This window comes from Cotesia glomerata, linkage group LG1 (assembly GCF_020080835.1).
Source record: "Cotesia glomerata isolate CgM1 linkage group LG1, MPM_Cglom_v2.3, whole genome shotgun sequence".
Taxonomy (NCBI): Eukaryota; Metazoa; Arthropoda; class Insecta; order Hymenoptera; family Braconidae; genus Cotesia; species Cotesia glomerata.
This window is the reverse complement of record NC_058158.1, coordinates 18021091-18165269: the sequence shown is the minus strand read 5'-3', so window position 1 is coordinate 18165269 and position 144179 is coordinate 18021091. Positions and strand designations below refer to the sequence as shown.

General features: G+C 34.6%; 3 protein-coding genes across 4 annotated transcripts; 1 reads left to right on the top strand and 2 right to left on the bottom strand.

The window, feature by feature from the left end:
- Positions 1 to 14788: 14788 nt before the first annotated feature.
- On the bottom strand, positions 14789 to 15628 carry LOC123262005. The gene has a single exon (XM_044724012.1). It carries the CDS (start codon positions 15626 to 15628, stop codon positions 14789 to 14791), a length of 840 nt encoding a protein of 279 aa, XP_044579947.1.
- Positions 15629 to 56395: 40767 nt separating this feature from the next.
- LOC123263028 lies at positions 56396 to 61433 on the top strand. Its single transcript, XM_044725545.1, has 6 exons — positions 56396 to 57419; positions 57641 to 57815; positions 57995 to 58190; positions 58487 to 58675; positions 58889 to 59045; positions 61139 to 61433. Exons 1-6 carry the CDS (start codon positions 57343 to 57345, stop codon positions 61221 to 61223), a joined length of 879 nt encoding a protein of 292 aa, XP_044581480.1. The 5' UTR covers positions 56396 to 57342; the 3' UTR covers positions 61224 to 61433.
- A 14593-nt stretch (positions 61434 to 76026) lies between these two features.
- Positions 76027 to 126030, bottom strand: LOC123263035. 2 transcript variants are annotated; one of them, XM_044725555.1, is made up of 4 exons: positions 125773 to 126030; positions 109227 to 109301; positions 108926 to 109074; positions 105984 to 107865 (listed from the first exon to the last, which is right to left on the bottom strand). In XM_044725555.1, exon 4 carries the CDS (start codon positions 106779 to 106781, stop codon positions 105993 to 105995), a length of 789 nt encoding a protein of 262 aa, XP_044581490.1. In that variant the 5' UTR covers positions 106782 to 107865; positions 108926 to 109074; positions 109227 to 109301; positions 125773 to 126030; the 3' UTR covers positions 105984 to 105992. The 2 variants fall into 2 exon arrangements, 1 of the variants encoding a protein (XP_044581490.1); XR_006509080.1 differs by lacking the exons at positions 105984 to 107865; positions 108926 to 109074; positions 109227 to 109301 and adding an exon at positions 76027 to 76368.
- Positions 126031 to 144179: the final 18149 nt, after the last annotated feature.

The window sequence follows — 144179 nt, the reverse complement described above, 5'->3', positions numbered from 1 at the left end:
AGTATGACACTGCGTCGAGTCGCCACATATCCAGGCCAAACAACTATGCCTGGAATCCGTAAGAAGGATTCCCCTAAGATAAAAACACACACACACACACACACACACACACACACACACACACACACACACACACACACACTCGCGAGAGTAGTCAGGAAAGCTTCGTAGGACCTCAGAACGTGAAGATCTGATAAAAATTTGATGATCGAAAAACGGAATAAAAACAAAAACTTCCCGATTATCGGAAATTGTCATTTCACAGATTAATAATAACTAGTTTAAAGCAATGCGATTTTTTAAAACCAATATTATATATTATAATATTCAATGCAAATTGATCTTTACTTTAAATGATTATTCGACATAAAATAATAGATACTTTTGGGATTTTATTAATAACTGGCTGTACACAGTAATTAACGATTGTCATTTCACAGATTAATAATAACAAGTTTGAAGCAATAATTTTTCTTTTAACCGATATTATACAGGGTGTCCCAGAAGTCGCGCACCCCATTGTAGGGATCGAAAGAGAAAAATATTCTGAGACGAAAAGTCCTAAGCCATTTTTGAATCAGACGCATGGATAATTAATAATTAATTAATGAAAGTGACCAATCAGAAGCGCGTGACAGAAGAATGAAAAGTGAGTGGAAAGGCAGAAAGAGACGCGAGAGTAAGACGAGAGATCTGCTGCCTGCGTCTCGCGCAGAAGACCGAGAGTGGGGACGGAACAAACGTGGACGGCGGACGTACGTGATGCTAGGTGAATGTGTGAGATCGTGCGCTAGTGTGGGCTAGCGTCAGTGTAACGGTAACAATGCACGGATGTATGTAAGTGAAGATATTTTTATTTTTTTTTATTACAGGCACAAGATTTGACCGAATTCGACAGGAAAAAAAGGAGATTTTACTGAACTCAATCGGCACGACTGAATTTTCATTTTTAATTGAAATAATTGAAGAAATTGTTAATGAAGAATCAGTAGCGGGGCTCAGAAAAAGGCAGAGGGTAAAATTTACTGGAATTTTTCATTCATTAAGAAAATTAAAGTAATTGTTGATTAAACAATCATTAACAAGGCACTGGGCGGCTGTGTCTGAATTTTTTGTTTTTATTTGAAGTAATTAAAGTAATCGTTAATTGAAAAATAGGTAGCGAGGGTCAGTTAGAGGCCTTGGGTAGCCATGACTAAATTTTAATTTTTAATTAGAATAATTAAACTAACTTTCAAATAAAAAATAAGTAGCGAGGGTCAGCAAGAGGCACTGGCCAGCTATGGATGAATTTTTATTAGTATTTCGAATGATGAAAATAATTTTTAATTAAAAAATAAGTAGCAAGGGTGTGTAAGAGACACTGGGCGGCTTGGGATAAATTTTTATTTCGATCTAGAATAATTGAAGTAATTTATAAATGAAAAATAAGCAGCAAGGGTGAGTAAGAGGTATTGGGTGGCTATGAATAAATTTTTATTTTTATTCGGAAAATTAAGAATAATTTTCAATTGAAAAATAAGTAGCGAGGGTCAGTTAAAAGCATTGGGAGGCTATGAATGAATTTTCATTTTTATTTCGAATATTTAAAGTAATTTTTGATTGAAAATCGAGTAACTAGGTCGAGTAAAAGGGACTTGACGGTTATGAATGAATTTTTATTTTTATTGGGAATAGTTGGAATAATTTTTAATTGAAAAATAAGTAGCGAGATTCAGTTAAAGGCACTAGGCAGATGTGAATGAATTGTTATTATTATTTCGTATCATTCAAATAATTTTCAATTGAAAAACAAGTAGCGAGAGTAAGTACTAGCCCCTGGGTGGCTATGAATGAATTTTTATTTTTATTTGGAATAATTAAAGGAATTCTTAAAAGAAAAACAAGTAGTGAGGGTCAGTAAGAGGCAATAAGGAGCTATGAATTAATTTTAGTTTTTATTCGGAATAGTAAAAGTAATTTTTAATTAAAAAATAATTAGCGAGGGTCAGTTAGAGACACAGAGCGACTATAGATGAATTTTGATTTTTATTTCGAATAATCAGCGTAATTTTCAATAGAAAAATAAGCACCGAGGGTCAGTTAGAGGCACAGAGCGACTATGGATGAATTTTGATTTTTATTTCGAAAAATCAGCGTAATTTTTTATTAAAACATAAGTAGCGAGGGTCATTTAGAGGCCCAGAGCAGGTATGCATGGATTTTTATTATTATTTCGAATGATTAGAGCAATTTTTATTCAGAAAATAAGTAGCGAGGGTGTGTAAGAGACACTGAGTGAGTAGGAATGAATTTTTATTTCTAGTTGGAATAATAAAAGTATTTTTTAAATGAAAAACAAGTAGTGGGGGTCAGTGAGAGGCAATGAGCAGCTATAAATTAATTTTTATTTTTATTCGGAGTAATAAGAGTAATATTTGATTGAAAAATAAGTAGCGAGGGTCAGTTAGAGGCCCTGAGCAGCTTTGAATGAATTTTTATTATTATTTCGAATGATTACAGTAATTTTTATTCAGAAAATAAGTAGGGAGGTTCTGTAAGAGACACTGGGTGGCTGGGAAGAAATTTTCATTTCAATTAACAATACTTAATATAATTCTTGATTGAAGAACCAGTAGGAACGATAATTAAGAGGCACTGGGCAGCTATGAATGAATTTTTATTTTTATTTAGAATGATTAAAGTAATTTTCATGTGAAAAATTCGTGGTAAGTGTCAAGTTGAGGCTCTGGGTGGGTATGAATGAATTTTAATTGTTATTCGGAATAATTAATGTAATTTTTTATGAAAAAATTTGTGGCGAGTTGCAAGGAGAGGCACTGGGCGGCTATGCCAAGATTTGGATTTTTCATTGGAATAATTAAAGAAATTTTCAATTGAAAAATAAGTAGCGAGGGTCAGTTAGAGGCACTGGGTGGCTATGATCGATTTAAATTGTTATTTTAAATAATGAAAATAATTTTTAATCAAACAATAAGTAGCGAGGGTTTTTAACAGACAATAGGGGGCTAGGAATAAATTTTTATTTTAATTTAGAGTAATTAATGTAATTGTTGAATGGAAAATAAGTAGCGATGGTGAGTAAGAAGTACTGGGCGGCTATGAATGAGTTTTTATTTTTATTTCGAATAATTACAGTAATTTTAAATATGAAAATATGTAGCGCGGGTCAGTTAGAGGTCCTGAGCGGCTATGGATGAATTTTTACTATTATTTCGAATGTAATAATAAAAAAAGTAATTTGTTATCAAAAAATAGGTAGCAAGGGTGTGTTAGAGACAGTGCGCGGCTACAAATGAATTTTTATTTTTATTTGTAATAATTAGAGTAATTTTGAAATGAAAAACAAGTATTGAGGGTCAGTGTAAGAGGCAATGAGCAGTTATGAATTAATTTTTATTTGTATTCCGAGTAATAAGAGTAATTTTCAATTGAAAAATAAGTAGCGAGGGTCAGTTAGAGGCCCTGAGCGGCTATGAATGAATTTTTATTATTATTTCGAATGATTTGAGTAATATTTATTCAGAACATAAGTAGCGAGGATGTCTAAGAGACACTGAGCGAGTAGGAATGAATTTTTATCTTTAGTTGGAATAATAAAAGCAATTTTTAAATGAAAAATAAGTAGTGAGGGTCAGCGAGAGGCAATGAGCAGCTATGAATTAATTTTTATTTTTATTCGGAGTAATAAGAGTAATTTTTAATTGAAAAAAAAGTAGCAAGAGTCAGTTAGAGGCCCTAAGCGGATATGAATGAATTTTTATTATTATTTCAAATGGTTAGAGTATTTTTGATTCAGAAAATGAGTAGCGAGGTTGTGTAAGAGACACTTGGTGGCTGAGAATGAATTTTCATTTTAATTAACAATACTTAAAGTAATTTTTTATTGAAGAACCAGTAAGAAGAATAAGTTCAAGGCACTGGGCAGCTATAAATAAATTGAGAATTTTATTTAGAATGATTAAAGTAATTTTCAACTGAAAAATTTGTGGCGAGTTGCAAGGAAAGCAAGTTTTATTAAAAATTACTTTCATTATTCAAAATAACAATTAAAATCAATTCACAGCAGCCCAGTGCCTTTAACTGACTCTCGCTACTTATTTGTCAATTAATAATTTCTTTAAATATTCGAATTAAAAATCCAAATCTTGGCATAGCTGCCCAGTGCCTCTCCTTGCAACTCGCCACAAATTTTTTTATGAAAAATTACATTAATTATTCCGAATAAAAATTAAAATTCATTCATAGCCGCCCAGAGCCTCAACTTGACACTAACCACAAATTTTTCAATTGAAAATTACTCTTATTACTCGGAATACAAATAAAAATTAATTCATAACTGCTCATTGCCTCTTACACTGACCCTCAATACTTGTTTTTCATTTCAAAATTACTCTAATTATTACAAATAAAAATAAAAATTCATTTGTAGCCGCCTACTGTCTCTAACACACGCTTGCTACCTATTTTTTGATAACAAATTACTTTAATCATTCGAAATAATACACGGAGAGAAAAATATAGGAATTTTTCCAAATCATTATGGGAATGGTTCCTATGATAAAATTATCATTATAGGAATCAATCCTATATTGATTATGGGAACTATACCCATAATATATTGGAATGGTTCCTATACAATAATGGAATAGCTCCAATATATTATGGGAAATATTCCTATAATTATGGTAATCATTCCTATAGTATTATAGGAATAATTCCCATAATTATGGGAATGGTTCCCATAATTATAGGAATGGTCCCTATACTATTGTAGGAGTGATTACCATAATTATAGGAATAATTCCTATAATTATAGGAATAATTCCCATAATATTATGGCAATGACGCAGATGATAGGAAAATGGTTGTTTTCATGAAAATAAATAAATAATAACTTCAAATATATAAAGTAATTAATATATATTTTTTTGTTGAAAATTAATATTTTACGAGAGTAGAAAAATTTTTTTTTTACGATGTTACTTCACGTATGTTTTTAATCTTAAATTGCTTATTTTAACTCAGTTAAAATAGTGTTTATTAATCTAGAAAAATAATGTAACAAGTCTAAAATTTTTCTAGGAAAAGGAGGATTTTCTTACTATACAATTACAAGAAAGAAATAGATGTGAAAGGTCATTGTTTTTTTTACAATTCCATTTTATTTTCGAAACAAAATATTTATTTACAGTATTTAAAACTAATTAAATCCATCGTTTAGGTACATAACTTTTATTATTTATATAAACAATGTTACTTATTTTACATATTTCAAACGTTGTTATTGGAAGACAAGTAAAATTGTTTGAATTAGTAAGTATTTCAAATGCTTCAAAGTGGTTATCAAATTCACAAATAACTTGAGTTGTAATGATGAATAGATGATTGATATTATCTTTAATTATTAACTCAACAATGTAAAATTTAGGACCATTTTCTGAAGGCATCACCAATACAGATGTTTCACTAATCTTATGATTGCCTATCCAATCTACATAGTTGACAACAGTAAAGTTACTTGGACATGTTGGAAGGCTCAAACGGAACGCATGAAATTTTTTATGATTTTTCAACAAACTATTATCAATAGATCCAACTGTATAAAATGAATTTTCGTCATTTTCATACGATAAATAATAATTCAGTTTGAGTTGACTTTTTACGGCAATACTATGATTAATATTAATTCTACTTAAACAAACGCGAGCATATTTTCTAGCAGATTGATGTTTATTTTCGAAGTTCATAGAACATAAATTCCACGGTGGACCCATAGAACCATACATTCTCCGATAGTGCAAAAGGATATGGAATTTGAAGCTTAGTGGATGATTTGGAAATAATTCACAAAATAATATTAAAAATTCTGATATTATACTTTCTAAGAAAAATTCTGTACCACGGGCACAACTTTTAGACGTTGTGATATTGTTATTGTTATAGGTCCCTGTTATAGGGATATAGATATTGTTATACTTTAGGTTATTGTTATGGTATAGATTGTGGATCAAAACAAAACATTGACATATAAATCGAGTAGTCTGCCATCTATTGATAAGTACGAGTATGACGAAATCAAATTGTTGTGATGAGCTGCCTACGAGCATGCGCATTAAACCGCGGAAACATTTGAATATTTGAAATTCCAAAACCATTGAAATATGAAAAAAAATTAACTACTACCACTGATTAATTATTATTATTATTATTATTATTATTATTATTATTGTAATTATTATACTTAAAATAACGATCGACATTACTACTGATGAATTTTTGGTCGTATTTGAATTATTAGAGAATCAATAAATTGAAAAGAATATTTTTAGTTAATTATAATTAATTACTTACCTTAGTATTCAATATGGAAATAAGTCAAATAATTAATAAAACATGTTATTGCGAGTGAAATAACATTGAATTTGGACATCACAAGAACTCAATTATGTTGTTGTAGGTTAGGAAAATAATTTTCGTACTATTGGATTAAAAAAATTTACTTAAATATTATAGGAACCGTTACTATAATATTATGGGAATAGTTCCCATAATTATAGGAACAGTTCCTATATATTATAGGAATAGTTCCCATAATTATAGGAATAGTTCCTATAATTATAGGAACAGTTCCAATATCATTATGAGAACTATTCCCATAATTATGGGAACCATTCCTATAATTATAGGAATTATTCCCATACTGAAGTGCCCATAAATGTGGGTATCGTTCCCATAATTATTGGAACCATTCCTATAATCATAGTAACAGTTCCCAAAAATTATGGGTATCATTCCCATAATCCAAGTAATAGTTCCTAGAATCCTATAGGAAAACATTTCATTAAAATTATAGGAAAAATTCCCATATTTTTCTCTCCGTGTAGTAAAAATTCATCCATAGCCGCTCAGGACCTCTAACTGACCCGCGCTACATATTTTCATATTTAAAATTACTGTAATTATTCGAAATAAAAATAAAAACTCATTCATAGCCGCCCAGTACTTCTTACTCACCATCGCTACTTATTTTTCATTCAACAATTACATTAATTACTCTAAATTAAAATAAAAATTTATTCCTAGCCTCCTATTGTCTGTTAAAAACCCTCGCTACTTATTGTTTGATTAAAAATTATTTTCATTATTTAAAATAACAATTTAAATCGATCATAGCCACCCAGTGCCTCTAACTGACCCTCGCTACTTATTTTTCAATTGAAAATTTCTTTAATTATTCCAATAAAAAATCCAAATCTTGGCATAGCCGCCCAGTGCCTCTCCTTGCAACTCGCCACAAATTTTTTCATAAAAAATTACATTAATTATTCCGAATAACAATTAAAATTCATTCATAGCCACCCAGAGCCTCAACTTGACACTTACCACGAATTTTTCACATGAAAATTACTTTAATCATTCTAAATAAAAATAAAAATTCATTCATAGCTGCCCAGTGCCTCTTAATTATCGTTCCTACTGGTTCTTCAATCAAGAATTATATTAAGTATTGTTAATTGAAATGAAAATTTCTTCCCAGCCACCCAGTGTCTCTTACAGAACCTCCCTACTTATTTTCTGAATAAAAATTACTGTAATCATTCGAAATAATAATAAAAATTCATTCAAAGCTGCTCAGGGCCTCTAACTGACCCTCGCTACTTATTTTTCAATCAAATATTACTCTTATTACTCCGAATAAAAATAAAAATTAATTCATAGCTGCTCATTGCCTCTCACTGACCCCCACTACTTGTTTTTCATTTAAAAAATACTTTTATTATTCCAACTAGAAATAAAAATTCATTCCTACTCACTCAGTGTCTCTAACACACCCACGCTACTTATTTTCTGAATAAAAATTGCTCTAATCATTCGAAATAATAATAAAAATCCATGCATAGCTGCTCTGGGCCTCTAACTGACCCTCGCTACTTACGTTTCAATTGAAAATTACGCTGATTATTCGAAATAAAAATCAAAATTCATCCATAGTCGCTCTGTGCCTCTAACTGACCCTCGTTACTTATTTTTCAATTGAAAATTACGCTGATTATTCGAAATAAAAATCAAAATTTATCCATAGTCGCTCTGTGCCTCTAACTGACCCTCGCTAATTAATTTTTAATTAAAAATTACTTTTACTATTCCGAATAAAAACTAAAATTAATTCATAGCTGCTCATTGCCTCTCACTGACCCTCACTACTTGTTTTTCATTTAAAAATTCCTTTAATTATTCCAAATAAAATTAAAAATTCATTCATAGCCTCCCAATGCTTTTAACCGACCCTCGCTACTTATTTTTCAATTGGAAATTATTCTTATTTTTCCGAATAAAAATAAAAATTTATTCATAGCCACCCAGTACCTCTTACTCACCCTTGCTGCTTATTTTTCATTTATAAATTACTTCAATTATTCTAGATCGAAATAAAAATTTATCCCAAGCCGCCCAGTGTCTCTTACACACCCTTGCTACTTATTTTTTAATTAAAAATTATTTTAATCATTCGAAATACTAATAAAAATTCATCCATAGCTGGCCAGTGCCTCTTGCTGACCCTCGCTACTTATTTTTTATTTGAAAGTTAGTTTAATTATTCTAATTAAAAATCAAAATTTTGTCATGGCTACCCAAGGCCTCTAACTGACCCTCGCTACCTATTTTTCAATTAACGATTACTTTAATTACTTCAAATAAAAAAAAAAATTCAGACACAGCCGCCCAGTGCCTTGTTAATGATTGTTTAATCAACAATTACTTTAATTTTCTTAATGAATAAAAAAGTCCAGTAACTTTTGCCCTCTGCCTTTTTCTGAGCCCCGCTACTGATTCTTCATTAAAAATTTCTTCAATTATTTCAATTAATAATCAAAATTCAGTCGTGCCGATTAAGTTCAGTAAAATCTCCTTTTTTTCTGTCGAATTTGGTCAAATCTTGTGCCTGTAATAAAAAAAATAAAAATATCCTCACTCACATTCATACGTGAATTGTTACCGTTACACTGACGCTAGTCCACACTAGCGCACGATCTCACACGGTCACCTAGCATCACATACGTCCGCCGTCCACGTTTGTTCCGTCCCCACTCTCGGTCTACTGCGCGAGACGCAGGCAGCAGATCTCTCGTCTTACTCTCGCGTCTCTTTCTGCCTTTCCACTCACTTTCCATTCTTCTGTCGCGCACTCCTGATTGGTCACTTTCTTTAATTAATTATTAATTATCCATGCGTCTGATTCAAAAATGGCTAAGGACTTTTCGTCTCAGAATATTTTTCTCTTTCGATGCCTACAATGGGGTGCGCGACTTCTTGGACACCCTGTATATTATAATTTTCAACGTAAATTGACCTACACTGAAAATAATTAATCAACATAAACTATAAGATACTTTTAGAATTTTGTTAATAACTAGGTGTACACAGTAATTAATTAATTTAATTTTCAATTAATTCAAGTTTCAATAGAAACTAATTAATCAATATTCAATACAAGATATTTCCAGTATTTCATTAATTACTGTCTGTACACAGTTAGTAACAATTATCATTTCACAGATTGAAAATTGCTAGTTTAAAGCAGTAAATGTTTTTTAAACTAATATTATATGGTGTAATATTCAACTTAAATTGATCTACACTCAAAATGATTAACCACCATAAAATATCAGATACTTCTGGCCTTTTATCAATAACTGGGTGTACACAGAAGTTGATTAATTAAATTTAACTGTTGACTTGATAATATTTCGAGGCAATAATTTCTTCTAAAACTAATTGTCTGATATAATTTGTGGCATAAATTGATTTGTATAGGAAACCATAAATCAATATTCAATATTAGACAATTTCAGCATTTTATTAATTACTGTCTGTACACAACAATTAATAACTGTCATTTTACAGATTAAAAATAACTTGTTTGAAGCGATAATTTATTTTTTAAACTAATATATTCAACGTAAAATGATCTACACTCAAAATAGCTAACCACCATAAAATATCAGATACTTTTGGCATTTTATTTATAACTGGGTGTACACAGTAGTTGATTAATTTAATTGAACTGTTGACTTAATAATATTTCGTGGCAATAATTTCTTATAAAACTAATTGTCTGATATAATTTGTACCATAAATTGATTTGTAAATGAAATGATTGATCAATATTTAATATAAGACAATTTCAGCATTTTAGTTAGTACTGTCTGTACGACATAATTAACAATTATCATTTTACAGATTAAAAATAATAACTTTGAAGCGATAATTTTGTTTTCAAACTAATATATTCAACGTTAATTGATCTACACTTAAAATGATTAACCACCATGAATTATCAGATACTTTTGGCGTTTAATTAATAACTGAGTGAACACAGTAGTTGATTCATTTAATTTAACTGTTGACTTGATAATATTTCGTGGTAATAATTTCTCATAAAACTAATAGTCTGATATAATTTGTGGCATAAATTGATTTGTATCGGAAGTAATTAATCAATATTTAATATGACAATTTCAGCATTTTTGTTATTACTGTCTGTACACAGTAATTAACAATTGTCATTTTACAGATTAAAAATAACTACTTTGAAGCGATAATTTTTTTTTAAACCAATATATTCAACGTAAATTGATCTACACTCAAAATGATTAACCACCATAAAATATCAGATACTTTTGGCATTTTATTAATAACTGGGTGTACACAGTAGTTGATTAATTTAATTTAACTGTTGACTTGATTATATTTCGTGGCAATAATTTCTTATAAAACTACTAGTCTGATATAATTTGTGGCATAAATTGATTTTTATAGGAAATCATTAATCAATATTTAATATAAGTCAATTTTATCATATTATTAATTACTGTCTGTACACAGTAATTAACAATTATCATTTAACAGATTAAAAATAATTACTTTGAAGCGATAATTTTGTTTTTCAACCTATATTATATATTATAATATTCAACGTCAATTTATCCGCACAGAAAATAATTAATCTACATAAAATATCAAATATTTTTTGTATTCATATATAACTGTTGATACACAGTAATCAATTACTTGCATTTTATTGTTAATTAAAAATTATATTGTGGCCATAAATTTTTATGTTGAACAGTTATCCGATTGAATTAGATCCTAAAAGTGACTTACACAGAACATAATTGATAAATATCAAGTCCCTGACATTTCAGATTTTTTATTTATTACTGTTTTTACACAGTACTAAACAATTCACATTTCACAGCTTATTAATTATAATTGCGTGGCAAATTTCTTTTTAAATTCAATTGTCAGATTCGATTTTTGGCTTAAAATGATTTGCTGGGAAAGTAATTGATACAAATTAAGCATAAAATATTTAAAGCATTTTATTGATAACTGTGTGTACACTGTAATTAATAATTTACATTTTACTGTTTGTCAATAGATATATCCTGGCAATAAATTTTTAATATTTTTTCTAATTTTTATAATCTATAAATCAATTAAAAATTACATATTAATATTTTTTTACTGTTTATTTCTTTAAAAATATTTATTTCAATTCTACACCAATCATTTTTTTATTGTATTTTTTAGTCAATATAGACTACCGATAATTATAAATTTGTTGAGAAAATTAATTTTCAAGTTATAGAATATAATTTTTCAAGCTTCTGGTGTATTATTGCGATTGGATTGTCATATTTTAATTTTACAGGTATTAATTATTTTATTAAACGGTACTTCTTTGTGATTTCATTAATTTCTTTATTCGTTCTACGGGTGTTTTATATTATGTACAACATTACAATTATTCTAATTCAATTGTCTTACTAACGCTATCTCTTAGCTTATTTTCTTGCTGAATCGTTATTTCCTGTAATAGTGGTTTCATCAATCGCAGCGCCATTTCTCATTTTAAAGTTTGCGCATTCCCGCCTTAATATTATATATCTCCTCCCTACTTTACCTACTTTTTTTTTCTGGCGAAACTGTGCCGACCGATCGATTTGTTGATCGATTTTTACCGTTGGGGATTATCATCGATTTTTATCGACTGTTGAGGATTATTATCGATTTGGTGATCGATTTTTACCGACTGTTGGGGGATTATACTCGATTTGTTGATCGATTGTTTGAGGTCAAAATGCTACCGACCCAACAGCAGAGCTGATACCTTTGCCGTGTATCAGCTTAGGTGTTGATGTGATATGCACTTATTTGATGTGATGATGAATTTTGTATATATTCAAATGACTTGTAGTATAAGTATATGCGAGAAAGTTCGATACTTACGCCGCTCTGGTGGGATGAAATGGAGGTGCAGGTATTGAAGTTTATTTATCGATTTGAGGTAAGTTTTTGTCGATAGTTTGATGTTAACTGGAGATCTATGTTATCGAATGCAGGTTATTGTTAACAGTCGGTTTGATACAGACTGATGTTCTGTTTTATCGATGTGGGGATAAGAGTTTTTTTAATTTTAACGCTTTTTAGCCCCTCCTCCCTCGATTACATCGTGATTTTACGTTATCCGACAAGTTTGAACCTGTTTTTTAGCGTCGTCATAGTGAATTTCAACGTTTTTTAACCTCCCTTCTTTCGGTTACATCATGTTTTTACGTCATCCGACAAGTTTAAACCTGTTTTTGGCGTCGTTGGGAGGGGATCATTGGTGGGGAGTTATATCTACTTGCCTCCAAATTTTAGTCCTCTGCTTGCAATTATTTAAATCAGTTGTATAATCCATGGATAAATTGACTGATATCGAATGCGCCTTTCTCAGAAGTCAGCCACCTTACTGGGACGATTTTGACGATTCAATAGAAAGTTATTTTGGTGACATTCCATCTAAGGATATCGGGATATTTGTTGGGAAAATTATTGATTTGCATGAAAATTTTGAGGTGATTAAAGCTGCTCGCGAAAAAGTAAACTGTTCGAATTGTGCTGAAAGACTTGAAATAATCAAGAAACTAATAGAAATAACTGGCAATTTCCGTAAAACTGCGTATACAAAAGTATCTTGTTCACATTGTGTGGATAAACTAAATCTAATTGACGACTTACTTAAGTAAGTAAAACTGCGTATACAAAAGTATATTGTTTAAACTGTGTGGATAAACTTAATTTAAACCAAAAACTCTTGAAAATTACACAGAAGTTCCAAAAACTTGAATTACGTATCGTTCAACACTAACTCTACAATGAATCGTAAACGATTGCGGTAATTTTTTAAATCATTAATCATACTAAAAATTTACGTATTTTTGTTCCTAAGAATTTAAATTTATTTCAAACTTCACTCATGCGACGATTTATGTGATCATTCTGCGTAAATCGAGTTCGATGAAGTAAGTGTTTCATCCAGTAATACTAAAGCTTCTAGTGAAACTTCTAGTGAAACATCTAGAGAATCTTTTAGTGAATTTTATATTTCCATAGACAGCGTTGTTAGTTTGATGAAAGACGAAATTACTGATGATAAAAAAGTTAAAGTAACATATTCTCAATTTAAAATTTTTTATTAATAAGCTATAAATATTCTGAAGACCATCCGGACAGTCTACCAATTGAGGCTAAGCTTATAATTCTTTAATTTGCCAGTTCCAAAAAAAAGTGAAATATGGAATATTTAATTGATTTTACCGGTTATATTATTCCAAACGGTTCATTTACAGTCAAGGAATTTTGTGTCACCAAGATTACTAATGAATATCAATTCAATGGTGTTTATGAGTCCGACTATCATTTATTTAAGCCTCCAATGACGATTACTAGTGCATCTGTTATTAAGTAAAATCTCGACTAAAATGGACGTCGTCATGGAATTAGCTGAGATGTCGGTAAAACTGAGTATAATGTACTTGGGGGAATTTTTAATAATTTAAAGTGTTATTTGAGCTATTTACATGTTGAATGTGAACAATAGAAAGAATGGCTTGAAAAATTAATTGATGATCCATCTGTTGTGATCATAGATTTAACAAAAATGCGTCATTATTCAATTGATAAAATTCAATTTACACGTTTCAAGTGTCCATCTGCAGTGCACACTTCAACTGGCTATTTAGAAGCTTGTGCATTTCAAAACGTTCAACAACTCGAATTATGGTATTTAAAATTTTATGGTTGTCAACCCAGCTACAACAAATCAGTTCAACTTTTCAATCAATTGACCACTCTACGAAAGATGCATCCTCGAGATCTGGCCTGCCTGGATTTACACTTTTTACTTCACTTCGCCAAAAGAGGAATACGCTTTATTTAGGATAAATAACCAGAACATCTAAAACACAATGAAGAAATCAAAGAATATTCATTCTGCAAGCGACATTATCCTATAACTGGTGCTGATTGGGAAATATCCGGTATATATTTATATCCATATCGAAAATTTTGCTTACAATGTAATTTAGAAAAATAAGTAAAAAGAAAATGTTTTGTATTATTCTACTTATAGTATAAAGAAACATATGTATTGAAATAATAATGTGCATATTTTATAAAAAAATTTTTTTTATTTATCAATAAAAATTTCATTTGATACATATAGATATTATTATTATCTTAAACATTATACATTTACTTGGAAAGTTTTATTTGTGATAATTTTCTATTTAATATTGGATCTAATTTTTCACTGATTATTGAAATTCTGTTTTTAAATCTGTCTCTGTCTCTCGCAGGTTGTTCCCACTCCCCCTTTCTTGCATTTTTATATGCATATTTTCAAACATGCATATAATGCACAGTTGGTGTTCGATTGAAAGTAACAACCATTCTTTTACACTAATTTACGGACAGTGCTGCTTATAGGATTGTATTCAATGATACGATCGTGAATAATTAAACAGTATGCTTTTGTGTTGGCTGCAAACTGATCAACTGATTCAAATTCCAGTCGAATGTCTACTGGTCCAGATTTTATAGCACCGTTCTGCTTGGAGCAATCAATTACACACAGTGGTGCTTGATCCAAAAATTTCTTTTTTGATAGGAGCGGTTCGGCTTCTTTGTTATAGTATGATGTTTGAAAGTCTGTGTACATATGATGTAATAAAGCATACTGGTTGTGAGGTATATCTAAATTTAAGTCACCATAGGGATAACTTTGTGAATTTAAAAATAATTTGATGTTCCGTAAATTGCAGTGATCAAATTTGCTAGCATCTTTCCGAGCATCATTTTTCTTTGCTGTTTGGAATCCAAGAACAACGTAACGTGGCTTTTCAAGCTGAGTTGAGGTTTTGACTACCCAAACATGTTTTGAAGTTGCAGGTAACAGAGGATACTCATACAATTCCCAAGTCCGAAAACTTATTGGTATAGCAGGATCATTGGTGATGTAATTCAAAGTTTGAATTTTTTCCTCATCTGCTGGGGTTATGTATGGTACAATCCATTCAATTTTTTGAAGTGTGATTTTTACTCCTTCAGCAGCAGCAGCAGCAGCATTTGTTTGGATGTAAGAATTTACATCACTGTTTGATATCGTTCGAATTATCTCAAGTTGAACATTCATCAAAACTTTAAGATAATCTTCAGCAAAACCACTTAAAATATTAAGTGGAATGATAAAGTCAAAGTTTCCTGCATTATCAGTAAACTTAACCTCATTATCCATCAACCAGCCGGCATTTTCCAAAGTACTCAATTGATTTGGGCTAAATGATAACTATCCTTTCATTAAACTAGTTATACCAACATTGTTATTCCGATCCACTTCATATCCATTTATCAATAGCCGAAACTCTTTGATCATATGAGCTATTCCCATGTTTACAAATTTAGTTGTATCGGCAACAGCTGTATCATCATTTTTCGTGAATTTACCGGTGATATGTAGTACAGTAGTATTACACTTTTGCTTGGAAGTATACACAAGTTTTGATTTTGAATTGTTATCCTCACTTCATCGTTGTTGTTTAGTGTTGATGACGCATACGGTTGATGCGCATGCACCTCACAATGAGCTATAGAGTCATCAAATATGATTGATCGTTAAATATTGGAAATTTCTGCCATTATTTATAGCGTTTATCTTCTATTACTCTGTACTTATCTCCCGACGGTGAGCCTTTGTATACAGTACCGCCTTTTATATAGCTTGATGTGTAATACTTAGAATCTTTTTTAAAATCTGTACCGTATGCACGCTGTTGACTTTCCAAGTATTTTTTGAGATTTTCTGAAGCATTATTACTCGACATTACGAAGACACATCGATCAATAAATGAATAATAAAATTACAATCAAATTTATAGAGAGTTCTTAAGAGTCACGTTTTGGTATAACACAAGCTAGACAGCAGCAATTTATTTTTATTTTGTGGATTTTCCATGTAATTTTAGACCGAGAGTTTTTAGAAACTGAGCGTTCTGTTGTGTTAATGGTCTGCGATGTATCTGCTGACCGGTAAATTTCATCCATAGTAATGTCTTTTTATATCCGGCACCACTTTTTGTCTCGAAAACTATTCCCATAATTCATAAACTTTTCACGTGAAGTCTGATTGTTATAGTTTCACCTCTAAAATTTACTAATTTTCCATCCTGATTAACTATGTGCAGTCTTATATTGTGTATAGCCTTTGTGAGTATTGAAAGGTAAATGACGTGAGATGGCACTTCCACAATCTTAAATCCTGGTGCCACACTAGGAAAGAATTCATGAATAGTATGCACTCTCTGATCGTTTATATCCGCGTTTTAAATGTAATATTACACTTAACTCTTAGTACATTGAGCTTAAGTATAGCAACAGGTAAATTTGATGAATGAGTTTTATGAGGCTTAAGTTGACGATCTGTAAACCCTAATAATCGTCCTTTAGAGTCTTTCGGTTTAAAATCTATAAATTGGTCACATTAAATTTCACTTTTCAACTCATTATTATTCGCTTTTAATTTTAAACTGAGTTTTGGCAATGATTTGCGTATATATGTTTCAATATCTTCAATTTCATAACTTCCAGTTGGTAAAGTTAACGCTATAGTCTTTGGTTTTGATGATATTTCAATAGTTTCAATAGTTTGTGGTATATTATAATCATTATCAATCCTTGTAATAATCGATACATTTCTTTTGGCTTTTTTTCCATTATTATTTTTCACAACTTATTTTCCCCCACCACCAACATTATAGTATGCATTCACATCATTGCTATCATCATCATAAGGTCTTTGATTAATAACACCATCTTGCGGATATGTCACATAGAATTTATTAGCACCAATATCAATATTGGGTATTGAATTAAATGTAAGCAACTCTACAAGTCCTAATACATAATTTTTGTCTGGTGATAATTCAATAGGAGGAAAATAATTAGCCTCCAACACTGATGATGATCCTGTAAGTGTTAATGTAAATGACTTAGCCATGACTGTTAACTCAAGCGTAATTTCCATGAATTTATAGTTCTCCAGTGAGAAATTTAAGACATAAATGTCCGCATATAATTGTATTGAAATTTTGATATTTTTTGTGATTATATTTTATGCTACCAACACCAAAATTATCCACAATTTCTAGTGGTGGTTGTAAATTTCCAGAACTATCAAAATAATTTACATTATTACCAATCTTTTTGTAACATACCCAGTGGGTACCAGGTCCATATTTGTCATCTGAGAAGACTATCGCTGATTCATTTCTTTTAGGACCAGTTTTTGGTAAATCGTTTCTCATGAAAACTCCTCTAAAATTTGGAATTTTCAATTCTCTGATATACTTTAATATATCCTTACTTGTAAGTGCAAATATAAATCCATTCCAAGTCTGTAAAGTCTCAAGTATAATCCTTTACCAATAGCAATTTCTTCCATTTTTGCATTATGTCTCTTGCTCTCTGCTAGTTGATTTTTAGCTGCACTTGCACTATTTACAGCTTTTGCAATAGCTGCAGCTCCACCTGCAAGAGCACCGGTTGCTGAAAGACCTGCAAATAATGGAATCATAAAGGGAATAATGCCACCAGTTTTAACTGGTACTGGCAAAATACGTGGAAGTCTAATATTTTGTCTTCCACATTATTTTTTAACTGCCTGACGTGCACCAATCATTGCCGTTTTAATTGGATCACCACCAGTTGTCATAGATTTTTTAGCCTCTCCTACAATTTTCCTCAGTGCTAGTAACTTCTTATTTATCTTTTTCTTTTTACCAATACTTTTCACGTTTGATTTTCTTTTTCTAACACCAGTCTTCTTCTTCTTGCTCTTCGAACCCATTCCAAATCGTCTCTTTAGCTTCATAATTTTATTAACACTCCAAGCATCGGCTTTTTCACCAATACCAGCGTCTTTTGATTGAACTCTTTGCCACGCTTTTTCAGCAAGTACGTTGTCAGCCTCGTGACGTGCTTCTAAGTTTTCACGATTATTCGAGTAAGCTATATCGTGTTCTTCGCACGCTGCATCCAATTGATTAATACCAGGATCACCACGAGCTAACCTTTTAGCTAATTTTGTGCCAGGTCCACAGTATTGATAGCCAGGTATTTGTAATTCAAATGGGAGTTTATTAATAATTCTATTAACTAAGCCTTTACCTTGGACACATCTATGCTCCATCACAGTAGCATAATGACTAATAAAAAAATCGTATAAAAGCCTATACTTATAGCAAAAATCAAAGAGTTGATGATACTGCTGTGAGTGGTAAACATGAAGTTCCAACATCAACCAGCTAAATTACCAGTGACCAATTTTGATCAAATAGTTCTAGGTACTGGATTGAAAAAAGTTAAAAGACACGGCTCTCTGTTACCCAACAGTGTACATGCAGTGTTTTGTGGTCAATCAAACTGTGAAAAGACTAATGCTTTGGTATCCATCATTACATCCGAATGGATTGAGATTTGATAATATTTACCTCTACTCAAAATCCCTTGAACAGCTAAAATATAAGTTTTTAGAGTCACTTTTGAAACCTATGGAAGGCATTGAATTCTTTCGTTTCAATGAGCATGGAGATGTAATAAAACCTGAAGATGCTGAACCCAATTCATTAATGATATTTGCTGATGTAGCATGTGAAAAACAGGATCATATAAAAGCCTATTTCTGTATGAGTAGACATAAAAATGTCGATAGTTTTGACATCTGATTCGTGACAGTATTAATTTTCTAGTTATATTTCGACAAAATGAAATGAATTAAAAACACATTTATGATGATCATGTAAATACTGACATGCAATACAATACTTTCAAGGTCTTATGCTCAGCGAGCTGGAATGATAATAAATATGGCTTTGTAGTAATTGACAAAGACAGTGAATTGAATGATGGGAGGTATTGTAAGGGAACGATTTGACTGTTTCATTAGTATAAATTAACCTGTATCGGACAAATATTAGTCATAAATGTTAAGTAGTTTGTTAAATCAGCATGAAGTCGGAGGACATTTTAAGACAAAAGGATGTTTTACATCAAATATCTCAGGCAAGTGATGCAATCCGACGCAAACATAAACTCTTGAAGTTAGGAAGAGATACAGCCTAAAAAGCCATGGATGAAATGCTCAAACCGATAGTCACACCATTGAAAACTCTTATTGAATCATCAGGGCGAAAAATTAAACAAGAAAATATAAAAAAAGAGTTAAAAGAAGAAGAAACGAAAAATGAAAACTCAGACCAATAACCAGATGACTTTGGTAGTCTGATCTCTGATGATGAAAGTTTCATTAATAGCAGCAGACAGCATCGATCCACAGAACCACTAGCTTCAAGTAGTCCTATCAAAACTGATTGTTTATTATAAAATAACATACTAAAATTAAATCGAAATCACAAAGAGAATTATTTCAGGTATGGTGTTCGCAAAAAAATAAAGCAATGTACATTGGAAATTCAAATATTTATTTCAACAATGATGAACTTAATTTTACTTAATGAACTTAATGTTCAAAACAAAGTTTATCCTATGACTCATGGTTTATTGGAATTATTATTCAAAAAAGATCCTCAAGATTCTGTAGTAACACAGAATGATAAGCAACACTACTTAGATATTGTTGAAAGAACGAATATGTATTGGAAAAATTACAAGCCAAATACAAGTATTTTTAATGATCCGTCACCCTAGTTTCAAAATTATGTTGTTCAATTTCTAGCAAAAAAATATCCAAACTTTTCGAAAAGTGGGGGTTTACCTAGCCACATGATAGTAAAAAAGAAAAATAGAAATATGGATTATGTATACTGGGATGATCCTAATGAACTAGTTGAAAGATTACGCCTATTAATAGCCTCTCAATCAGCAGGTCATACCAGTCATACTAATGAAATTATTTTGATTATTGAAGAATTGAGAGAGGCTGAAATTATATATTAGATGTAATATTTCAGAAATTTTACCATTAGTTTGTGAACTGTTGAAGTGAACTGAACAATAAAAAAAAAATGAGTATTGATATATTTGGACGTTCTTTGATAGCTGTAGCAGTTGTTTAACGACCTTCAGGAGCTCCGGGAAGAGGATTTAAAATAAATTCCAATGGGCAATTTGATTTGGAAAACAAAAGATTATGTGAAGTTGGAGAACCAGTGAAAGATAATGACGCGATAACATTGAAATATATGCGTGATTTTATAAATAAAGAATTATCTTTATTAGAGAAGACTATAAGAGAAGATCAGATAGAAATAATTTCCCATTTACAGTCAGAAGTTGTATCATTGAGGACTTCTCTTAAATTGTTGAAAAAAGAAAATCAAGAATCAAATAGAAAGAAACCGAAACATAAAGAATTAGGAAAAAACAATGGAAGATAAAAAATCGGTAATAGCATATGAACTTCATAGACCAGCTCGTAAAAATTATCAACGTCGCCATGTCAATATTCGAGGACTTGATGAGACTTGGCAGGCTGATTTAGTTGAAATGATTCCTTATTCAAAAGTAAATAATAATTATAAATATTTACTGACAGTGATTGATATATTTTTCAAGTACGCTTGGGCTGTGCCTATAAAAAATAAAAGTGCTAATGATGTAACCAAAGCAATGGATTCTATATTAAAACACGGAAGAATTCCAAAAAATCTGCAAGTTAATCAAGGCAAAGAATTTTATAATCAAAAATTCCATAATCTTATGAAAAAGTATAAAATAAATATGTACTCAACATTTAGTAATTTGAAAGCATCTATATGTGAAAGATTTAATAGAACACTTATAACTAAAATGTGGCAAAAATTCACAGCTCGTGGTACTTATAAGTGGATCAACATGATTGATGATTTAGTGAATACTTACAACAACACTAAACATAGAACAATAAAAATGAAACCTGCAGATGTAACTGTTGATAATGAACAGGACTTGAAAAAGAGTATTTACAAACCCCTTACTACGCTGAGAAAAAAATTAGTGAAAAAAAATCAATTAAACGTTGGAGATAAAGTAAGAATTAGCAAGTACAAAAATTTGTTCGAAAAAAGTTACACAGAAAACTGGACAACTGAAATATTTACAATAAACAAGGTGCAAAATACGAATCCAACGACGTACAAACTTGTAGATAACCAGGATCAGCCAATTGAAGGAGCATTCTACAGTGAAGAACTCAGCAAAACAAAATATCCTGATGTATACCTAGTTGAAAAAATTGTAAAAAAGAAAGGAAGTAAATATTATGTTAAATGGTTGGGATTTGACAACACCCATAACAGCTGAATTAATAAAACTGATTCATAAAAATGTTTAATTTTATTAATGAAATTTTAATTCAAAAAGAAATAAATTTGATTTTTCTTATTTAAACATTTAACACACAAAAAAAATGAGATAAATATCTTTTCAATCGCAATAACTTAAAGTGTCTACATCATTTACAATAACCGTTTCTGCATCCGATAAGTCAATAGAAGAATCGTCAAGCATTTCATACAAACACTCTAAATTTCGATCTTGTAGATCATCTTGTGCTGCTTATCTCTCTTGTTCCTCTTGTTCCTCTCGTTGCTGTTGTGGTATATAAACATTAATAATCCAACAATGTTGATACGAAATTACTTGGATTCTGTTTAACCGCCAACCGTTGACCATGATTGGAGGCTCGGGGTCTGTAACATTGGTTAATTCAAACGACCAACGCAAAATTACATCAGTGATGATCAGGTGGCTTGATCATCATCCACACTGATGGGCACCCATTAATGTCATCACCGCGTATCACAACGTTCTCTAATTGTCGCTCGATCTGAAAAGATACTCGAGATTGAATAAGTCTCAATCCATCTCGTTGGCCAAAGCACGTTGTATTTCAGGATCATTATCAAACGAGAGGCTATAAAAAATTATATTTATAATAGTAATTATAATAGTTATTATAATAGTAATCTTAATATTAATCAATTTACCAAATGATAGAATTATTTCCTTTTTAGATAGAAATGAGTCGTTACAATTTCCTACTAGTAGATCATTAAAACAAAAATAATGAGTATCAGATGATTCAATATTAATTACTTGAAATTTCCATGTTAACGTGTTGTGGTTGATCTCCAACCGTATAATGACATTATCTACTTGAAACCGAGATCCATGAAAAGTCTCCCTTCTTGAAATTATCTCATCAAATTCATCATTTATGTATTGTAAAATTGCAACCATGTTAGAAAACCACTGAAAAGGTAGAAAAATTTTGTATATAATTCCTTGTAAGGCCTGAAAAAATTTTTATAAAAAATATTAAAAAAAATTTTTATGGAAAAAAATTTCTTTATGAAAAAAATTTTGTATGAAAAATTGTTTTGAAAAAAAATATTTTTCTCACTAATAGAAAAAAAAAGGTGCTACCAAAAGGTATTTTTAAATATTTGAGATAATAAAAATGTTTTTTAACTCATATATGAAAACAATAATAAGATTAAAAAAATTATAAACTTACATCCATTTTTTCTTACGAAAAATATTACACTTTTTCCGAATAAAGTTAGAAAAAACAATATAGAACTTTAACCTATATTTTATTTTTAATTTGAGAAATATTGTTTATTAACTTTTAGTATACTTTTTTTTAACTGTAGCAGTACGAGAATGTAATATAGAAAATATAATTTATCCGGTGCTTATTCCAAGCAGAAGACTTATAAACTGAGACGAAAAATTATATGTATGTATATAACCAATAATAATTTGAGGATAATAAAAAAGAAAAAATTTATTTAAAAAAAATTTTTTTTTTAAACTTGCAGAATATATATATATATATATATATATATATATATATATATATATATATATATATATATATATATATATATATATATATATATATATATATATATATATATTGTAACAGGCCGCTTTTAGCGCCACCTGTTAAGGTGTTGTTCTCTAATTTTACCTTTTGAATTTAATTTTAAAGGAAAATTTAATTGAGTTGTTTTTTAATTTTATTTATGCCCATTGGTTGGATTCGCCGCGACCGAGTCGCCCCCGCGTGTAGAAACTCGAACGAAGCTCGATTGCGCGCGAAACCAAAATCTGATGCGATAAAATGTAATTTGAGTTAGTAAGTAAGTAGCGTTAAGGTAGATTTAAGTACTTAATTATTATGACGGTACTAACGACGCCGGCCACGAACCCGCGAAGAGAAACAACGAGGACCATCGAAGTGGGTAACCTGCAAGATCATCTACGACGGAAGGATGGCTGTTTCGAGAGCGAGTGAAACGACGGACTGAGTGGAACTCGAAGTGAGCACTCGACGCATGCGTGAAGGGTAAAGCTAGCTGTCGAGCGCTCCAATGCTCCCGCCAATACATCATTCAAAATATCGATATCGGAAAATTGGACTTACGGCGCCATCTCTGGAGTTCACAGCTAACGACGGACCCAGCAGAGAGGGGAGAGAGAAAAGAGTGCGACACGTGCTGATGTTTTTTTTTCTTCCACGTTTCCGACTTGCCGTGTGCAGACACGTTTTTTTTCGACTTAGTTTTCTTTGGTTATTTATTTTGGGAAAAATCCTTGAGTAATTCTTGCGTTGCAAGTTACGTAGTTTTTTTATTAGCCACGACGTATTGTGCTGATTTTGGTTTGCCGAAAAAAGAAAAATAAAGGCAGGGCGAAATTAAGTAGCTATTGCTAATTAATTACTCGACGAAAGCGTCATAAAGTACGACGTGTTTTTTGGTGATTGTTAGTCGACGTGTCCGGGTTCCGAAGGATCAATAATTGTCTGCTTCGAGGAAGCCAGGATCCAAGAGTACGACGTGGAAGCCGAGAGCGACTTGGTGGCAGAAACAACCCAGGAATAACTTCAGGGCAACGCTGTGACCAGGGTGAGTGGTTCTGTCTCAATAGAAATAGCTCGTGGGATTCGATTTTGTTAGTTAAAAACAGTTGGATGTGTTCATTACATCCTACTTTATTTATTAATGATTGTACTCGACACTAGTCGAGTCATCGTGTAAGAACGTCAAGGCTAAGTTGAGTTAGTCAGCCGAGATAATCCCACGAGGTATTTAGGTACCGTCATACTTTATTGGTGTGTGTACGATCGAAAAATTATTATTGTTCGTTAGAATAATCACACTGGTTGATTTTTGTACTCCCGGGGTAATCGATGAGTTCGATTACCCATTGATCGAGCTTCGGGTTCGTGCGATTCACCTACGTTGATTAACAGGTTCGCCTGCGGGGAGGGAACCCGAGAAACGGCTCCCGCGTCCGAAGCAGGCAATCGGACGTAAGTTGCCCACTCTCAGCGGAGCGGTTGGGACTTAGATTAAAATTGAACTGTGTGAGAATCAGTGACAGAGGACTGAGTTATTATTTAATTTTTTTTTGTTTGTATTTAATTTAATTATTGAGTAAATTCGACGATTGAATATTATTACTTAAGGTTTAATTAAATTCGGCAAATACATGAGTTAAATCTTGAACTTCAATTTTGCTATTCTTAATTGAAGTTTGGTGCCTCGATTATTGAGTTTACGTATGTAATTAGTCGCTATTATTAAAGCAAGCGGAGATTTATTTTTTTTTTATGGTTGTTAATTTTAATTACTCACCATTAATTAACGCCGGTGATTCGATTCATGTCTCTGAGTTAGCAAATTGCTATTAACCGAATTTAGCAGGGGTAATTTGTTTTTTTTTTTCTTTTTTCTTTGACTGAAATTAACTGAATTGGTGCAACGATTTATGTTTTATTATCTTGCTTAAGGGTATTTACGTGAGTTCAGCGAAGATTATTATTTTATTCAGTTAATTAATCGCCGTTAATTAATTTGAACACCGATTTAATTTTTTTTTGTCGATGGTCATTAATTGGGCTGAGCGAAAGGCTCATTATAATTTTTTTGAGTATTTAGCGAGTGAGTATTGAGTGGGTTATTACGAGTAACTCATTATTGCTCTTGCGGCGACCTTGAACGTTTCCGTGTTCGGGTTGCGAACTGCGAATCGACGACAGCGTCGACGATTATTATTGTTATTAATTTTCCGTGCGTTTCTTTTCTTGATTGTCATTCTGAACCAATCGTTTATTTATTGTTAATAAATTTATAATTTTAAATTGCTCTATTAATTTTTTTTATTAATTGCGAGCAATCCCGAATACTTTCCCCTTTCCTCTATAATTAAGTCGTACCCTTAAGGCCCGCCACCCGACGAAGAGAGTCCCGGACCGGAGTAGCCGGAAATCGACGTGATCGGAGCAACGCTCCTGGCGCCCAACAACAGATAAGCAGGTAGGCCAGATTATTTATTTCGGACTTCGTCCTCGCTAACGCACGGGGACGAAATACCCGTTATATAATTTGGCGCCCAACGTGGGGCACACAAAAGGGCAAATTACGACGCGTTATAATTAAATTCGAACGTAGGTTAGTTAATCGGCAGTATGAGTGAGCGAGACGGGAAATCGACCCCGACTGATGGAATGAGAAATGAGTCCATGATGACATGGGATCAGATCGTAGATAATTCAACGCGACAGAATAATCGGGAGGAGGCGAATATTGTGACAACTGTCCCAGGGCAGGGAATTAGCACGACGTGTACGACAGTACAAACAAGTAGTCCGACGTACACCATGTCACAAAGGATTACACCGATGACGAGCAGCGCCAGTGCATTCGGCCCACCATTGATACCTCGACGTCGTATTCCGAGACCTCCGAACGCCGTTAATGAGAATGAGTCGTACGAATGGTATTTGGCACGCAGGGAGGAGGTAAGCGCGGAACGACTGCGACTGGAAGCGGCTTAGCGCAACTTGGCGGATCAGCTCGCGCAGCTGGCAATTCGTGAGGGGGTAGTGCAAGACGAGTTAGCCGCGATTGAAGAACGTAATGGATCGATGGGAGGATCGAGCGGGTCAAGCGGGCAGTATGACTGGATCGCGGACGCGTCACCCCTGCAGGTGCAGGAGATCCTCGTGACGATGAATGCTAACCCGATAGGTAGTACTGCGGTGATTCGTGACCGGCTGCATCGGTGCTTGCGTCTGAAGCGGTTTCCGAACACAGTCTGGACACAAGAGGACCAGGCGATACCCGACAGACAGCTTCTGAACGCGTTTGAGAGAGAGCAGCGACGCCAACCGAGGACGACGCCCCGATCTATCGCAATGACAGGTTGGTCGACAGCGAACAACACGATACCGCGGTCGACAATTATCACGGCGACGACCACGAGCAACACGACGACGACCTGGACGACATTAGCTCCAGGAGCAGTACATGTGGACGTCAATGGATGTACATCATACGGGACGCACCACGGGATTAATATTCAGCGCCCGAGGATGACGACGGTGCCGCTGGAGCGTCCAATCCCGAGCCCTAGGCGACGAAACATCCTAAATGAGGGACTTCTGAGGCCTACAGCAAATTCGACACATTTGCCGGCACACAATGTGACATTTGCACCAGGGGTGGCACCACTGGGTGCGAATTCACCTCATCATTCACACAGTGAGCACTGTGTGCTGTCTGGAATGGGTGGTGGACCACATTACCAACCAGCGATGTATGAGAGAGTGTCGAAATGGAACCTGAAGTTCTCCGGGTTAGGCAGCGCGCGCGTCGAATCGTTTTTGAATAGGTTGGATGAATGTTTGACGACGTGTGGGATGACGGATGCGGATGCGTTGGCAATATTACCGTTATTGCTGTCAGATGTGGCCAAAACGTGGTGGTCACACATGAAACATCGTGTATCATCGTATTCCCAGTTCAGATCAGAGTTGCGTCGACGTTTTGGAGAGCCATCGGTCGGATGCAGGATTAAATGGGAAGTTATTACGCGTACTCAAGGGAAGCTTGAGATGGGATTAGACTTCCTAGACGCCGTAATAGCGCTTTGGTCGCGAGTAGACGATCCATTGCCGTTGAAGGATCAATTGGATTTCGCATATAATGGTTTACGCCCGGAATACCATCAGAAGTTCGAGCGGTACGACTTTAACACTTTTGAAGAGTTGTATGAGCACGTACGAGCGGTTGATATTCCCCGCAATCGCCTTCAACGACGTGAGCCGGTACCCGTGGAACAGAGCGTCGTTCCAGAGTATGCCTACCAACCTGAAAAGTACGAAACGAAGAGACGTACTGTTGGTCAGGTTGCTGCTGTATCGAGTCCTCCCCAGGATGCGAAGAAGAATAGAAAGAAGCAGAATAAGTCGAACAAATCGAACAACGCGGATCAGTTGAATGATCAGGTTGCTGCGATGAATTCGCAAGCGTCGGTGAATGCGAACCAAGGATCGTCTTCTGGGTCTCCAAACAACGATAGAGCTCAGCGAGGCTACCAGGGCCCATCGAACGGTCGTTCGAGCCCAAAGCAGGGTAAACCCAGGCCGCCAGTATGTCGTGATCTCTGGGGCAAATGCTTCAATTGCTTCTCGACGGATCACGGATGGCGTAGTTGTACCGAGGCAAGACAAGCGAAGTTCTGTTTCGGTTGTGGAACACGAACAGAACCGACGCCTGGATGCACGTGTTGTATGATGTTCTTCGAATACAATCGGCCGGAAAACGACGTCGGGAATCAGTAAGGATGGGTCCAGAACTGATTTCCCGCGACGTAAATGGGCCGATGATTGATGTTGAAGCCGAGATGTCGAACGAGCCGTTGCCAGACATATTCAACATCGACATCGAGCCTTGCGGGCCCGTGAATCAGTCCTCGGATGCTGGTTCTTCACCTGGATGTGACGTGAAACCACCGACGATAACAGAAGAAGACCTTTTGCGACAACGTCATTTCTGTGGCATTTGTGGCGCAGAAGGCAAATTATGGCGATGTGGGGGGTGCAAGAATGTGTTTTACTGCTCGCGCGAACATCAAGAAGCTGATTGGCCGATCCATCAGTGGATTTGCGTACCGATTGATGAGCGTGAGCGAAGTTTTCTTGACTTAGCCGACGAAGTATGTCCTATGCAATCCGAGGGTGACGACGTAAGACCCTTTATCGATGTTAGGATAGGCGGGAGGGAACTTAAGGCTTTGTTAGACACTGGTTCGACGATGACGTGCGTCAGAGAAGTTGACGAGTTGAATTGGGTCTATGGGTGTGGTGCTCGAGTGAGGCCCGCACCACGAAACTCAGCAGCAGTTGCGGATGGTTCGATGGTGTCAGTACAATCGTTGATAACACTGCCGCTTGCGATTAACGACGAAATCATGCCGATCGAGGTTCGTGTCATCCCGAAGTTGAAGTACGAGATGATATTAGGAATGGATGCGATAATTGCGTTTGGTATTTGCTACGATGGGGGTTCTGAGCGATGGTGGACTCGACGCGAGGGCGAAATTTATGATTGGAACGCGAAAGAGTACCTCATCGAGGAGGAAATAGCGGCAATAGTCGAGATAACCCCGGATCAGCAAGCAGCGTTAGATGAATTGCTGACACGACGATTGCCTGACGTGAATTATAACGGGGAAACGACGTTTACGAATCTTATGACCCATGAAATCGACGTGCAGGGTCATGAACCGATTCGACAGCGTAATTATCCGACTTCTCCGATTATTGAGGCAGAAATGTGCCGGCAAGTGGACGATCTACTTGCGGCGGGCATAATTGAGCCTTCGACGAGTGCTTGGTGTAATCCAGTCATCATGGTAAAGAAATCGACAGGCGAGTACCGAATGTGCCTGGATTTCCGACGATTAAATGCCATTTCTAAGCCATGTGCGTATCCATTGCCGCTGATGACATGGATCTTGGACCAATTGAGTGGTGCGAAGTTTATTTCAAAAGTAGATTTGAAACATGCGTATCACCAGGTGAAACTCGACCCTGCAAGTCGAGAGTATACGGCGTTTTGTGTACCCGGAAGGGGTATGTTCCAGTATGTAGGCATGCCGTTTGGCCTTGCTGGAGCGCCGCCGCATTTCCAGCGTCTAATTGACAAAATGTTGGGACAACGACGTGGTATGAAGGTATTTGGATACCTTGACGACTTGATTATCGTCACCGAGACGTTTGAGGAGCACTTGGAGGTGCTTGACGAAGTCTTCGACGGTCTAAAAGCCGCGAATCTAAAGATAAATGCTGATAAATGTGAATTCTGTACGAATGAGGTCCGTTATTTGGGTTATCGCGTGAACGAGAAGGGTTTATTAGTAGATCAAGAGCGTATAAAACCGATGCTTGAGTTCCCGAGGCCGACAACGTTGAAGAAAATGCGAAGATTTCTAGGAATGGCCTCGTGGTATCGACGTTTTATACCTGATTTCGCGACGATAGCTGAGCCGTTAACGCGTTTAACGAGTAAAAAGGTCAGATGGACCTGGACCGCAGAACAAGAGATGGCTTTTGAAGCGTTGAAATTGGCTTTGGCGACAGCACCAGTGCTGGCGTGTCCAGATTACTCAAAGACATTCGTGTTGCAAACTGACGCGAGCGCAACTGGCCTTGGAGCTGTTTTAACTCAAGAACATGAAGATGGTGAGCGAGTTGTAGCATACGCGAGTCGCGTCATGAATAAAGCCGAGCGAAATTATTCAGCGACTGAGCGCGAGTGCCTCGCAGTTCTGTGGGCATGTGAGCATTTTCGGCGATATCTCGAAGGATATCGATTTAAAGTTATTACTGATCACAGTAGTCTTCGTTGGTTACGTGATCTGAAAAGTAAGACGCCGAGACTGAGTCGATGGGCGATGCGTTTGGCCGAGTACCAGTTTCCGATCGAGTATCGGAAGGGTTCATTAAACGACGTGCCTGACGCGTTATCACGAATGTTTGAACCTGACGAACCGGAATACTGCGATGAAATCATGGCAATTGACGCATTGCGAGAGCAGGCTGACGAAGTACCTGCTGCTGAAGTCGTCGACGATTGGTACTCGCGACGAAAACGCGATATATTAGCTTTTCCGACGAAATACAAGGACTGGCGTGTAGAAGAGGAGCGTGTGTACAGACATATGCCGAACTCCCTTGTATCGAGCGTCGTTGAGGACTTGGATGCCTGGAAATTAGTTCCACCGAAGGCCGCACATCAGGGAATCATCGAAGAAAACCATGATCCACCTGATGCAGGTCATTTAGGTATTGAGAAAACGGTGTCACGAATTAAAGTGGATTACTATTGGCCAGGGCTGGACGAAGACGTGCGACGTTACATCGCCGATTGCGATGTTTGCCAGACGTCGAAAGTGTCGCAACAACCAGCTGCGGGGCTGATGTGTCGACGAATTGTGAACACACCATGGACAGTGGTTGCTATCGATTGTATGGAATTTCCACTTAGTCATGCAAAATGTAAATACATGGTGGTGTTCCAAGATTTATTTACGAAGTGGATCGAATTATGCCCAATTAAAAAGGCTGATGGACCAACGATAATTCGGGAGTTTGATAAACTCATCGTTCATCGTTTCCGATGTCCGGAAGTAATTTTGACTGATAACGGCACAGAGTTTGTGAATAAGCTGGTAGATGAGGTAGCTAAAGCTTATGGTATTCATCATTCGCGTACACCGCCGTATCATGCGCAAGCGAACCCCGTCGAACGAGTAAATCGCGTTTTGAAGACGATGATCATCTCTTTCGTTGAGTTAGATCACCGAGCGTGGGACGAACATGTCCATGAATTTAGGCATGCGTATAACACCGCTGTACATAGTTCGCTGCACGTTTCCCCAGCGATGTTGAATTACGGGTGGCAACCGCGTGCGCCGAAATACTATCGGAAGTTGATCGAAGGTGCGACTGATATTCCGTGTCCTGATACCGCGGCGTGGTTGGACCGTATTGGACGTTTAATGCAATTACACGACTTAGTTGCAGATAACCTAGGTCGAAGCTTTGAGCGACAAGCTAGATATTATAATCGTCATCACCGAGATGAACGATTTGCGGTAGGAGACGTCGTGAGGGTGCGACAGCATACGTTGTCACGCGGGGCCGATCGTTTTTCGTTGAAACTGGCGCGTAAATACTCGCAGGAGACGTACGTCGTCTCGAAAGTAATTTCGCCGGTTGTTTATGAGCTAGTGAGTGAAAATAATCGTCCAGCAGGACGACAGCACGTCAAAGCGTTGCGTTTAGTTGAGCGTGCACCCGAGAGCGACGAGAACGACGAATAACCGAAGCTCGAATCCCTATAATTAGTTAGTTGTGTTCAAGCATGTAATGGTTAGGGTGGGGTGGATGTGTTATTCCAGATGGCGAACAACGACGAACTTCAACGTCGCGTGCTGGCTCGTCTTCGTGCCGAGAACCAGCACCTGTTTAATGAACTGCTGGAGAGAGAGGAGCGGACAATGCAGGCTGAGCTTTGTCGCATTGTTGCGCTTCCGACTACCCGACGAATGCGCCTGGGGTGGTATCAGCGTTATCTGCTGTCCATCCAAATTCCAATGGCGCCGATCGCCGTGGGCTGGCGGTGTCCAACGTGCCGACGACCGACGTACGCAGCACAAGCGTGCGTGAGAGGAGCTGACGCGATCCTGGCGTCCCACCTGACGCCTGTCGAACGAGTGCGCCGAGCGGAAGCAACGTTGGAGGAGTTGCTGCCGTTGGCGGAGCGGTTGAATCGTGCACTCGCGTTTGTGCAACGTAACCCACCGCGGACGTTACTCCCAAAAATTCCTAGAGCCCGAGCGTTAGAGAACGCTCGAGTTCTTGCCCGGGAGCTGCGAGCCAACCCCACTGTGCCATCGCGGAGCCGAGCTGGATGCTGGAACTGCGGGATGCCGCACAACATGGTGATGTGTCCCCACCCTCGAGGCACGTTCTGCCAACGATGCGGGGAAATCGGAGTATACTTCGAGGAGTGTCGCCGGTGCCAACCCGAGTGCCCAATCGACGGTCCACGACGCCAGTAGGGTCGCCAACGGAGCAGACGACGTTTCGGTCCTTATACTCGAGTTTTTTGTTGTTTGCATTTTTAATTTGTATTTTTTTTTTAAGTTTTTAGATTATGAGTTTGCTTGAGTTGTATTAATCTTGTGGATCGTCCAGGAGACGACTAAATGCGCCGAAGGCGCTGACTGAATACGCCGTGTGGCGATAGTGTTGAACGTGCCGCAAAGCGGAGTCATTTAATAAATAAAACTGTTTATTTTGGAATTGGACGAGCAACTATTTTTTGGTATTATTGCTGGTGGTGGGTAGTTTAGGTAGCTGTTGGTTCTGAAGGTAGTTGTGTTGGTCCAAACGGTACCTAGGCAAAACCATGGGCTCCTGGTCGACGGCTGGGGGGAGGTGTTGTAACAGGCCGCTTTTAGCGCCACCTGTTGAGGTGTTGTTCTCTAATTTTACCTTTTGAATTTAATTTTAAAGGAAAATTTAATTGAGTTGTTTTTTAATTTTATTTATGCCCATTGATTGGATTCGCCGCGACCGAGTCGCCCCCGCGTGTAGAAACTCGAACGAAGCTCGATTGCGCGCGAAACCAAAATCTGATGCGATAAAATGTAATTTGAGTTAGTAAGTAAGTAGCGTTAAGGTAGATTTAAGTACTTAATTATTATGACGGTACTAACGACGCCGGCCACGAACCCGCGAAGAGAAACAACGAGGATCATCGAAGTGGGTAACCTGCAAGATCATCTACGACGGAAGGATGGCTGTTTCGAGAGCGAGTGAAACGACGGACTGAGTGGAACTCGAAGTGAGCACTCGACGCATGCGTGAAGGGTAAAGCTAGCTGTCGAGCGCTCCAATGCTCCCGCCAATACATCATTCAAAATATCGATATCGGAAAATTGGACTTACGGCGCCATCTCTGGAGTTCACAGCTAACGACGGACCCAGCAGAGAGGGGAGAGAGAAAAGAGTGCGACACGTGCTGATGTTTTTTTTTCTTCCACGTTTCCGACTTGCCGTGTGCAGACACGTTTGTTCTTTCGACTTAGTTTTCTTTGGTTATTTATTTTGGGAAAAATCCTTGAGAAATTCTTGCGTTGCAAGTTACGTAGTTTTTTTTATTAGCCACGACGTATTGTGCTGATTTTGGTTTGCCGAAAAAAAAAAATAAAGGCAGGGCGAAATTAAGTAGCTATTGCTAATTAATTACTCGACGAAAGCGTCATAAAGTACGACGTGTTTTTTGGTGATTGTTAGTCGACGTGTCCGGGTTCCGAAGGATCAATAATTGTCTGCTTCGAGGAAGCCAGGATCCAAGAGTACGACGTGGAAGCCGAGAGCGACTTGGTGGCAGAAACAACCCAGGAATAACTTCAGGGCAACGCTGTGACCAGGGTGAGTGGTTCTGTCTCAATAGAAATAGCTCGTGGGATTCGATTTTGTTAGTTAAAAACAGTTGGATGTGTTCATTACATCCTACTTTATTTATTAATGATTGTACTCGACACTAGTCGAGTCATCGTGTAAGAACGTCAAGGCTAAGTTGAGTTAGTCAGCCGAGATAATCCCACGAGGTATTTAGGTACCGTCATACTTTATTGGTGTGTGTACGATCGAAAAATTATTATTGTTCGTTAGAATAATCACACTGGTTGATTTTTGTACTCCCGGGGTAATCGATGAGTTCGATTACCCATTGATCGAGCTTCGGGTTCGTGGGATTCACCTACGTTGATTAACAGGTTCGCCTGCGGGGAGGGAACCCGAGAAACGGCTCCCGCGTCCGAGGCAGGCAATCGAACGTAAGTTGCCCACTCTCAGCGGAGCGGTTGGGACTTAGATTAAAATTGAACTGTGTGAGAATCAGTGACAGAGGACTGAGTTATTATTTAATTTTTTTTTGTTTGTATTTAATTTAATTATTGAGTAAATTCGACGATTGAATATTATTACTTAAGGTTTAATTAAATTCGGCGAATACATGAGTTAAATCTTGAACTTCAATTTTGCTATTCTTAATTGAAGTTTGGTGCCTCGATTATTGAGTTTACGTATGTAATTAGTCGCTATTATTAAAGCAAGCGGAGATTTATTTTTTTTTTATGGTTGTTAATTTTAATTACTCACCATTAATTAACGCCGGTGATTCGATTCATGTCTCTGAGTTAGCAAATTGCTATTAACCGAATTTAGCAGGGGTAATTTGTTTTTTTTTTTTTTCTTTTTTCTTTGACTGAAATTAACTGAATTGGTGCAACGATTTATGTTTTATTATCTTGCTTAAGGGTATTTACGTGAGTTCAGCGAAGATTATTATTTTATTCAGTTAATTAATCGCCGTTAATTAATTTGAACACCGATTTAATTTTTTTTTGTCGATGGTCATTAATTGGGCTGAGCGAAAGGCTCATTATAATTTTTTTGAGTATTTAGCGAGTGAGTATTGAGTGGGTTATTACGAGTAACTCATTATTGCTCTTGAGGCAACTTTGAACGTTTCCGTGTTCGGGTTGCGAACTGCGAATCGACGACAGCGTCGACGATTATTATTGTTATTAATTTTCCGTGCGTTTCTTTTCTTGATTGTCATTCTGAACCAATCGTTTATTTATTGTTAATAAATTTATAATTTTAAATTGCTCTATTAATTTTTTTTATTAATTGCGAGCAATCCCGAATACTTTCCCCGTTCCTCTATAATTAAGTCGTACCCTTAAGGCCCACCACCCGACGAAGAGAGTCCCGGACCGGAGTAGCCGGAAATCGACGTGATCGGAGCAACGCTCCTGGCGCCCAACAACAGATAAGCAGGTAGGCCAGATTATTTATTTCGGACTTCGTCCTCGCTAACGCACGGGAACGAAATACCCGTTATAAGATATATATATATATATATATATATATATATATATATATATATATATATACTATAATAGTCTTTTCACCGGAACTGGCGTCGACAGGACCGGAGAGCACCACCTAAAATGGCTTACCTGGGTTTCGAAGGTAGTTGGGCGCCAGGAACTTACCGTTCCACGATTCAAAGTTGTTGTCGTTTGTCGTCGGGTGGCAGGTCGATGACGAAGAGATTTAAAATACGAATGAACGGCGAAACGTAAAATGCTTAAATCTAAGTGAGCTCGGAAAAAGAAAATAAAAAAAAACAATAATCGCCGAATCTCTAGTCAACAATTTATTTTAACAGTCGCCAGGAATTATTAATAATTTTCCAAAAATTACTATAATAACAGTTAATCCTTCGCCGAATGAACAAACAATAATAACTAAAAGAAACAACAATAATATTGATACGTCGGTAACTCGCAGATAATAATTTAAATGACTTATAATTAATAATACGATGACGTAAGCGATTCATAGATCTTCAAATTAGTTAATCATAATCAAAAATTAACTTCAGTCCGTCAATGGCGCGCAAAATTCCCAATTTAGCTTATAATTAATAATGCAAGGTAATAAACAATTAGCTTTGCTGAAATTACTTAATAATTTAATAAAGAATTAAATTCGGACCGTTACCGGCTTGTAAAAATCCCGAATTAATTTATAATTACTTATACGATGAAATAAACTGGATGAAATTCTTCTTGAATTAATTAATAATAAAACAAAATAATAAACTCAATTCGGTTCGTCGGTGGATCGAAAATGCTCAAGAGCAATTTTACTTCATAATATAATACTTTAAATAATTAATTTATCTCAAATTAAATAATAATTACTTATACGATGAAATAAACAATTAATTCGTCTCAAACTAATAAATAATTCAATAAAAGCTTAAAATCGGTCCGTCAATGGCTCGCGAATTCTCAAATTAATTTATAATTAATAATACAATGGAATAAATAATTAATTTTTCTCAAATTCATTAATAATAAAACAAAATAATAAACTCAATTCGGTCTGTCGGTGGATCGAAAACGCTCAAGAGCAATTTTACTTCATAATACAATACTCTAAATAATTAATTTATCTCAAATTAATTAATAATTACTTATACGAAGAAATAAACAATTAATTTGTCTCAAACTAATTAATAATTCAATAAAAGCTTAAAGTCGGTCCGTCAATGGCTCGCAAATTCTCAAATTAATTCATAATTAATAATACAATGAAATAAACAATTAATTTTTCCAAAATTAATAAATACTTAAACAAATAAATAACAAAATTAAAATTCGGTCCGTCAGTAGCTCGCGAATTCCCCAATTAATTTGCAATAGCAAATTAAACACCATGTAGCTTTAATTCGACGATAATTCGCAAAATAATAATTCAAATAATTCAAAAATTCAACGATTTGGCGGGCTCGCGGCGGATAACTAATTACGGTCGGTTAATCAACTAAGCTTGCGGGTAATTGAAGCTCGAGATAAGTTTGGGCCCGCGCTCGGAGATGGCGCATCGTTCAGTCTAGCTGTCTTACACAGCTCCAAATTTCTCGGGCGTTACGTTTAATAACATAAAAAAAAAATCAAATTCAATTGTCGGCATCCATCAATGTTCCAACCAATAAGACCATTAACAATAGTAATAATAATGTCACACAGTTAGTTCAATGACAGCGTCTCGAACAAAAAAAAAAAAACAAAAAAAAATAAATAATAAGAAGCGACCGCTCGATTTTGAATCTACGGTTTAATGAACGAACACACACAAATACACCCCGATAGTACCGTGCCTCTGAGTATCGTCACACACGTCTTGATAATCCGAAATGATTTCAATAATTACTCTTGTAAAAAAAATTAATAAAATTTTATAAAAAAAAAATTAGGAAAACAGTTGACCCTGAAGGCCATCCCTGCAACTTCCCGCTAATTCCATACTTAGGCGCTTAAAATTGCACCAACGACGTTTTTGAGCTCCTCGAGCTCAAAAATACAATTTATGGGTTATTTTGAGCTCTCCGAGCTCAAAGAGATTGCTTTCCTATGCTTTAAAGCTCTTCGAGCTCAAAAGTCTGAGAGAGATTTGATAAGACACTATTTTTTGAATTTTTCAACCGCAATAATTTTTGAATGAATAAACCGATTTTTACGCGGTTAAAAGCATTCGACGCAATTTTTAAGCCTTACAAAGAATCTTAAGTTTTGAATTGATCGCGCTAGGAATTTTGGAGTTATTCCGAAAAAACACTTTTTTCGGTTTTCTTTTGTTCACGATATCTCTCGAACGAATCAATCGAATTTGACCGGACTGGTGGCGATTGACGTGGTTTATTAAGGTTAAGAGCTGATTAGTTTTTGGAATTGAACCATTAAGCCGTTTAAAAGTTATTCCGAAAAAACCACATTTAAAAAAAAATTTTTTTTCAGTTTTTTTAAGATTTCTCAAAATCTATCGATCTGAATCGGTTTAAATAGTTTTCAAAATCTAAGTTTGGTCAAGCCCTTTCGAATTTTACCCCTTGCAAAACGGAGTAAAAACAATAACTTTCCGATTTTTGAAAATCTTCGATTTTCTTAGCGGGAAGTTAAAAATTTACACTAAAAATCAAACTGGTGAAATTTACTAAAATCGATCGCGATATCGCGGTGAGGACACCCTGGGGCTGAATGAGCGATCAGACTCACCCTGCGGCAGCAGTGAACCCCTCGGGTCGGTACTCGTCCAGGTAGCTGACTCTCAACGAAGTTGGCGGGATAGCAGGCGGAATGGCGTCGATGTCTCGGCGATGGTGTCTCCCACGTGCACGTAATAATACTAATTAATCTTCACTCGGCAATAATCCACACAGTGATCGTGAACAATAGCTTCGACAAGGTACAATCGTAGAATAAATCTCAATAATGTGCAATATTTTACTCAATAATGGTGGTTTATTGCGTTGTAGAACACTTAAATGCTTATAGCGGAATTTGTGCGACTAATAGGCACGGCGTCCAGATCAGAATCCTACAATTATGGCTGCTTCCTCGGCAACATGTGTTCTCTAGTTTTCCGTTAGTTCAAAAAACTCGCATCCAATCAGCTCACGGATTCTTCTAGCCAGCCGTTGTGTTACGGGATGCATCCAGTACTCCGTTGCGATCGATGATTGGTCGATATGTCACTCGGTTCGGCTTACGGCATTCAGATGGTGCCTCGCTCGACTTAAGTTGCTCAAATGCCGTCGTCATTCGTCGGTTTCAAATTTTGCTTTACACTCGCCGTGGTCCTCTTCCAGATGTCACGCTAGTCATTGCTGGCTCTGTGTATTAAATTTTCTTATAGAGGATATCGTGCAGTTTTCAAAACCCTCCTTCGATTTCCTGGACGATCATTATTTTCGGAGTTATTGAATATCAAAGTCAAAAAGAACTTTTTTGCTTTGATTGACGATAACTCCGCGGCAAATCGTCGTACAGGCTTTTTAAATACGCCAAATTAAAGAGTGTTAAATTTTTCAAAAGAGCTTTTGAACGAAACAATCAAGAGAATTTTTTTAAAGCCCGTGGATCTTTTTTTAGACGGAAAAAAATTTGGAAAATTTTTTTTTCGGTAGTTTTCTTAAGATTTCTCCAGACCTGGACATGACGAAAATTTTTCATGGTCATGTCTAAAAACAAGACACTTGGAGCTACAATTTGCTTCTTTTATTTTTTCTGTACGACCATTTTCCTCGGAGTTACAGCTTGTTGAAAATCACCCGAAAATTTGGAATTTTTTTTATATATATATACAGAGTGTCCCAGAAGTATCGGACGCCATTGTAGAATCTGATAAACAAAATAATTCTAAGACGAAAAGTCCTTAGCCATTTCTTAATCAGACGCATAGATAATTAATTATTAATTAAAATAACGTCCTTTTATGCGTTAGAGAGAGAGCACTAGTGTCCAGTAGGGTGGTCGTTAAAAATTAAATTTTTTCCGACGCCCAAAAAAATCCTTCCTTTTGATAACAAACTACGAGAAAAATTTTGCTTTTTGATTTTAAAGAAAAAGAACACGTGCCTTCGGTCAATTGAAGTTCTTTTTTCGATAAAATCATAGTTTTTTTAAATATTTGTCACAGTATTTGAATTTGGACAAAAAATCATCAAAACAGGCTTGTAGGAAATTAAATTTTCTACAAAAGAGTTTCTTTCGGTTTTAGATGAAGTTTATATCCATCGAGATAATCTTATTAGTAACTTATAAACTCTATTAAGTCAGTCGTTTTAGCACTAAAAACTTTATTTTTCTGAAAACATAAACAATTTTTTCTTGCATATTCTATAAACTCACAGTAAGAAGGTCCTTTCCAATTCCTATCTCAATACCTTCCTCCCAATTATCCTGTTACGTGAATGTGAAACGCTTTACGTAATAATTACCGTAACTCCCATTCTTTCCAGCTTCAGAGCATTATTTAATTTTAAAAATGTGAAACGTAAGATGGACGATGTGGCTTAATGTATATAGAATAAGCAAAAAGAAAATTTGGTATAGACCGGGTAACTCAATTGGTAAAGTAGCTGACATGTCTTCGGAAGGTTCTGGGTTCGAATCCGAGTCCGAGCTATCCAAAATTTTTCTTGCATATTCTATAAGCTCTTATTAAGAAGGTTCTTTCCAATTCTTTCTCAATCCTTTCCTCTCAACTATCCTGTTACGTGAATGTGGAACGCTTAACGTTATAATTACCGTAAATTCTATTCTTTCTTGCTTCACAGCATTATCTTATTTTTAAAATTAATTTTAAAAATGTGGAACGCCTCACGATTTTGCGTGGGAGAATAGCTGACATGTCTTCAGAAGGTTCTGGGTTCGAGTCCCAGTCCGAGCTATCCGAATTTTTTCTCGCATATTCTATGAACTTAGGTTAAGAAAGTCTTTTCCAATTCCTGTCTCAATCCCTTCCTCCCAATTATCCTGTTACGTGAATATGGAACGCTTCACGTAATAATTATCTTAACTCCTCTTCTTCCCCGCTTTACAGCATTATTTAATCTTAATTTATAGATTTAGACCAATTTAATAGTCTAGACCTTACAGAAAGGCGCTCTACTCTCCCAAATGGAAATATGAACAAGATGAGTTGTAGATAACTTACCGATAGAGATTTCATTTTAACCCGTCAGAACTCACGTGAATTTTAGTGTCTTACTTGCACTACAGCGCCGCTCTATAAGTCGGATGTTTTTATGTGAGCAAAATGCTTATAACGTGAGTGCTGACGGGTTAAAAATCATTAAATTGAAAATCATTTACCCATGTCAAAATATGAAGAAAATATCTAAAATTCAAGATATTTTGAGAGAATTCTTCATATTTCCGGAAATATAAAAGTTTTAGTGCAAAAATGACTGACTTACTAGAGTTTATAAGTAAACTAATAAGATTATCTCGATGTATATGAATTTTATCTAAAACCGAAAGAAACCTTTTGTAGAAAATTTAATTTCCTACAAGCCTGTTTTAATGATTTTTTGCCCAAATTTAAAAACTGTGACAAATATTTTAAAAAACTATCATTTTATCGAAAAATGAACTTCAATTGACCGGGCGCACGTGTTCTTTTTGTTTAAAATCGAAAAGCAAAATTTTTCGTATAGTTTTTCGTCAAAAGGAAGGATTTTTTTGGGCGTCGTTTACAGTTAGTTTTATCTTTGTTTGGCACGCACTTTACTGGACCCTGGCACTCGTTCTCTAACAAATAAAGAGATGTTATTTTAAATTAATAATTATTTATCTATGAAGTTAATTAAAAAATGGCTAATGACTTTTCGTCTCAGAATTATTTTTTTCATTAGATTCTACAATGGCGTCCGTGACTTTTGGGATACCCTGTATACATTAGGGTGTGCCAAAATGTAAATTCCGTGGAGAACCTTTTAAAATTGGAATTTTGAGTTCCACTTTCAACAGCAGCTGTGTTTGGGCATTTCCTGAGATATTTTGGGTTGAGATAATTTATTTGATTAGTTATAGGATTTTTAACAGGAGATTTAATTGAGCACTTCCGGCCAAATTTTGAATTTTCTCCGGAAATACCCAAACTAAGCTTCTGTTAAAAAATTCTCTGGAAATCAAATACATTGTCTCACACCAAAATATATCAGGAAATGCCCAAACGCAGCCCCTGTTGAAAGCGAAAGTAAAAATTCCAATTTTGAAAGGTTCTCCACAGGAGTTACATTTTGGCACACCCTTATATATATATATATTGTAACAGGGCTATTTACCCTGTGACGGTAAAACCGCACACGCGTGATAGTTATTCGACGCAGCGCTGGCGCGTCTCAGTCTTCGGGACCATTAGCATTAAGTGGGGAAAATTTTGGGTTTGTTGGTCAGTTGAGTAGCTGCGGTGAGTTAGAAGTAGTGAAGTGCTCAATTCAACAACATCAGCAGCCAAAAAGTCCAAGAAGGAAACTAGTTTTGAACAAAGAGTTTCCTCAGCACAAATTTAACCAGGTATTGAGACTTTCACATTTTTGATAAGCCAAGGGGGTCGTATACCCGGCTCATCGATTTTACTACTTCTCATTATTAAATTAAATTTTTGATAATTCAATTGTTTATAATATTTTGCCTAATAATAATTAAATAATTAATTAATTGTAATTAATTCTTATTCGTTAGCATTGTGAGCATTTTTCCTGGGGATCTTATACCCGACGAATGTTCCAGACCTCTTGGGTTTGGAAGTCGTGAGTAATTAATTCGTTAATTTGGCCAATTGATAATTGTTAACATCTTAGATTGGTTTAAATAAATTTATTTTATCATTCAAATTCTGAACAACGAGAAGGTTCCAATCGACACGACATAGTATTTGGTACCCGAGGACATATTTGCTACACAGTTACGGATGCCGGCGTCCATTTTGAGCGCGCAAATTCCTTTGTGAATTTTACTACGCAACAATTTACAAAATTAACAACTGGACTATTATTATAAATTATAACAATTGAATTATCATTTATTAATATAATTAGTTATTGGAAATTATTTAATTATTTAAAAATATTTTATTTATTGAGAATTGGCTACTGAACTTCGACGCAATTAAGATTGCATACCCGTGGATAATTTTTCGTGAATTTATTTTACATTGAGATAAATTAATTTATTTAAATAAATATAAATTAAATAAATAAATATAATAAATATAATATAATAAATAAATATCTAAATTGAATAAATATAAATTAAATTTAACTAATTATTTTTAACTCGAAAAATTCCACGTGGTCATTTTATATATTGAACTATTGAAAATTAAAATTATTATTTTATTGGAATTATTTATAAAAATATTTAACGGCGAGGATTAAGTCCGAGAAAATTAGTTAGAATTTTATTAAGAAATATTCTTAAGAATGTATTCAAGATTTAAGAAATAAAATTACGAGTTGAAATTGGAATAAAATTTATGCGTCGATATTGTTCCTAAAAATTTATTCAATGTTGAGTATTAAACTCGTGGATAATTTGGAATAAATTCAAGCATCGGTTTTTAGAGTAGATTTTTTGAGAATTAAATTATTAGTTGTGAAAATGGTTTACGATTTTATTGCGAGCTAATGACTGAAAATTTTAATAAAAATTAATGTTGTAATTTTTGGAGTTTAATTTTATAAGTCAAAAATAAAATTTAAGTAGAGCCAATGTGTGTGTGTGAGCGGGTTATGTGTGTAAAGATCGTGCGGGATATGTGTGTGTGAGTGTGTACATTCTCTACTTGTTGATGTTTTGCCAAGTAGAGTAGTTCAGACAGTCTAAGAGCGTAAGGGTCCGGTGGACAGCGCGACTTAGAAACTGCGGTATAGACGCTCCATCAGAGGGTACCGTCAGGATTAAGAATTTTGGTTAGTTTTAAAAGGTCCTGGTCAGCCGTTAGTTAAGCTGTTAGTTTTAAGAAGTTCTGGCCAGCCGTTAGTTAGGCTGTTAGTTTTAAGAGGTCCTGGTCAGCCGTTCGTTAGGCTGTAGTCTTAATTTGTTAATTGTAGTGTGAGTCGTGAGTGATCACCAATTGTTATTTTATATGGTTAATAAATATCGATATATTGTTAAATAAAAATTTATTTCTTTCAGATCACCTTCCTGTTCCAGGAACCGGTTCCAGGAACCGAGATACAAAATCCTGGTGGCGCCCTTGTTAATTTAGAATCATTTTTGCTAGGTATTGTTTTATTTTATTAAATTAATTAAGGGGCCAATGAGCGGAAAATCACCCATTACAATATATATATATATATATATATATATATATATATATATATATATATATATATATATATATATATATATTAAGGTGGTCGTTGAAAAATAAATTTTTTCCGGCGCCCAAAAAAATCCTTCCTTTTGACAAAAAACTACGGGAAAAATTTTGCTTTCTGATTTTAAACAAAAAGAACCCGTGCTGACGGTCAACTGAAGTTCAGTTTTCAATAAAATTGTAGTTTTTTGAAATATTTGTCACAGTATATTTAGATTTGTAAAAAAATCTTAAAACAGGCTATTAGGAAAATAAATTATCTACAAAACGGTTCCTTTTGGTTTTAGATGAAGTTCATATTCATCGAGATAATCTTATCAGTACACCTTATACAACTTATAAACTTATAAACTCTATTAAGTCAGTCATTTAAGCAGTAAAAACTTTATTTTTCCAGAAATATAACAATTCTCTCAAAATCTTCTGAATTTTAGATATTTTTTCCATATTTTGTCATGTGTAAATGATTTTTAATTAACTAGTTTTCAAATGAAACCTCTATCGTTAAGTTATCTATGATCAATCTTGTTCATATTTCCACCTGGGAGAGTGGAGCGCCTTTTCGTAAGGTCTAGACAATTAAATTGGTCTAAATCTAAAAATTGAAATTAAATAATGCTGTAAAGCGAGAAAGAAGAAGAGTTACGGTAATTATTACGCGAAGCGTTCCACATTCACGTAACAGAATAATTGGGAGCAAGGGATTGAGAAAAAAATTGAAAACGACCTTCTTAAGGGGTTAGGGGTAGACAGAATATTCGAAAAATCAATTTTTTTTTGCATTTTCGTTATGTGTAATATCTTAAAAATATTCTCTGAAAATTTCAAGTCGATCCGATAATTAGTTTTTGAGTTATTCGACAAATAACAAAGAGAGCTCGGGTACTTCAAAGCGCTCGGGAGCAGATAGCTAGCGGCAGCTTCAAGAAAAAACCCCCTTTTAGGGTTCTATTGTCATCCATGAACTAAGACTTTGGTGTATGTAGTAGTACCTACATTTCTAAATACCTAAATATATATAATTACAATTTCTAGGTAGTATAAGTGCTACAAATTATTTTTTTTTCGCCACGTCACTAGTATGCCTGTGGCAGTTGCGGAGAGCAGTCGATAGTTGTGCGTTACTAAAATATATTATTTTTGAAGTTATTTATTATGGGACGTGATACGAGAAAAGTTTCGAGAGAAGTTCGGAAATCTGAAAATATCCGTAAGTCGTATTCAAAGAAACGAAAAAATATATTCTACCCATAAACACGGAACGTGATGAAAGTGTTCGGAGTACATCGTCTAAAAAACTGAAACAAAATACTGAAAACGATGTACCCGAAAGTTGCATCTCTGAATTTCGAATAATTAATTTTATTACGCTATTCACTGCCATTTCTGCTCTTGTGAAATGTAAGAAATGTGATGGAAACATTGAATTTTCAACAGCTAGTACACGTGGGCTGGGATTTAAAATTGTAGTTTCATGTAATAACTGTGACAGTGAATATATTCCTTCCTGCTCTTTTATTGGGCATTCTTATGAAATAAATAGACGCTTTATTTTTGTGATCAGAATACTAGGGATAGGATACGAAGGTTTGTGCAAGTTTTGTGGCCTGATGGACATGCCGTCTTTTTAGATAAAGCTACGCATACAATATTATTGAAGCACATTTTAGATTGTGGTAAAAATGTTGCAGAAGCCTTGATGAAAAAAGCTGTGAATCAAGAAAAAGAAGCGACAAGTGAAAATGAAAATAAGAACGATTTGACTGTATCGGGAAATGGAACCTGGCAACAACGGGGATTTACATCGTCATTTGGAGTTTCGGATAGCTCGGACTAGGATTCAATCCCAGAACCTTATAAAGACATGTCGGCTACTCTACCATTTGAGCTACCCGTTCTACACCAAATTTTCTTTTCACTTATTCTATATACATTACGCTACACCGTCTATCTTACGGTCCACATTTTTAAAATTAAATAATGCTGTGAAGAGGGAAAGAATAGAAGTTACGGTTATCATTACGTGAAGTATTCACGTAACAGGATAATTGGGAGCAAATGAGTGAGAAAGGAATTGGAAAAGACCTTCTTAATGTGAGTTTATAGAATATGCAAGATAAAATTTTTCATATTTCCGGGAAAAAAAAGTTTTTAATGCTAAAATGACCGACTTAATACAGTTTATAAGTTCACTGATAAGATTATCTCAATGGATATGAACTTCATCTAAAACCAAAAGGAACCGTTTTGTAGATAATTTAATTTTCTACAAGCATGTTTTCATGATTTTTTGTTTAAATTTAAATACTGTGACAAATATTTCAAAAAACTATAATTTTATCGAAAAATGAACTTTAATTGACCGTCGGCATGTGTTCTTTTTGTTTAATATCAAAAAGCAAAATTTTTCCAGTAGTTTTTCGTCAAAAAGAAAGATTTTTTTGGGCGTCGGAAAAAATTTAATTTTTAACGACAACCCTATATTTAACGACCACCCTTATATATATATATATATATATATATATATATATATATATATATATATATATGTATATGTATATATATATATATATATATATTAGGGCGACCCAAAAAAAAGGATTATTTTTTTTTTTCATGTCTCGTGTGAAAATATGTTAGTTTACTATGTTTTAAGAGTCCCCTCCAAAGGACAGCTCAAAAAAAAAATTTTTAAAGGTCGCTCACAATTTTTTTAAATTTCCTAAATCGTCAAAAATCGATTTTTTTTTTCTTCAAATGCTTTTTCTCGTAATTTCATTTCTTTTTACATGAAAAATCATGAAGATCCTGAAAATTTCAAGTCAAAATTTTAATATTTAGAGGTCGCTCCAATTTTTTTAAGTTTTCAAATCGAGTACTTTATATCTATTTGAGCAACTTCTTAACATGAATATTAACGAACTTAATATTTTTTTCCTTAAATTTCACATGCTAAAGAATGAAATTAAAGCACGAGAAACAAAAAAAAAATTAATGAACAATTCTCACCATTTTTGAATAATTGTAAAAAATTAATAATTTTTTAATTTGTGTAAATTAATTCATTTTACAAAAAGTAAAGCTTTATTAATGTTTTTTTTACTTTATTTAACATTTTTATAATTTTTAAATACAACAATAGTCAATTATTAGATATATTTGAATAATTTTTAGTTCAATTTATTGACACCAGGCGCGCGAGTCAAGCATTACTTGTCTTTGTCTTCGACCATCTTCTTTTATTCACAATTGTTTACTGTCAGCGTTGCTTTTTGTCCTTAGCATAATTAATCCGTAATTGAACAGTTCATGTTAATTACAAGTAAATGTTAATGTCAAATATATAGTTTTATCATCGTCTTTTTAATTACTATGAAAGGTAACTATTTTATTTACTTTAAAAATATTTTTTGTAACTAAACATTTTTCTAACCTAAATTTTTTTCATAATGTTACTTTGTGTATGCTTAAAAGTACTGTCAATAATTGAGTTTTATTTTAATTGATCCATTCTACTTATTGATAGAAATCGATGTTAATAATAATAATTAGTAAACTTTTTTTTATAGTTGTAAAATGAGCTCACGACAAGGATTACGATCAGAATGTTCGCAACGAGGTGAATGGTTGCTAGGAAAATATGTCACTCAATTTCGTTGCTCTCAACTGCCAACAAAACGTTCAGTCTTAAGTTATTTTTTATATTATCATTATGAGCACCAAGAAACAGTAAACGAAAGTTTAAATAGAACATCAAAGGCAGTTTTAAATATCTGGTATAATTACAACGTTATCAAAGAATATCATGTTAAAGAAAAAGTGAATCAGTTATTTACATTTTGGAAGAGCTTGAAAAAAAATCGGCAGAGGTTATCTGAAACCCAACAGCAGAATGAAAACAAATTTTCAAAGTCACTTGATTCACTATTTGATATTTCTCTAAAATGCTCATTGCCTTATGACGAAGCTCACAATTCGGCTGTTTCTACGTCAACTGCAGTGAGTTTAAAAGACGATGAATTAAATAAACCTTTATCTCAAAAAAGTAATTTATCTCTCTCGAGCACGTCTTCTCACGAACTTTATGCTTCTCCTCCTAGAAAGAAGCCTAAATATAAGATTTCTCCAATGCTCTCATCAATGTTGGATCGTACTAAAACATCTAATCAAAACGGTTTACTTTTGATGTCTGCCTTTTCAGCAACGTTAGATCGTAAGGTCTCAGATGTCACGGTAAGCAAAGAAACTATTAGACGCACGCGACAAAAACACCGAGCTGAGGAAGCATTACTTATAAAATCATCTTTTTGTCCAAAAGTCCCTCTTACGGTACACTGGGATACGAAAATTTTTAAAGCTTATAAGTCTACTGAGTCAGAAGATCGTTTAGCAGTGGTAGTATCTGGTCAAGGAGTTTCAAAAATGCTTGGTGTTCTGATAATTCAACAATCAACAGGCTCAAGTCAGTCAAATGGTGTTTACCAATTAATTAACGAGTGGAATCTTGAAAATAATATAACGTCGATGGGATTCGATACAACTGCAAGTAATACTGGTAATAAAGCTGGAGCTTGTACTTTGTTGGAGAAAAAACTTAGGAAAAAACTGCTTCATCTTGCTTGTAGACATCACATTTTGGAGTTAATTTTGACTGCGACATTTGGATCACTGCTAGAACCAATAGTCAGTGGTCCAAATATAAAACTGTTCGAACGTTTCAAGAAAGAATAGAAAAATTTGGATCCAATGAATTTTGTTTGTGGGGAAGTTGATAATGAATCTGATACTGCTTTGTTTATAATTAATCAGCTAAAAACGAAACAGCCTCGCGATGACTATAAAGAATTCTTAAATTTAGCTTTGCTATACCTTGGAAAAACCACCGATCATAATGATTGAACGATACGTATTAACATTCCGGGAGCATACCACAGAGCACGATGGATGGCAAAAATTATTTATTGCTTAAAGATATATTTTTTTCGCAACCAATTTAAGTTGACGACCACAGAACTATCAGGTCGTCGGAAATTCAATGATTTTGTTACCAAAATTTATTTAAAAGCTTGGTTCCTTTCTTCTTACTCCATATCGGCACCACGGAATGATTTACAAATGCTAAAAGATTTAGTAAATTATAAAAATGAAGATAAATCTACAGCAGCTGCTGCATTAAAAGTATTCTCTCGACATCTGTGGTATTTGAATGAGCATTTGGTTGGACTATCGTTCTTCGATGACCAAATCTCAGTTACATCTAAAATAAAAATGATTTCAGCTTTAAACAAAAAATCATCAATGAAAACAATAGAAAACCGAGTAACTATTGATCCGAATAATATAGTCGACAAAGATATTGATGATTTTGTTACGGAGAATACTAGATTTTTTTTCAAATCTTTGAAACTAGACGAATCATTTTTAGCTCTACATCCTCGCTCCTGGAAATCAGATAAAACTTATTTAGAAGGGCTGAAAATTGTTCAAGCGCTAGAGGTTGTAAATGACTCAGCAGAACGTGGGATTGCCCTGATGCAATCATATCATGACACTGTAACTGACGAGACTCAAAAACAATACTTGTTGCAAGTGATTGAAGCTAATAGAAAAATGTTTTCAAACGCTACAAAAGCAAATTTGATGACACATTTTGATAAAAGTGCTAACTAAAATTAGCTACACTTAATATAGCCTTTATTACTGAAACCTTGTTGAAGTAAATTGTTGATCCTGTTTTTAATTTAATTAAACATTGATAAGTTGTAAGCTGAAGTTGAGTTTTGATAAGTGTTAATTAGTATATAAAAAAAATACTTTAGTAAAAAAAGTTAAAGAATATTGTTGTTCTAAACAATGTTTATAATTGACTATTGTTGTATTTAAAAATTATAAAAATGTTAAATAAAGTAATAAAAACATTAATAAAGCTTTACTTTTTGTAAAATGAATTAATTTACACAAATTAAAAAATTATTAATTTTTTACAATTATTCAAAAATGGTGAGAATTGTTCATTAATTTTTTTTTTGTTTCTCGTGCTTTAATTTCATTCTTTAGCATGTGAAATTTAAGGAAAAAAATATTAAGTTCGTTAATATCCATGTTAAGAAGTTGCTCAAATAGATATAAAGTACTCGATTTGAAAACTTAAAAAAATTCGAGCGACCTCTAAATATTAAAATTTTGACTTGAAATTTTTAGGATCTTCATGATTTTTCATGTAAAAAGAAATGAAATTACGAGAAAAAGCATTTGAAGAAAAAAAAAATCGATTTTTGACGATTTAGGAAATTTAAAAAAATTGTGAGCGACCTTTAAAAATTTTTTTTTTGAGCTGTCCTTTGAAGGGAACTCTTAAAACATAGTAAACTAACATATTTTCACACGAGACATGAAAAAAAAAAATAATCCTTTTTTTTGGGTCGCCCTAATATATATATATATATAAATATATATTAGGGTGTGCCAAAATGTAACTTCCGTGGAGAACCTTTTAAAATTAGAATTTTGAGTTCCGCTTTTAACGGGGGCTGCGTTTGGGCATTTCCTGAGATATTTTGGTGTGAGATGTATTTGATTTTCATAGAATTTTTTAACAGATGCTTAGTTTGGGCTTTTCCGGTGAAAATTCAAAATTTGGCCGGATGGGCCCAAACTAAGCTTCTGTTAGAAAATTCTATGAAAATTAAATGCATCGTCTTCCTCCAAATTATCTTAGGAAATGCATAAATACAGCCCCTATCAAAAGCGGATCTCAAAATTCCAATTTTAAAAGGTTCTCCACGGGAGTTACATTTTGGCACACCCTAATATATATATTTATATATATAATATAGTTCAATCTTCGGCCACACATGGGCGCTTCTGATCATCTCAGTTTTATGTTATTTTAATTTTTTTGTGATGAATGAGCTTTGAGACGTGCACTTTTAGATTTTCCAAACTTTTTTTTAATGGTTAAAACTTTTTTCAAATTTCATTCTAAGTGATGCTTAATTTGTAGATTGAAATTGGTCATGAAGGTCCTGGAGTATTCGTTTCGCGTGCACAATGGGAAACTGCTAACTCAAGGAATTCTTTCCAAAATATGGCAGTTTCGTTAGTAAGCTCATTTTGCGAAAATGAAATTTTTTCAGCGAGTAACTTGAGAGGTGGAAAAAGCAGGATTGATAAAAATGCCCAACGAAAACCAGGGTTGGATGCAACTATTATTTCAGCGATTACGGGTGAATTATTATTTCTTTATCATACGTAAAATTTTTGCAGCACTTGCTTTGAAAGTTTAAATTTGAATCACTCTTTGACGTTACAAATGTCCATTTTGATATTTAGAGAAAGTAAAGTAAGAAATGTCTTGGATCACATGTAATTGTTGGCCGAGGCGAAGCCGAGGTCAACAAACATGTGATCTGAGGCTCTCTTCTTTACTTCCCGTGGAGTGTATACTATTTTTTCGCTTGACGAAGGTAGAAAGGGGCAACTTCGATTAGTGCAGCGGGCCGAAAGTTGACGCTTTCTGCCCGTCGAGCAAAAAAATTCCTATCACAACATCGTAAAAATATCCAAGTTATCATAAGAATTTTAACTATGTTGACAAAGAAAATTTTCCTATGATAAAATAGGAAAATTTCCATAATTACATGGGCATTTTCACGATTCAACGTAGAAATTGATTATATATTGAAATGGAAGTTTTTTTTTCATGCTGATATTAAAAATTTTATTATTTAATTGTGATATATAAGGTTTATTTTATATTAACATAGGAGTTGTTCCTATGGTACACAGTCATTTTTCCAAAACTAGTTTAGTGAAAATGACTATGTGAACAAAATAATACTTCGTATGTTCACATATCTGATATCTACCAAGTAAAACTTGCCATGTCATCACAGGAAGTTTCCCCAAGTACATATAATAAAAATTTCCATATTATTGTTTCTTCCGTGTAGAGATGAGTGAATTTGACGATTGTAAGTATGATTCTAATTTGAAAGCTTATAACACATCTACTGAAGCAGTTACCTAGAGAATGTGTTTTTTTCTTTTTTGTTCAACTTTTTCGTATTAAAATATTCACACTTCATAATAAACTATTAAGTTTTTTGAATATTGATAATTCATATCTAATTCAGTAATGACTCAAGTAAATAGCACAAGCGTTAAAGTGTAACGCTATTATAATCTCCATTTCATTCTCCACTGTTCTCTGTTTCTTTTTTTGCACGACTCATGATGCGAAGCATCAGAGTGCTTTACGATGGAAAAATTTTTTCACCTTATTTCGGCAACTATTTTTATGATCATAGTCTTGTTAGTTCACGGAATCGATATTTTGCATACTTTTGCCAAGATAATTGAATGGAGATTAATTTGACAATTTTCGAAAATTGATTTAGTGCAATAGAAACGGAAAAAAACATCTAAATAGGTCAAAAAATTTTCCTGTCCGTCATCTATGAAACTCTGAAAACACTATCACTTGTGAAAAAATGCATTGATTGAGTTAAATTTTTTTTTTTAATTCTTTGAGTGAATTGTAGGTCACTAAATGCGAATGACCAAGTAATTCAGTGTCGTTTATGGACAATTAATAAAATAAAACAAAAACCAGAAAACTGTATATCTATATTGTAACGGGTGTTTTTTCCGCTCATTGGCCCCTTAATTAATTTAATAAAATGAAACAATACCTAGCAAAAATGATTCTAAATTAACAAGGGCGCCACCAGGATTTTGTATCTCGGTTCCTGGAACCGGAAACCAGAGCTGAGCTTATAATCTACAGGGAGAGAGAGTGGAATAAGGTGATCTGAAAGAAATAAATTTTTATTTAACAATCTATCGATATTTATTAACCATATAAAATAACAATTGATTATCACTCACGCACTCACACTACAATTAACAACTTAAGACTACATCCTTACTAACGGCTGACCAGGACCTCTTAAAACTAACAAAAATTCTTAATCCTACAGTACCCTCATATGGAGCGTCTATACTGCAGTTTCTAACTAAGTCGCGCTGTCCACCGGACCCTCACGCTCTATCAAAATTCTTAATCCTGACGGTACCCTCTTATGGAGCGTCTTTACTGCACTTTCTAACTAAGTCGCGCTGTCCACCGGATCCTCACGCTCTTAGACTGTCTGAACTGCTCTACTCGGCAAAACATCAACAAGTAGAGAATGTACACACTCACACACACATATCCCGCACGATCTTCACACACATAACCTGCTCACATACACACACTGGCTCTACTTTACTTTTTACTTCTGACTTATAAAATTAAACTCTAAAAATTACAACATTAATTTTTTATTGAAATTTTCAGTCATTATCTCGCAATTAAATCATAACCCATTTTCACAACTAATAATTTAATTCTCAAAAAAATCTACACTAAAAACCGACGCTTGAATTCATTCCAAATTATCCACAAATTTCATACTCAACATTAAATAAAATTTTAGGAACAATATTGCCGCAAAGTTTTACTCCAATTTCAACTCGTAATTTTATTTCTTAAATTTTGAATAAATTCTTAAGAATAATTCTTTGTGAAATTCTAACTAAATTTTCTCGGACGTAATCCACACTAATAAATAGTTTTACAAATAATTCCAATAAAATAATAATTTTAGTCTTCGATAGTTCAATGTATAAATGACCACGTGGAATTTTTCGATTTATATATAATTAATAAAACAATTTGTCTCAATATAAAATAAATTCACGGAAAATTATCCACGGGTAATTCGATCTCAATTGCGTCGAAGTTCAGTAGCCAATTCTCAATAAATTATATTAAGTAAATAATACTTTCTAGTAACAAATAATATTAATAAATGATAATTTAATTGTTATAATTTATAATAATAGTCCACTTGTTAATATTCTAAATTATTGCGTAGTGAAATTCACAAAGGAATTTGCGCGCTCAAAATGGACGCCGTTGTTCGTAGCTGCGTAGCACGTTTTGGACCTCGGGTACCGAATACTATGTTGTGTCGATTGGAACCTTCTTGATGTTCAGAATTTAATTAATAAAATAAATTTATTTAAACCAATCTAAGATGTTAACAATTATCAATTGGCCAAATTAACAAATTAATTACTCACGACTTCCAAACCCAAGAGGTCTAACGAATAAGAATTGATTACAATTAATCAATTATTTAATTATTATTAGGCAAAAAATTATAAACAATTGAATTATCAAAAATTTAATTTAATAATGAGAAGGAGTAAAATTGATGAGCCGGGTATACGACTTCCTTGGCTCATCAAAAATGTGAAAGTCTCAATACCTGGTTAAATTTGTGCTGAGGAAACTCTTTGTTCAAAACTGGTTTCCTTCTTGGACTTTTTGGCTGCTGATGTTGTTGAATTGAGCACTTCACTACTTCTAACTCACCGCAGCTACTCAACTGACCAAGAAACCTAAAATTTCCCCCGATTAATGCTAATGGGTCCCGAAGACCGAGACGCGCCAGTGCTGCGTCGAATAATTATCACGCGTGTGCGGTTTTACCGTCACAGGGTAAATAGCCCTGTTACAATAAATATTGTGTACATTTATCCCTCCAGTGGCGCTTAGGCATTATCGTGCTATTTTAGCTGTTTTATATATTTTTTCTTCACATTCTTTATTTTATTAATATTTTATAATTAAATGAGCATTATGAGTCGTGCAGTTTTGGATTTTCCGAACTTTTTTTTGTTTTTCCAAGTTAATAAAGTTTATAATTTTTATGAATATATTATAAATATAATGTGTATTATTTTAGGAACGGTCAAAAATAAATTTCCGGCAGATTACAAAAGAACTTTATTTGGTATGGCAATCAACAATTATTTGACTGATTTACGCCGGAAAAATAAAGTAGCTGCTGCTGCTGCTGTTGTTGCTGATGCTGCCGTTGGTGATGAAGGACAAAACCAACAAGGAGAATATCATTGCAATCTGGATTGCAATGTGATTGATGTTAAAATTAAAAATGTTAATGTTAAAATATTTTTGTCGTAACTATTAAAGACTTATGTGTGGGATTAACAGAATTGATATAGAAGAAGTGTCAAATAAATTCACAAAAATATTTAACGAATGACCTAAAATTTTTTACTGTATATTATAGTGAATTAATTGTTATCATTTCTGTATACTAATTAGGTTCACTTTTAATATGTATCATTAACCATTTAATTACTTTAATAATAATACTTACCATAATAAATTAAATAAAAGTTTGTTTATATCGTTAATTACTTCCAAAAAATTAAAATAAAATACCGTTACAGGTTATTTGAAATTTTACTGTTGACTTCAAGTCTTCAGTACACAACTAATTTTTTTTAGTAAAACTATCAAAAAAATTAGACGAACTGTTGACAAAGATGGTCAGTGTAATTCATTTTTCATATTTTTGCTATTTTTGAACTTTAAAAAAGGATCAAAAATATTTTTGCTTAACAAATTTGAATTCTTTTTCACATTCTGTCGTGATGTACAAGCACAGGTGTAAAAATTGTTAAAATAATTTTCAATACTCTTTTAAATGCTGATAGCTAATGGAGGGTTAATTTTAATGGATTAAATAAAAAAAAACGTACTCTAAGCCTTTTTTGATATTCTCAGTTCTACCGACAGAAAATCAAAAAATTTTATACAGTTTAGTATATTGTCACATATTAAAAAAAATATATTTTCAAATATAAATAAATGGAATATATAGCATCATATATAATACATCTATATTCTACTATATATGTTATTTTATATAAATAATATATTTTTTCAGTATAAAAAAAATATATTGTTAGCATATATCACAATATATAATGGTATATTATAATGTAGATACATGCTTTTAGGTATATAGCCGATTATTAAAAGCATATACCATATATATATGGGACACATATAATGCAAGACTTTATAACATTGTATAAACTAATTCGGCTAAAATCTCTAAATGATTATTTACAATAAAATATATATTGTATCATATATTTTTTAGATGCAACAATATATTGAGACACTACAAATGTCCCGATTTTATCAGCCTGGTGAATTACCACCCGAAATTTCCGTTACCGACGCTCGCTAAATTAATGTGTAGCTCCCGTAACGTCACAGGACGACACGAGGAGGGGAAAAAACGGTTACGAACCTCAAACCTTGAGCATTGATCGACACTTCGATCTATCCCCCGGTGTTAACCACTACGCTAGGTTTTTCATAGTCAAAAATTTACATACTACTATACTACTATTAGGTGACTACTCACCAAAATCTCAATTAATCTAAAAGTTTATTGTTTGATATAATATTCTTTATTATTTTCTATTGATATTATCATTTTTATATTAGGTGATTACTCACCACGTTCACTATTGTTACTATTGCATCAGCTATAATTTTAAGTATAAGTATTCTGTTTTATAAATATTTCGTTAGTTGCGTTACCGAGATATTATAAGTTTTGTTCAAAGTGTTGAATTGGTGTAATAAAATCAAGTTTTTATAATAATCCTTGTCACCGATCATCATTCATTGTTAAGACTATCAACATCTATTACCACTATTATTTATAATTTATCAGAGGGTCAGTCAAGGAATAAAGGGTCATCTTTGCAGCAAAAATATTGTAAGTAAGTAGAATAAATTAACTGGCTCAGGTGAGAATTTTTGTCGAAAGAATAAAATCATCATAAAACGGTTAACACATTCAGTAGTCAGGGAGCGGAACATCCCAGAGCAGCGTATCCCATTTTATAAAATTTAAGTGATTATTTGCCTATCCGCGAGGACTTAGTGACTTAAATAATTAAATTTTTAAATAAAGAAAAATTTAGTGTTTCAATATTTTCCCACATATTTTAACCATATATTATTTTTTCATATGGGATATGTGTGTAAATGATTGTGTGACACAGGGCTATATGCCCTGTTGATATATTTCACAAATGATAAAAAATAAACATATGTATTGATTGTTTAATGTACCACCCGCGATGGACATGTCCATCCTGGACAGTTATCATCTTATTGGATTTTATTCAATGAAGAGACTTAATATAAGAAATGTTTAACTGTTTCTGAACTCTCAAAGTTATCCGTATGAAAATTTAAATCTCAATGTAACATGATCGTATTATTGAATATAATCCAATGCGGAGGACTGTTAGAAAAATCCACTAATAAATTTTACATGAAATATATATGAAAATAGTCTTGCAAACTATTCGTAATATGATTGGTTAAAAAGTAATTTAATATACGTAAACGACACAATAATATATCATGAGCATTTAATATACTTTTAAGCTTACAGAAAATATACAAATCAGTACAGTATATACACGGTGCATTTTAATGTCAAACTCTCTCGCGTTGTATATTATATTAAGGCGCTAAATATTAAGGCGCTAAATTTAAGGCGCTAAATATGTACTTAGCATTTAAGTTTTGAGAGCGGTCGATTTAAAATTATCGTTGAATGTTCTGATGATGACATCTATCTACAGTCATTGAAGTGAAAACATTCATTAATTTCGAAGAAAGTAACACGCCCATTTGAGATAAAAAAAAAAAAAAAGTCACAGAAGATTCGACATATTTATTTGAGTGGCGCTGTAGTTTTGATCCGATAAATATTTACGAACGTAGCCTTTAATCTATTCGGCATACCAACTGTGATGTGTGCTCAAGTGTGGACATTCGTTCTTTCGTTCTTCAGCAATCGTAGGGGTTAGATCGCAGAAATAAAGTGGTTTGGCGTTGTGTAATTTCTTAACAAATATTCATAAAATTTCAAAATCTTAAAATGTCTGCGCAATCATTTATTGATAAATTTACCACTGATGAGGAAGTCGGAGGCTGGACCGCTGGAGATGAAACGATGTAATTATTTTTTATTTTTTAATGAAAAACTTATTAAAAAATCAGATTCATTCAGTTATCAAGTATAATATATTATTTTTATATACTGTTGTTCTTAACTATTTTATAATTTTTTTTCTAAAATTATTAATAATTTATCTTTTATTTGATATAATTATTCGATTATTAATCAATAACATATATTTCTCATTAATTTATGTACTTCAATTTAATTCTTATAGTAAATTTCACGGATATGTCGATGCTATAGAAGGTTTGACACACGTGGCGACTGCAACTAATCCGCGAACGCCATTATACAAAATAACAGTAAATAACGGTAGCAATTCACGAGTCCGCGTTCTCTTTTGGGCAGAACTCGCTAAAAAGTATTCAGCTTTGATTAATTACCGTGTGGTAAAGTATTTTTATTATTTTATTAATATATATAAAGAAAAAATTTTTATTTCATAATTGACATTAAAAATAAAAAAAAATTATTAATTTTATAATTAACTAAAGAATTAAATATTAAGCTAATCTTATAATTCCTTTACTCTTATAAGCTAATCTTATAATATAATGTGTTATTTTAGTTCATTAGCATTGTCGGCGCTAAATCAAAAATTAACGGGTATATTAGCCCAAAAGATGTCGTGTGTAAACTTTGTTTAGTAATCCAGTCTTCAACGGATATAACAATCAGTTCACTGAAGTATGAAAATCAATACACGTCTGGTACCATCGAATTGAAGGCTATTGAAGATTTAGAAGATGTTAATGCCATTGTCGGTAAGTTTTTTTTAAATTTAATGATTATTAAACACATTTACCAATTAATGTTGAATATTTAATATTTATGTTTTATATTATTATCTAAATAAATAACTTAATCTTGGGAATTTGGACAATATTCTAAATAAATAACTTAATCTTGGGAATTTGGACAATAAATAAAGATAGCAATTGTTATAATTTAACATCTTTATTTATTTACTGTCCAAATTCCCAAGATTAAGTTATTTAGATATTTTGAACATGGACGAGAACTTAAATATTAGTTTTATGTTATTATTTTAATTTTCCAGATGTTAAGGGCTTCCTTAAACAGGAATTTCGGCAAGCTTCCTCATATGGTGGTAGTTATGCATCGGGGGTACTGGTTGACAAAAAAGTGAGGTTACCTCTACGTGTCATAGGTTTCAACGTCGCAGATATCAGAAAATTCCCTAAAGGATGTTATTTAAAAGTCCGTGGTACAGCTGTCACACCTACTGGTAAGTTTACAATTCTAACAATATTATATCTATAAAATATAAATGACTTTTTTCTTTATATTATTATTATTATTATTATTATTATTATATATATTATATTATATTATTTATATTATTATAGACATATTGAAGTCGTTTAATTTAGATATTACATGCATATTATATGTTCATAAATTTAATTTAAATTTTATGCAATTTTTTATATGATCATAGATGGACCAACTCAAATGCGAGTGGACTCATTAGATGGCATTACCCGGGACAGTGATGTTATTCCATTAACACCAGATGAGCTTAGAGTAATGGGGATTACATCTCCGAAGAGGAAGTATGATTTCGACGATTCCGAAAACAAGAAGCGATTTGCCGAGTAATTCTTAGTTAAAGTAGCTCGATTTACAAGTACACAGTAAAAAATTTTTCTTTTAATAAATTTCATTCTAACTGCATGCATCAAGATTGTGTCAAAAGTTTTTAAAACTTTAAATCTTGCACACAAAAATTTATTCGATGAATTGGAAAATTTTTTACTGTGTACTAATTTTTTACTAATTTATTTACTAATTTTATTTTTATTGTGTTTCATAATTTTGAAACATATTTTCTTATGATTATTTTATTCTTATCTTTACATCAAAAAATTATGACTTAGTCATTAGCATAAATCTTATTCTTAAAGATAATTTAATTTTCAGTTGTTGTCTTATTACTATATTAAGACTAATAATATGTCAGTTTATTTTTTTATTTTTTCATAACTACACTTGATTCATTACTCATAGACAAAAATCATTAACGATATCTAATTATGAGTATTTACATCTTATATCTAATGTTAATAGATTTATAGATGATAGATAAAAAAATATTAGCACCATTGGGAAATTCTTATGTATATTTTACAAGTCATAAAGTATTATTAACTTAATCAGTCATCCTAATTTTAGAAAATATGAAAATATATGTATATGGATTCAACCCCTGGTGTCAATATTTTCGTTTAATATGAACAACTAATTTTTTATGAAGTGATAATAATTAGAATACTAATCAAATCTGTGAGATTAAATGTTAAGTTATATTAAAAATGTTAATAACTTCATTATTTATTATTAGATAAATAAGTGATATTAGATGATGAGTATTATTCGTTATCCGAGGATTATTAGTTGATAATGCGTGAAAAATATAATTAGACACATGCGTTAATGATCATATTAATTATTATGAAATTAAGTGTTTAAAAATAATAACAGTTTAATACGACCTAATATTACGTAATACTGAATCTGCCTTAAAGTAAATTATAATAATAATATAACAAGTATAAGACTTAAAATTTAACTTTTGTATTTTTAATATGTTTTCTTTAACAAAAAATTTACAATAAATATGTTCTTAAATCAAAAAATATTCGTACTTATTTATAATTTTGATTTGTTCTATGTTTTTAATAATTGAATAATAATTGTTTAATTATTGATTATAGTTTGTTCTAAAATTATTATTTTATTAATTTCACGTGTGGAATTTCTAAGTTAATTTTTTTATGAAATTAAACTAATGAAAAATTTTGTTTTTTTTTTTTCTTAATTTTACATGTGAAATTTTTTACGCATTTTTCTTATATCATTCAATTATTATTAAAATCCAAAAAGTCAGTTTTAATATAATTAGAATTAGGATATAAAATAATAATTAAAGTAAAAGATGCGAATAATTGAAATAATATAATTTATTTAAATTGAATTTTTGTATTATATACAATACAACAATTTCTGAAATATATACTCTAGAATATATGTTCATTTACAATTTATTTTAAATCCATACAATTCAATAATAATTTAAATTACAGCAAATTGCCGTGTAACGCATCATCAACGACATCTATGATATTTTATGAGATATTACAAATTAATTATACTAGAAATTTGAATAGCGCTGCGTGCGCACCTAAATTTTGACCAATAATGAATCGTGGCCCATTTTTTGCTTTTTTGCCAGTTTCGACCTTTGACTAACTTCAAGACTTTCATGTATTTTAATTTAGAGGATACATTAATAGGTTAAACTTGGTTATTATCACATTTATTTGGACTAATTGTCAACAACTCGACAAAATTGAAAATAATTTTAAATAATATATATTTATAAATTAAATTAACTACTATTTATCAGTCTGCGAGCTATTACTACATTCAAACCTGAAGGACTTACAATATTATAAATATAACATAATATAAAATATTGTAAATTATAAGGTACTTGACAAAATACTTATTTAATCGATATTCAATAAAAAATAATTATTGCACTAACTTTATTACTCTCTGATTTATTTTGCATCTATTACTACTAATTATTATTACTTTTGTTAAATTACTATATTATACTTTTGTTAAATTACTATATTATTTATAAAATTTTCAATGCATTGACACTTCATTTTTTGTTTTTCAGGTTACATTACTTGAAACAATTCCATAAAGCGAACAATTATAATTTCATCTTTGAGTGTATCAATCGTTTTTATGAACAATGTTAGAACTTTATATGCTTATTCAAAACTAAAGGGAAAAAATAATACGACTGTACATCGTCATATAGAATCTTCAGTCTCAATCTTAAGAAATCAATGGAAAATCTTTATAACAATTGACATGTTAATTATATTACTATTAAATTAACTAAATTTGAATCTTAAACCCCAACTTAACCATTACATAAAAATTTAACTTACATGAAAAATTATAACTACAACTAAAACTTTTATATTGAAAAACTACTATAACTATAACTAAAACTTCTATTTAAAAACTACTGTAACTATAACTACAACTTCAATATAACCTTACGACTTATCTATAATTATTTTAATCAAATTTACAGTAAAAATATAACAGTATACCTTTGAGATAATTTATGAAAATACTACTTAAACTACAACTACAATATAAATAATATATAAATATTAACTTACGATTTATCTTTAATAAAGTACTAAAAACTTTTATTAAACATTAACTTAACATTATTTGATAATTAAACTTGCAATAAACATATTATATAACAATAATCGAAACGTTTATTATAACATTACTACAAACATAACTACAATATAAATATTGACCTACGATTTATTTGTTTTAATAAATTAATTCAATTTTAAATAACTAAAATTTTTTTAATTATTTATTTATTAATTAAACACTAACTTGAATATTATATCTGAATAATTGAAGTGACAATAAAAATATTATAACATTAATTAAAACGACATTTATTTAAACACTACCATAACGAAAACTACAGTAGAAAGAGTAACTTAGAATTTATCAATTCAAATAAATTATTCAATTTGAAAACATACATTCCCTAATTACAACAATTGTAGTATAATTGTATAATAATATAACGGATTTAAATAATAAAATTGACTACAACAAATAAGGAAGTCATACAAACATATATTCAACACAATAAGTTCAAAAACAAATTGTTAATAATAAATACAACTAACTATATCTTAATTATTAAAGTAAATTTAACTTTTGTACGAGCAAAATCTATTTTTTATATTTATAGTTTTCATTACATTACAAATAAGCTGCATTCTTTCTTTTTATTATTATTTGTTGTTTTAATTCACAGTTTAAATATTATTATTGAAAAATTTAAGTTTACTCAAATATACCTGGATATTGACAAACTTTCATATCTACGAATTTTTCGATGTCATAATAATATTATTTAATAATAAATAAAATTTATAATCTTATTAGATATTTTTTTCTATTTTTGATATGTATTAAAGTACTATAAATTATAGAAAATACAATTTGATTAATTAAAAGTTTAATACAATATTTTTTTTATCTTCAACAACTAACTCGATTGTTGTCAATAATGGGACGTCGTAAAATTATACGAACAGCAGAGGAAGAAGCAAACATTAAACGATTACGATGTGAAAAAGAAAAAGAACGTCATCGTAATAAACGTATTATCAAAAAAACCAATTCATCTAATCAATCCTCTCATATTATATCACCTTTACATAATTTAAGCAAACATTATTCTGTTATAAATAATAATTCAGAACATGTTACTACAACATCTCCTAATAATACTACTTCATATCATATTAATAATACTACTTCCTTGGATTCTGCTTCATATGATGTTGTCAACAATATTATAAATGTTCCTTCAACGTCAAGTAATGCATCGTTGTTTAGGTACCCAAAAAATGATAATCCGGTTTTTAATCATATGCATCACGTTCCTTCACAATTAGAGTCATGTATAACTGAAACAATCTCTACATCTAACGTACACTTTAATTTAAGTTCCGATCATGATTATTGTTCAACAATACATGAAAGTTCTTCAACGTCAATTTCTACATCATTTTTAGTATCAGCAGAATCAGAACAACGTCATTCGGAGAATAATCATGACTCTCCACCTTGTAATGAATCAACAAAATTTCGATACTTTCAATTTGATCATAATTACAGTCAACCTGGCGAAGAATTTCATGAGGAAACTTTTACTAATGATAACAATTTAAATCAAAATCAGCCGTTAGACCAAAGAAATGAAAATAACTTACTAACAACAAATAACAGTAATGAAATTCAAGAAAATTATATTGGAAATATGTCGGTTAAATGTTGCCATTGTAATGCAAAACATTTTATTGCTGAAAAAGTTACTAATAAATATAATTCTTTTAATGATTGTTGCCGTCATGGCGAAGTAGATTTAAACCAAAAAGATCCTCCAGCATTATTAAAATCATTATTTTCAGGAACTCACGAGAAATCACAAAATTTTTTCGATCGCATTAGAAATTTTAATAGTTCATTCTCATTTGCTTCTTTCAATGCTAACTTTACAAATCTTTCTTCTCAAAGAAGGGGGCCATATTGTTTTAAGATTCAGGGACAGATATATTATCAAGTAAACACCTCATTATATCCGTTGCCAAATGAATCTCCCAATTATGGACAATTATTTATTGTAGATTCTTCTGAAGCAGCAGAATATAGGTCGGAAAGAAATGTAGATTGCAACGTAGATCTTTTAAAAGAAATTGATTTGACTTTACGTGAACATAACGTTTTCGCAAAGTCATATCAAATGATGAAAGATGTGTTAAAAGAAAATTCTATAATTGATTTGGAAGGAAATACAGTTGAACCTGAATTAAATTTACTTTTTACATTAAAACCTGGGATGGATGCAAGGAGATATAATTTTCAAAGAGTAAATGAAGTTGCTGCAGTTTTTTTAACGACTGCAGATGGTGAAATTCCAGAATCATATGTTACAATTCAAAATAAAACAACTAAGTCGTTACAATTTTTAAGTACTATGGATCCTAATACTGACCCCTGGGTTTATCCTCTTTTTTATCCGTATGGTGAACAAGGTTTGCATGCTTCTATATCGTATAAAAATAAAACTAATAGAAGAGTAACTCGCGCTGATTATTATAAATATAAGTTAGCAATCAGAGATAACTTTAATGTTTTTTTAATGGGACGTCGTTTGTCACAACAGTGGATAGTTGATAGTTACGTTAAAATTGAAAGAGATAGATTAAATTATTGTAAATTTAATCAGAAGAAACTTCGAGCTGAATCATACCAAGGTTTAATAGATCATTTACAATTGCGAAATTCGAATAATAATACAAGCTCGAATATAGGAAAAATTATTGTCTTACCATCAAGTTTTACAGGTTCTCCACGAAATATGATGCAACATTATCAAGATGCAATGTCTATCGTTCGTACATTTGGAAAACCTGACTTATTTGTTACAATGACATGTAATCCAAAATGGCGTGAAATTACAGAAAACTTATTACCAGGACAAAGTGCTTCTGATAGACCTGATTTAGTTGCACGTGTATTTAACATTAAAAAAGATGCTTTAATTAATATGATAGTAAAACAGTCTATTCTCGGTACAGTCATTGCATACAATTGGGTAATAGAGTTTCAAAAACGCGGCTTACCTCATCTACATATGTTAATAATATTAATGAACGGTAGTAAAATAAAGACATGTGAACAAGTTGATAAATTAATTTCTGCAGAAATTCCGGATTCTGTAAATAATCCAATTCTATACGATATTGTAACAAAAAATATGCTTCACGGTCCTTGTGGAGATTGGTGTCTTATTAACGGGGTTTGTTCAAAAAAATTTCCTAAGAATTTTCGAAATGAAACAAACATGGATGAAAATGGATATCCACACTATCGCCGTGAAGATAAAGGAATAACAATTACACGAAACAATCATGTATTTGATAATCGACACGTAGTACCGTACAATCCAACCTTATTACAAACTTTCAATTGTCATATTAATGTAGAAATTGTATCCTCAGTCAGAGCAGTTAAATATTTATATAAGTATGTTTTCAAAGGTCATGATAAAGCAGCAATAACGATAAATGGTACTTTACCAAATACTACAGGAGAAACAAACGTGAACGATCATCATCCTTCTCGCAATGGAAATGATAGTAATATAAATGACCATAACGAAATTCGTAATTTCGTAGATGCTCGCTATGTTGGTCCTGTAGAAGCTGTTTGGCGAATTGTATCAAAAAATTTACAAGATAAAAGTCATTCAATAACCCGCTTACCGGTACACTTACCTAATCAACATAGTATTACCATTAATGATGATTGTGACGATATTGAACTTCAAGAAGCATTACAAAAACAATCAATGTTAATAGACTACTTCAAATTGAATGTACGTGATTCTAATGCTTGGCAGTACACTTATAGTGACATACCACTTCATTATGTTTTTAAAAAAGATAATAATTCAAAAATTTCATGTTGGCAACCCCGCAAGAGACAATTCAACGTTATAGGACGAATGTATTCAATAAGCCCTACTCAAATTGAATTATTTCATCTTAGACTACTGTTAATTCACATTAAAGGTGCCACAAGTTTTGAGAATCTTAGAACAGTAAATGGAGTCATTTATGATACTTTACAACTGCCTGTCTAGCAGCCGGACTCATTGAAGATGATCAAGAATGGCGAAGAACTTTATTGGAAGCAGTTATATGGATGATGCCGCGACAATTACGTTGTTTATTTGTACGTATATTAATTCACTGTCAACCACTTCAGCCAAATGAATTATGGAATGAGTTCAAAGAAGCTATGTCAGAAGATTATAGTAGAAATTTAGGAATAGAAAAAGGAGAAAAAAAAGCCTACATATACATCAATTCAATGCTTAATCGTGAAGGGTACAGCCTTTCAGCATTTCCCGACATGCCACAAATTAACGAAATCGATATAGAAATAATTAACCAAGAACTATTACAAAATCATTCCCAAGGTAGTTCACAATCTTATTACAATCAACTTAATATTCAACAAAAAGAAGTAGTCGATCATGTAATGACATTAATTAACGATGAATCATTAAATACATATCCAAATTGTATTTACATTGACGGCCCTGGTGGTTCTGGAAAAACTTTTATTTATAAAACATTATGTCACATACTCAAAGACCAAAATAAAAATGTTTGTACTATGGCATATACAGGAATTGCAGCAACGCTCTTACCTAATGGAAAAACTGTACATAAAACGTTTGGTTTACCTGTACCAATGTTCTCAGATTCATCTTCACATATAAAACCGAATTCTAAACAAGGACAATATTTAAAAGAAACAAACGTTTTTATTTGGGATGAAGCCCCAATGGCGCCCAGATACGCATTAGAAATAATAGACCGAACTTTACAACATATTATGAATAATAACATTCCTTTTGGTGGCAAACTAATGATTTTAGGAGGTGATTTTCGACAATTACTTCCAGTTCAGCCTAATGCAACTAGAAGTGAAATAATTAATCTTTCTATAAAATTTAGTTTTTTATGGAAGCATTTCCGTATATTTTCATTAACTCAAAATATGCGAGCATTACCGGAAGAGATTGAGTTTGTAAAGTTTTTGTTAAATATTGGTGATGGATCTTTAAATGACGCAAATGATGAAATAAATCTACCTGACACGTGTTATACATCAAATGATGAAAATATTGTAGAAAATATATACGGTAGAATAATCAGAGGTAAACGCTATGATGAACTTTCTACAGTAGTTATTTTATCGGCCAGAAATATAGACGTCGATGTGATTAATAAAAAAGTAATTGAACTTTTAGATATATCAACAGAAAAAATATATTCAGCTATTGACAGTACTGAAAATTGTGACGTCGGAAACATGGATGATGCTATTTTACCTGAATATTTAAATACTTTAAATCCCCCTAATTTTCCGCCATATGAGCTTCAATTACGTAAGTACTCAATAGTGATGTTAATCAGAAATTTAAATTTAAGTGAAGGTCTTTGTAACGGAACAAGATTAATTATTTTAGAGTTAGGGAACAATATTTTGAAGTGCAAAATTTAATCAGGTGACAAATTTGGAGATATTGTATTTATTAATAGAGTAACATTATATTGCGAAAATATATATCCTTTTTCGTTCAAAAGACGACAATTTCCCATTAAAGTAGCGTTCTGTATGACTATTAACAAAGCACAAGGTCAAACGTTTGAAAAAATTGGAGTTGATCTCACGAAAGATATTTTTAATCATGGTCAACTGTACGTTGCTTTTTCGCGAGTCAGGTGTTGGTCAGCTTTACAGGTGTATTTCACTCGTGGAAAGCAAGATAAAATTGTTAAAAACATTGTTTATAAAGAAATTTTTTTATAAATTTTATTACTATGATAAAATGTTTTTTTTTTAAATTTAATTTCAACTACTTTTTTTTTTAATGAAGCGAAGTCATTATAAAAATGGTATTTATGTAAGTTTAATAGAATTATTTATCTCTTTGCATTAAAATCATAATTTATTTTATCCCATAAAATCTCAAGAAGATATTACGAATTATAAATTTTCTATTCCTATTAGTTTCTATAAATCGACTTTACAAAATATACTATTTTAATACTGAATAAATATTAAGTATAAAAAAAATTATATACAATTATTAACAATATTATAAATAAAAATGTTCTAATATAATTAATTATTATAATTATATATTATAATTTTATATGATGATTTTTATATACAAACATTTGATTGTGCGAAGTCTCGCGCCGTGGATCTCACGCTCCTGAGTTGGACTCGCTATCCGTTTTTTTCTTTCGAACTTATTGAATAAAAAAATACAGTATAATGTCAGTAGAAAACGAAAATTAAAAAACTTTTCTAAATGTTACCAAACTTGAAGAAAATTAATACATATTTATATTTAAAATAAAAGTTTTAGATGCTAAGTATCATTTACATTTTCGCAAATTATAATTATCTATATATTAAAACTTTTTAATTTTGACTTAATTGTTCATTTATTGTTGTAAGTTAACATTACATACTATATTTTATTAGAAATAGTGATATCAAAAAAGAAAATAAAATAATTGAAAAATTTTAAATCAACAAAAAGTTAGAGCATAAAAAAACTCGAATAAAAATAAATTATGCTTATTTGGTGTACATGATATACTAAGTTAGATAAAATGCATGAACATCAATCATGCAAAATTTTTTTTTTTAATCTTTTCATTCTTTGTTGATTTTAATAAAATTTGTTTATTTATCTATATTTAATTTTTTTTAGATTCCACTATTTTTTATCAAGATAACAATTTTTTTTTTACTTTTACATCAAAAGTAGAACATGTACTTAGCAGCACATTTTATAGTGAAACTGTTTTTAGGCAGATTTCGTTATTTTTCGTAAAAATTACAATTTCTACTATTTTTTCATTGACAGTTAAAAACGTATCCTTCCCAGCAAACTCAAAAGTAACACTACTTTTTAACGAATATATCTTTCTAAATACAGCTATACAACAGCTGATGTTACATTCAATGTTTGTTTTTTTTTTTTTTTTTTTTTTTTTTTTTTTTAGTTAATAATTAATTTCATCGATAGCGTCAAAGACAAATTAATTTTATTCCAAATACAAAGACTAAATTATAGGAATATAGCCGTAACTATATACCTTATTAGTATTTGTATACCGCTGTAAGGTCGTTATCATGTATAACTTACTTAGTATTTTAATTTAAATATATTACAACATGATTGAAAAGATACAAAAAAAATTCATAACAATTTATAAAATTAAAATGAACCCACGTGATCATAATCATAACTATATTATTATTATTAGTTGTTACGATATATGACTCACCCTCTAATTTGGTAGTAACCGAAATGTGATGGTAAGTAAAGGTGCGTTCCACTAAGCGCTCAAAACGATCGCGCGCTACGTGTATTTTGGTCGTTTTTAACGCTTAGTTGAACGCACCCTAAGTCACGTAATGAAACTTGACTTTTACATTTACAACTTGACTATTACATTTAACTTTTACTTACACAATTTAGCTGACATTACAAATTTTTTAATTTCTCCTTTTGCATCAAAAAATTTATAATATCACAAAACGTGCACAAGCGTTTTTAAATTTTTTATCATTAAAATAGTATTCAAAAAATTGTTAAAAAGATATGAGATTTTAAAAGAACCAGACATTAGGCATAAGAAAAATTATAAGAAATTGCTTAAATATTAATATCACTCGCGCGCAAATTATTCCTAGTAACATAAATATGTAATGAAAACGAAATACAACAATAATAGTATATTACACACCTAGGGAAGTAAAGTAAGAAATGTCTCAGATCACATGTAATTGTTGGCCGAGGCGAAGCCGAGGTCAACAAACATGTGATCTGAGGCTTTCTTATTTACTTCCCGAGGAGTGTATACTATTTTTTTGTCCGACGAAGGCGGAAAGCGGCAACTTAGTTTAGCGCAGCGGGACGAAAGTTGCCACTTTCCGCCCGGAGGGCAAAAAAAAAAATTAAAATTATTTAATGTTTATTTAGTTACATCATTCCACTTTACATTAGTATTATTTACTCTAAGTAAGTTTCTTTTTTACAAATTAATTTTTTCGTCGAAATTCATAACAATTTTTCCTAATTGGATAAAGCTAGAGACCATAAAAAACTTCATCAAGTTTTTCTTCTATTAGAATATGCTCCTTGCAGCATTAGTAGTTTTCAATTAATTTATTTCTTCGTAGATGGTCTTGTAATTCACTCCAAATATCACTTATTTGATCTGGAGTGACTCTGAGGAGAAATTTTTTATCCAGACATGCAATATGCATGGCATGCATCTTGGATAAATATATGAGGTTGTAGAAAACTTCAATGGATTTTTCATGTAAAGCTTCAGTACTCCAAAATTCAATTATCCATTGTTAAAGTCGTTGAGCAGCTTTATAGGCACAATCCTAAGTTGATGTCATCAAATGATGACTTCGATTTTCACAGCGAAAAGTTTGATAAGACTTGATTGCGTTAATAGTGTAAAAACGCATAATTGCAATGTATATGATTGGTGTAGTTGCATCTATCATTATCACACTAAGCCATCTTGCTTTTTCAGTTTCATGCGTGTATGTAATACGTGCATTTATTGTTAAATCTCTGATGATTTCTTTTATAAGGTGATATGATGTTGTAATCGAAGTCTTTTATTACTCTTTCCTTGTTAAAATTATCGGATGGTAGTTTAAACATGAAATATCTGCATTTATTGGTTTCATTGTTGAAAACACTTCTTGAGATATTAATTGCACAGAGTTCTTTTACTATATACTTTCCATTAGCTTGTTCAAAACCAGTTGTTTAAATTATTATAATAATTTAATCTCCATTTCGTTCACTTTTTAGTCAAACGCTTCTCCAGTGTAGCTTATTTTATAATGATCGTAATAACTTAAGCAAATTCACGAGATTAATTAATAAAGATGCTTAAAGTTGAATAAATAGAGAGCAATTTAAAATAGTCTGGAGGTTCTGAGTTATTGTCAGCATTCATTCTAGAGTCTGGATAGACTAAATGTTTAATAGCATCATATGCACAACTGAGAGACTTAAGAAAGTTTTTTTATTATTTCTCTAATGTTTGAGTAATTCGATAAGCTCATCGAGTGGGTCTACAAGTTAAATTGTGCTAGGACAGACCGTCAAGTCTCTAAGAACATCTAACAAATCGTGGTTTTTTGATAATAAATTCAATACCAAACACTTTGAAGAATTAATATACAATAATATCACCCGTTAAACTACTTTACACGATGAAAAAATTTTTAGAATTGTGGATATCCAGTGAGTATTGTTGGGTCTTATAGCTAAATCTCCGCCAAGAAATTGGTGGAAAACGGGAGTAATATTAATAAAAATTGCTGAATAATAAGATTCCTATAAGATGAATTAAAAAAATATAAAAATTCGTGAAAAAAATATACATTTTATGTCAAAAAATAAGTTAAATATGTCAGTTAATCAATACAAACCACATTTTTCAAGAAAATTTGGTGATCAATTAATAAATGTCAATTTCCACATATGTGCTGTCAATCATAACAAGAAACAGCGAAATTTCCCATTTCACCCACTCAACTCCTCACGCTTTCACGCATCCAAACAGTCGCCCAACTTTTTTATATTCCTCCGATCACAACTACATAAGACCCCTCACTCAACCTCAACCACTCCACTTACCCATCGCTGAGCAGACCCCAAAAATGGCCGTTAATATATACGATCTCCCAACGTCGATAATAAAGAAAGAGGTGCAACCAACAAAAATTACTCGTTGATATGGAAGAGCGCAGAAATTAATGCAGTCGTCTAGGAAGATTGCTAACACCGGCACACAAAAAAAAAAAAGTTGTCTGTACTTGGGACGCGCCACATATATTCCCATGTAATTTGACCCGCTGAACCCGAATTTGAGGTCCGTTTGGCCCCTACACCCTAGGATTTTGAGAAAACTGTAAAAAACCGAAAAAAAACGGGAAAATTGGGGGTTTTGGTGATTGAAAAATTTTTTTAGATTCTAACTATGCATGATTTTCATGTATTTCGATCTGCTTTATACTTATCTGAAGTGTACTCAGACCAGCAGCCATTAAAAGTCTAAGTAAATCCCGAAAAACCCATGAAAATTGCGAAAAAAACAAAAATTCCCAATATTGTGATAAAAAAATGTATTGAGCTAAATATATGATGATTTTCATGTAGGTTTATCGACGACATATAAATCTCCAACTTTTATAACTCAGACGTCTCGAAAACATCAAACAAATGTGCAAACAACCACGAAAATTTGAAAAAAATCAAATGTAATATAATAAAAATCGAGTTATTATTCAAAATAAATAAAAAAATCATATCATTCGATCTGTGATGCATAAAAAAAAAGTATTTCGTCTTAAGACTTAAAAAATTAATTTTTCGGAAAATATCATCAAAACCCTTTGGATTTGAATTTTAATTCGTTCTCCGCTTATATCTCACCCTTTTATCTTCAAACGTCCTGCATAAAGGGTTTCTCTTTCGTTTCCTCTCTTCTTCGGGTAAATCTCTCTTCAGAGTCCAACAATGATCTACCATCATATTGACATCCACTCATGTTTTGATGGAATGTTTCTTCTCTTTCTTCACTGAAATTACCAAGATTTTCAGGAAAGTGTGAAAGATGAGATTGTAAATAGTGCAATTTTGTATTCACATTCCCTAAAAAATTTCGAGATACTTCCTTAAAACTTCCCAAGCTGCTCTCTCAATCTTGTGCATCTCATACTCAAGATTAGCATCCTGGAATTGAGTCCGAATTTGGGGTACATAAAAATTCCTTCTTTCAATTTATTGTCACTTATAGCTGGAAATTTTTCGTCCAAGTACTTAACACAGTTGCCATTTTTATCGAGAGCTTTGACAAAATGCTTCATAAGGTCAAGCTTGATATAAAGTGGTGGCAGCAAGTACTTGTAAGGATTAATGAGAGATTCTCGCATAACGTTGTGAGAACCATGATTCAAATTCTTTCTTGTTGGCCGTTCTTTTCTACTGTAGGGAATTTTCCGATCGTGACTATCCTACAAACATACAAGAAGGGATATATTGTGAACCAGATTGTTGGCTTAACTAGTGTAGCAATTTTCAGATCACCACAAACTTTTCAATGATTTTTGGTCAAATGAGCTACTGGAGTCGGTGCTTTGAGACTTCGCTTAGCAAAAGCAATGAAAAACTTTCACTCCTCGTCCTGAAAGTGTTCGGCTTTAACTCATCAATCAAACTTCTTACATCTGAACAGTCCACTAATGAATTTTCGCCGTTTTAAAAATGTTATCAGATTTTTTTTCCCTATCACGATAAAAATAAGCTGTTCTATTTTTAGTTAATAAATTTTTTTCTTTTAAGCTGATGTTTCAGGGTTTTCACTTCTAGGAACTTTTGGGCTCAGAATCGATTTCTTGCTTAAATGCTTGTGCCTGTAACCAGGGCACCTCCACGTGGTGACGGCGGGCAACAGGACCGTCTGGCATAGTCCCTGGGTTAACGGCTTGAATGCCGTCATGGCAGGCACAAGTAATAAGTGTTTTACGATGCAGGGACCCGGAATCCCAGTATCGGCGTCTGGTCAGAGTGAGAAAGCAGGCTCGCAGGCGTCGTCATCAAGTGACTGCAGCTCTTCATTAGTGGGTGACTTGGCTTCTGAAGCGTTTAATATGACAAGAAGTGTCTCTCACATATGTAACAAAAACTCCAATTGCTTCTGTTACATATGTGGAGAATTTGAAGTAACGAAAAGTCGTAGATCTTTTTCAAACAAATTGAAAAATGTCTACGAAACCTGCTTCGGTATCCAGATTACGAACTGGGAAGCAACTTGGGTACCACATTCACTTTGCAATCGGTGTCACACGATGCTTACTCGTTGGGGGCCGACGAACAGTAAACAGTGCTTGGGATGCTCCAAACCTGTGATTTGGTCTGCACCAACGAGTCAAAAGCTGCTATTTTTGCACGACGGAAGTTTCAGGTTTTTCTTCGACAACCAAACATAAAATTCAATATGCCAACGTAACATCAGTTGTGCCAGCAGAAAAAGTTTTGAATGTCGAAGAACCTGCAGCTCCTGAACCAGTGAATGAACATGAAGAGATGGAAGTTGAAGATAACTTTGAAGAAATCGATCCTGAACCCGAAGAGATCCATTCTGAGGATGAAGAATACATCCCGAGTGGTGTTCCTAGAAGTAAAGACCCTGAAGTCTTCGATCAACTTGAATTGAATGACCTTGTACGAGACTTAGGACTATCTAAGGTAAAAGCTGAACATTTAGCCTCAGCTTTAAGGAAAAAAATTTATTAGCTAAAAATACAACAGCTTATTTTTATCGTGATAGGGAAAAAGAGTTCCGGAAGTATTTTACAAAAGACAGCGAAAATTCATTTGTGTACTGTTCAGATGTAAAAGGACTGATCGATGAGTTGAAGCCAAACACTTACAAAGACGAAGAATGGAGGCTTTTTATTGACTCCTCTAGGCGAAGTCTTAAAGCTGTGCTTCTTCATAATGGAAACTTATTGGCACCGATTCCAGTAGCTCATTCGACTAAACTAAAGGAGACTTATGACAATTTACAGGTTGTATTAGATAAAATAAACTATTCAGAACATCAATGGAAGGTTTGTGGTGATCTGAAAATTGCAACAATATTGCTAGGCCAACAATCAGGGTTCACAAAGTACCCCTGCTTCTTATGTTTGTGGGATAGCCGAGACCGAAAGAATCATTACATTCAAAAAGAATGGCCAACAAGAACAAATTTGAATCCTGGTTCTCACAATGTTACGCGACAATCTCTAATTGATCCTTCCAAGTACTTGCTGCCCCCACTTCATATCAAGCTTGGCCTTATGAAGCAATTTGTCAAAGCTCTGGATAAAGATGGAAACTGTTTTAAGTACTTGGGCGAAAAATTTCCAGCTATAAGTGACGCTAAATTAAAAGAAGGAATTTTTGATGGACCCCAAATTCGGACTCTATTCCAGGATGCTAATCTTGAATATGAGATGAACGAGATTGAGAGAGCAGCTTGGGGAAGTTTTAAGGAAGTATCACAGCAATTTTTAGGGAATACGAAAAGTGATAACTACGCAACTTTAGTTGACGAGTTGTTATACAACTATAATACTTTAGGTTGCTTAATGAATACAAAATTGCACTATTTACATTCTCATCTTTCACACTTTCCTGAAAATCTTGGTGATTTTAGTGAAGAGCAAGGTGAGAGATTCCATCAAGACATTAGTGTGATGGAAAAACGATATCAAGGAACGTGGGATGTAAATATGATGGCAGATCATTGTTGGACTCTGAAGAGAGATTTACCCGAAGAAGAGAGGAAACGAAAGAGAAACCCTTTATGCAGGACGTTTGAAGATAAAAGGGTGAGATATAAGCGGAGAACGAATTAAAATTCAAATCCAAAGGGTTTTGATGATATTTTCCGAAAAATTAATTTTTTAAGTCTTAGGACGAAATACTTTTTTTTATGCACCACAGATCGAATGATATGATTTTTTTTATTTATTTTGAATAATAACTCGATTTTTATTATATTACATTTGATTTTTTTCCAATTTTCGGGGTTTTTTGCACATTTGTTTGATGTTTTCGAGACGTCTGAGTTATAAAAGTTGGAGATTTATATGTCGTCGATAAACCTACATGAAAATCATCATATATTTAGCTCAATACATTTTTTTTTTATCACAATATTGGGAATTTTTGTTTTTTTCGCAATTTTCATGGGTTTTCGGGATTTACTTAGACTTTTAATGGCTGCTGGTCTGAGTACACTTCAGATAAGTATAAAGCAGATCGAAATACATGAAAATCATGCATAGTTAGAATCTAAAAAAATTTTTCAATCACCAAAACCCCCAATTTTCCCGTTTTTTTTCGGTTTTTTACAGTTTTCTCAAAATCCTAGGGTGTAGGGGCCAAACGGACCTCAAATTCGGGTTCAGCGGGTCAAATTACATGGGAATATATGTGGCGCGTCCCAAGTACAGACAACTTTTTTTTTTTTGTGTGCCGGTGTAATCTATCACAATCTCATGTCGGCAATGCAGATCCCTGTCATGGTTCCAGGGTCCCCCTTGTTTTACTACTGTGAATCTTTTTTTTTGCCTAATTACGTGAGTATTCTTTGAAAAAAATTGCTACATACAAATTTCGGTCAGAACTACTTGTATCATATTTAATTATCAAAAGTAGATAAAAAGCAAACGCTCTAGAAAAAAAAAATTATATTGAAAGCATTAATCCAGCTGAACTTTTTGATGAGTTTTCTACAACTAAAAGAAAAAAAAGTATTTGATTTTTGGCACATCCAAGTACATATTCACATACAGAATTATACATAATTATGACCACTGTAATCTATTTAAAATCAGTATCCATCACTTCATATGTTTATTGAACTAGAATATAAGTATGAGCAAAATAGTCAAAAATTTATTTATTGAAGTATAACTATCAATAATGTAGTGAATAATAATAGTCTATTTCTAAGATAATGATGCTTGTGGTTGTTGAACTTATAATCATCGGCTTATAATCATCGTTTTCTCTCTTCAATTCTTCCCAAATTTGGAAATGACGGTTAGGGCACTTCCGTTCCTTTAATCACCCTGCAAGCTTCCGTGAGGTTGTCTCTGTTGAACATAATTGAAATAATTAGTTAGTTTAATAACAATAGTTATTTTTTAAGTAATTATTTATAATTTCTTGTGAAATTAAAGACATCGGTTCCATGATAATTGATCCCCGTACTTAAATACCACGACAACTGTCCCTACGTCAAGTGATCCAACTGAGAACTGATCCCACTGACAACTGATCTCATCGACAACTGATCCCACCCACCATGTTGTGTCCTTTTATCAAGGATGCTGAGTGTAGTTGTACTAGATGTAGAATAGAATAATAATTCATTTCTTTCCAAATGGGGGGCTTCGCCACTCAATCATCACCGCGGCTCCACCCCGGACCCCTCTGAGGCTTCGCCACGAACCTCGATAACTTTTGTGAATGGGGGGCTTTGCCCCCCAACCCCCACTGGGGCTTCGCCCTGGACCCTGCTAAACCTTGGAATCATATGTCGGCGGGATCATTTGTCGGTGGAATCAATTAACGCTGGGATCAAATTACAGGTATTAGTTGTCGCCGTATTAAATTCTAGGGATCATTTAACGTGACACCAAGACATCGTATGTCAATCTAATGCAGCAAACGTTAATATACCAAAAGTTCGTTTAATGCTGTTTTCGTACTATCACTAATTATTGGTTCTTTGCACTTCTAGATATTGAGAACATGCAGAATTTGATTTATAATGTCTAAAAATTCAACATAAAGTGGCAAAAATTAGTATTTACGATGGTTCTCGAACAAACAAGAAATTATTTTGTAAACCTTAAAAACCAACAGGTAATTGAAAAAAATGCAACAAATTAAACAATTTTCAAAACGACAGATTTGTTGAGGAATGCATTGTGTAGAGAAGCTACATAAAATTTATAGGCTTATAAAATTTGCAGATTTATAAGTGATTTTTCTGAAAAAATTTGCAAGTAAATAAGGTATTGTACACCAAAGGTAGAGATTAAATGCCTCAGAACTCACTTAAGCATTATTCATTGAATTCGAAGAGAATTGCTTTATGACTTTAAATTTTTACTATAAACTAGCATCCCAACCAGTATCGATGGCCATTAAATAGAATAAATACATTTTTTTTTTAATTTTTGAATGATTTGATTTCTAAATTTCAACAGTAAGGATAAAAAAATAATAACAATCTACCGTAATTCATGGCTAAATTTGTCATTAAAGACAATTTTGGTTACTGGGGAAATAAAGGATAAAGGAAAGGGGGGACCTTACTAAGTAGGATTTTTCTGATTTCCAGTAACTGAAAAAATAATTCGGACAGCCCAGAACGAGACGCGAACCTGGATTAATAAGTTACGTGCAAAAGGCGCGTAACTCTACCAGGTAAGCTATCCTAGACACTATTCGTAACTACCATTCAGTCACCTAATAAGACCTACCGAATAATAAACTCCACCGTCCATCTTACGGTAAAAAGCAATAATTCATAGCTAAATTTGTCATTATAGACAAATTTAGGGACTGGGGAAATAAAGAAAAATGGAAAAGGAGGGACCTTACTCAGTAGGATTTTTTTTTTATGTGAAACATCTATAGCCGCACGTAAAACCGAATTCTGGCGTAGCGACGCATGCCGTGGCGACGCGTCGCCACGCTATATGATGGTATATATATATACAGTCTATATGCAGTAGTTTGTACGGTGTGGTGACTCTCTCTCTCTACACTACTCTATCTCTCTCGCTACACTGAGCTCGGATACCTATAGTGTATACTCCGTAGTGTACACAGTGTTGTTTACTACAGTACATATAACATGTGTTTTACTTGAAAACAAATTATTTTTTTGATAATAAAATGTCTGACCGTGATAATTTAGAGAGTGAAAGTGATCAGCCTCTTGCAAAAAAAGCAAAATCACACTATGACACACTATCAAGTCATCAGTAAGTTAATTATATTTTTATAATTAAAGTATGCAATTATCTGTGCATTAAGCACGCGTATATTTGGTGTGTTTTGAGCGCCAGTAAATGTAAAATCTACTCTCTTGGTAGATTAAAATTCACATAAACTTCATTGCATATAATGTTTTTAAATTAATTATTAATTTTAATTTCATTCTTATTGGAATTAATACATTAAAACAATTGCTTAGAGAATGAATTACGTATATTAGAGAATAGATTTACCTATAGCTACGCTTAAAAACTTGGGAGCAATAGCCAAAAGAAGAGAAAATATCATGAGTAATGATCGTTTTTGCGAACTCATGAGAAGCGCTAATGAAAAACAGAAAGATTTGCTGCTACACGTCATTCATCACAATTTATCTGCAGAGAGATCACCTTAACAATTATTTTTTACTGGACCAGCTAGATGTGCAAAAACCTTTGTAATAAAATTGATAATGGAAGTATATAACAGATTTTCTGATAATGATGGGTTCTGCAATTTATACATTACGTGTGCTTCGACTGGTAAAGCTGCAGTAGCTATTAACTGAACTACTGTTCATACTGCATTGAAAATATCATTGTCAAAACTAATGCCGTTGTCAATAGAAACAGCACAACAATATCGATGCTTATTTAAATATGTCAAAGTTTTAATAATTGACGAAATCAGTATGATTAGTGCCGAGCTCTTGAACCAAAGAGACGCAAGACTAAAGCAAATAACCGGAAATTTTGATGAAAATTTTGGTGGTCTAGACATTATGTTTATTGGAGATTCGCGACAATTACCTCCAGTCCGTGCAACTCCAATCTATAAGCAGTCTAAACAACGGATGATTGGACCCTTACTTTGGCGAGGATTGAAATTCTACGAAATAACTCAAATAATACGTCAAGATAACAAAATATTTGCTTCTATTCTGACAAAAATTGGCAGTGGTATTATTTTAAATGATGATGAATTAGCTGTTATCGAGTCTAGATTTTTTACGAAGGAAGAAGCCTTGCGCCTGTGTCCAAGTGGTGTACGATTATTTCATGATAACGCATCAGTTAACGCATATAATGTACTAGCTTTACAAACTGAAATTAAAATAGATTCAATTGCAATGGACATTATTTCTGGTTGTACTAATCATGAGCAAGAAGCAAACATGAGACAAAAATTACACAAGTTGTCAGTGATTTATACTGGAGGTTTGCCATACGGAATCATTTTTGTTATTGGAAAACCTTATATTATTACAACTAACAGAGACGTGGTAGCCGATTTAGCTAACGGCACCGTTGGAAAGCTGGTTCATATAGAACAAAATGATGAAAATCAAGTAACTCGCATATGGCTCGTTTTTCCAGATAAAAACACTGGTATGGTGGCTAGAAGAAAAGCCGCTGCCTTTCTTGCGAAACATAATATCGATAGACGTGCAGTCCCTATCGTACGTCAAACTTCAAGTATACCACTCAATAATAATAAAACCATTGTGGGAAAAAGAAATCATTTACCATTGATATCAGGATGTGCTATGACTATTCATCAGTCTCAAAGAGGTACATATGACGAGGTGGTCTATGAGTATAGTAAAAGTCAGTCTATTTCTTTACTTTACGTAGCTTTGACACGAGTAACAAGTCTTGAAGGGTTGTTTATATGTAACAGTCAGGATAAATTGAGATTTTATCATGGAAGAAGAGTAGATCGATCAGTTTCAAGTTTACAGCAAGAATTTAAAGGATTATCTCTAAACAATCTTACTATATTGCAAAGACTGATCACTGAATTTGTAAATTCCAGAAATAAATTAACCATTCATACTTTAAACTGCCAAAGTCTCAGAAAACATACTACTGATTTACAAGATTCTATTTGTCAAAGGAGTAACTTTTTATTACTAACTGAAACATGGCTTCCTGCAGATGAATCAGGTGACTTACCTAATTTTCATTGTATAGCTAAATTTAAGAGACAAAATGTTAGAGCCGCTCGAGTTGCCATTTATAAAAACAACAATACTTCACATATTACTACATTCAACATGGATTTAGTAATCCAAAGTGCTACAGAAGTTCATGTCTCCCAAACATCTATTGGCGATAGATGTGCTTCACACGTTAAGCTAGAAGATGGAAGTGAATTGATGATGATTGTTGTGTACATTTCTCCTAATAAAAAAATAAATAACATCATTTCATTTTTACACGAGAGATTATTTCCGTACAGTCACAGAGGTTCAATAACTTTCAAAACCAATAAAGACAAACTACCATTGATTTTAGCTGGGGATTTCAATGTGAATTTTTCAAAAGATGAATCAACGCGATTAATGACGTTTCTCCAAGAAAAATTTCAATTGCAAATTAATAACAATCCAAGAGAACCTACCACCAGATACGGAACAACAATAGATGCTGTATTTATTAGATATCTTGATAATGTTATGTCCAATACTTTTGTAACATACTTCAGTTACCATCGACCAATTGTCACAGTAATACCGTCCTCAGAGGCAACATCGAATGTAACTATTACCGAAGTCACTAATTAAACGAATTAAGTAGTCACGATTTAAAATAAATTCGTAAATTTTTGTATTTAATGAAAATAAATGTTTATTCAATAAATAGTCATAGTTATCTGGAAAAAAAATCGAAATATTTTATTTCATCATTATGAAATATTTAGTTCCAATTACAATCTGTTCTTTTCTGCATATTACTTTTACAAAATAATGTCGATGTTTCACATCTGCCTGGCGTCCCGTGACGGCTCATATTTTTTTATAATAAAATGAGAACAATACCAATCCAGAACAATAACTCTTACTAATAATCAAACATACCGGTAAATTTCATCAACTTGAAATAAGAGTCATTGCCATTTTTAACTTCCCGCTAAGAAAATCGAAGATTTTCAAAAATCGGAAAGTTATTGTTTTCACCCCGTTTAGCAAAAATCGAGTTTTCATCAGATCTTGACGTTTGGAGATCATAGGAAGCTATGTGAACCGCTACATAGGAACGTAAGTGAACCACTTATAACTTTCGAACGGCTCATCCGATTTTATCGCAGTTGATGCCATTCAAAAGAGCTTGGCCAAACTTACATTTTACGTATAATTTGAACCGATTCGGATCAGTAGTTTTTGAGAAATCCTAAAAAAACTAAGAAAAAAAATTTTTCAAATGTGGTTTTTTTTGGATAACTTTTAAAGTCTCCACCGATCGATTTCAAAAACTAATCAGCTCTAGACAGTAAAAAAACCTCGTCGATCGTTTCCAAGCTGGTCATAATCGGTTAATTCGTTCGAGAGATATCGTGAACGATAGAAAACCGAAGAAAGTGTTTTTTCGAAATTACTCCGAAATTTATGGTTTGATCAATAAAAACCTAAAAATTCTTTATAAAGCTAATAAAGCGTCAAGTGCCGCCAACTGCGTAAAAATCGGTTGATCCATTCAAAAGTTATTGCGGTTTGAAAATTCCAAAAGTAGTGTTCTATGAAAGTTCTATCAGACTTTTGAGCTCGAAGAGCTCAAATGCATAGAAATACTATCTCTTTGAGCTCAGCAAGCTAAAAATATCACATAAATTATATTTTGAGCTCAAAAATCTCAAAAACGTCATAAGTACAATTTTAAGCGCCCAAGTATGGAATTAGTAGGAAGTTGCAGGGATGGCCTTTAGGGTGAACCGTTTTACTAATTATTTTTAACTATTTTATCGGAAATATATATATATATATATATATATATATATATATATATATATATATATATATATATATATATATATATTTTGGTACTTCGAACAAACTTTTTAATTTTTTAACTTCCCGCTAAGAAAATCTCAGATTTTCAAAAGTCGGGAAGCTATTGGTTTTACCCCGTTTTACAAAAATCGAGTTTTCATCAGATCGCAACGTTTGAAGGTCATAGGAAGCTTTCCTGACTATCCCAGCGAGTGTGTCACTATGTCTTTATGTATGTATGTTTGTGTGTGTGTGTGCGTGTGTGTGTGCGTGTGTGTGTGTGTGTGCTTGTGTGTTTTTGTTTTTTTTTTTTGTTTTAAGGGGGGGGAATCCTTTTTTACGGATTCTAGGCATAGTTGTTTGGCCTGGATATGTGGCGACTCGACGCAGTGTCATACTAAAACTCGACGCTAGCGCTCCTACCCACTAAACCCTAAACCCCTTTTCCTCTTTCCTCTAATCCCTCATGGAAACCGCCGTTAGGCATTACTTCGTGAGGGAAGGATCTAGCTACTGCTCTTGCTTCTGATAGCTAAGGTGTTATTTTACCTTTCTTATAGTTGTTGTCATTTGTTCTTCTTCTTTCGATGGAACGCAAGTCTATAAGGACTTCTGTTGCAAATGTGCTGATGGCGTTCCAGGAGGCTCTTGATGACAACATTGCTTCTACTATTGTCTCTAGTTGGATTTTCTTCTTTAAGATCATCTCCAGCTCATCTCGCTGTGGGTAAAATCGTGGGCACTCAAAGAAAACGTGCTCCGCGTCTTCATTGATTCCTGGGCAGGACGGGCACTCCGGTGAATCATCATGCTTGAAGCGGTGAAGATACGTCCGAAAACATCCATGTCCTCACAACAACTGCGTCAGATAGTAATTGACCTCGCCATGACTTCGGTTTAGCCAAACGTCGATCTTCGGTATGAGACGATGTGTCCATCTCCCTGTTGTCGTGGCGTCCCACTGCGATTGCCATTGTGCGATGCTGTTCTGCCGTTCTTCAGCACTGAGTTCCTCGGCACTTTGTGTGGTTGTCCTCTTTCGTTGGTAAAGGTTCCGTCTTTCCTCAGCTAGGACTCTGAGCGGCAAAGTTCCAGAAATGACACACACTGCTTCCTCTGATATTGTTCGAAAGGCGCTTGCAACTCGTAGGGCACTCATACGATATATTGGTCGAACTTTTCTCCATGAATCTTGCACCTCTAGTGCGTCAGCCCAAATTGATATTCCGTAGGTGAGCACCGATGTGACTACTGATGACAATAGTAGCCTCCTGCTCTGCTTTGGGCCTCCGAAGTCCGGCATCAATCGTGCGAGACTAGCTCTCACTACTGACGCTTTCGTACAGACGTGTTCCACTTGCTGCTTGAAGTTGAGTCGGGCATCAAGCATCACTCCCAGATATCGTATATGAGGTTGTGATGTGATTTCTCGGTCACCGACTTTTATCTTAATTGTTTCAACTTCTTTTTGGCTGGTAATAAGCACTGCTTCGGTCTTCTGCTTGGCCAGTTGTTGGTTCACTGTATCCATCCACTGGTTGATTTTCTCAAAAGTGATGTCAAACAGATGTTGAATCTCGTCGAGGTGTTTGGCGACGATCACTGCGGCAACATCATCCGCATACGCTACCAGTTTGACACATCTTGGAAGCTTCACTCTCAGGAGCCCGTCATACATGATATTCTACAGAAGTGTACCAAGAACAGAGCCCTGTGAAGAAGTCAGTAAACTCAGCAATTGAGAGGCTAGGTGGTAGGTGGCAGCTGTAAAAACGGATGCCATCTACTGATGCTGCTACAAAGCCAGCGCTGCCATTGGTAGCTACACTCTGGAAAGGGAGCTTACCACAAGCCCAGATCGCAGCTTTCGTGGTGATATCCGTCTCCCAAGGTTGTCCAGCTAAATGTTTATATGGCTCCGATAAAAGCACAACGTCGAGCTTTAATTCCCGTACTGTCTGCATAAGCAGGTCATGCGCAGCTTCGCAGTGATTGATGTTCAGCTGCAGTATCCTCATGTTCGTTTATTTGTCAGCTTCTGGAGTGCTTCTTGGAAGACTGGACATCGGCCAGAACCAGACCGGTGAGCAGCGTCCTGAGAGCCAGATTTTTCCGCACATAACGCACATTTCACTTTATTTGGGCATTGAGCAGCTTGATGACCTGTTTGCCCACATTTGATGCAAAGCCCAAATCGGTCGACTTCGCTTTTACATTGGGCAGTAGTGTGCCCAAAGTGCCAGCACTTATAGCATCGTAGTGGTGTCTTAATTGCTCTGACACGGCAATTTACCCAGCCAATTCTTATTTTGCCTGTCTTTCCGAGTATCTTCTGCACTATTGCTGCTGGCAATCGTACCGAAGAAGTTTGAGTACCTCTGTAAGCAGTTTGAGTACCTCTGTATGTGTGTGTGTGTGTGTGTGTGTGTGTGTGTGTGTGTGTGTGTGTGTGTGTGTGTGTGTGTGTGTGTGTGTGTGTGTGTGTGTGTGTGTGTGTGTGTGTGTGTGTGTGTGTGTGTGTGTGTGTGTGTGTGTGTGAGTATGTAAACCTCCATATCTTTTGAATGGCTAGACAGATTCGATCGCGGTTGGTGCCATTCGAAAGGGCTTGTCGAAACTTTGATTTTGATATAATTTGGATTCATTCGGACCCATAGTTTCCAAAAAATCTAAAAAAAACTGTAAAAAAAATTTTTTTCAAAAGTGGTTTTTTTGGGATAACTTTCAAACGGCTCAATCGATTAACTCTTAAAACTAATCAGCTCTTGACCTTAAAAAACCTCGTTGCTCGCCGCTAATCCGGTCGAAATCGGTTTATTCGTTCGAGTGATATCGTGCAGGAAAGAAAACCCAAAAATGTGTTTTTTCGGAATTACTTCGAAGTTTCGAGTTTGATCAATTTAAACTTAAAGATTTTTTATAAGGCTTAAAAAACTGCGTTGAATGCTGCCAACTGCGTGGAAATCGGTTCATTCATTCAAAAGTTATTATGGTTTTAAAACTCAAAAAAAAGTGTTTTATCAACCATCTATCAAACTTTTGAGCTTGAAGAGCTTGAAAGCATAGAAAAGTTATCTTTCTGAGCTCAAAAAGCTCAAAATAACATATAAATTGTATTTTGGAGCTCGAAGAGCTCAAAAACGTCGAAAATGCAATTTTAAGCGCCCAGGTATGGAATTAGCGGAAAGTTTCAAGGATGGACTTCAGGGTCAAACATTTTCCTAATTTTTTTTTAACTTGTACCCTTATCATGTTCCTATTCGATACGAAAAAAATCCCCACCAAAGATGAGCACTATAGCTCAACTCTAAGAGATCGCTATTTTTATTTTTGTTTCCCATTTAATTAATACGGGAAAAATTCTTTTTTGTTTAAAATTGAATTTACACATAATTTACGTAATTTTATACAAAAAACGATTTTATATTTTTAAAGTAGAGTCTTTAAGCTTAACAAAACTCTATGATAAAGTATGATTATCGCTACAAGAAGACTAGTTACGATCATTTATAAATGACTAAATTTCAAAATTTAATGAAGTACACGGAAAAAGAATGAAAAATTACAATAATAACATCTTAATCCAGGACTAGACTTTCAGTATCTTAATTTTTACGATGCTGCCGTCAACAGAATACAATTTGAATTATTGAGAATTACGATGTTATTTAGTAAATTTATTTTCCGTAAGAGCAAGTGAATAAGGATGCATACTATTTTAAAAAAACATACTATATGTTTCAATAAAAGAGAGACAGAGTCCAGTAGTTTGCGACACCACCAGCGAAAGGTAACCAACGACTATACTAAGGGTCTTATTATCTGACTGAACAGAAAGTTTAGATGTTCCTTCCGATAGCGTCAGGGGATAAGCCTTGGGCTTGTGGCACGGAGAACACCGGGTTCGATTCTTCGGTGAAACAGAATTATTTTTTCGGTGACCTAAACTTCTTTTTAATTTGAGTGATAGAAATTGACGATGTTGCATCGTATAAATTATAATGTTTGAATTTTGTTCCGGCACTACAATGTCCTATACTAAAAATTACGATGTTTTTATTGCAATTTTTCGTGCAATTGTCTTTCCATGTGATTGGCAATTGGGTCATTCCAAGTCAAATTGACAAATAGTTGGAATCGATCTCTTTCGATTCGGACAAATTTTAGTCAGAAGTTTTCGTTTATCATAAAACGAAGTTCTGCCAAAGAATAAACAATACAAAAATTTTTTTTGAAAGATATGCAAATTCAAAATTTCGCAATTTTTTCAGTTTTTTAATTTTGATTTTGTATTATCTCGAACGCTATTGTAGATATAGGAACGGCCTTCTGTCTGTTTAATAGGAGTCACTTAGGATAATTGAAAAAAGAAATATTTTGGAAAAAAATTTTTAAAAATGCAAAATTTGTCAAATTTTGAATTTTTGAAAATCGTCAAAACTGACGATCGAAGTTAAAATTTTGGCTCAATTTTTTTTTATTAATACCTTGTACTGATCTTAAAAGATCCTGAAATTTTCATAAGGCTGTTTTTTTTTAAAAATATCAATTTTTGAATTTCAACAAAAAATTTTTTTTTGTTTATTAAAACTTTCGAATAAGTTAAAATTTTGAAGATACATAGTATTGTAATTTTTGGGATTAAAAATTTAATGCATCACCTGGAAATATTGAATAATAAATTAATTTCAAATTTTTTAAATTTTAGGACATGATCTCAAAGTTATCCTTAACGCATTAAAAATTAAAATAAAAGTTGAAATTAATTTATTATTCAATATTTCCACGTGATGCATTCAATTTTTAATCCTCAAAATTATAATATTTTGTATCTACATAACTTAACCTTATTTAAAGTGTCAAAAAACGAAAAAAAATTTTTTTTTTAAATTCAAAAATTGACATTTTTAAGAAAAAAACACCCATCTGAAAATTCCAGAATCTCTTAAGATGAGTACAATGTATTATACAAAAAAAATTGAGCTAAAATTCTAACTTCGATCGTCATTTTTAACGATTTTCAAAGATTCAAAATTTGACAAATTTGGCATTTTTAAAAATTTTTGTTTTCATAACTCTGTGGCCTCTTTTGAACAAACAATAGGCCGTTCCTATATTTACAAGTAAATCATGAAAAATTGAAGTTTTCAAGATAAAAATTTTTTTGGATTCAGATTGAGTATGATTTCCATGTATTTTGTTTCGCTGAATTTGAATCTGAAGTTTTCTTGCCCCGTTAACATTTTGAAATTAAAAAAATTCTCAAGAAACCCAAAAAATCGGGAAAATTGAAGTTTTGAATATTAAAAAAAAAAAAAATTATAAAACATGATTAAATACTTTTCTTGTGTTTTTTCACGCATAAAATAAAAGTTAAAAATCTGAAAACATAAAAAATTGTAATATCTATAAGAAATTACGTATAACTAGAATAAAGAGAACGACTTTCTCGAATTTCAAACTCTTCTTCGTTGGTATCAAACCCTTTTGTTCTCAAAAAATCTACCTAGCGGATTTTTTTTTCCGTTTGTCATTATCTCTTGGTGTATTCCTTATAAGTGTCCAGCAATAATCAGCCATCGTTTGAATATTCTAATTTTCTTGATACCTAGTCTCTCTATTTCACTTAGATCTTGATGGAATCCTTCTGCCTGATCTTCACTGTACATTCCAAGATTTTCAGGAAAGTAGTCACTGTGAGGATCCATGAAGTGTAGTTTGAGGTTCATAAAGCAACCTAAATTTTCGTAATTTGTCACTAATTCTTCTATCCACAAGCATAGATAGCAGAGATATTTTTTTAATCTCGATTTTTGACCTAAAAGAAACTTCTCCATTGATGTTCAGAATGCTTTATGTTATCCAACACTATGTGAACTACTATTGTTTCCAATACTTGAATGAAAAATTTTCTGCAATAAGTGATGCAAAATTAAAAGAAGAAATTTATAATGGACCCGAAATTAGAAATCTATTTCGGGATGCAAATTTTATAGGGAAAATAAACATGATAGAGAGAGCAGCTTGGGAAAGTTTAAAAAATGTGTCTCAAAACTTGTAAGGAAATAAATGCAGAAACTACGGGACGTTAGTAGAAGAATTACACAAGTGAAATAGAGACAAAGTATCAAGGAAATTGGAATATTAATACGATGGCAGATTTTTGCCGGAAACTTAAAAGAGATACACCAAGAGATCATAACAAACAGAAAAAAAATCCATTACATAGATCGTTTGAGAACTAAAAGGTTCGATATCAACGAAGAAGAGTTTGAAATTCGAGAAAACCGTTCTCTTTATTCTAGTTATACGTCATTTTGTATAGATATAAATATACAATTTAGATATATCATTTTTTATAGATATATACAATTATTTATGCTTTCCGATTCTTAACTTGTATTTTATGCGTGAAAAAACACAAGAAAAGTATTTAATCATGTTTTATATTTTTTTTTTTTTTTTTCATATTTGTAACTGCAATTTTCCCGATTTTTTTTTTCTTTGCGATTTTTTTTAATTTTAAAACGTTAACGAGGCAAGAAAACTACAGATTCAAATTCAGTCAAACAAAATACATAATAATCATACTTAATCTGAGCCCAAAAAAATTTTTATTTCAAAAATTTTAATTGTTCATGATTTATTGCAATTTTCTCGAGTTTTTCGATTTTTTTTTTTCAAATTTGGACCGCTCACCGGGCTAACCAACTTTTTGATTGAGATTCAGTTAATTGGAATACATAAAAATCATACTTTTTTCGGGTCCACAAGAATTTTTTCATTGCTGTGAATACCGTTTTTTTGTAATTTTTTTTTTTGATATTTTTTGCATTTCACTCAAGACTGGAGGGTGACCGGGCCAAACGGACTTGACATTCGGATTCAGCGGGTCGAAATCAATGTCGGTAGGTAAGTCTGGTCCAAAGTACATTCCACTTTATTTTTTGTGTGCTGTGTTTTTTAGATATTCTATAAACAATAATTATTAACTGTACATAATGAACGTATAGTCTAGTAGAAAAGTTGATTTTCTGCAAAAAATAGCTTCATGTCTCTTAAAAATATGGTTAATGGCTCAAGCGATTCGGAACGGCATCTAGAAAAAGATAATTTTTTGATTTTTTCTGGAAAAGTAAATAATAATAATAATAATAATAATAATAATAATAATAATAATAATAATAATAATAATAATAATAATATTTGCGGTGCTTGCTACGTGGCCTCCAAGCGGCGCATCGCGGGAAACGCAGACCATAACACCAGGTCTGTAGGCGAACGACGTAGTCGATGCAGTGGGCCAACTACCCACTGCATTGAAATACTGAGTTACAACAAGGCGTAATCTCAGAAGTGCTCCCCACAACCGGTCCTTTTCGGATGAGGACCATTCATCAGGTGGGAGGAGCACGCCGGACCCGATGAACGATGACGACCCGGGCGCTTTAAGGACTTTCTTTAAGTGGACGGAGGAACTACGAGTCGACCTCTTGGTGTGCTACCTACGTAGCGAGCCGGGGGTGAGCGGTTATATGGCCCGGATGCACACTCTTTGGAGTGATATGCATCCGGAGCTAGAGCATTTTACGCCTAAACACCTGCGTAATTATGCCGCTTATCTTCGGCGTAATAGAAGATCGCTTGTGCCGGATAGAAGGCAGTCTAATAGACTTTCCTTTCCGGCGCAATTACACCAAGAGCGACGCCGTTCCTCCTTGGATGACAACAATCCCTTTATAGGACGGCAAGTAAGTATATCTAAAAAGATAACTTACTCCCAACAACAGCTAGAAGCGGTAAATAAAGATCTCCGTGCAAACATCCTGGAGGATTCCACCCTGCTCACTGTGAGCCAGGTTGTGTATGGTGCAGCAGTTTCGGCTTTTCCGAGAGAGAGACATTGTCTCTCGATCGAGGCAAGGTTGAGACAGCGCATCTCACAACTTGGACTCAAAATTGACAGATCCCGGAAACAGGTCTCCCGCATTCACTGTGTGATTGAGTTTGAAACAACTCAAAGAGCATACACGCCCCGAATTCGGCGCATTGCTGCTGAACTTCGGTGGCGTCATCACACACTGAATAAGAGTACTCTTCTTGTCATCAAGGAAGAGTCTCTCAATAAATTGCGGGCTCTAGTGACTGCCAAAAAGTCACTAGAGAAAAGGCTGAAGCGGTTGGTCGACAACTCGTTGTTTCGATCCAGCCCTTCACGCTTTCTGACACCAAAGACCGATGTTACCGGGAATTATCCAACACCTGAGCGGGTGGAAGCTGTTTGGACTGAGTTGTATGGAGATCAACCAAACGTGAACGCCAATACTCCAGCTCTGGACGACTTTAAAGCATTCTGTCGGGAACACCGTAGACAGAATGCTGATGAAGAGAGCCCTGCAGTCAGTGTGAATGAAGTTCGTTCAGCTCTAAATGGCAGCAAAAATTGGGCTGCCCCGGGACCAGATGGCATAAATGTCTTTTGGTGGAAGAAGTTTACTTCTACCCACCTCCATCTGGCCCGCATATTTACATCGTACATTAGAGCTGACGAACCGATTCCAGACTGGCTCGTGGAAGGGCGAACCGTACTGATACCAAAAAAAGGTGACTTGTCTGACCCAAAGAATTACAGGCCTATCACCTGCTTGAATGCGGTTTATAAAATTTTTACAAAAATTTTAAACAACCGTATTTTGCATGAGATAGAACCTGTATGGCAACAGATATATGAACAGCGTGGCAGCAAAAGAGGCCTGTCAGGTTGCAAAGAGAACTTGATAGTTGATCGATGTGTCACACAAGATGCGATCTACTATCAACGCAACCTGTCAATGGCCTGGATCGACTATCGCAAGGCATTTGACTCAACTTCTCATGAGTTGATTTAATATCTCCTCAAATGCCTGGGGGTCAATCCTGAAATAGTGGAATGCATTCGGCGTACAATGCAGCTCTGGCGAACGCGTTTTCACATTGGAAGTGGAAACGCATTGCACATAACCGGAGTTGTAGAGTACAAACGAGGGGTCTTCCAAGGTGATTCCTTGAGCCCTCTGCTGTTTTGCATCTCACTGCTGCCTATATCTGTTGCTCTCCGTAAAACTCGTGGGTACTCTGTAAGGCCTCCGGGTGATCGAAAATACTCGATTACCCATCTGCTTTATATGGATGACCTGAAGCTGTATAGTGCTGATGAAGATCATCTACAGGCGGCCCTTAACATCGTAGCAGAGTACACGCGGGATGCCGGAATGTCTTTTGGGTTGGACAAGTGTGCGGTCGTACATCTGGCGAGGGGTAAGTGCTCTGTTACGGGTGATTTATTTATTTATTTATTTATTTATTTCCTTGAATAAGTCCCAACAGCCGAAGCCAATTACAGGGACACTAAATACATTTCAAAATACAAGATGACAGATTAGTCTAATAATTAGTACATAAATTATTCGTGATAATATAGAATGCTAAACGCTTAGTGAACATGGCATTAACTCTTAACTAATGACTTTTCTAAAATAAAAATAAAAACAAAAAAGATAACTTTTTTACACTAGAAATATAAAATAGTACAAAAACAAAAAAAAAAAAAAAAAAAAAAACCCAATAATTAATGATAAGTTTCATTACGTAGCGACACCAGTATGGATGCAAGTGTGTTAGCAGATAGAGGTTGATTGTATCCCAATAAATCTAATACACATTCAGAGTCTGACAACAGAAAGTTATAGACATCAGTGAGTCTGTACAAAGGCGAAGTCTGCGACCAATTCGTTTTAGCAAATGGAACTTTAAAAAGACGAGCTGATCTAGAATTCCGTGTAGGGACATAAAAGGGCAACAGTGCAAGAAATCGCGAGCAGTCAGTGTAGTTTCTGCAAATACTTTTCATAAACATGACCGAAGAACATATTCTTCTCTCCTCCAAAGTAAGCATGTCAACCCTCTTACATAACTCAAAGTAATCAGTACCAATTGCAGGATACTGACCCTCAGTTTTATAGTGAAGGTATTTCAAAAATCTACGTTGAATTTTTTCAAGACTAAGAATGTACTTTTTATAAACCGGAGACCATATCACTGAGGCATATTCAAGCTTCGGGCGAACAAGAGCATCATACAATATTCTGGTTGTATTGACATTTTTCATATTTTTTGTGACCCTTATTACAAAACCAAGTGTTCTGAAGGCAGACAGCGTAATAGCTGTGTAATGATTTGTGAACGTCAAGCGCTCATCAAAAGTTACACCCAAATCCTTACAGTTATCAACACGCTCAAGCAATACATTGTTAATAGAATAAGGATAATGAATTACATTCTTAGTCCTACTGAAAGTAATTATTTTGCACTTAGTTTCATTCAAATACAACTTGTTCGCCTTACACCATTCAGCTAGAGCCTCTAAGTTTCTCTGCAAATACTGACAGTCAGACCAGAAACGAATTCTCAAGTAATACTTAGCATCATCTGCAAAAAGTTCGAAGAAGCATGATATAAAACTTGCTAACGGGTTGATAAATATAATAAATAATAGAGGCCCAAGATTGGAGCCCTGTGGCACACCGGACGTAGACACATACGGCTTAGACAAATACCCATTGAACATTACCTGATTCAGTCTATTAATAAGATACGAAATTAAAAGGTTAAGAAGCCTAGTTGGAATTCCAATATCTTTTAGTCTATTAATTAATAAGACAGTGTCAACTTTATCAAACGCCTTCGCAAAATCTGTATGAATAACATCAACCTGGTCACCCGCCGCTACACTATCATACAAGTATTGCGTATACGAAACTAAGTTGGTGACGGTTGAGCGACGAGCAAAAAAACCATGTTGCGACTCACTTGTTATTGGTTTGAAATATAATATAATTTGGTCATAAATATACATTTCAAACACCTTAGCAAAGACTGATATTATTGATATCGGACGGTAATTTGAGACCAAAGAGGGCTCACCTGATTTTAGGATCGGGCATACCTTCGCATTTTTCCAGATAGACGGAAAAGATCCTCTTACGATACTCCTACTGATAATAACGGACAGAGGCTTACTGAAGCATCTAGCACAATCTTTAACAATTGCACAGGGAACGCCATCCAGCCCAGTAGACATCTTATTGGGCAATTTATTTATATATTCGAGTATTATAGATTCATCCGGCAGAGCTAAGTCTCCTAGATGACTAACGCCAGCAGGCGCACACGATGTTATGTTTGATTTATCGAAAGGTGCAAAAACACTACCAAAAAAATCAGCAAAAGACTCAGCAATTAACTGAGGGTCAGAGCAGGTACTATTACAAATATAAAAGTTAGTCGGATACTGATTTTGCTTTTTACTATTTATAAAATTCCAAAAACTTTTAGGGTCCTTTATCAACTTATTTTCAGAGTCCCTCTGATAATTGCCGAACGCCTTCCCGATTCTGAGCTTGAGTGAACTCCGCAGTTCATTGTACTGATCTCTGAAATGCTGAGTCTGATTTTTCATTAATTTCTGCCTATACTTTTCCTTAAGTCTACAATCCCGTATAATGTCACTAGTGAACCACGGCGGATAGCTTTTACTATAATTGTTGTTCCCAGCACCCGTTTTAGGAAGAGTTTTCCCAAATGCACCATCAATAAGCTGGTAGAACTCCAAACACATATCGTCTAGCGATAACCCGTTTAATACATCCCAATCAATTGCATCCAATTCATTAAATAAGGCGTCTTTGTCATAGCGATGAAAGTTATATTTAGATACTGGAATTTTATTTGTGTGTCTCGTCCTATCCGTCAATATTTGCAGAGAAATCGCCAGCGCAGGGTGATACTGATCAATCCTGAGAAACGGATCACTAATACGCTCCACAAGGCATTCAGTTGTCCCGAATACCAGATCAAGTACTCGTCCCATATGATTAAGTACATTATTGAATTGAACTAAATCTAGAAGCATTGCAAAAGACCGCAGAATCTCCGCCTTTGCACAGAAACTATTACTATTAAAGTATCCATAAAAGAGCGGGGAATTAAAATCACCTATTATAATTAGCTCACGTGCATCCATAGTGTCATGTGACGACAGAGCATCCAGAAAGTCAGCATAAATTTGAACATTTAGATCAGGTGGTATGTAGACTGCAATGATACTAATACACTGGCCAGTACCAACTTTAATTCCAACTATATCAACCTGAGGAAACTGTGCAATAGTTTCATCAAAATTTATTCTTTGAACCTGGAGTGAAACACTACAAGATATCAGTACACCACCACCTGTCCTTCTGTAAGCTTCACGTCTGTCACATCTAAAACAAAAAATAGTATATTACACACCTAGGGAAGTAAAGTAAGAAATGTCTCAGATCACATGTAATTGTTGGCCGAGGCGAAGCCGAGGTCAACAAACATGGGATCTGAGGCTTTCTTATTTACTTCCCGAGGAGTGTATACTATTTTTTTGTCCGACGAAGGCGGAAAGCGGCAACTTAGTTTAGCGCAGCGGGACGAAAGTTGCCACTTTCCGCCCGGAGGGCAAAAAAAAAATTAGAGTCAAATAATTCAGAGTTATAAATATTATGATTTAGCCATGTTTCAGTAAATATATAAATGTCAAAATCATTATTGGAAGTATTATACAAAACTGAATTAAGTTTAGATTTAATGCCTCTGACATTTTGATAATAAATATTATGTAGCTTGCACGAAGTATTTAAGATCGAGCATCGTTCCCTGTCAACTGACGAAGACGCTGAGCTGGAATCTTGCTGATGGAAGCCAATCCATTCCTCGTCACTATCCTTATATTCTCCTCGCCTCCCTGAACTCGACGCTGATACTCCTCCCGGATCTCTTTCTGTTGTGCACGCTGCATGACGGTCCTGTCCTTGGATATAGCCAAGTTGAGCAGCTCTGGTGGTAATTGGTTGGACTTCTTCAGCCTCACTAGGTTCTGTATAATAGTATCAGTCGTAACAGCATTAGAAAACATTATTTTGATCGGCCTTGGTTTACTGAGTGCCGACGTGTATTTACCAATTCTAAAGGAAGTTGCTAACGTGGAGTCCACACTGAGTGCAGAGCAGATTCTCTTTACTTGCTCGAGATCTTGCGTCTCCATGTTTTCCTTGAGGGCTTCAGCCGACTCTGCTACTCCAAAAACCAAGACATTGTTGCGCCTAGAGAGCCTATCCTCCACTTCCAAGAGAATCCCAGAATTATTACTACCACCAGGAGCAGCCTGCTGATCCATAATTGTCTTTATGGACGCCGTATTATTAGTAACTTGCGTCTCCATTGTCGAAAGCTTTTCCTCGAATTTAGAATTAGATGCCTCAACCGCTAGTAGTCTATCTTTCAAAGCTTCAGCAGTACTGGTGAATTTTCCCTCCAAGGATTTTACACTATCAACAACCGTTTGTAACTGAATACCGACGTCTTTCTTGATATTCTGGGTCAGCAGACCATTTTCCTCCTTGATCAGGTCCCGGATGTCATTCAATGACAGCTTTTTAGGGCCACAGCACTTTTGATATCCACCATTCGTCAATACCTTGATTAATTTGACACATCTGGGGTGATACATTGCATTACACCTCGGACATCTGGCAATATCAGTGACAATATTATTGTCACACAGTGTACACAGCTGCGTCATACTTGCTTGCGTTACCAAAACTTTATTTACGAATAAAAGTACGAATGCCTCCTCAGGTACACCAGATATGTCACATCAATTACACTAAGTAATATATAATCAGTTCATAAACAGTGGTAACCACAACACATTTGTTTACATTCCGCAGCAGTAGTATGATTCCAGACACACAAGGTAGGTGTCACTTACTATCAGACGATTTACAGTCGATAATATAATATAATCAAGAGTATCCAGTACTTGTAAACGTCGAAAGATGACTCTGTGATACCACCGCTGTTATTTATCTCAATGTCTATTTTATGAAATCAATTATTATTCACAATAAAGCAAATCCACAACTACGATTTATATGTCAGATTAAACAGTAAATTTTTCCGAACTGATTGAACACATAACATTAATTTATGGCCGCCGATGTTCACAATAATTATCAAGATTACTAGAGAGTACAAAACGTGACTGTTACTAGGTCGCCATCTTGGTTAATAATGATGATGTCGAGTTGGTAGATGGGAGCGTTTTAAGACAATTAGACGCCGGAGAGTTGTATAGATATCTAGGAATGGAAGAGCACCGCATGCATGCGGTCTCCGAAGTCCAAGCAACTCTCCGTAGCGAGTATGTTAGGAGACTCCGGAAAATTTGGTCCTCCGAACTTTCCGGCAAAAATAAAGTCTCCGCTACTAACACGCTCGCTGTCCCAGTCTTACTATACTCTTTCGGTGTCTTAAAATGGGCCCGAAAGGATCTGCGAGATCTCGACATCAGAACCCGTAAGACTATCAACATGAACCGGAGCATGCACCCCAATTCATCAGTCGCCAGATTATACCTCTCCCGGTCGATCGGTGGGAGAGGTTTGCAGAGCTTGGAGCGGCTTCACGATCGTTTAGTCCTGGGTTTAACACACGAAGTTTTCAATTTCACTGCAGATGAGGATGACTTTCTTATGCAAATTGTTCATAAACATGAGAATGCGCATAAGGGGTCGTTCTTATATAAGGCAGCAATATATGCGGCAAGAACCCTTGGTCTTGGAGAAATAAACGCTCTTATGGAACTCCGAAAGGAGGAATTCAAGAGCGCCATCAGGAACGCCGAGGAAAAACTACTCCTAGGCAAACTGATGGACAAGTCTATGCACAGCGTGTTCTTCGAACACGTGCGTGATCATGGCTTGTCCACCCAGCTGACGTTTTCCTTCTTAAAGTCAGCTGGCCTGATGTCCGAGACTGAAGGGTTCATATTTGCTTGCCAAGATGGTGTCATTAACACTCTAGAGTACCGTAGCAAGGTGCTCCAGGTGCAGCTCCCGGACACGACCTGCAGGGCGTGTAAACAACATCCGGAGACGCTTATGCACATTTTGTCAGCATGTCCTGTGCTGGCGAGAGGTGTATACATCCAGCGTCACAATGCTGCCCTGAGAGTACTGTACTACTATCTTCGTCACCGCTACGGTATTGACGTGACACCGGTGCTGCCTTATCTGCCAGGAGATATTCCCCAGGTTGTTGAGAATGACAGTTACAAAATTTATTGGAACATGCCGTTTGCAACAACTCGGCGGATAGATCACAACAAACCTGATAATGTGCTCTTCGACAAGGCTACTCGTGACATTTATGTCATTGAGTTCTCGGCCCCGGCTGAATACAACATCTCAGCCAAAGAAGAGCACAAAAGACAGATATATCAGGATCTCCTGTTTGAAATTGGCAAACTTTACCCAGGTTACCGTGTCAAGCTCGTCGTCCTGATTGTTGGCGTCCTCGGAGGGATGAAACAGTCTTTTGTATCCTCGCTTGCCAGAGTTCCAGCTTGCTCATCAAAAGCTGAATTCTTGGCAGTCAGGATGCAGAAGGCTGTCATACTAGGTTCCCTCCGTCTACTTAGGAAAATGACTTTGGCCTGCTGTGATCACTAACCGCCTTGTTGTGCGGAGTGGTCCAGCAGTAATGGATGGAGCTCAGGCTGGGCCCTCGGAGAATCGGACTCCGGGGACAACCCCCCTGAGCATTTAATAACATAATAATAATAATAATAATATTTATAATTATAATTTTAGAAAAAAAAAAATACTCAGAATAAAAATAATTTTCATAAAAAATTTTCCCTAAAAAATTACAATTGTTATTAACAAAATACCGTTAATAAAAATAGCCGTCCAGCTTTTTGGCAAAATCTCGAAAAGTATAAGTGATAGCTTAAGTATTAAAAAAGATTCTGAAAGAGCAGAAAATTTTAGTAAAAAAGTTATTGACTCCCGAAATTGTAGCTCCAATATTTATAATATTAATTAAGCGTTGAAAATCGACTTTGGCGCGGGAGTTTCAGCATGCGCGCGCCGCCACTCTAGTGAGCGTAGTTTTTAAATAATTTTTTCATGCACCCGGGAAGAAATGATCAGACCTGATCAGACATGAACAGGCATGAGTCTTCAGGTCTGATCAGGCATGAATTGACCTGATCAGGCCTGATCACTCATGGTCAGGTCTGAAAGCCCATTGTTATTTTTAATCAATTATTTTGCTTAATTTTATGGATATAGTTACTTGATATAGTACTTGATAGAGTCATACGCAATTCTCTATAATGAATTAAAATAAAAAAAAAATGATTACATATAATTGTACGGCTGTAACACCAGCAGTCACCAATCCAACTACTAACCACGCTCAATGCAGTTTAACTTGGCTGATATCCATGTGCCTTGAAGTTTTCGCCTGCTGTGCTGCTATCTTATGTGACAACAATTGGTTACGAAGTACATAACGTATCAAATTAGTTTATCATAAATATAATATTAAAATTGATTTTATAATATATTTTGATAGTCTTAATTTATTTATTTAACCAAATCTCATTATAACATCACATTTATTAAAATAATAAAATAAGTAATGATTTTATAATAATTTAAATCATATAAAATTATATAAATTTATATAATGATTTCAATATTAGGCAGGAGCAGAGCAGACTAAAACATCCCCTAGGAAATGTAACAAATTTTTTATTTCAAAATTATTTAAACGTCATGATAAAAATAATTTTGCACATTTTGAAATGAACAAAAAAATTTTTTTCGTCGAAGAAAAAATTTTTATCACATCTCTGACTATGCAAGTCTGATCAGATCCATCCCGGAAAAAAATGATCAGACCTGACCATGACTGTTCATGTATGATCAGGCCTGAAATTAGACCTGCTCATGCCTGTTCATGTCTGAAGCGTCTAATACGCTCAGGCCTGATCAGGCCTGTTCATGTCTGATCAGACCTGTTCATGTCTGAAGGGTTAAATACGCTCAGGTCTGATCAGGCCTGTTCATCTCTGATTAGGCCTGTCCATGCCTAATCATGTCTAAAGAGTTAAATACGCTCATGTCTGTTAATGTCTGATCAGGCCTGTCCATTCCTGTTCATGTCTGGAGCGTTAAATACGCTCAGAAAAATTTTTGAATATGTTCAGTGTATGTACATGAATTTCGATTAATAAATTTGTATCTTATCAAAAAACAGTATATTTTATTATTTAATAAATAAAAGTATTTTGATTATCATTAAAAACCACCGTAGGGTAAATTTAATTAACTTTTCTAGGCATGGACAGACATGAACAAGCCTGACCATATGTAATGCTTCAAACACGAACAGACATGAACAGGCCTGAGCGTATTTCCCGCTTCAGACATGAACAGGGCTGATAAGACATAAACAGACCTAAACGTATTTAACCCTTCAGGCATGAACAGGTCTAATCAGACATGAACAGGCCTGAGCGTATTTGACGCTTCAGACATGAGCAGGCATGATCATGTCTTATTTCAGGCCTGATCAAACATGAACAGGCATGATCAGGTCTGATCATTTTTTCCCGGGCAATTAAATATTAATTGAAAAATTTTATAAAATTCTGATGTCATCTAGACACTTCAGAGAATATGTTTCCGCGGTAATAAAAGTTGTATCACCATTTTTTAAAAAGTTATTCAATTGCTAACCCTTTAATGTTCTGGACTCTCGAGAAATCTAAGTATGCACCTGGAAGGGGCAAAACCAATCATAATGCGTTATACGGCTGTGTGAGTAGCTGCTTGACTGTATAACGTGTCCGTGTGCCCCCTTCTACTATTTTTCAAGCCTCTTCTCTACAAAACAGCCTATAGCTCTTTCACTTTAAGAAGAAGATGGTGATTGAAATTAGGAGTAGGGATTCGAGGTTGACCGTTAAAGGGTTAATTAACATTTTTTTTTTTACGAGTTTGTGTTATTATAAGAGGCGGTATAAAAGTTTAAATAATTAATCTATTAATTGTTTGTTTCATAGAGCCCTTTTTATAAACTTACTTAACAAGATGGCGTTAAAAAAGTTTAAAAAATATTATTATTTTATTAATTATTAATTTTTGAAGTAAAAAAAAAATTAGTGTTTCTAATAATGTATGTTAAATAATTCTTTTTATTAATTTCAAGTTATTACTGATTTTTTATACTTGTTAGGCATTAAATGATCAGTTTCTAAATTTTTTTATGCCATTTGTTTAAAAATTTTTTATAAACAATCAAATTAATTAAATATTTTTGAAAATTTTATTTTACCATATTGATAGCGGAAGAAAATTATGATTTAAAATAAAATTTTTTTCTCAAAAATAATATCTTAATGTTTATAATCGGTTTTTCATATGTTAATTGTTTAAATAAATGATTAAGGAATCGTTTTTTTTTTTTTTTTTTTATAATTTTCATTACAAAATATAATGGCAAAAAAAATTTTTATTTGTCAGCAATTGGTTTATTTATTTATATAACAATTTGTTATAAGCAATTTTTTTTAGATTTCAATTTTTCTAGAACATAACAAAATTACAAAAACAGCAACCTGCAATCACATGGCAAAAAAAATTTTTTTTGATTTTTAAAAAACATTTGGATTTTGAAGCACGACCAAGTCCAAGCACTGACTCGATTTGTCAACAAACAAATTGCTGTAACTTTGCAACTATTGCCGATACATTTTTCGACCTTCAAGTCGTTTTCACACAGTATGAACTAAGCTTCCATATAAATTGTAATCCTAACGTACATCTCTTTAAGTTTTTTAATTACACGCATGTATTTATAAAAATTTGCATTTTGTATTTCTTACAATACTTATCTCATCTATATATATATCGGAGATTTCCACGTATATACTCACTCATCACGATATCTCTGGAACCATAACACCTAGAGACTTGAAATTTAGTAGGATTATTCTTTTCACTGAGTAGGGGTCAGCTAAGAACGGATTTTACGAAATTCCACCTACAAGGGGTTTTGCGGGGTGTCAATAATGAAAAATTCACATTTCCAAACTATAGCTCTTTTAGGTATTAAGGGTTTATATACAGTTAGACGGCCGAGAAAAAGTGAATTTTCCATAATTTTTTCTGAGAACACTTTTTAATTTTCCTTAGCCAGGATATTATTTTTAGCATGTTTGAATTTACTCAAAACTAATTTTATGATATTTCACCTACAGAGGGATGTGCGGGGGCGTCAAAAATTCAAAAAAAATTTCTTTTTTCCAACCTATAGCTTTTAGAACTCTGATACCCTGCCAGAATATTTCTTTGGCATGTTTGAATTTACTAATAACTAATTTTATGATATTTCACCCCCCAGAGGGTTAAGCGGGGGCATTAAATATATTTAAAAAATTTGTATCTTTCAATCTATAGCTTTTAGAACTTTAAAACTTTGCCAGAATATTTTTTTGGCATGTTTGAATTTAATAAGAACTAATTTTATGATATTTTATGATATTCCATCCCTAGAGGGCTGTGCGTGGGCGTTGAAAATATAATAAAAAATGTGTGTCTTTCAATCTATAGCTTTGAGAACTCTGAAACTTGGCTGGAACTTTTTTTTTGGCATGTTAAAAACACTTTGATACAGATATTTTTCTGATAAAAAAATTGAAAAAGCGCAGTAAAAAAAATAACCCCAATTCATTGCTGTCAATTAATTGCATTGATTATAATTAACGTCATAAATATTTGATTATCGACAACTTATTGAATCAGTTTCCAGTTAATAATACTTTTTATTTGCTTCGACTTTATACGTAAGTTTTGATTTATACAATTTTTTTTACTTTCCGATAAGAAGGTTGAAAGTTTTTAGAAGTTAAAATTTTTTTTTTTTAATAAACCTATCAGTGAAAATTAATAAGTGGAAGTCTGTATACATTTATCAAGGTGTTATTATTAAAAACTACAGCATAAAGAAGATGAATGGCGTCGACTACTATGTATTTTTGGCTTAACAACAACTGGAAGCTGAGCATCTTCTTTATGGCCAAGTACGTTCAACGTCGATGAAGAAAATGAAGAAAATATTCGCCAACCGAGTATTCATTTTTATAAACATTACGACATTACATATGAAATGTTATATCTTATCAATTTTTTGTTCCTTATTCATAGGTTTTTATTGCTGAAAATACAACCATTGAACTTGCAATCCCGTTTCCGTTTTTTCTCCTTTTCAATATTGGATTTTAAATTTATTACTTTTTACAACTATTATTTGACCTCAGAATTTGCGAATCTAAATTTCAAAAAAATACAATTAACTATAAAAATTTATTTTATAAAATTTTAATTAATAGATTATAATACTATCAATGATAATCTTTTTACTTATAACTAAGTGCCAAGATAGTATCTGCTGTGAAGAAACTTTGTAAGAATATTTTTATACGATTAAGTTTTATATGATTAAGTTCAGATGGAAATAACCAAGATTAAATTCTGAGTTCTAACCTGTAAAGAAGATTGTCCAGGAATTAATTATTTCAAAACATTAAAATTTTAAAAAGTATGTACTAATTTTGAACTAGATTGTTTCTACTAGAAACAATGCCGTTAGAAAAAATGCAGTGTAAAATAAAACTAAAAAAAATTCATAATATTTAATTAATAGCTGCAATAGATTCAAAATTGGAAACGATTTTTTATTTTGTCCTGTTAAACAACCAAGAACAAATACTTCGAAATTATTATGTTATGGTATTTTTTTTTTTTTTTTAATTAAAAAGGTAAATTATAATTTTGACATTAAAATATTATGACTAATTAATTTTTTGCGATTATACAAATGAATATGACTCAAGGGTTACAATAATATACGGGACAATAGAATGACGATAACCGAAGTGTACGAATTGGGGATTCTCTCGGAAGTGCTACCATCCTCCCTCGTTGCTGGGGTCCTAGAGTTACCCCAAGGGTGGGGGTAAGTACAAGGCCCGCCTGTACTCTTATCCCTCACTATCGGTCCTTGAGACTAGAGGGTGGACCTCCAATGTGGTGGAAGGGGGATGCGTCTTCATTACATGCAATAAGCTGGGCCCAATGACATCATCAGTGCTTACTGACGACGACATGCACGTGACATCCGTCACTAACCACTAGTAGTGCGCAGAAACCACCGCCACTGCCGCTTGATCGACTAGCAATCTTCGCAGTTTCTGAACGCAATTACCAGGATGTTGGAGTCGTCGTCCGGTCATTAAATGACCGCCCGATCGTTCAACGATCACACGACTCATCTCAGCTACCACTCGGCCGTCCTTAGTCAGCCTAAGTTTCTCATTTGCTCCATCCACAACCTGATCCTTATTGATAATAGGTTGGTGCATACCCGGTGGACTAGCAGGTGGAGTGTCTTCGCCACTGCTGTGCTCGGAGTCGGCGTTGCTGACCCCAGTGACATACAATTTCAGCTTCTCGCCCGGATACACGCCGGTGTATGGTTTCTGTGACCTAAGGGCACATGGCACGTCCTCGACAACGTAACGATCGTTGTCCAGAACTTTGGTAATTTTATATGGCCCAGCGTACTTAGGTAGTAACTTTTTACTTGACCCGTCATTACTACTAATTATTCGTCTAACTAGTACTAAATCGCCACAATTAAACAGCCGAGGAGGGGCCTTTTTGAAATTATAACGCTCCTGCTGCTCTTGCTGTGAGCGTCGGATCGCCTCAGCTGCCTCTTCTCGAGACTGCTTGCGATCAACAAGATCGTCAGAATCGTTCCCTATCGCATTAAGAATGCGTGACTCAGCAGCATTCCGCGGTCGAAACCCTAATAGTAACTCAGAAGGATATTTACCCGTGGCTTTATTGATAGTATTATTTATTTCCCAAACAACGTTCGGCAATTCCTGATCCCACCGTCGGTCATCCCTAGCGCTCGCTGATAACATGCTTAAAATTGTCCTATTATAACGTTCTACCTGACCATTTGCCCTTGGAGTAGCCACGGCAGTAGCCACATGTACTATACCATTTTCCCGACAGAAATCTTTAAATTTGTGACTCATAAATGCTGTACCTCAGTCGCTAATAATTCACCGTGGGAACCCAAAAACTCTTTAATGCTCTCCAGCATTCGTATTACGGGCCCAACCTGCGTATTCGTAACGGCCTTGGCAAATGTAAACTTAGTGAAGGAATCTACTACTACAAGAATCTGTGTATTTTTATTTGTACTTAACACAAAGGGACCCAAATGGCGGATGTGTACAGTGTCCATTGCCTTGGCAACCTTTTCTATCGGGTACAAATGACCTGGCTGCTTCCCGCTGGGACCCTTATTATACAGACACTCTAAACACGAAGAAATGTACTCTTTAACGTTACGTTTGCTATACGGAAACCAATAATCTGCCCGCAATTTATTCAAAGTTTTCTCAACCCCTGGGTGACCTATAACGTCGTGACAAATTTTGACAATACGTTGTCTTGCCGCTTGCGGTACGGCCCACCTAAGTCCACCCGCTTCTTTTCGGAATACGCGATTTTCTTTTAATACATAATCATTATGAATCTGTCGGCACGTGTCATCAGAGTTGTTGTGACTTAGTGCCTCGTGAATACGTTTCAATTCCGGGTTTTGTAATTGCGCGCATACTAGCCAATCACCTAATCCGATGTGCAATAACCCAATGTCTTCGATGTCAGCGGACATCTCACCCGGTTCGTACGGACTACGGCTAAGAGCATCAGCATGAGGCATTTTTACTTCGGCTCGGTATTCAATATAACAGTTATATTCTAACAATTGAATCCACCATCTGGCGACGCGTGGCAATAATTCTCTCTTTAAGAAGGTGGCCCGCAGTGCGTTACAGTCACTAACAATTTTTAACCGGAAACCATATAGATAAACCCGATACCTCTGTAGACTGCTTATGACTGCAAGAGTTTCTAGTTCGTAAGAATAGTATTTTTGTTCGTCTTTGTTTGTTTGTCTACTAAAGTAAGCAATAGGTTTTATGGCACCATCGTCTTGGTGTTGTAACAATATTCCGCTTAACCCAAGTTTACTAGCATCTGTATGTAATTCTGTTTCCGCGCCAGGCTTGTACAACGCTAGTACAGGCCTCGAAACTAATTTGTTTTTTAAAGTGTCGAAGGCCTCCTGTTTTTCATTTTCCCAACGCCAAACCTCAGATTTCTTTGTCAACAGTGTAAGTGGTCTAGCTATTATGGCAAGGTTTTCGATAAATTTCCTAAAATAACTGGCTAGGCCAATAAATCTTCTCACACTGTGAACATCGTGAGGTACTTGAATTTTGGAAACAGCCTCGATTTCATGGCCACCCGGCCTAATTCCCTGACTCGTTACTTCGTAACCCAAGTAATCGACCTTCGACTGTAAAAACATGCATTTACTCAACTTGAGAGTTAAGTTCGCTTCCCGCAGCGCTTGTAACACAAGCTTCAACGCATGTAACCCAGACTCAACGTTCTTTGATGGGATCAAGATGTCGTCCATGTACGCTAAGACGCAAATAGTTCCGCGTAAGGGATTTATGTCCTGATTTATCATCCTCTGAAACACGGCAGGTGCATTGGCTAACCCAAACGGCATTCGAAGGAACTCGTATTGCCCATCGGGCGTGACAAACGCTGTTTTCTCGATGGAACTTTCCGCAACGGGTCTTTGGTATTAACAACGGGTATTTGGTAATAACCCGAAAACAAGTATAATATTGTAAAGAATGAGTTTCCCTGTAGCCTATCGAGTTGATCGATGTAGCCTGCCAATTAACGGCAGCGGATGCCTATCTTTCTTTGTTATAGCATTTACGGCTCGATAATCAACGCACATTCTGACCTCACCGTTCCTTTTCCGGACTAAGAGAATGGGACTGGCAAACGGAGAATTCGACTCTCGAATGATGTTATTTTCTTTTAACTCGTCGACTATGCCGCGTACCTTTTCACGTTCCGCGTATGATAATCAGTAGGGCCTATAAGTTACTACAGAATTACTGTCCAATTCGATATTTATCTCCGATGCCCGAGTGTGACCTAGCTCGGACACATTAGATGCAAAGCAATCGCGATAATTGTCCAACAGATCATACAACGCATCTTTTTCAGATGGAGATACTTCCGGACCGGTTAAGATTTGATCGCGCGGTAAATCGTTTTGAGGTTCTGTTTTTACTGTACGCATCATTATTCTAATGTTGCTCTCTTCTAAGGACTCCTCCCGAGCACGCTCAGCCCTGGCGATTATTTTATCTTGATAAATAATTAACGGTCTATCAGACAAATTAACGACTAGGAGCATCCCAGTTTCTATATTTAACATGCTTCTTGGAATACAATGTTCCCGACCTTCTTTACCACGTACGCTTAGCTCTACATATAAATCACCAATAATTTTACTCTTCACCTTAACCTCGATATTAGCTGCATGCTTCGGCGGTATGACCGTCGTCTCTTTAGCCCAGAGCGCTATTTTCTGCGGGGGAAGTTTTTCCATTTCTGGTAGATGAGCCACTGTTTTGTCAAACAGCCGCAAGCGCCCATCCCTCTGAACCATGGTGACTCCTGGTAGATCTAAAAATGGTTGTCCCACAATAAGTGGTACATTTTGGAGGTCGTTGGGTACGACATGGATCTTGACGTTTCCTTCGGCCAAGTCAATCTTCAATTTGGCTTCGACAACTCCATACGGCCGGATAATACCTCCTCCGTAACCTCGCAGCACTACTTCCGTCGGGTGCAACTCCAGCTGCATGGTGTCAGCCTCTTCCTTCCTTAGGGTGACACACTGACTCCCGGCGTCCACGTACGCTGACTTCAGCTGTTCTTTTCATTCGGTCCAGGCGAATGTAATACTTGGTAGACTTTCATACCAAGTCCTCGAGACACCCTTTAGGTTGTCCATGGCAAGAGTTGCGACGGTCGTATCGTCCCAGCCATGGATTTTCTGCAATTCCTCGACTCGGTGTATCCAAACATCGATTGTTTGATTTTTTTCCTGGGGATCGAACTTCGGGATAAGTGTCTTCCCCTCAGTATTTTTCGATGCTCGTGGTGCTGGTCGATCCACCACAGTTTTCACCGTTTCGATCAATTGGTAAAGCGCCCGTTGCCACTCTGGTGATCTTCGGTCATTCCGCGAGTGTCTGCGCTGTCTTCGCGAACTTCTTTGCGATGATCTACTTCGATGCTCCACTCGCGATGACGTATCTCGCGATCGACTGTGAGAACGTGAACGCACTTTTCTATCACGTGAACAAGCCATTATTAACACTGATTAGTCTATTTCACTCAGTGGTTAAATTTACTAATTTAACACTGTGACAATCGCACTACACAATCACTATTCACAAAAATATTTATTAATACTCGCGAATAATGACCGTTATTTATCCCACTTCTGAAGCTGTAAGGAACGCGTTATTCGTTTACAAGACGTTTATTAACAATATTGAGATTATACAAATAAATATGACTCAAGGGTTACAATAATATACGGGACAATAGAATGACGATAACCGAAGTGTACGAATTGGGGATCCTCTCGGAAGTGCCACCATCCTCCCTCGTTGCTGGGGTCCTAGAGTTACCCCAAGGGTGGGGGTAAGTACAAGGCCCGCCTGTACTCTCATCCCTCACTATCGGTCCTTGAGACTAGAGGGTGGACTTCCGATGTGGTGGAAGGGGGATGACGTCACTTTCATTATATTATTCCATTCGGCTATTAACTGTTGCTGTTTGACCATTCTTTACACCTTTCCATTACTCAGCTTCTCCATTACCTTCATAAATTCACAAAAAAACGTAAAGGCGTCATACCGGGCTCGAAGGAGAGATTTCTGTCATAAAATAGAAAAAAGATCGAGTTACTAAAATGAATTATAAATAATACTGTAAACATATGGAAACAATATTGTAAAAATATGTTAATATATGGGGCATTCGACGCCAAATCGACCACTTTTGACTCTGGCCCCTTTTGATTTGGCTGAAAGTTTACCATCCTTTTCTACCCTATCAAAAACGTCTCTCATAATTTTTTCAAATTTTTTCACCCAACCAAAAAAAAGTAATGAATTTTTCAAAAAAACCGCTTTTTTATTTTTAAATTGCCATAACTATGTGATAAATTGACTTATCGGGACGTTTTTTTTTTCAAAATTTTTGTTATTAAATGTTCTTTTTGGGAAAAGTATAGAAAAATTATTCAAACCTATCTTCATCGTTATTTTTTAAATTTTCTGAAAAAACTCCGAATTTCTCGATAATAACCATTTTTAATTTCTTTTTTTTTTTTCTTTTATATAAAACTTTGACATTTTCTACAAATATCTTGAAATTTTCAATAAGGTGTTTTTTCGATTTCTATTTATTTTTTCAATTAAAAAAAAAAATTTTTTTTTTTTATCTTATTTTTCATAACACCGGTCCAGAAATTTCCGGAAATCCTCAAAAAACAAGAAAAAAGTATATAGCAGCAAAAGTTGAACATGTTAATCATCAAGTAAATTAATTTTTTCAAAAACAAATGAAAAAAGTATGAGAGACGTTTTTGATAGGGTAGAAAAGAATGGTAAACTTTCAACTAAATCAAAAGGGATCAGAGTCAAAAGTGGTCGATTTGGCGTAGAATGCTCCATATATATGTAAATAATACTGTAAATATATTTAAATAATATTGTCAATATATGTAAAAATACATGTAAATAATATTGTAAATGATACTGTAAATATATGTAAAAAATACATGTAAATAATTCAGCAAATATATGTAAAAATACATGTAAATAATACTGTAAATATATGTAAAAAATACATGTAAATAATACTGAAAATATATGTAAACAATACATGTAAATAATACTACAAATATATGTAAAAATTTATGTAAATAATTACATTCCGTGCTTCATTTTAAGCTGCGCCAATTGATTCGCTACGAGATTCTTTGAATGACATAGCTTCATGAGTCCGTCCATCTCTCCAGAAAACTGTTACAACGGTTGTACAACCAGCATTGTATGTTCCATTGACTTCTTCAATGTAGTCTGTGATAAATCGAAAAATTTTTTAATATAATTTTTAATTTTTGATTTTTTAAAGCAATTTATTTTTTAATTTAACTAAGAATTTTTTTTTTATTCAAGTTTTTTTAATTAAAAATTATTTGAGAAGTGTATACATTTTAATTTTGACTTACCAATTATCTGTTTCTTGAGTTCGTGCGACCAATTATCATTCGTAAAAGCCATTTCTCCATGTATAATTAATGTTTCTAAATTTAATTTATCAAGATTCATTATTTTTTATACTTTTTATCGTTGTGTAATGATTTATAGATTAAATATTTATTTTTTATTGATTTTATTGAATTAATATTTATTTTTGATTTATATTATGTTTTTTATTTATATTTTATATTTATATTATTGTTCAGTGAACTGGCCCAGCCGCGATGAAGTCGCCCCTGGGGGACTCCCAATTTCACGAGCCGCACCTGTCTACCGCTAGTTCCCGCAAAAACTAACCGCCTATGAAAGCTTAGCTTGACTGATCACGCCATGTCTTGGTGGTGTAATTGGCTGATCGCTACGCTGACATGTGCAATCGGCCTTTTTCCCCAAGTCGACGAGGCAGAAGGCGCATTATTATTATTATCTTTCGCTTCCACGCTTTCGCTGCATCAAGTCGCCATTAGTATTTCTTTACTTTCGCTTTTCGTTAATAAACCGCATCTCGCTTATTTAATAATTTAATTTGCTTAAATTAATTGTTATTAATCCGCTTCAGTTTGTTACAGATAAATTTTATTATTTGTGCAATTAATTCTCCGCTTTTCCAGTGCCGGCAGTGTGTTCAACCTCGTGTAAACCGGCTTTGCTTTATTGATCACGCAGTGCTTTATTTATCCGCTTTTATTTAAACAATCCGCTAACATATCAAATAAATATTAAGTGTAATATGTGTAAATAAATTTATAGTGTTCATTTTAATAAATATTTCCGCGTTTTAATTTAGATATCCAGACCAAAACCGGATCCTCCGCTTTCCCGCATTTTCAGCATTTTACATTTGGTCCCTCGAGCCGGATTAGGCTAGCTCTATCTCAATTAAATAAAATTAATTATACCGCTAATAATTGTGTTATGAGGGTGAAGGTTATTACCGCTAGGAAGGGTCGAGTGTCAGGGGCATCGCGGAGCACATCGGGTGCTGCTCCTGGTAGTCATACGTACACCGGTACGCTGAACTTTTCGCTTTATTTGACTGAAAACTCGACTTCGGGCCTAGATTAATCCCGAAATGAAGTTGGAAGCAGCTATTGCTATGCAAAAGCAGTACCTAGATGCTTGTACGCCATGGTAGACCGCTTAACTGACGAGGAGCTCAACACACTGTCGCTGACTGCTATTGACTCAGTAGAAACACGAAGCTCCAGGCTTAGGCAAGATATCACTGCCCTGAATTTGCTTATTTTTGAGACGTACCCGGAAGTACTCGAGCACGAGTACCACACCGAGAATCGTTATACTGATGCACACGCCACTTACGCAATTTGGGAGACTCGCATAGCCACCCGCAAGGACGCCATACAGCAGAAGATTGAAGCCGAGGAATCTGCTCAGACTCAATAACTGGCTATGCACAGCACCGCATTCATGGGAGGTTCCACAGGTACTGGGCTCCCAAAGATCAAGCTTCAGAGCTTCTCTGGAAACTTCAAACGCTGGGGATCCTTCAGTCAGCTATTCTCTGACATTGTCATCGACAATGAACTTCTGAAGAACAGCCAGAAGATGCATTATCTCAAGACCTTCACCAAGGATGAGGCACATCAGCTCATTGACAATATGTCATCTACTGACGAGTCATTTGAACCCGCTTGGAACCTATTGAAGAGCCGCTATTCAAATCCTCGCCGCGTCGTTTCATCGTATCTTAAAGATCTGTTGGTCGGTGAGTCAGTTCCCGCTCGATCAGCCGCTAATTTAGACGCTTTGCTACTATCCAACCAGAAGGCTTTGGATTCCATCAAGGCCCAGGGGGTTCAAGTTGAACACTGGGACCTGATGATAATTCATTTGACGCTTCGCCGCTTGCCACCCGCTGTGAGAGAAGATTGGGAGACCAACCTTGGTCTTACTGATAAAATGCCGACCTACACGCAGCTCCACGAGTTCCTCAAGTCCAAGGTCAGAGCTTGGGAGAACCTGGAGGCTTCAGCTGAGAACAAGAAACACACTGATGGGCATAAACCCGGAATATCACGCAACAAGGATCACCAGAAGCCCAAAGCTTCTTACGCTGTTACTCAATACAAGGGTAAGCCCAAAAGAAATTGCCCGATGGGCCCGGAGAAGCACTACTTGTTGTTCTGTCCGTTCATCAAGGCCGCTACTGTTGAGAAGCGCATCAACATTATTGAGAAATACCGCTTGTGTTACAACTGCTCAGGTCCACACCGCGTCGCTGATTGTAAGACCGCTCAAGGATGCAGGAAGTGCAGTCAACGTCACCACACTTCCATTCATCGTGATCTATCGCCTAAATCAGCATCACCGCCACCAGCAGATACCGCACAAGGTAACTAACCGTTCCTTTAGACCGCTTATAACTCAACATCAACTGTTGATTATTTCAGATCCGCTTTCCGCTCGAGTTTTGCTAGCTACCGCTTTAGTCCAGGTCAGTCCGCATCATGGTAATTCCATCACCGCTCGAGTTTTGATTGATCAAGGCTCAGAGCTCTCATTTATGAGACAGACGCTCTTCAAGAAACTTGGACAGCCGCTACAACGCGACATGGTCATGTTCAAGGGCATTGGTAATGTCTCCGCAGGAAATTCACTAGGTGTGAGCACAATTGAGCTTCGTTCGCTGTGTACAACTGCGTCAATACATGTCAGCATGTATATTCTACCAACACTGACGGTAGATCTTCCATCGTTCGTGATCGCTGATCCGAAATGGCTGCATCTTGATAATCGCAAGCTCGCTGACCCGCACTATCTACAGCTGCGTCCTGTAGACATTATTCTAGGTGCATCACCAGCCACACAGATCATGAACGCTGATATTAAACGTGGACTTCGCGATTCTCCGATTGCACAATCCACCACGCTTGGTTAGATTGTCTATAGAGCTGTCACCGCTAAACACGCTTCCACGTCACACGCAGCATTACATGCGTCATGAGACACATCATTACAAGACGCTATCGCAAAGGTTTGAGAGCAGGAAGAGGTTCCATCAGGTAATTCACCGCTCAAAACCGCTGAAGAAGATGAAGTTCACTTTCGTCGAACGCATTATCGACAGCATGATGGACGCTACGTAGTGAGATTACCGCTTAAAGCTTCCGAGAGTCAACTTGGTGACTCTATCAACTCAGCCATGGGGTCACTCTGAAGATTAATAATTCGCCTGTCGCGAGAAAAAGATTATTCTGACATGTATCGCGCGTTCATGGCAGAATACATAAAACTAGGACACATGGTTCGAGTACCAATCAATGACTTGCCCGCAAACGCTTACTTCTTGCCTCACCATGGGGTATTGAAGCTTGATAGCACCACTACGAAGCTCCGTACAGTGTTCAACGGTTCCTGTGCAAAATCTAAAGGAATTTCATTGAACGACATTTTACACACAGGACTCAAAACGCAAATTGACATCTTCGACCTGATGTTGAGAATCCACTGCAACAGGATTCTATTCGCTACTGACATCACCAAGATATTCAGTCAGATTGAGGTTGATTCGCTTGATTGGCCGCTTCAGTGCATTCACTGGATAGATGAGAATGACCAAGTAGACGCTTACTGTCTCAACACAGTCACCTACGGGACCGTTAGTGCACTTTTTAACGCTGTACGTGTGCTCATCCAACTAGTCAAGGATGAAGGACACCACTTTCCGCTAGCTGTTGCTACAATGTTGGAAACATGCTACGTAGATGACATCTACGGTGAAGCAGACAACGAACAAGACGCTATAAAGGTTGCAGTGCAAACAAAAGCACTGTGCACCGCAGGCTGCTTTCCGCTCACCAAATGGGCTAGTAATAGTCCAACGCTGCTCGCTGAAGTCGCTCCAGAAAAGCAGCTAGAAACACCGCTTAAATAAATCAGTAATGCACCAGTAAAGGTCCTGGGCATGTACTGGAATTCACACAGTGACGCTCTCCAGTTCAAGTACACGCTACCGCCAGAGACACCTAAGACATAAAGAGCTATTTTGTCTAAAATCGCCAAGTTGTATGACCCGCTCGGACTTTTCGCACCAATTGTCGTCAGAGCCAAGATCTTCATGCAAGATCTATGGCTAGATAGAGTGTCATGGGATTAACAATTGTCACCATCACTCATTTATAAATGGACTGGATACTGCGAGGATCTTTGAAACATCGAATCCATCCGCATTTCACGCTGGAATTATATTGCACCTGGAGCAACAATAGAATTGCACGGGTTCTCAGACGCTTCGCAAAACGCTATGACTGCTGCTGTTTATTTAAGAGTCACTGACGCTGATGGGAACACAAAGGTCGCACTTTTGTGTTCAAAAACGCAAGTAGCACCGCTGAAGACCATGACAATTCCAAGCTTGGAATAATCTGCTGCATGGTTGCTTACACAACTGATACTTCATGTCAAGGAAGTTCAGTCGCTAGGAAATGTCAGGATTAATCTCTGGACTGACTTCGCCGTGACTCTCGCATGGATTAAAAGTCCAGCAACCCGCTGGAAGACATTCGTCCGAAATAGAGTGGGAAAAATCCAAGAAACGCTTTGAGATGTCTCCTGGAAATTTATTTCAGGAAAACAAAACCCCGCTGACTGCGCTTCAAGAGGTATACCAACGCTAAATCTGAAACAACACGCTCTCTGGTGGCATGGACTGACTTGGCTTAATGAACCAGAATCCTTTTGGCCCACTCTGCAGCCTCCAGCTGACAACGCAAGGCATCGAGAAGAACGCCAAGGTCTGACACTAGTAACTTGGAAAGCAGAAAACTGCCTGCTCTAACAATTACTATCGCATTACACGCAGCTGTTTCCACTGCTACGGAAGCTCAGCATCTAGCGTGGTGTAATCGACCGCTTTAAAAGAGTTTCACAATCTTCGCTGGCCTACCCGCTTACTCCATCAGACCTGGAGCGCGCTAAATTGACCTTGATTAAGTTCACTCAAGGACAATACTTCGCTAAAGAGATTCACATGCTTCAAGATGGTGATGGTCTGCCGAAAAATAACTGCATCACCAAGCTGACTCCGTTCATCGATCATCAGGGGGTCCTGAGAGTCGGTGGCCGCTTGAAAAACGCATTGCTGGACCCAGAAGAGAAGCATTCAGCGATCTTGCTAAGACAATCATCGCTTACATCAATTCTGATTGATGATTCGCACCGCAAAACGCTTCACGTAGGTACTCAGCTTACGCTCGCTGACTCACGCAAGAGTGTCTGGATCATTGGAGTCCGTGTTCCAGTCAGATCATTTATATTACGCTGCGCTATCTGCACAAGACACCGTGGAGAACGCGCTCAACAATTGATGGGTCAACTACCAGCCGCACGAGTGCAGCCAACTCGAGCTTACCTGCATACAGGACTCGACTACGCTGGACCCATCACTCGGAAAACTTTTCAAGGGCGTGGAGCAAAAACATACAAAGGCTAGATTGCAGTCTTTGTCTGCATGTTCAGCTCAGCTGTACATCTCGAGCTAGTCACTGACTACACCGCTGCCGCCTTCATTGCCGCTTATCGCCACTTTACTAGTCGCCGAGGTATCTGTCATACGCTATACTCAGACTGTGGAACCAACTTTGTAGGAGCAGATAAAGAGCTGAAACGACTATTCGCTGCAGGATCCCACACACTTCAAGAATTATCAGTTTTAATCGCTCAAGATGGCACGAACTGGAAGTTCAATCAGCCTGGAGCCGCTCATTTTAGAGGAAAATGGGAAGCCGCTGTGAAGTCTATTAAATTTCACCTTCGAAGAACAATCGGATACTCGCTGTTGACACTTGAGCAGTATTCAACGCTATTGGCTCAAATTGAAGCCATCTTGAACTCCAGATCGCTCACACCGCTGAATGATGATCCTGCTGACCTGGCAGTACTGACACCAGATCATTTCTTAATCGGACAGTCACTAACCGCAGTTCCAGAGCCATTGCTGACAGAAGTACAACCCGCTCGGCTCTCGCATTAGGATCAAGTCCAGCAAATGGTTCAGCATTTCTGGAAACGCTATTATCAGGACTGCATCTACCGCTGCCAGGCCATTTCCAAGTGGCATCATCAACGCAACGAGATCAAAGTAGGTTCAGTTGTATCGATCACCACTGAGGACCTCCTGCCAACCAAGTGGCCATTAGCCAGAGTCACCGCTCTTCATCCAGGTGAAGATGGACAAGTCCGCGTGGTAACTGTTAAGACAGTTAACACAGAGCTATTACATCCAATTATAAAGCTCTGTGTCTTGCCGCTAACATATGAAGAAGACGATCTTGTCGATGCAGCCGCCAACCCAGGGGAGAATGATCAGTGAACAGGCCCAGCCGCGATGAAGTCGCCCCTGGGGGACTCCCAATTTCACGAGCCGCACCTGTCTACCACTAGTTCCCGCAAACACTAACCGCCTATGAAAGCTTAGCTTGACTAATCACGCCATGTCTCGGTGATGTGATTGGCTAATCGCTACGCTGACATGCGCAATCGGCCTTCTTTGCCAAGTCGACGAGGAAGAAGACGCATTATTATTATTATCTTTCGCTTCCACGCTTTCGCTGCATCAAGTCACCATTAGTATTTCATTACTTTCGCTTTTTGTTAATAAACCGCATCTCGCTTATTTAATAATTTAATTTGCTTAAATTAATTGTTATTAATCCGCTTTAGTTTGTTACAGATAAATTTTATTATTTGTGCAATAAATTCTCCGCTTTTCAGTGCCAGCAGTGTGTTCAACCTCGTGTCAACCGGCTTCACTTTATTAATCACGCAGTGCTTTATGTATCCGCTTTTATTTAAACAATCCTCTAACATATCAAATAAATATTAAGTGTAATTTGTGTAAACAAATTTATAGTGTTCATTATAATAAATATTTCCGCGTTTTAATTGAGATATCCAGACCAATACCTGATCCTCCGCGTTATCGCATTTTCAGCATTTTACAATTATATTTTATTCATTTATTTTTGATATAGCCTTGAAGTTATCTCCAAAACAAATGAATTATTCAACTTCATTAATATTTTGGTAATGTGTCAAAGTTTTAAAGAGTAAACAGAAAGCTGTCAAACGAATTATTTTCTAAGAGTGATTTAATTGATAGTTAGAGTAAAATTAATTAATATTATTATGTGAAATGATCATATCCTGATATTGATTGAAATTGTTCAGTAAAATTATCATCACGAATAATTTAGTTACATTAATGAACATCTGGACTATCGATACATCATGTGAAATGATCATTGAATGATAAGTTTCTTATTAATTAATATTTTCTTGAACATTTAAACATTTTAATTGGGATATTTCTGCTTGGGATTTTTCAGAAATGAATCCATCCTCATAAATAAAAAAAAATTTTTTTTCTATTAATTGATATAGCGTTCATTCAATTTTCATCTGAATATGATAATTAGATAATACTAAATTCATTGATCAACGCAAAGACGTTCGTTAAAAGTTTTTTAAAGTTCATTTATTGGAAGGTTTTCTCAATCTTTAGTAAGCTATCAATTGATTTGATTAATATTATTTCATTTATGATGATATTTAAATTTGAATTAATTATTCTGTTATAATCATTCAAAATTTTCCAGTTGCATTAATTTTCTTTTGGTATTTAATCGATTATTAATTCATTAATTAATATTATTTTGTTTATTATAATACTTTAGTTTGAATTTATTATTCTATTACCATTCAATACTTAATAATTGTATTACATTATTTACTTTTCACAATCTCTTTTTCATATTTAATAGGTTATTATTGATTAATTGATATTATTTGGATTATGATCATAATTTAGTTTAAATTAATTATTCTATTAATATTTTATATTTACCGGTTATATTTCATAATTTACTTTTCACAATTTCTTTTACACATTCAACACTTTCACAAAAATTTTTACTGCACACTAATGGAGTTTTTTCGAAATTATTGAAATTCCCGGCGACGGCGCGTGTCTTTTTTCATTATCGTTTTTATTGTATAACACAGTCATTTAGTGATCAGATAAGAAGTGAAATTGTGCTTCACGTATTTAAAAATTGGCAGAGATTCTAATACTTTATCAATCAGTTAAATGGAGAACCTTATGGAAACAAAAATTTGTACTTCGATGACATGTCGAAGCCTAACACGTATGGAACTCTTTTTGAAATTAGAGCGGCGGCAGAATTATTTACATATGAGTTTCAAGTATACCAAAATGATCGTCTAATAACTACGTTTGGAAAAGCAATAAATGGAGTTAAAAGATTAAGGTTTACTGGGAATTTTAATAGTGGTCGCTGAGACGTTTTAGTTCTATTTACTGAACCCATCAATAACGGTGTTTCTCAAACGGAAAATCTTGATGACTTTTAAGCATCTTTTACTCAACCATCACTTTCATCAAGGAGAGGAAAAATACGGCGGAAAAGATTTTTAGGTGCAATTAGGACTAAACAACTTAAAAAAGCTGCTTCAAAATATGTGAAAAATCATAAAGAAGTTCAGAGAAAGGCTGTTAAAAAATACATAAAAAATCATCCTGAGATCAAAAGAAAAATAGTTCAAACGTATGCTAACAATCATCCTGAAGTTATAAGTAAAGCTAAAAAAGATTATCAGGCTAGAAATCCGCATGTTAATAAATCAGCTACAGCTAATTATCATAAAAAAAGAACAAGGACTAAATGATTGCCCTGGACTTTTAAGTGTTTATCCGTGTTTTAAATACAATTGTCAAATTAATTATTCCAATGATGAAATTGTCAATCTTGGTCCACGTTCTCCTTGTCAATGGTGTCGTGCTTTAAAATGGAAAAATGAGACTCAAGGAATGTGCTGCAGTAGTGGTAAAGTTCAACTTTCTAAGCTTGGCCCCTATTCTGAACCTTTACACAGCTTATTGACTCATCAGGATCCACTGTCAGAACATTTTCTAAAAAATGCCCGTAAGTATAATGGATGTTTCCAAATGACATCTTTTGGAGCCAAAGAGGTAAGAGAAGGAAATTTTATGCCAACTTTCAAAGTTCAAGGGCAGGTTTATCACAGAATAGCCAGCTTGATGTCTGAACCTAACCAAAAGCCTCCTTTCCTTCAAATTTACTTTGTTGGTGATGAATGTCATGAAAGAGACATCCATTGTGGAATTTATCCCGGCATTTATCCATAATTAGTTCATCAACTGCAGAAGTTGTTACATCAGCATGACAAATATCTTAAGGATTTTAAGGCTGCAATAGATTCAATTCCTAAAGATCAAAAAGACTTTAAAGTAATAATTAATGCTGACAAAAAATCGGCTGGAGAACATAAGGGCCATTTTAATGCTCCTCAGGCAAAAGAAGTTGCGGTTCTCATTATTGGATAGGATTTCAAAAAAAGAGACATTGTTTTTCACAGTAGAGACAATAAATTGATGCGAATTAGTGAAACACACCGCTCATATGATGCTTTACAATATCCTTCGATGTTCTGTTATGAAGAAGATGGCTATCACATCAACATATTTAAGCATGACGAGACGACTAAACTGCCTCTCGATCAGACAATATCTGCTTCAGAATTTTAAAGCTTTAGGATTATGGAGCGTGAGAATGAAGTGTGCTATTTATTGCGATTCCACAATCTCTTAAATCAATTTTCAGTTGACACGTACGCAACAATTGAGACTGAAAGACTTAACTATATTCGTAACAACCAAAAAAAAACTGAGAAGTGAGGAATACGTTCACTTGAAAGATGCTTTGTCAAAAAATGATGAACAATTATCAACAATGGGAAAAATGGTTGTGTTGACTCCTTTTTTTACTGGAGGACCCCATTATATGCATGGGCGAACTCAGGATGCAATGACAAATGTACGTCATTATGGACAGCCAGATTTATTTATAACATTCACCTGCAATCCTAAGTGGCCGGAAATAACGCAGCTTTTGAGTGAAGGTCAACAGTCTCATGATAGACATGATATCGTAGCGAGGGTTTTTAATGTAAGAGTGACATATAATAAAACTTCTTACAGTAGGTCGTATCTTTGGTGACACGAGATGTCACATGTACGCCATAGAATGGCAAGAACGTGGATTACCTCATGTTAATATTCTATTATGATTAGAAGAGAAAATGAGACCAGAGTCTATTGACCAAATTATCTGCGCTGAGTTACCTGATCCAGGCATAAATCCAGATCTTTATCAAGTTATCAAGACAAGCATGGTTCACGGTCCATGTGGATCTTTCAATTTAAATTCGGATATCCCAAGTATCGTCAATGATCACCAGCAGACGGAGGAAAAACTTTAAAACTTAACGGAGTTGAAATCGACAACCGATGGATAGTGTCGTACAATCCCGTTCTATCCCATATACCTTTGGGACTCATATTAATGTTGAAAGTTACAGTAACTCTGTAAAATCCATAAAATACATCTGTAAGTATGTAGATAAAGGATCTGACCTAGCATCGTTTACTGTTCAGGATTTTGATGAGGTGACGAAGTATCAGGCGGGACGTTATATCAGTAGCTTTAAAGCAGTCTGGCGAATATTTCGTTTTCCTATTCATGACAAGTTTCCTTCGGTGATGCATCTTGCTGTACATCTTGAAAATGGTCAAAGAATTTATTTTACTGAGCAGAATGTGGTTGAAAAAGTAAATAATCCCAAAAAAACAACACTAACGGCTTTTTTTGAGCTTTGCCAAGTTGATGACTTTGCAAAAACTCTTTTGTACGTTGAAGGTCCAGCTTATTACGTATGGAAAAATAACCGCTTTGAAAGAAGAAAAAAAGATAAGGTTCATTCAGGTTATTTAGGAGTCAGGAAAGATCAAGTTTTAGCTAGAGTTTATACCGTGCATCCAGGAAATACTGAATGTTATCACTTGCGTCTTCTCTTACATGAAATTCGAGGTCCTACATCATTTTCTGCTTTGAAAACTGTTGATGGAGTGATTCATCCAACATTTCAAGCAGCATGTAGAGCACTCAGTCTTCTAGAAGATAATGCTAATTGGTATTGCACTCTGGATAAAGCTTGCATCTCTGATTAGTTCTACAAGATCCGTGAGCTGTTTGCCATTATGTTATTTTTTTGTCATGTTGACGATTCACAAAAATTATGGGAGAAATATCGATATTATTTTTCGGGAGATATTAAGAGCGAGGTAGAACGAGACGGTGGAAATGTTGAGCTGTTAATTGACGTTATTTATAACAAATGTCTCATACTACTCGAAGATATTGTAATATCAATGTCTGGAAAAACACTTTTTCAATTCGGTCTCCAGTCTTCAATCTGAGATGAAAGGTTTATTGACACTAATCGTCAATATTTGCGTGAATTAGCTTACGACACCGTCTATTTAAAAAGAGTTGTAGCAGAAAATGTTTCTAAATTAAATCTAGAACAGCGAAAAGTTTACAATGAAATTTTAAATTTATTTACATCCGATTCAGGGTAGTTGTATTTTCTTGATGCTCAAGGTGGTACTGGAAAAACGTTTTTAATCAATTTGCTGCTTGCGAAAATCAGGAGTGAAAAAAACATCGCTATAGTCGTTGCTTCTTCAGGAATTGCTGTGACTTTGATAGACGGAGATAAAACAGCTCACTCTGCCTTTAAATTAGCTCTCAATTTAGGTTATTCTGAGTCTCCACTTTGTAACATCTCTAAACAGAGTGATATTTCTCATGTGCGGCGAAGAGCAAAAATTATTATCTGGGACGAGTGCACTATGGCTCACAAAAATAGTATTGAAGCTCTGAACAGACTGCTCCAAGACATTAGAGGTTGCGACCGAATTATGGGAGGAGTGATTGTTCTCTTGGCCGGTGACTTTCGACAAACTTTGCCTGTTGTGCCACGAGGAACACGTGCAGATGAAGTTAAAGTCTGTATCAAGTCATCAATTTTATGGCCTACGGTCAAAGTTCTATCTTTGACTATTAATATGCATGTTCATCTTCAGCCAATCTCGAAAGCAGATTTTTCAAAAATACTGATTGATATAGGTGATGGCAAAATTCCGGAAGAAGACGGAAGAATAAAGGTGTCCTATATTAATTGTGAAACTGTCCCAGATTTAATCACCTTGACTGAAAAAATAAACCCGAATATTGACAAAGCTGGCGACAATTGTAGTTCATGGTTAAAGGAGAGAGCCATTCTCACACCAACCAATGAACAAGTCAATTGTATTAACAACTTTTTGCTGGAGAAACTGCCAAATGAGCAAGTAAGATATGAATCGGTGGACAAAGTACTGGCGGATGAAAAAGCTGTGCACTACCCTGTTGAGTTCTTACACACACTCAATCCACCAGGGATACCACCTCATGTTCTTCAACTCAAGATTGGCACTCCAATAATGTTGCTCCGCAATTTAAATCCACCAAAATTGTATAATAGTACCAGGCTTCAAGTCAAGGTCTTACACAAAAATGTCATTGAAGCCATGATTTTCACCGGAAAATATAAAGGGAAAACTGTATTCATTCGAAGGATTCCTCTAATTCCATCAGATTACCACTTCGAATTTAAACGTCTGTAATTTCCTGTCAAAGTTTGTTATGCCATGACGATTAATAAGGCACAAGAGCAGAGTTTAAAGATGGCTTGTATTAATTTAAGAAATGACTGTTTCTCTCATGGCCAACTATACGTGGCATGCTCAAGAGTAAGTTCACCTAACAGCTTAGTCATTCTTCAACCAATGGGAAAATCGAAGAACGTTGTATATAAAGAAGTTTCAAGCATTTAATTTTCTATTTTTGATTATATTAATAATTATTTCTTGAAATTAGATCTATAGAATCAGATAATAAACAGTAATCCAATCAATAAATATTCAAAGTCTCAAAAATTTTTGGATCTACCACTAAACTGGTTTTTAATTCAATTATTTTCAATATTTTATCTATTTATAATAATTTCTTTTTACTGTTACAAAAGAAATGTTTGTCAAGCTTTAAATTTTATTTTATTAAGTTGTTCATATCCAATCTATATTTATATGAATTTGATATGTGTAACAAATTCTAACAAGGAAACTCTCTCCGGTGTCCCCCTCCGATTTTGATGAAACTGAGATATGTTATTCTCCGTCGCAATCTAAGAGACACATGTTTTTTTTTTATCTGCGGAAAAACATTTCTAGGGGGTGAAACTACCTCTCAAAAGTTAGCCTCCAAAGGGGTGTTTTTCAAGTTTCGCATACTTGCAGTTTAAATAATCGAATGGGACCAATTGCATAATTTTCAAGGTGGAAAATCATGAAAAATGCTTTTGATTTTATAATAAAACAATGGATAGAACAAAAGTTATGAGGGTTGAAAATCACAAAACTTTTATAAAAAAAAAACTATTCGATGGATTTCAACGAAACCAACGGCAATCGGAAGAGGAAAAAAAAGTAGAGAATACATCTTTCGGGGTTTTTCCGAAAAATTAAGTTTAGGGGGTGAACATCCCTTAAGCATATCTACAGTGACCACCAAGAAAATATCGTTTTTTATATTAATTTTGATATGAATTCATCAATAATAATTTTTTCGTACATTTCTAGCATTTAGAAAATAATAATAATATTATATCTTAATATTTTACTTACTTGTTTACTTCGCATCCCAAACTTTATTTTGTGTATCGGGACATCAAATATTACAAATGTCATTTAATGTGAATCTGCTTTGGAAAAAAAAAAAAGAAAAATGCTTATAATGATTTATTATAATCATAATAATCATTCATCGTTATCTCATACAAAAAAAGAGATAATTATATTTTTAGTATATATGAGTCAGTAATGTGAAAAACAACATAGTATAAATAAATGTATCATTTCGAAATTAGTTTAGTTACTGCGATGTACTTCATCTTTTATAATTCAATATTATAATCGTGTTTTTTTTTTTTTTTTTTTTAATAATTGAATAATTTAAAATTGTACGAAAATCTTTATTTTAGTACATAGAGCAAAATGAAAGTCAATCCTATAAATGTTATAAGACTACTCTTAACAACATTTCAAGTCATGAACATTCCAGAATCGCCAGTAAATGACGAAGAAATACAAATCAAAGAAAGTTTTGAAAATATTTTACTCAATGCTATGAACGAATACTCCGGAGTCGAAATGGTCGAATAAAGTTCTTTGCATTTCCAAGAACCGTATAAAGATTGGACGATGGAAGTCGTGGAAGATAAAGAGTGGGCAAATGCACTAGTTGACCAAGAAACACCTATCGACGAATGCACTAAGGATGTTAAAGATTTATCTTATGAATATAAATTGAAAGCCGTCGAGTACTGGCGTAGTGGCAAAAAAAGAAATTTAAGTTTAGACAGTGTTAGACAAAAATTCAGAAAGGTACAATCTGTGCGACAGTTACGAAGATGGGCTCATACTTTAAATCAGGGAGGGACTTATAAGGAAAAATTAGCAAGAATTTGTGAATATACAATACAAAATTTCAAAGCAGCTATAGATGCAGGTTTAATCGTACATGATTGTGACATAAAAAGATGGGCCTTACAAGCTCAAAAAGAAATTGGTGCGGAAGATTTCCGTTTTAAAGCATCAACAAAGTGGATCGCGTCATTCAAAAGAGCACATCGCATCGTATCAAGAAAAATAAATAAGTTTATCACGTCCAAAACCATTGAAGATAGTAAATCATTAAAACAGCAAGCTGAGGAATTCGTCAATAATGTAAAACAAAAAATTAAAATTTATGAATTAGCAAACGTATATAATTCAGATCAAAGTGGTTTTCAGTTGGAAATGCATTCCGGTCGAACTTTAGCTGTTGAAGGAGAGAAACAAGTAGAATGTCTTGTACAATCTGTTACTTCTACTACTCATAGTTACACAGTTCAACCAACTGTATCCGCTGATGGAAAGCTTTTATCCCCACTTTTTGGTTCTAAAAGAACCAAGTGGTAAATTTGGACGAATAGTTGAAACAACACTTTTTAGACCTCATAATGTATACATAGAAGCATCAAAATCAGGAAAACTTACATCAGGTACGAATTATTCTTTATTTTTTTTTTCTGGTTTGCGCATAAGTTATTGTTGATACAAATAGTTCATATTTTTTAATTTTCAGATCATTTCAAAATTTGGTTGGAGAGGGTGTTTTTTCCAAATGTGGGCCCAAAATCTTTATTACTAATTGACTCATGGACTGGGCATTGTCCTCAAGTTGTACAAAGCGTTAAACCAACAAATAAAGATACTGAAGTAATGATCTTACCAAAAGGTACAACTGGGAAAATTCAACCGCTTGATGTTTTTGGATTCCGAGTATGGAAAAATTTTGTTCGATATTTTTCGGATCGTACAGTTTTGACGAATTTGGACATAAACTTGCATTTACGAAATAACATTATAAAATTACAATCACTTACACATATCCAATTGTCATCTCCTCGGTACATAAATTTATTCAAGTACTCGTGGTACAAAAGTGGCTACACAGAAGTAAAACCAGATGAGTTCGAAAATCCTGTGGATTTTACATTTCACGGATCATGCAATTCTCATTGTGAGGTTCCTGGTTGTCAAAATATAGCAATTATCCGCTGTTCATGGTGCAAAAAGTCGTTGTGTTTTCAACATTTTTTTCATGAACATCACGATTGCAAAACATATATTGAATAGATCTGCATATGACAAAATGATAAATTTAAGTATTAAATTTCATAAACATCAGAAATATTAAATATTTTTGTAAAAAATCATTTGTAAATTATTTTTAAATTTAATTTGATTATAGTAAAGCATATATTGTAAGCATTTTTTCTTTTTTCTTTTTTTTCCAAAACAGATTTACATTACATGACATTTATAATATTTGATGTCCCGATACACAAAATAAAGTTTGGGATGAGAAGTAAACAAGTAAGTAAAATATTAAGATATAATATTATTATTATTTTCTAAATGCTAGAAATGTACGAACAAATTATTATTGATGAATTCATATCGAAATTAATATAAAAAACGATATTTTCTTAGTGGTCAATGTAGATATGCTTAAGGGATGTTCACCCCCTAAACTTAATTTTTCGGAAAAACCCCGAAAGATGTATTCTCTACTTTTTTTTCCTCTTCCGATTGCCGTTGGTTTCATTGAAATCCATCGAACAGTTTTTTTTTTATAAAAGTTTTGTGATTTTCAACCCTCATAACTTTTGTTCTATCCATTGTTTTATTATAAAACCAAAAGCATTTTTCATGATTTTCCACCCTGAAAATTATGCAATTGGTCCCATTCGATTATTTAAACTGCAAGTATGCGAAACTTGAAAAACACCCCTTTTGAGGCTAAACTTTGAGGGGTAGTTTCACCCCCTAGAAATGTTTTTCCGCAGATAAAAAAAAAATACGTGTCTCTTAGATTTTGACGGAGAATAACATATCTCAGTTTCATCAAAATCGGAGGGGGACACCGGAGAGAGTTTCCTTGTAAGTCTGATAGCATTGATACTCACGTCAATCCATGGTGTAGGCCTACTGGGGATTACGCCATGTAAAATAATGGAAACGCATCTTACGACATAGTACCTCCATGGTGATGTGGAAAGCTATGTTATTTATTATTTTAACTCATTTAAATCAATAAGACCCTAAGTAGTTGAGGGTGTGTTAATTTCGTAAAATCCGTTCATAATAAATAAATAGACAGCTAGATAATACAATTTAATATTTCTCTCACTTGGCATGTATTTTATGTCACGCGAAGCAGGTGGGTAACTGTTAGTAAACAAATAATGTTATGAAGTTATGATTAATATTATATAGTATTATATTATATTATAAAATTATATTATATGCTTCTGGATTTTTTTGTTACCAGATTATTCAATTATTCGGATATATTTTTTTTTTAATTTTTAACCTTATTCGTTTATGAGATTTGTAACGTTCTAGAATTAAAATTTTTTTTAAATTTCATTTTTCATAACACTGGACCAGAAATTTCCGGGCATCCTTAAAAAACAAGAAAAAAGTTGAACCAAAAGTTGATCATGTTAATCATTGAAAAAATTAATTTTTCTAAAAACAAAGAATATCGAAAAACAAAAAAGTTATAGAACTAAAAGTTAACCCTGGTAAGCTTCTCAGAATTGATTTTTTAATTTTTAATCCTTGCGGAGGTCCAAGTCTATTCTCAAATTACTCTAAACTTCTTCGAGAAATGATTGTTTGTGCGCCCTATGAAACTTCTTCATAAAAAAAAAAACTGATTCAGTGCTATTTTCAGAATTGATCCCGTGAAAAAATATTCTGATCAGGCTTGATATGAGCTGATAAGGTCATATAAATACTATTGATATATTTATATCTGACTTGATATGATCTAATATGTCCATATTCAATTTTTGATATGTCCTGATATGGCCTGATATGAAAATTGGCCATATCAGGCCTGATCAAGCCTTATCAATTCGATATTTCTATATCAGACTTGATATAGCTTGATATGCTCATATATAATTTTAGATTATTTCTTAATAGGTCCTGATATGACTGGATATAACTTTATGAAGTCATATATACTTCGATAAACTTGAAAAAAAAATCCCTGATCAGGGTTGATATAACTTGATATGGATTCATATGGTCTGATATACTCATACCCTTATCGGCACATCAGTAGTCTTATATACTCATATAAAGGCATATCCGAGTAAAAAAAACTATATAGTATTATATATGATTTATATATAATTATTTAGAGGCATATGAAATTCATTTATAATTATATAGATGTATACATAACTCATATAAAATTATATATGAATCATATAGAATTCTGTATAAATTTTTTACTCCAGTGGGTATTTTGTGATTACCATAAAACATTCTCTTTTTCTATCTAAGAGTCTGTTACTTCAATGATTAACGATCTTTTAATATAAAGTATTATACGGATGAAATAATAAAAACTTAATTTCACAAAAATTAATAGTTTTGTCAAGTTCAAAAATTGTTAGTCAGGCCCTCCAGCAATATATAGTTCCTTATACTAAACAAATAATTCCATTGAAATTTAAGCTTTCAATTCTGATTTTACATCGATTATTTTTTCAATTTAAGATAAATTATAAATTCTAAAGCAACAAAGTACCTTTACAATATCGTAGAATCATTTTGCGAGTTTATGTATACATAGATAATTTGATAAATCTACATATAGATTTATTATTAAATATAGATACCATTATTATACATAAATATTGAGAATTAACAAGTTATTAATAATAACTAATAAATTAAATAAGAAATTTTGTTCACTACGAACCGATCATGTATACGATTTGCATTACGTGTTGTTATAACAAACTCTAATCTTCAAGTAAGTCTCTTAGGTGAACAGGTAGTGAATTAGTCTTTTAAGCGTCAGGTCCTCGGTTCGATTTCCACTCACGCCGATTTTTTTTCTCATGGAAATAATTATTTATCATTATACTTAATTTTTTTTAATTATGTATGGCCATTTTTCATATATAATTATATAATATAATAATATATAATTTTTTTTTACTCGGGCGGGTATATAGTCTGATATACTTATATTAAGCCATTTATAGTCTGATATGGCCAATTTCCATATCAGGCCTGATATGGACGGTTTATATCAGGCCTGATATAGTCTAATCAGAAAATTTTTTCACGGGATATTATAAATTAAAGAACATTGTCTTGCTCAGCTAAGCTAAAAGTCTTTATTAGTTTAAGAATTATTGCATTTAAGACATTTATAGTCATGTATTAAACCATTTGATGAAAGCGTTTTAACCATAAAACTCAGATTATTGGAGAATTGGTTATTTCAATGCCTACCATTTATTAAGCAATAAATAAAAAAACAATTCTTTTTCAATTTTCTTTAGCTATGAAAAAATGAATTTTCTCGATGATTGATACCTTCAACTTTTGATTCTATACTTTTTTCCTGTTTTTTGAGGATTCCTGGAAATTTTTAGACCTATGTTATGAAAATAGGATTAATAACGAAAATTTTTTTTTTCCAATTGAAAAAATTCTTTATATGTCCTCCTAATCAACCTTCGAAGTATCCTATTCCATATTATTTTAACTTGTATCTACATTATGTTTTACATAACGTTTTTGTATACTTTATTTGCAAAGAATACCAGAAGTCAATTATAATTATCATTTTAACACTTTAATTGTTCTTTATCTATGTTGATCATTAAACAATACCATCCTGGAGCTGGATAACGAAATTTCAGCTTTTGAGCTTGAGGACTGCTTAATAAAGTTGAAATCAGGCAAAGCACCGGGTACTGACTTGGTATCGAATGAGTTCCTAAAAAAATTACCTCCAAATTGGAAAATATGCTTGCTATCGCTATTTAATAGTATTCTTGAACAGGGCAAAGTACCCAGAGAATGGAGCCAAGCAGTCCTCTGCATGATCTTTAAAGCGGGAGTCAGAGAAGACCCAGGAAATTACCGAGGCATTGCGCTCATGAATTGTATTACCAAAGTATTTACAGAAATTCTCAGGAAAAGACTTGAAAACTGGGCTGAGAATGCACGTCTTATTCCAGAATCACAGATGGGATTTAGACGCAATAGAGGATGCGTTGACGCCTTTTATGTCCTTCAATCTTCTATTCACCTCAGGCTGAAACAATCCCTCGGCAAGGCATATGGGCTATTTGTCGACTTCTCCCGTGCTTTTGATTCTGTGTCTCAGAATTTACTCTGGGCAAAACTCTATCAACTTGGCGTAAGCACAAAGTTCATACACATCGTGAAGGAATTATATGACCATGCCACGGTACAGGTCAAACAAAACGGAGAGTACTCAAATCACTTCAAAGTCACTGAAGGAGTTCTTCAGGGAGAATGCCTAAGTCCCCTGCTATTTGTTTTGTTTTTGGCTGATATTGAGGATTTCTTTAGTAGAAGGAACCATACTGGCTTAAAGATCAACAACGTGGTGTACCTACTTATGCTGCTTTACGTTGATGATATGGTACTGCTGTCTGGGAACATAAAAGATCTGATAGCCCTCACAAAAACTCTAGAAAAATATTGTGAAATAAACAAGCTAAAAGTCAACACAAACAAAACAAAAGCAATGGTTTTCAGATCAGGAGGCCAACCAAAACGCAACGAAGTACACCGCCTTCAATACAATAATGAACCAATAGAAGTAGTTCCTTCGTTCAAGTATCTGGTTTTCAACATTTCCTCCACGATGACTGGTTTCAAGCATATGGAAAGTGCAATGAAAAAAGCTAAAATTGCTACTGGAGCTGTGATATCCATCTTAGCAAACGCAAAAAACGACAGCTGGGAGGCGTGCACCAAGCTATGCGATGCGATGACTCTCTCTACCTTACTGTACGGCTTTCCAGTCTAGGGACTAGCCTATACCGAAGAAATTGAAGCAGTGCAAGTAGATTTCTTCAAACGCAAGCTACTCCTTAAGACTCGAGCTGGACAGATTTGAAACCAGCCTGCAATGTCTCAAACTAGCCTAAAACTTCATGATCAATATTCTGGAACTAAGTAAAAACAGTCTGCCTAGGACATTTCTCACGCGCCAAATCGAGCTGGCAGACGACTCAAGAGGTATGGTAGGAAAACTGAAGTACAACTGGGCACCTCTTTTTAAGTGATGCCTGTCCAGTCTCGGTGCAATCCATATGTGGGGAAATTGGGACCCCAGGGCATGAAAATTAGAAAAATCCAGGATCTTCGAAAAATACAAAAGTTCACTAAGCCTGAAAGACTACAACGACTGGGCATCCTCGTCTACATGTCAACTGGATATCCGAAGATCAATCGGTGACTCATGTGCCTTTTATTTAAACACCAATCTCTATTTCTTGCACAAAAGAGTTTTCACACAACTAAGGCTAGAAAATAAACACTGGTGCTCTTTTTACTCACAAAATGGGGAAACTCACATCTTCAAGCCCAACAAATACTGTCAAGTTTGCCACTACTGGGCCCTAATTACCTATGAGCACTTTCTTTTTTTCTGTCCTGCCTACAAAGACCTAAGGAGGAAGTTTCTGACCCCGTATCTAGATCTAATCTGTGTTTTTGGTCTAAAAGAAGTAAACATACACGCCATCCAAGATAAAAAATGCATCAAAAGCACCGTCAACTATACACTGTAAGCGCTGCAAAGAAGAACATCCCTGATGGAACAAACCTAATCCTAAATGTGTATTTTATTCTCTGACAACTTGTTTTTTTTTTTTTTTTTAGCTATTATATTTTATCTGTACCTACTTTATAACAAGACATATCTCATGCATTTTTTTCCGATCACACCCCAAGCTGTAAGTTCGCTCTTTATAAGCTTGTAATCTATTGAATAAATAATTAATAAATAATCTATATTGATCAATTATTTTTATTGAATTAAAAAATTTATTTGAAAACTCTACGAGCCAATTAAAATAGTCGTTACAAAAATCTTACTCGCGCTTTTTTCAGCAGTTCTAACTTCTGACTCATCATCATCATCAAAATCTAACTCATAAAGAATGAAATTTTATGAAATCATATAAATGATTAGACTCGAATTTAATGCAATTCCAGCTCTTAAAATCCATTTAATCTCATTTAAAATCATAAAATCAGTATTTTTTGTCATGTTAGGCTCAACCCATAAGTTCATTACTACGTGACATAACTGTGACTTGGACGAGTGAGCAGAGTTTCATATTTCGACATGAGATGACCCGAGTACATTCCCAACATACCTCAGGATTTCATTATCAAGTTTTTACATATTAAATAGTGTTTCACAGTTTGTAATCAGTCCACAACATTATAATTGTTTTCGAAATTGCAATTTCTTTATTTTCACACATACGTTATAAATGTCATTGAATCTTACGTCAGGAAGTGTGAAATAATGAGTCACATATGACTCATTTGTGACGTATATCTTACATAAATTTTGACATATAATAGCCTACTAGTTGGAAATATTCGCGAGAGTTCAGTAGCCTAGTAATCAGTAAATCTTACCTCAATTACACGAACCATTCTTCCCGTTGGCTAGTAGAAATATCACTGAAAAATAAGATCAAAATTATTATTTATTATTTGTACAATCAACCATGTTTACGTTTAATTTTATTTGGGATAATTTTTTTTCCTCATCGTAGTTGATTATATTCGAAAGAATAAGTGATCATGACCAATATTTGAGCTTTGAATGCAATCAAGGTTATCCGGAGTTTGACTCTGAGAAAGGCACTTTGGTATTATGTTTGCCTTCAACTAGCATAGAAATTGCAGTTCAGTGATATCATCATAATAGTTTATGATAGTGGCATTGTAAAAAACAAAAGGAGTTCTTATTTATTCTTATTCATGGACTATGAGCAATCAGAATGTTATTCTTGAGAATTATCGTAAAAAGAGTCACTGAAAATTATTTTTAAAAATTTTAACGGGACTGGCTCTATCCGTTAAAGGTCCCTCATCTGTACTTTGTTATTTGTCGACGGGTCACAAATCGCTGTAATCTGAAGCTCCCATACCAGAAGTCTCGAGGTAGTAAGTGGGGCCCCAAGGTAGAGACAATAGCGCGGTGTGAGTGGGAGACTGCAGCTGAGACGGAAAGACAGGAAACAACAAGCCGGAAAAACGACATTGTGACTGCGAACTCATCGGGTTAATCACGAAAATACAGTAACGAGGTAAATATCCACAATCCGCTTGGCTCTGTGGAACGAAGTGATGAGTTATTAATAAATCATTCAACTCTCTTGATAGGCTCCATGCGGGTTTACCTATTAATTGATAAAGTCTGATACTTATTTGGGGTTACAAGTGTTACAAATATTATAAAGAACGTAAGTTGAGCTGTCGTACCAGAAAAGCTACGTGAGATAACGGACAGATATTTTTCCTACTCACGAGATTTCCCCGAGTAACCAAGGTGAAGAACGAAGACATTTAAGGAACTATCGAACAGCAGAAACAAAGGTGGAAAAGTAATCTCCTATTTGTTCCTTGAGTTACGCGAATAAGAGTCTGCCAGGCACTAGATCAAATACTCTACAAAGTTTCTATTTAATCCAGCAAACCGTTTTTTTTTCGCACTTGATTGAATTATTGAAAAAATTAAAAGAGCATGAATTTCGCTCTGAAAAGGTCATAATTTTCATCGAAATGAAAAAAACAATTTCTCTTCATTTTTCTCTTGAATCTGTATTAGTGACTTCGTAAACTTGCAAAAAAAAAATAAAAAAAAATTAGTAAAACGGTTCACCCTAAAGGCCATCTCTGTAACTTCCCGCTAATTCCATACCTAGGCGCTTAAAATTGTACTTATGACGTTTTTCAGATTTTTGAACTCAAAATATAATTTATGTGATGTTTTGAGCTTGCTGAGCTCAAAGAGATAGTATTTCTATGCATTTGAGTTATTCGAGCTCAAAAGTCTGATAGAAGTTTCATCGAACATTATTTTTGGAATTTCAAAACCGCAATAACTATTGAATGCATCAACCGATTTTCACGCGGTTGGCGGCATTCGACGCAGTTTTATCTGCCCCATAAAGAATTTTAAAGTTTTTATCAATTAAACCAAAAATTTCTGATTTATTTCGAAAAAAAACTTTTTTCGGTTTTCTTTTGTTCACGATATCTCTCGAACGAATTAACCGATTTCGACCAGCTTGGTAGCGATCAACGTGGTTTTTTATTGTTTAGAGTTAATTAGTTTTTGAAATCGATCAGTAGAGCCGTTTGAAAGTTATGCAAAAAAAACCACATTTAAAAAAATTTTTTTTCTTAGTTTTTTTAAGATTTCTCAAAATCTACTGATCCGAATTGGTCTAAATCATACTCAAAATCTAAGTTTGGCCAAGCTCTTTCAAATGACACCAACCGCGATAAAATCAGATGAGCCGTTCAAAAGTTATAAGCAGTTCACATACTTTTACACACACACACACACACACACACACACACACACACACACACACACACACACACACACACACACACACACACACACACACACACACACACACACACACACACACACACACACACACACACACACACATACATACACACACACTGTCGTGATCGTCGCAAAGCACCTCGAAGAGATAGAAATGGCATTTAATATTACATTTAGACGAGTCAATTTGTGGATGGACATGATGAACTTGCAACGAGCTAAGCATAAAACCGAGGCAGTGCTCATCACTCGTAGAAAAACGGTAGAAACCATCAAGTTGAGAGTCGGAGAACAATAAATAACATCACAACCATTTATCCGTTATCTGGGAGTGATGCTGGATGCCCGACTCAACTTCAAGCAGCAGGTGTAACACGTCAGTGCCAAAGCGTCAGTAGTGAGGGCTAGTCTCGCACGGCTGATGCCTAACATCGGAGGTCCAATGCAGAGCGGGAGGCTACTATTGTCATCAGTAGTCACATTAGTGCTCACCTACAGAATATCCATTTGGGCTGATGCACTGGAAACCCAGAAATCATGGAGAAAAGCTGGACCAGTGTATCGACTGTGTTTTGAGCTACAATTATTTTATTATAGCTTAGTTTTGAAGTAAAACTATTAAATTAGAGAGGACTGTTAGCATGTACGAATAAAAACGAACTGTATTTAGTTATTCTGTTTTATTCTGCGTAGACAGTTACAAAAATTTGTGTGTGTAAAATAAGAGATCTTAGAATGAACTGACTTATACAAAAATCATAGTATAAAATTGCAACTTAGATTAGGGCGTAAATTTATCAAGCAAAAATAAGGGAAGGGAAAGCAAGCATCATTATTGGTGGAAAAGTAAGGAAAAATCTAAGGAAGAATATTTTAAGGAAACTATTGGCTAATTAGAGAAATAGATGGCGGATGTATATTGTCAACGTTAGGCGCAAGAGGAGGTATGAGGTACTGACATCAGGTAAGGACTTGAAGAGACTAATAATTTATGATAGGCTGCGGACTTTCAGGCGTCTAAGCAAAAACTTGGAAAAATATTGTAATTAGAGAAATGTGGGTATTGTAAATATAAAAACTAGTTTAAAAAATAGGGTAATAAAACGTAAATATAAGTGCTAGGCTTAAGCTGTAATATAAGGATTAAGTTATAAATAATCGTAAAACATTTTAGTCCGTATGCTGAAAAATAAGGATTATTTTCTAAATACTTAAAATTCCCAAAGACAGAATATCTTGGTTAAGGTATACAAACTACAATAGATGGGAAAAACCTACATGGACAGTAAATAATGAAACGAAATACAGCTGTTAAAACTAGAAATTATTTTGAGTATTTAAAAAGTAACCAAATTTATAGCTGTCTGGATCCTTCAGATAAAGATCACAATGAATAGAAAAAACCCAGGAAGTTAGTAAATGAACTAATTAATTATTAATTGTATGTGTAAGAAATTATTGAAAAAAAAAAAGTAAAAATTATTCAAATTGAATTGAGACCAAACAGTCTGAGTGCCCAACGAGTAGCTAGTGCCTTCCGCACTATATCAGAAGACGCAGTGTGCGTCATTGCCGGAACCCTACCTCTTAGAGTTCTAGCAGAGGAAACACGAGCCCTTTACCAACGCAAAAGGGCAACTGCACTGCGTCCTGAAGAACTTAGAATTGAAGAACGGCAGAACAGCATAGGCCGATGGCAACTACAATGGGATGCTGCAGAGAAGGGTAGGTGGACGCACCGCCTCATACCTCGGATTGACATTTGGCTTAACTAGAATCATGGCGTGGTCAATTACTATCTTACGCAGATGTTGTCGGGACACGGGTGTTTTCGAAAGTATCTACACTGCTTTAAGCACGATGACTCTTCGGAGTGCCCGTCCTGCCCAGGAGTTGCTGAAGATGCGGAGCACGTCTTCTTTGTATGTCCTCGTTTCGATCTACAGCGTAAAGAGTTGGAGAGGATCCTGAACCAGAGAATGCAACCAGATTTACTAGTGAAAGCATTGTTGTTATTAAAAGCTGCCTGGAACGCTACCAACACGTTGAAGAAGAGCAAATATCAGAAGGTAAAAGGAAGGTTGTAAACATCTTAGCCACTAGAAAGAAGAGCAGTAGTTAGTTCCTCCCCTCACGAAGTAATGCCTGACGGTGGTTCCCATGTGGGATTAGAGGAAAGAAGAAAAGGGGTTTAGGGTTTAGTGAGTAGGGGCGTTAGCGTCGAGTTTTAGTATGACGCGTCGAGTCTTCACATATCCAGGCGAAATAGCTATGCCTGGAATCCGCAAAAAGGATTCCCCCCTCTGAGAAAAAAAAAAAAAAAAAAAAAAAAAGAACAATACACACACACAGATATAGTGACAACCTCGCGGGAGTAGTCAGGGAAGCTTCCTGAAAAATGTTGAAAGAGCGGATAAAGCGGAGATCAGGTTTAGGTCTGGATATCTCAATTAAAACGTGTAAATTATTATCAAAATTAACACTAGTAATTTATTTACATTAAATACACTCAATATTTAATATGTTTAATAGCGGATTATTAAGATAAAAGCGGATTTATAATTTACAGCGTGGTTTGCAAAAGCGAAGCCGGTTGACACGTGGTTGAACACTCTGCCGGCACTAAAAAAGCGGTGAAAATAATGCAAAAATAACACAACTTATCTGTAACAAACTAAAGCGAATTATTAACAATTAATTTAAGCAAATTAAATTATTAAATAAGCGAAATGCGGTTTATTAACGAAAAGCGAAAGTAAAGAAATACTAATGGCGACTTGATGCAGTGAAAGCGTGGAAGCGAAAGATAATAATAATAGTTCGTCTTCTACCTCGTTGACTTGGGGAAGAAGGCTATTGCGCATGTCTAGCGGAAGCGATCAGCCAATAAAGCGGTCGATTCATGGCGTGATCGAGAGGCTAATTTTCCATTGGCGGTTCGATTTTGCGGGAACTAGCGGTGGACAGGTGCGTCTCTTGAATTTGGGAGTCCCCCAGGAGCGAGGTAATCGCTACTGGGCCTTGTTCACCGAACACTTTCTATGACCTTCAAACGTCGAGATCTGATGAAAACTCGATTTTTGCAAAAAGGGGTGAAAACAATAACTTCCCGATTTCTGAAAATCTTCGATTTTTTTAGTTGGAAGTGAAAAATCGAAAATGTTTCAAAAAATTTTTCAAGAATTTTTGAATTTCTTCTTCATAAATTTTTAAAAATTTTCGATTTTTTCTATTTTTTTTTTTTTTTTTTCTTGCTAGTTTACGAAGTAACTAATACAGATTCATGAGAAAAATAAAAAAAAAATTTTTTTTCCAATTCGATAAAAATTATGACCTTTTCAGAGCGAAATTCTTGCTTTAATCTCTTCAAAAATTCAATCAAGTGGGACAAAAAACGATTAGCTAGATTAAATTGAATCTTTGTAGAGTTTTTGCGGGTATTGAACAGTAAAAGGCACACTTAACATTAGTGGTTTCCTCAATATTTCTGATTGGGCGCTTGATTTTCCAAAAAACCACAAAAGCTCTTTTTTGGTTGTTTTTTCAAATTCATGTAATAATTAAAAAAAAATTTTTTTTCAAAAATCAATAGCCATTCTCTGTAGATAATTTATTCAAGTTTTTGAAATCAACCTTGAAATTTCTGTTTGATTATTAGTTACTGAGATATTGGTAATCAAAGACAAAATGATCTTTTCCCATTCAATCACCGATATCTCAGCGAGCAATGCTCGTAACTAGATTGTTAAGAATTTAAATTAAAGCTGAATGAACAAGTTATCAGGTTTATGTGATGGTTAAGTCGAAAAAAATTTTTTGAGTCCGTAGATTACAAAAAAAAACAAAAAAATTCCGAAACTTTTTTTTTCGGTGGTTTTTTTTTTAATTTCTGGAAAAAAAAATTCAAAAAAAAATTTACAAACTTAGATCTGAAAACTAGACACTTAGAGCTACAATTTGCTTTTTAATTTGCTGTACGATCATTTTTCTAGAAGTTACAGCCTGTTGAAAATTCCCTTAAAATTTGGATTTTTTTCTTGCTCCCTTAATTTTTGTGAGAACTGTTGTTTCTTCGGTATATTTAATTATTTAATAAGTTTATTTGGAATCGCGTGGTTAACGTTTTTCTCCGTGTAATAGTCGTTTGAGTGTTCGGTCAAAAATGGCGGCAAGTACCAACGCGTTGTATAGCTTATCGCGAATCGGAATGTTAACGTCTAATAATTATGACACGTGGTATATTTGAGTTAAAGAGTTATTGATGAGATCCGACTTATGGGAATTCGTGGACGGCACTAGGCCAGCTGCTGAGGCTGGCTAGGGTAAAAGAGTGATAGCTAAAATAAGAGCTTGTGATAGCTATTTAACCCACTGAGCTGCATCATATTCGAGGATGCAACACTTCGCGTAATGTATGGTTGCATTTGTAGTCTGTATGTGTGTCATATGGTCCAGCGCGTAAGGCAGCTTTGTTAAAGAAACTCATACTTCAGCGTAAGAAAGATCGCGGTGAGGTCATGGAGCATTTGGCAAAATTCTTCGACGCTGTAGACAAGCTGAAAGGTATGGATGAAAAAATCAATGGCGATTTGTTGTCGATTATGTTATTATATAGCCTGCCTGCTTCGTATGATAACTTTCGATGTTCTATGGAGCCAAGGGATGAATTACCCACCACTTATGTCCTCAAGATCATAATCATTGATGAAACAGAAGCTAGGAGAAAAGAATTAACAGGAAGTCATGAAGTAGCGATGGCAGGCAGTAGTGCATACCGAAAGTTCAATAAGCGCAAGATCACGTGTTTCAAGTGCAGTAAAGAGGGGAATACGGCAGATATGTGTCCTTCTAAGATGTCTGAAGGTTTTAAAAATCCAGAAGCCGATATTGTTATTATTATACAGTCTATCTGACAGAGCAGTTCGGCTCTGGACTTAGTTATCACTAACTTTAGTTTATAAATAAATATTTCCATCATTATTAATTAATAAATTATTCTTGCTATTTTATTTATTAATATTTCTTTATTTTATAAATCAATTTTTTCTTTATCTCTCCCTGGATTATTATATTATTTTTCTTGCCCCTGGATGCCTGCAGATTGGCCCTGAATATATAGATAGGGTTTGTTATTTCCCTAATAGAAAAGAATTACTGGCGTCTAAACGTGCACTAACCCAGCCTAAGTTGCAGCTGCCGTGTTGCTTAGGAGGTTGAGAGCACCACCTAAATCTTTTATTTGCATCTATTCGATATAATTCACTTTGGGCCACCTGGAAAAGTTTCTATTTTGCTCGACGTCTCCGCCGTCAAGTTTTGTAAGTTTTGTGGAATAGGAAATCTTTGTTACAAGGTTTTTGCTAATGTAGCCGAAAGAAGCATCACGGATGCCCTAAAGAGTGAGGCATATGAAGAGTGGAAAAATGCTATTGAAGCTGAGGTGCTCAGTCTTGTCAAAAACCATACCCGGAAAGTTGTAAAAGTCTGTGACAAAAGAGACATCGTTGGATGTTGTTTTGTGCTTACAAATAAATACGACCTAGAAGGTGATGTAACGGGTCGATACCGCTCAATTGGCCCCTTAATAAAATTAAACAAAATAATAAACAACAAATTTGAAATCTAAATTAATGAACAAAATGGCGCCACCAGTATTATTATCACGGTTCCTGGAACCTGATCCAGAGCTGAGCTTATCTAACAGGGTAGAGAGAGTGAGAAAGGTGCTACGAAATAAATAAATTTTTATTTAACAAAGGTACCAAGAATTTATTAACAAAACAATTTAACAACTTTAATATTCTCAACGAGCTCCTCCCGACGTATCCTCGTTGGATTTGTTGTCTCAAGCACGTGACCCTCCCGGCGTAAATGCGTAATGAACTTTCATAATCAACTTAAACGAAACCAAAACTGGACTAATTACTCTACTCAGAGATTCATCGATAAGTAGAGATCGTTTATTAATACACACATCTACAGAAGCCTCAACCTAGTAAACGCAGCGTAAACTGAGACTGCCAACAGCTCACACACATACCCCTTAAGTAACTAGCCAACGAAACACCTCGCACAGAAACTGTCGTATGCGAGGGGACGCTGTTAACACACACACTCTCATAACCCACACGTCTACGCACACACACGAATTTACTTTACTTTTATTTATAAAAATTATTAACGAAAATTAATTCCAGAAAATTATTACATTAAATTTCTACTGAATTATTTCAGTCATAAGCTGGCAATTAAATTTACAGAACAATTCCGAGACCAAAATGTAATTACCAATTGTCTGAACTAAAATCCGACGCGGGAGTTTATTTCAAATCAATTCGTAATTTTAATATTAAATGATAAAATGAATTCTTATAAATTTCATTATATAATATTAACTAAATATTCTTGGATTTGATATCCACGCCGATAATTACTTTTATAAATAATTTTTAATAAAATAGTAAATTTAATTTTCAAAATAAATTCAGGAAGTTAAGTTCAATATATAAAAATAACCGCGTAGAAATTCCAGTTAAATAATAATTAAATATTAATTTTCTCAATATCAAAAATTAATTTTCAAGTGAATATCTACGGGTAACTCAGTCTCAATTGCGCCGAAATCTCAATAAATAAATTCTCAATAAATGATATAATATTGAATAAATATTTTCTTGCAATAAATAACATTTATAATAATCAATTGTTCATAATAAATTATCGAGTGAAATATTCGACAAGAATTTACGCGCTCAAAATGGACGCCAATATTCATTATAGTCTAGTCGAGAAGTAATTTTTCTGCGAAAAATCGATCCTAAAGTCTTAAAAATATGGCGATTGGTTCATTGGATTCAAAATTTAATTCTGAAAAAGAGTTATTTTTTAATTTATATGCTATTTAAAATTCCATTTGTTATAAACAAAACCAAAATGGAAAAAAGGGAGTCCCCATTTTGTTACTATAACTTTAAAAATATTAAAGATATCTGAAATTTAAAAAAAGATTGAAACCGATTTTAATGCCACTCACTTGGCCCCTAAAATTAAATTAATTAAAATAATAACCTAAACAAAATGAAATATCAAGACTCGCGTAGGCATAAAGTCTATAAGAAAGTCGATAGACGGAGGCGTTCTTCTTGAAATTGCTTGAGAGACTGAAGACAGCAGTGCTTTCATCGAAGCGGTAAAGTCAGCTACTGCTAATATTGGTACGGTCAAGACGTTTACTTCAATAACAACGATCGGGATCATTGACTTGCATAGAGTCTCCACCGAGAGCGACGTCAGTGAAGCACAACGTGACTTCACCAAAAGCTTGGAGATCAAACGCGTAAATTTAACAAAACCTACACTACGAGGCAATAGGATAGCCTTCTGTGAGATAGACGAGGCCAGCGCGATTAAAGCCCTTGACAAGGCCTGGATCAAGATCAGATGGGTTAACTGCCGTATACGCCCAGTTGTAAAAGTGACCCGCTGCTTTAGATGTCTTGGTTTTGGACAGCAAACACGTTAGTGTGTAGGACCAGACAGAAGCAAGTCCTTCTACAAATGTGGCGGAGAGAACCACAAGTCCGTACACTGCACGGAGAAGCCAAAATGCTTTCTTTGTACTCCGGAAGAAGATGCTCAGGATGGTTTATGCCATATTTCTGGCATCGGAGCTTGCAAGGAATTTCGCACAGCACTTGCCAAAGCTACAAGAGGGCAGAAATAACACGGATATTACAAGGCAACCTGAATAGGTGCGCTTTGGCGCAAAACCTGCTGCGCCAGCGTGTCTTCGAAGATAAAATTGACGTCTGTCTTGTCTGCTAGTAATACCTAAACATCCAAGGTAAAACATGTTCTCTGATAAGTCCGTCACGGCAGCGATCTAGATAGTAAACTCAAAGAAGATTACTGTCAACGATAACGAAACAGACCAAGTATCGTCTGGATTATGACCCCTATGACCTACTTAATGAGCGTCTACCTTTTTTTTTACCTAACGAAGGGATTAATGTGTTCCGCCACAAGTTGGCAGACAAAGAGGACACCATCGGCAATCTCGACAGTGAAGTCATCGTAGCTGGTGATTTCAACGCTAAAGCGACTGAATAGGGTGCTGACTTCTCTAATACCAGAGGTAACCAAGTAGCAATCTTTGCAGCAAGGCTTGACCTCATAGTACTGAATACCGAAACTACCACAACCTTTAGAAGACCGGGGTACAAGGAATTCATCTTCGACATCTTGCTGGTAACTCCAAGGATAGCCAACATGACTGAAGACGTGACTGTATCCGAAGAATACAGTGGCAGTGATCACCAGTATGTGACATTTACCGTTAGACTAGCACCTGTTTCGGCTCCACAGTGAATTCTTCAACAGCGGAAGTGGAACACCAGAAAGCTTGATCCAGAAGCGTTACGAATCTCACTAACACGGAACTTGTCTACCCTTCAGAATAATCCGACCCCAAATACCCGAAGTAAAATGGAAAAAACAGTGCTAAATGCGATGAAAGAAATTGCTGCTTCGAGTGACGCCTCTATGCCATTGCTGAAAAATCGGGGTTTTCACAGGCTGGCGTACTGGTGGTCATCAGACGTAGCAGCACTTCGCAAAAGATGCCATGAGCTATTTCACCGCGCAACGAGAGCTGCGACATGCTCCCTAAACCAGGCCTTATAGTCGAACGAGTACAAGCCGGCCAAAAAGACGTTAAACCGAGCCATCAAGGCAAGTAAAGCGATGTTGTGGAAAGAGATCTGTAATGATCGCGACAAAGACATCTGGGGTAAAGCCTACCAAATTGTCACCAAACGATTTGGGAAGGCTTCACTAGAAGCGCCGAAGTCTCCTGCCTTAATGGACAGCATTGTAGCGGAGCTGTTTCCTAAACACCTGCCGTGGGAGAAAAGACATTACGGAAAAGATAACAAACACCTTTTACAACAAAGGAGCTGCAAAACGCTGCTAAATCTGTCAAGAGAGAAAAGACACCTAGCCCTTATGGCATCTCGAGGTCGGTGATTAGGAATGTAGCCCTAGAATACCCAAACATACTCCTGAATACTTACAATGCATGCTTGACAACTGGCACGTTTCCCGCAGTTTGGAAGCGGCAGAGATTGGTTCTTTTAGACAAAGGTTAGAGAATCTCCGTAACACCTCCGTCGTTTAGACCACTCTGCATTACCGGAAAACTGCTGAAAAAATTGGGGAGATATTTCAGACGCTCTGAAGTACAAATTTAACGCGAAGCCGTATAATCTGGCACTAGCCAACAACTACCTTGACGTAAAAAAGCTAATAGCGGTAACTATATAAGGCCCACGAGAATACGCCATAACGGCTGCCAACCGCAAGGCTCAATAATGGGACCTGATCTGTGAGATGTGGACTACGACGAGCTCCTTGAAATTCCGTTGCCAAAACAAGTAGAGCTAACGGGCTTTGCAGACGACGATGCGGCCATGATAACAGTAGACAGCGTAGAAGAGGCTGAACTACTGGTTCAGGAAATAGCACGATTACGATTCATACGGCAACATGATTTAAAGGTAAATTCATAAAAATCTCGACGAAAGAAAACGAAATGAAAGAATACAATTCTTCGATATCTCGCTTAGTTTGCGAGATATCAGGACTTAAAAATCAAAAAATTTTTTTTCACTTTTTTTAGCATATTTTCATAGATTTTTGATAAAAAATGGAAAAGAATGAATAAAATTTTTCGATCTCTTGATCAGTTTACGAGATCTCAACACTTTAAGATTCAACAAATGAAAAATTTATTAAAAAAAGTTTTAATTTTAAAAGTTTAAATAAAAATAAATTGTAAAAGTAATAATATCAATAATAATAATAATAATTATAATAATAAAAAACAATATTAAAAATAATAATAAATTTTAAAAATAATAATGATAATATTTTTTTTTTTTTTTTTCGGGTAAGAGTAGCTAGTCAAAGTGGCCCTATGAATCTCCTCTACTGATATCCTGGAACCACGTTAGCATTTCTTCGAGATAACAGTATTTTTTAAATCGCCTGGGCTCTCCAATTTTTGTTTTCTATTTTTTTTTCCTTCTTTTTCTGCGCCTACTTACCTCTCCCGTCCCTTTCGGATTAGGAGTTCAGTTAGACACTTTTCTGACGTTATGTTGTTGTTATCTTTCTCCCTTTATTTACTTATTTTTTTCCTGAGTATTTCTCCTACAAAAACTGACATCGTATGCCAGTTTTTTTCCGATTTGAGCACGAACGATATTATTAGATCCGTTTTGAACATGTTTCCTGCTTCAAAAATAACTTTTTGTCTCTCTTGTTGCCATTTTGGACAGCAAAAAACTGTGTGATCAGCAGTATCATCTTCTCCTGGACAGTATATACAATCAAGGCTCAGTTTTTTCTTTATTCGATAAAGATAGTTATTAAATTGTCCATGGCCAGACAGAAGCTGTGTCATGTTGAAGATGATTTCTCCATGGTCTCTATCTGCCCAAGGCTGCACATCTTTTATCAGCTTCGTTGTCCATCTGCCAGTTGTCTCATTTAGCCACCTCTGTTGCCACTTTTCCATTGATGAGCTTCTCTCTAGTTTTTTTATGTTAGTGAGGTTGTCTTTGCTGGCTTTATGATTATAGATACGTTTTTGTTCTTTAGCTAATTGGAAAAACTCTGATTGGGAGGACTCCGGCAATGACCATTAACGAGGCTTACGAAACTGTTTTATAAGCAGATGCAATTCTAAGTGCACCTTTTCTCTGTACTCGAGCCAGTTTCTAAGGGTATTTCGCTGCAAAAAGGATGTTTGCCCAAACCTCTGATGCGTATAACATGATCGACTCAGACACACTCATCAGGACTCTTCTTTTGCTGCTACGTTGTCCTGCTATGTTTGGCATGAGCCGAGCTAGCGTA

Excerpts from the sequence above, each read along its gene's own strand:
- LOC123262005 (XM_044724012.1), bottom strand. The coding sequence starts at position 15,628 with ATGGATAATGAGGTTAAGTTTACTGATAATGCAGGAAACTTTGACTTT.
- LOC123263035 (XM_044725555.1), bottom strand. The coding sequence starts at position 106,781 with ATGCAGCTGGAGTTGCACCCGACGGAAGTAGTGCTGCGAGGTTACGGA.
- LOC123263028 (XM_044725545.1), top strand. The coding sequence starts at position 57,343 with ATGTCTGCGCAATCATTTATTGATAAATTTACCACTGATGAGGAAGTC. Across the intron at positions 57,816-57,994 it reads CTTTGATTAATTACCGTGTG|TTCATTAGCATTGTCGGCGC; the intron begins GTAAAGTATTTT and ends GTGTTATTTTAG. Across the intron at positions 58,191-58,486 it reads AGATGTTAATGCCATTGTCG|ATGTTAAGGGCTTCCTTAAA; the intron begins GTAAGTTTTTTT and ends TTAATTTTCCAG.